This window comes from Rhamphochromis longiceps, linkage group LG7, assembly GCF_057381845.1.
Source record: "Rhamphochromis longiceps isolate RC_006_pf linkage group LG7, R_longiceps_female_GT1.1, whole genome shotgun sequence".
Lineage (NCBI taxonomy): Eukaryota > Metazoa > Chordata > Actinopteri > Cichliformes > Cichlidae > Rhamphochromis > Rhamphochromis longiceps.
The window spans coordinates 6,470,622-6,614,800 of NC_140563.1; the positions used below are offsets into that span (position 1 = coordinate 6,470,622).

The window sequence follows — 144,179 nt, forward strand, 5'->3', positions numbered from 1 at the left end:
GCCTGGTTTGTGGTTTTTAGATGTATGGATTGAAGTTCTCTGGTGACCTGTAATCGTTTTTCTTTGGCGCCAAAAACTATTACCTCAGTTTTGTTTTTGTTTAGCTGGAGAAAATTGTGGCACAACCAGTCATTGATTTCCTCAATGCATTTACCAAGAGCCTGTACAGGGCCTCGGTCTCCTGGTGACATTGTGATATATATTTGTGTGTCATCTGCATAGCTGTGATAGTTTATTTTGTTGTTCTTTATAATCTGTGCCAGTGGGAGCATGTAGATGTTAAACAGAAGGGGTCCCAAGATGGAACCTTGGGGAACTCCACATGTGATACTTGTCTGCTCAGATGTGAAGTTACCTATTGATACAAAGTATTTCCTGTTTTCTACGTATGTTTTGAACCAGTTTAGTACAGTTCCTGAAAGACCTGTCCAGTTCTCCAGTCGTTTGAGTAATATGTTGTGGTCAACTGTATCAAATGCTGCACTGAGATCCAGTAAAACTAGGACTGACATTTTTCCACTGTCTGTATTCAGACATATGTCATTAAACACTTTGGTCAGAGCGGTTTCAGTGCTGTGGTTCTGTCTAAAACCTGACTGGAAGGCATCGTAGCAATTATTCTGTTTTAAGAAGTAACTGAGCTGTTGAGAAACTGCTTTTTCAATGATCTTACTTAAAAACGGGAGATTTGAGATCGGCCTGTAGTTGTTCATTTGTGTCTTGTCAAGATTGTCCTTTTTCAGTATAGGTTTGATTACAGCAGTTTTTAGTGATTCTGGAAACACACCTGATAATAAAGAAAAGTTGACGATCTGTAACAGGTCTGACTCTAAAGTCTTTGAGACCTTTTTGAAAAAACTTGTTGGCAGGACATCTAAACAGCAGGAGGAGGAGTTCAGTTGACCTAAGATGTCCTCCAGGTCTTTGCTGTTAATAGGTTGAAACTGTTTCATGGTGTTTAAACAGTTTTTTGGTGGACACAGTACATATCCTGGATCTGCTGTTGATGTACCAATTGCTTGTCTAATTTTTTGGATTTTTTCAGTGAAGAATTTGGCAAAGTCATTGCAGGCCATGGTCGAATGAAGTTCAGCTGCCACTGACACAGGAGGGTTTGTTAGCCTGTCAACTGTAGAAAATAAGACCCGAGCATTATGGCTGTTTTTAGTGATGATGTCAGAGAAGTAGGACCTTCTTGCACTCCTCAGTTGTAAATTATAATTGTGAAGTTTCTCTTTATAGATGTCATAATGAACCTGGAGGTTTGTTTTTCTCCATCTGCGCTCAGCTTTCCTACACTCTCTTTTTTCTTTTTTCACCAGTGTGGAGTTTCTCCATGGAGACTTTTTCCTTCCAGAGATAACCTTCACCTTAATGGGAGCAATAGTGTCCATTACATTTAACATGTTAGCATTGAAGCTATTGACGAGCTCATTGACTGACCCTCTGGGCAGGTCAGGTGTTAATGGGAAGACCTGGTTAAAAATTGCACTACTGTGTTCAGTTATACACCGTTTTGTGATCACTGTTGTTGATATATTTGTGTGGGCTGAGATTTTACTTTCAAAGAAAACACAGTAATGATCAGACAGGCCCACATCAGACACAGTAACCTTTGAAATGCTCAGGCCTTTGGAGATCAGTAGGTCAAGAGTGTGTCCTCTATTATGTGTGGCCTCTGTTACATGCTGAGTCAGCCCAAAGTTGCCCAGAGTGTTACTCAGGTCTTTAGTCCCTTTGTCCTGAGGGTTGTCCACATGAATGTTAAAATCCCCAGCAATAATTACACAGTCAAAATCAACACAGATCACAGACAGCAGTTCACTGAGGTCATTAAAAAAGTCTGTGCAGTATTTGGGAGGCCTGTAAACATTAAGAAACACAACTTTGGATGGGGCCTTCAGCTGTAAAGCCACATATTCAAAAGACTGAAAACTTCCAGGAGATAGCTGCTTACATTGAAATGATTCATTAAATAAGACAGCAACCCCTCCTCCTCTCCTGCTCACCCTGGCCTCACTGATAAAACTGTAGTTAGGAGGGGTCGTCTCGATGAGAACAGCTCCACTGTTATTTTGGTCCAACCAAGTTTCAGTTAAAAACATAAAATCAAGGCTGTGCTCAGTGATTAAATCATTAATTAAAAATGTTTTCCCAGCTAGAGATCTAATGTTTAATAAAGCCAACTTAAGTGTTTTAGAGGTATTACTTGTCCCCTCGTGTTTGGGAGCAGTCTGTGGCACACAAGGTATGTTTACTATGTTTAAAGATCTTTTAGAGTGCAGCTCTCTGTGTTTTGACCAGGCCACATGTCTCCTGTCACCTAAAAGTACAGAAATTTTAAAACCTTCTAGTAAACAGGGTCCCAGCTTCTCCTGGGAAAAGTCATCACTGCCATAATCCTCACAGCCCGGACCCTTCACACATCACGCATCAGACTGCGGAGACAGGGCATGAAGAGGAACTAAGGGGGGCGAGGCTGGGCAATGTGACTTCGATTGCTCTGTTGAGGGTGGGGCTCGATGGCGAACCTTTGGCCACTCTGGTGGGGGGTTTATGGGGGACAAAAAGGGATTGGGACGGGGGGTAGATCTGAGCCCAGCATTGACCCGCTCCATCATCTCCTCAGTGAATTTCAGGTGTGGGGAGGAGGGAGAAAGGGAGGGGGAGGAGGGTGATGGCCTGTCAGGGGTTTGGGGGACTGGGGAAGGTCGTGGTCCCTTGTCCTGGTCGTTGGTGTTGTTGAGAGAGTTGGAGGCAAATAGGGACCCCTCTTCTTGCCTTAGATGTCTCTCCTTTCTGAGGCTCTTCCTCAGATGCCATGGATGTCTCTCCTTTCTGAGGCTCTTCCCGGGTGGGGGCAAATGGAGCTCCTCCTCAAGGTTTCTGCTGGGCTTTGTCTGTTCTTGGAGTACTGTTTGTTCCTCTTTATGAGATAACTCCTCGTTTATCTCAGCCTTGGCACCAAGCATGGATGGATGACGTATGGAATAAAACAAGTTGGAGGTGAACAGTTTCACCCCTGACTTGTTAAAATTAAATCCATTTGCTTTGAACAGATGCCTGCGTTCCCAAAAAATATTAAAGTTGTCGATAAAGTGCACTGAGTGGTCAGCACATGCTGATATAAGCCATTTATTCAGTGTAAACAACCTGCTGAATCTCTCGTCTCCTCCTCTGACCGGCGGTACAGGTCCACTGATGAATACAGCTGCATTCAGAGAGTTTACAGTATTTAATAATCCAGTAAAGTCCCGTTTCAGAACCTCCGACTGTTGTTTGGACACATCGTTTGACCCTGTATGCAGAACAATGTTTGTCACAGTTGGATATTCATCTGCAATTTGAAGAATTCTCTCCTTCAGGTTGTTGACCATATCGTTAGGAAAGCAGAGGACTTTAGTGTTCTTACCGCACATCCTTTGTACATCCTTTACGGCAGAGTCACCCACAATCAGAGTTTCAGGCCTAGCCTTTAGCTTTCCCTGTGGTGAGTCTTTCTCATATGCTAAGGTTCATTATGGAGTTCCACAGGGTTCCGTGCTAGAACCAGTTCTATTTACATTATACAGGCAGTATGAAGGCGAAATATACATCTTCACTTCTATGCAGATGATACCCAGATTTCATCCATGAAGCCAGATGACACACACTACTTTATATCCATCACCAGAATGAAGGCAGTATTTTTGATTTGGACTTCAGGGTAATCTTAAATGTATTATCCCACTCAGAATTAATGGACTACTTCTTTGCCAACAATTGATCATTGCAGTCATTTTCAAGAGAAAGAAAATGAGAGTTCATCGTGTAGTCCATTGTAAAGATTGTATACTTTTTTTTCTCATACTACTACCGTATTAAATTTAATTTTAGCTTTGGGTTGAAGATTCTCTGCGTCATTCTTTGAATCTTACATGAAGCTAAATACTAACTAATAACACCTTCTTCTTACTTTAGACTTAGACTGGATATATATTTCACTTTTCTTTCATTTATCTAATAAATATGCTGCAAGTTAGACCGACAACATATAAAATGTAGTGCAGGTCTAATATAACCTCGAGCCTGTGTAAAAATAGGTAATAAAACCTCACATCACCAATAATGCCATTGGTGTAGATCAGAAAAATCCGCAGATCACCTCATGGCTATCAAAGAATGACTTAATTAGGACACTTTTTGAGGTTAGGTTGGTATTAGTGGGCTTCACTTTAAGGAAATCTAGCTCACTTAACCAATGTCCTTATGAGGAAGGTTTTGCGTGTCCTTGCCGGTAAATCGCGCGCGTGCTCCTATGCATACGTGTGAAAGAAAACTAGAGACTGAGTGGGGTAGAGAGGGTCACAGGGAGACACGGAGAGAAAAAGGGGTACGGTACAGGCTGCATCTTCAGCCAACGAGAGTTGGCATTCCCATGCAGAAGGAACAAAGAGGGGGGGAACGGGTGGAGGTGGGTGGGGGAGTAAAGCGCCGAAGAGTGAGGTGAGGCAGAGCTCATTCAGTGGGATCGTTGAGCTGCGGAGCTCCTCGGATTTTACTAACAGAAAATCCCTGTTTGGTCTGTGAAGCGCTCCTGTCTTGGAACGCGGTGCGCTCTGAATCTCGCGGTGGCAGCCCCTCTCTGAAGCTGATGAAATAAGGTCCTGTACGGGGACAGCACCAAAAACTTTTTTTCGCCGCGATTTGCTGCAAAGGTAAGACAATGATTGGCATTTATTTTAAACATGCAAATAGCATACGTAAACACAAACAGGTTGATTATTAACGAGTGAGTGGCTTTTCTTTGGCGTCACATCCAGTTGGTTGTTCATCACCACAACTTACAGGTAAACATAAGTAATTGCTTTGAGAAACGATTACAGGTGCACCTGATATACATGCTAGTAGGTAAACCATTTCAAAAAGCTAATTGGTTGACAGATTTCCATCTCTCCCCCTTTTCATTAACATTTTTGTTTGTTTGTTTGTTTGTTTGTTTTTACATTCATATCGCAGCTACTCCAAAGGTAAACTGACAACCTGCAGTGAAAAGTCCCACAAGGCCGACCGTCAACAATAAGCTTGAGCTGCAGATTAAATTGCAGCAGTGAAAAGGGCTAAATATGCTCATATTTCTCTTCGGATCGCGAAAATGCCAAATGTTAAATGAAAGTCGGTTGGACGAGATGTAGATAAACGATGTAAAGAAACATTACAGTGGACGGTTAAAAATAAACCCGGCTTTGCGATGGTCAACACTTTGATACCTAACATTTCTGGACACAATTCTGAGGATGGCCCGTGATTATTCTAATAATAATTATTCTAATTAACTGGCAGCTGAGCCAAAAACAGCACTCTGTGAAGGTGGCTGCCCTTGTTTTCCTTCATCCAAACGCGAAACGATTCCCATTTTATTATTGTTTAGAGAAATCCAGATGGGTTAAGCGCAAATCACATAGAAAAAGTAGATTTTATTGTAAATAGGTGCTGTGACATATTTTTTACAGTTCCATTATAAATTTTGGTTTGACACCAGGTGTAACTGCGTACTAATGAACAAACCGTGTTTTTCTTGTGTGGCCTGTGTAGTGATTCTGAAGATAAAGCCAACAAGTTGTAGCCTGTGTTGCAGCTTCTTATAAAGTATTTTATTGTGGAAAATCTATTCGTAGCCTCGTAGAGGTGTCATGTGTCGGCAGCCTCTTGCATTTACAAGACGACCATGCATTTGAGTAATATATGAACTCCTCCCTTAAAAAAAAACAAAAAACCAGAAAATATCTTATAGCGAGCTGTCGCCTCCCACCCCTTTCCCCCCTTCTTACCTTTGGATACAAACGCCACCCCATCTGAAACCAATCCTTGCAGCACTCTTCCTTATGATATTAAAAGGAATGCACATGGGCGTTGGGGTGTGAGCACACACAAACACACAGTTTTCCAATCGCACCATCAATGTCACCATGGAAACCAATTCTCTTGGCACTCTCAGTTGATCGCCTTCTGCATTAATCTTGGATGGTCTTGAAAACGGTTACAGGGTTGTTTATGGATGCTTCTGTCAAAAGCATGTTGATCAAACCTAGACAGGGTTTGGCGCTTCGCCTGAGTGCAGATAAGTCTATATGTTTGGGTTTAATGGGCATGTTTTCTTCCATCGGTGGGCCTTGTGAGAGGAACTGGCTGTACCATGAGGAGACATGATCGCTGAGGTCTTGACCTTCATTGTAATTGCTACGAGAATCTGTAAAGCAACTGTTCATGCAGCTGATCCATATTGGCAAACTATTGCACTGTGGCATTTTTCTGCCTTACATGACTGAACCTGACACACATTCAAGGCAAATCCACACATGCAGCTGGGGGAGGGAGGGGGGATCATTTATATTTGCAAGCATATTTGCAAACTGTCATGCAGTTTCACACTGTGAAGTGCAGCCATAGCATTTCACATAAATGAAAATTTGCATCCACATCAATGTTTGTATGATGCATATATTTAGCATCCACTTATACAGAAGAAATTAATTACACGTTTTGTAGGCACTGTATCTGTCAGTTCAATTTTGAATCTTCCTTTCCTGCATTTGTTAGGAATTAATTAGGATCAAAAACTAATTATTTCTAGGGTGTTTATGATTTTTTGTTACAAGACAGGAAAAGGAATTTTCTCTCTTTCTGTGCTTTTCAGCTTATAGAAATGGTCAAAGTAACACTGTTGAAAAGACAAATATTGCAACTTTAAAGACAATTTTGCAATGACTATCAAAAATGTAAAATTTTAATAAATATGTTTAAAATATGTTTTAACTCTCGGAAGTTTGGAAGCTCAAAACATGTAACAAAGGAGTTGCCAGTTGTCATGCATGTGCACGCACACACAAAAAACACGCAGTACAGACACACACATGCACATCAAAGTTCCTGCAGCATGGCCAATCTTGCTCTAGAAGTGAAACAAGTCAAAAGTGTATTTTGCCAAAGCTGTTATCCTTAACATCTGTCAAGTGCTACTTTAATTAGTGAAGACAACATTCGTTGCCCTCAGGGCAGGACAGATGTTTAGGTTAACACTCACATACACATACACGCTCACATTGTTGTGGAGAAACCGGCTGAAGGCAAATCATGGCGCCTTGTCAAAAAATCCATGCGTCGATTGACTGATATCTTCTTCAGGGACTATCCTCTTTAGTGCAAATTAAATTCCACCAATCAATCTCAATAGTTTTGAAACTTGATAAAGATCTGTTGTGCTTCAGAATTATTAGAGAAGGAATCCAGTAGATAGATTTTTTTAATGTACTCAGTTGACTGGGAACAGTGGACCAACTAAGCAGTCAGCAGTATTTAGACATGAACTGATTCAAAGAAAATTCAAGCTATGTGGTGGAATAAATAAAAACAAACAAAAACAAACAAACAAACAGGTGAAAAATCACCCACTGAAATCCAAAGCACTTTAGTTTTTGCCAGACAAACTGAGGTTTTACACTGTGAGAAGTGTGAGGTAGAGTGCGAGAGAGTTAACATGTGGGAGTAATAGGAAGATAAAATGCTGGGGAGGACAGAGAGTAATACATAGAAGTCTTTGTTTTTAAATTGATAAATGATGGAGTGGGTGAGCAAGGGAGAAGGTGGGGTTGTTTCCCCTCCTTGAGACCGAGATACATTTTTCTCTGAAAAATGTATCTCGAAGCACTTGTTACCTGTCTGGGGCTGGGCAAGTCAGACCTGTTCTCTTATCTGTTTGGAAAGGCTTGATTGAAGACACTGAGAACAAGTGTGATTTAGAATGGGATGAAAAAGGAGGTGGAGAACGTGATGAGAAATGTGGAAGAATGAAAGAAAACTGATGGTAGATGAAGAAAAAAGAAAGAGAGGAAACAGGTGAACTAGAGACCAGTCCACAGCAGGAGGACATCCACAGAGATGTGTACCTGTGTCCATGTGTGGTTGTGTGTCTCCATTCACCCAGCTTCTCTGTGGTCTCGCTGGCAGTCTGTGGCATCTAGTGCTTGAGTAATCCTCCTGGGAACATTCAAAAGCTGCCAAAGTGCCATCCAGCTCCTCTTTTCACTCTTTACCACCCGTGCTTGTCTATCGCTATCTCTCTATCTCTCTTTTTACACTCATTCAGCACTCCCCCTTTTCTTTCTCTAGCTGTTGCTTTTATTCCAGTCCTTCCAAATTACAGTAATATCACCCAATTTCATTTTTTTACTCAATTTTACTGTATTTGTTTGCCAACTTTTCTCTCTGGGCTTTGAATCGTGATTTGTCTTTTTCTTGTAACTCTATCACAGCTGTGAGTCTTCCCAATATGGGGAAGAAGGTGATTCATCATCTGTTTTTTTTCCTTTCCCTCTTGTAGTTCTGCCTATAGAACCAATGTTTTGGTTCTCAGAGAGCTGGACAGTTAAGCCTTTCCCATGGGATGACCAAACAAAGAGCCCAGCTCCCTTCACTTCTGTATGACTGCACAGGAACACAATCATAGGCATTCACTAGCGGGACTGCTGCTGGGCAGCAAAATGATAGATCTCTGCTGGCCACGAATGAGGCACTTCTTCATTTTTGCAATAAGACACCAATATAAACTGCCCAATTAATCTCTGATGATGTGCAGGAGAAGAAGCAAAACCACCCACGTGGTGCCATTTAAGTTTACAGTTTATCTCATGTAATGTAAATTTTGTCTCAGAATAATATTTTGTACTGCTGGACTAGAATTCTCCTTAATGAGGGTTCTGACAGCAGAGGTAAAGAAAGACACCTTAACTCCATCATACAAAAACAATACAGTGAAAAAAGTTTACATTTATTTAAATATAGTAAAATTAATTGTACAGTATTATTAGAATTTCTGCCATCACAGCGTAAGGCCTCTGTATATGTGCTGGAAAGGTGCTCTATAGGCTACTCATAAACAGCAACAAAGTAAAATGGTGCTACTTTATGTACTTTTTTGTGCTTTGCAGGCTGGTACATTGCCTCATTGCTACACTATTGTGAAATAAAAAAATTGTAATAGTGGCTTATTAAAATTCATATCATGTAATTAGATGTCATTTTAGCCTTCTAGTGTAATTTAGTGCTTGCAATGTTCTTGGCCCTGTGGCCCATTACTAAACTATCTGAATTTTGGGTTTGGTCCCATCTGGTAGACATGGGTCAGAAGTTATTGTTAGATTATCAAGGATGCGTACTGAAAGTCTGCCAGTGCCATCACATTCTGAAAGTGACATAAATACAGATAAGTTTCCTCACATACTGACTTGATCTGCTCTGCCTATTATATGCAAATCTGCAGTTTTCGATTCCTGTTTTGACCTATATTCTGCATCATATTAGATAACTGCTCATAATTAATATTGGAGGTCACCACACTAGCTGGGGGGTGCGCGCACATGAGGTTTGAGTCAGCATTTACTGGTACAGCAAAGGCCTCATCCCTCCCACTCGCTTCATCACTGCCACTGTCCTCCTCCTTGCAAAAACTTCAAACCACCCACATCCCATTGGCACCTGCTACACTGCAATTCAGGTCAGCAGGGGGAGTCACAAAATTACTCCAATAGTGATTGGTAAAGGGAAGAAGAGGCAGGATAGATGGGGTCTCATTTTCTTTCTTTTTTTTTTCCTTCCTGGCACCAAAGACCATGCCACTATGAACAATCATCCCATTGTGTGGCGACAAAAGAAACATAATTGAAGCAGATTTAGAGCTCAAAACAAATAAAAGACTTCATCTGAACAGTGATTTATCGTGACAGATTCACACTGATTATCAGATGGAGCTCCTTTTGGTTTATACAACAGCTTTGTTAACTTGATGTCAGATGCCTTTGCATTTTGCAGAAAGTAGCATCCAATCACAAAAATGCTCTACTTTCAATAACAATAATAGAGCTATTCCATTAATCTGTAGATTGAGACTTTCAAAAACAGTTATGTGTAACTAAAAATATGCCAAAGGGCCTTCTAACTGTTAAAATACATTAATAACAAACATTTTTGTTTAACCTGTCTTTAGGTTTAGGAAAAGTCTCTCGTATCCCACTGGATGCTCCTTTTGCTGTTTACATTTGTCTACCTATCATTTCTATGTTTGATACTTGAAATCCATGTTTTGGAAATCAAATCTTACTGAAACTCAAAGGGGGAAAAACATAAAAATAACACAAAAACAACAAAGAAATTGTTTAATTGCCCATTTCACCCACTACCCCTCCCAGTCTCACCCACCTTCCTCTTCCTTTGCCCCTTTTTACTATTCCACAAATCCTCAATTAAGTGCGTAATGGGCCTCAGAGGCAGGTTTGTGTGCTTCTTTGTTCAGCCTTGGGGGATCGACTGGCATTAATGTTCCTCTTGAGTATGTAAATAGCCTGAGCTGTGGGAGCGCAAAGCAGAGCTGCTACTTGTCTACTTAATCGCAGCGAGCTCCATCACTTTCGGACATTTTAGGGAGCTGAAGCAAGACATGCATGAGAACTTCAGCACTAAATACAATACCCACACTTAGAAGAGTAACCTCAGCACCCATGTCCACCCCCCAATTCTTCCGGAACCCCCCCTTCTTTTTTTTGCTCTCTCTCTCCTGATTCCCTCAGGACCCTTTACTCTCACCCTTTCTACCTAACTCCCCCCCAGACCTGGCAGTGGCCCTCACCCCTCCTACTTACACAACTCCCTGACCAATCCTTCCTCTGCATGTGTGCTGCTCCCCACTGCTCAGCCTATCCCATCTTGACAAGCTCCAGTCGATAGACCCTACAGTCTAGTTTTGTTTACTTCACCCACTTGTCCAGCGGAACACACAACAATTGTGTCCATTGCCTGTTTGTCAGCCCCCTTTTCAGAACTAAGAGAGGAGAAAGAGAGGGTGGGGGGGGGATGAAAAACAAAAATGGAGGCAACAATTAAGTTTTCCCTCCTCCCCATGAACCCTGTGCGAGCGGTTTCCCAGCTCTATATTCTGTGAACTAACTTGGAGGCCTGTAAAGTGGCCCATTATTCTAGTAGGGTTGGCGTGTTCCAAGAGCGGATTGCCTCAATGGCCGATGAGCACAGAGAGGGTTTTGTTAGCAGCGTTTGGCTCACCACATTATGCACTGGTTAATTAGGAGCTCTATCTATCTATCTATCTATCTATCTATCTATCTATCTATCTATCTATCTATCTATCTATCTATCTATCTATCTATCTATCTATCTATCTATCTATCTATCTATCTATCTATCTATCTATCTATCTATCTATCTATCTATCTATCTATCTATCTATCTATCTATCTAGTCTTCTAGATATATAGACATATAACCTGAAATCAACGTCTACCATGTAACATTTATGGATTACACAGACCTGTTGGTACATTCCCACTGACATCTTTGGGAATCCTTGTTTCCTCGTCCTGAAATCCAAAGCAAGTTTACGATCTTCTCGCAGGCTACGATAATTAGGTTGTGGAAAAAGTCTATGAGAGAGTGCTCACCCTCTACGGCATTCCTTTGCTGCCTGTGACTGAATACATATTTACATAAGTTTGACAAAGTGTGCATGACTTTAAAGGAAAAAAGATGAACCAAAGAGTAGCAGGAGACTCCATGTGGCTTCACGTGTAAAAAGTGTTAGTAGTAAGCAACAGCTAGCTCCTGCTTTTCAGATTCAAAGACATGGCTCTGAAAGAAGAGCGATAGTAAAGTGCTTCTTTATCTTTACTAATTGTAAATTTGTAAAATTCTGTTTATTTCAAAAAATACCTAAAATACTCCAGTTCATGGAACCAGGACCAAAAAAAGCTCAAGATAATCTGCCTTGGCTGAAAATATCCCGTACTGTATCAGTATCTTGTATGTGTGTGAGGAAGAAAAGAAGAGAGAAACTTAGGTAGAGACAGAGACCGATGACAGGAAAACAGATATATGCTGAGACACTGAAAGTGAGCAGCTGACAGCTCGGTCACACTTCCCTGCTCTCCTGATACGCTTCCATATTGCGTCCCTGATGATGTGCATTTTCCTCTGGACACACACAAACATAGAATGTTCTTAGTAGATTATTACATTTTCAACTAATGAGCACATCTTACCGAAATGTGATTTTGCTAAGAACACTGTAACGGCCATGTGTACATACATCTATTTCAAGTTTTATATGCAGATAACATATGGCACATATCCAAGAAGTACAAGCATTTCATTTGGTTGCACAGATACTAGGCACTGGTTTCATTGTTGAAGACAGTTATACCTGCGGTATTATTATCTTACTGTTAGAGGTTAAAATGATTTCCATGCTGTTTTTAAGCAAAATTTAATATAGACTTCTAAAATTTTAACCAGACTTTTCTTGTTATTTAAATGATCCAATTCATATAACATATAAAAATCTACACAAAATATTTGTCTTTAGGACTGAGTCATATGCTAGCGTAGGTACAAAATGTGCACATGGTATCTTGGCTGAGCTGGATGATGTAATGAGCTGTATGTGTGCAGGCATGCCCTTTCAGGCAACGCTGCAGGGTGGTGTGGGGAAATCAGGGTAATGGCTACTGTTTCAGGCTATGCTCAGTCCCTATAGGCTGCACTGTTTAATTAGAGAGAGAACATCCATCCTCCTTTGTCCTCTTATTGGCAAATCCAGACCCGGACTTTAACCCCCCTCACCCAGCCTTTGATTCATGGAACATGACCAGCAGACGTTTTCATTGTTGACAATGGCATTCCATATTCAAAAACAATTTTACGTGCATCCTGTCATTTTAATTCATTTCAATTTTAGAGTGTGTCAGGTGAGTCTAGTGATGTATGAAACATGATTTGCGCAGTAATCCAATTTCACAGGGCCAGCTGCCTAACACAGATGTCAGCTCGTCATGTGTCCACAGATAACGTGCTAACAAAAAAGCCCCTTGCCTACAGTAAATGTGGAGACATGCTGCTCTTCAAGTGATTACTCTCCCCTTCACCTTTGCTGTTTTCTTATTCACTTGCCATTCCTTTCCTTTGTCTCCATCCTTACCTCCATCAGTGACGCCCCCCGTTCCCTCGCCCTTCCCCCACTGCATTGTTATGGATCCATCTCGATGTGGCATTCTTGCCATTTAACCCCTCCCCTCTTCCCTGTCATCTGCCTCTCAGCCATGTAGCGGGTACATTATAGCTGTTTGTAGTAGGGGGTGGGGTTGTCCTGCCTTACTGGCTCATTTAATGAGCTCCGGTGGGGATCGGACCAACGGCATGAAAAGCTGTGTGTTGAAAAATGGGATGTTCTGTTAAACAGATGCGCCTCTGCTAATGATAGTGCTGTAGCCTCACTTCATATACAGCATGAACACAGAAACACTCTTAGGAGGTGGGAAATGTGTGTAACCCATCATCTGGGAGGTTTGGAGCGGTAGAGTGAGAGCATCTCAGGTGACTCTTCTTTTTTTGTGAACTTAGAAAAGAGTTGGAGAGTTGGATAGCTTGTAATGAAGGAGCGGTCACTACATAGCTGAAATTTTCACAGTTAAGAGTCTAAGAAGAATGTGAGTCATAAAAACTGAGACTTGGGTTATGAATGTGAGAGGTTTGAGAATAGCTGTTTGATGTTCGGCCTTTTTAAATAATAAAAATCATCCAACATACTCTGGGGTGTCACTACGTGTCCTGTAGCTCCAGCAGTAAAGAGGTTGGGTGAAATAGATACCATCAGACTAAATTCCCTGTCAGATATTATCCAGATGAATTGAAGTCACCTCATTCATTCCTGTGACAACCATGATTCTGCATAATGGGCCGTTAGGACTTAATTACAGTGGGACTTTTTCGCATGTGCGATCTATAGAGACTCCAACACAAGCTTCGGGATTCTCAGAGACTCTCTAATGACTGCCTCATTATGGACACAGAGTTGTGCTAAACAAAAGGAAACCTTAGGGAATGCTCCTTTATGCACTGCCAAGATGGCGATACACTGTGATTTTAAAATATAATGAGAAAAATGGGAAATTTGAAAAGAGAAAATCTGTCTTACAGCTACTGAATACAAGAAATTGAGAATTGTATCTCTCAGGAAGGACATTAATTGAAGAGGAGAGTCATCACTGTATTTGTTGGAAGCACTGAAAGACAAAACTGACAAGCTCCAGTCTGTGAATTCACGTAAAAATATTGGTACAATTATGACAAGTATGACTTTTTTGAGCTCCTTATAGTTTCAGTATGGGCAGTAACACCATGTGACAATCTCAGGGTCAGCTGTGGTAAGTACTTGGTAGTCTGTCAGTATTTGGGAGATCTGTGCTAAGACCGGAGGCTGGGTCACTGACCGTGGTACTGAATACCAGTGCTTAGGCCTACAAAGGCAGGATGCCCATATGTTTTTAAGGATACCCCTGTTATTGTCACCAGATCTGCAGCACTATATTGATAACAACACGCTTTACATTTCTGTTGCTTTTCTCTTATTTGACTGTGAGTAAAACTTCACAATTGCAGAAAAGTTTCCTCAGAATTTCCTTTAGAACACGTCACCTGCTTTCCAGTTAGTGATTAGTGACTTTGATGAATTTCAGCATAAATATATTTTATTCATGTTCACATACATTTACCTTTGTGTCTTTCTTGTGACTATAAGCTCACTGCAGGGTTAAATTTGAATAGGCCTAACACAACTTTTTAAGTGTCCCACTGAGTGACTGTACACCTACTCTCTTAAATTAACAGAATTGAGAAAATTTAGGATCACCAACACTAAAATGGGAATGTCAGAGGTGTAGCATGCTTTGGAAAACAACATTCAGAAACAGCTGAGACACACAAATATGTAAAAAGACGATGTATAAAGATATTATGCAGAAAATACATAATCTTTAAAAATGTTTATTTGTTGGAGAATAGCATACTGACTGTGGAAGGAAAGCACAGTGTCAGTTGTGATTTGGGATTTGATATTTAACACATGCAGTTTTGCATCAGTATTGTTTTATTGGAACTTCCACTGATTACTTTTCCCTCTGTGGACATCTCTATCGATACCTGTCCCTGAACATATTAATCCCAACCATGTAGGGATGCATAATCTAGAGGTGCAGTGTGATAAAGCCTCTCTTTCTTTAGAGTCCTGGAAATTATCTCCCTCTTCTTATGCACAGCACAACCTGGAGTGTTTGCTGAGAGCTTCCTTTTGAGGGGCTGGTGGTGGTCACAGCTCCTAGGCAGCCAGTATGTGTGAGCTCATTTCTTCCCACTGTAATGCAAGTGACTGTGAGGCCCAAAGGGGGCAGATATATCCGGAGCCTGGCCCTGCTCTAGTTGCCTTTATATCACAACATATTGTGATGCACCAATCAAGAGAATGGGGATCGGGCTCCTCGAGAGACCAGTGGGAAACGTGTATAATGGGCCGTCTGTGCTATCACATGGATGATAATAGCCTGAATTTGACCAGTAATCACACAACCAGCCTCTAATGCAAACTTCTTTAGTTATTAGGTAGACATATTTTATGACTGGCACCATATGTCCACACTTACCGCAGTAGCTCAAAAATTATGAAGCAGCACAAAACACCTCATGAAGTTTGTTTAAATTTTTTTTGAATGCATGAATTTGTATTTTCTTTTAGGAGATAAAGATAAAACTTAAATCTTTTGAGCCATACATTCTCTTTATAGGGTGTTTGTGCAGGCAGTGTGTTTGTATGCTATGTATGTGTGTGGCTGTGAGCTTCCTCCTTCCCCTTCATCCTCTTCTCTAAACCACAGAGTGTTGCCAGGACAACCCCTCGTGGTCCTTGCTGCATCGCAGCAGCCCTCAATGCCAGCGCTCAGGGAACCTCCTTGCACTGGGAAGGCTGCATAAAATTGGGATAATCGCCGTCGATTATGGGACACAATGAGCTGCTGCTTCTGAAAGATTCATTCATCCTGGAAAAAGAGACTGTGGAGGGGGGCAAGAGAAAGGGGCGCCTTGGTCCCTCCGCTGCTCTCCCACGGTGGGCACAGGCATGACATCAGTGGCCTGAAAGAACTGGCATTCTGGACATGCCCACTGAACTCCCCTCTTGCTATACCCTTGCACCCCCTCTCATCTGAACCCCCCCCTCCTTTTCTTGCTCCTGCCAGTTTGGATGCAGCGCTTGGCCGGACGAGTTGGGGCCACTGCCACTGTTTGCGTGTGAAACAAAGCCCCTCAGAAGGAAGAGAGAGGAAGCAGAGAGCTTCACATGGTACCAGCCAAAAGCGGGGATGGCTGCCTCGGCCTTCCCCTCACAGGCCCCTCTTTTGGCTGAGAAGTGATGGTGCGACCCCAGTACCCCCTTCTCCCCTAGTGTCCCTCTTACTCCCCCTTGTAACCCCTTCTTCTCTGTCCTAGCCCCTTGCTCTCACCCCGAAACTGCACTCTTTTCGCGGGAGAGCCCTTTGAATGAGGATGACATGTTAAGGGATTTAGGATGAGTGATTTCTCATGACACAACCTTTACAGACAGAGATGGCATTCCTCTCGCTTTTGTTGTGTAGCTGGTCATTTGTTTGAAGAGGAAATAGCTTTCCAACACATTTCCCTAATTAGAATAATGTGATACTGCTCAATGCCATGTGAAGTCTCATGCTGCTGGGAGACTAGAGGGAAATCAGCGTGACAGCATCCTCACATGAATCACATAGGTCAATTGTGCTTTGGAGTTCAGTTTGGAGTTTTATTGACTATAGTCAATTAGATAGATAGATAGATAGATAGATAGATAGATAGATAGATAGATAGATAGATAGATAGATAGATAGATAGATAGATAGATTGATTGATTAACCAGTGTATAATGTGGTGAACCACATATCCATCTGGTACTTGGATGTGTCTAGAAGCATGCTCTCTGTGGGGATTACAGTGTTTAGGGGATTTGAAACATAGGCTCTGATACTAGCTCCTCCTTCCATTTCTTCTTCTTAGTTATTTATTTACTTTTAGGTTTGTTGGCTGTGCGTCTGCGTATGATATGTGTGCACGTGTGAGATTCGTGAGTAGCTGGCCGTGGGTGTTGGTGGCAGTGGAGTCAAGGGGTAGGAGGTGGTGGTGGTGGAGGGGGGGTGGGCGGTGGGGGATGTAGCAGACATCAGGATGGGGCCATTCAGGTTGCTGTGTCTGTGACTAAGTCTGTCGTCTGGACTGTGTTGACTCGCTCCTCTCTGGATGCTGCGGAGGAGTTTGTGGACAGCTGAAAGCAGGTTGCCGTCAGCAGAGCAGAGGTGTTTTTAGCCACCGGCTGTACCTGGGATCTTATCTGCTGACATCAGGCAACATATTTGGATGGAGCACTTGCACGCCTGCTAACACTTTCTTGTGCCGACTCCCTCTTAAATACCAAAGACTGGAGATTTGATCCTGGTCAATGTATATAGCACTTACCTCAACTCCCCCAGAAATGAAGTAAGTACTATGTATTTCCATTCATATCATAAATATTTACTCCTTTTACTTTTTTCTCTTTTTTTACTCCAGCCACTTATTGATTTTTAAGTTTTGTTTTTATATATAATGAAAAAAATATAGTTTTATAGTTTTCATTTTATTCACAACTCCAGTAACTCTTCATGGCTTTACAGTCCTGTAATGCAATTAATCTGACTAAGCTCTCAGCCAAGATTAACCGGTTTACAACATGATCCCATTAGTGACTGAGAGGAAGAAGCTGTTTGTGGGTGTGTGGGCTTGTACAGGTCTGAAGGTCTGAAATATGGTTTTGTACTGAACATTTAGTAAAATCTGATTATACTGAAACAAAAGTAACTTTTTAACATTTACACTTCCTGAAACAAGATGCCCAGTCCCATCTGATTGTGGACTTAAGTGTGAAGCTTCTCAGAATTATTTGTTAGGGCACAGTAATTAATTCGAAGCTCATGAAATGTTAATAACAAGAAGGATGTTCCATCCAACAAAATGACTCTATAACACAAAAACACCTTGCTATTTCCTCCTGGTGCAAATTGATAATAAATAATGCAGCTGCTGCAGTGGCTGTAACTCTTAGCTATATTTTTTCACATTCATCCATCACTGGGTCACACAAACCTGCTCTCTCATTTGTCTCTGACTTGGTGAGAGAAGTGTTAATGAGAGGATTATGGCAGAGTATCGCCTGCTTCCTCTCATAGTGCTAAAAATAATGACAGGGAGAGAAAAAGGGGGACATTCAATTAGCAGCACTCATCTCTCCCGTGGAATAGGATTTTTATATAATGGTAATTTTTTAATTTCTGGGGTTTTATGAATTCCTCGAGTTTTTATCTAAAGTATGCAATCACGCCACAATAGAGTGCAATGTGGCTGCTACTTGCCTGCTGTTTGCGTGTATTTTCTGTATTTCACACGTAGAAATTAATAAGAGGAGCTAGGAATCATCCATCTGTGTGCCTGGAAGGTGACCAGGTGGTCTTGTTATAGTCTTTCAACATCACAATGCACACACAATGGGGGAGGTGCGTGTAACTTAGAAAGTGTGTGTTTTATGTGGAATTGTATGCATACACAAAAAACTAAAACCTAAAAAATCATAATAATAACAAGGCTGGCTGTGAGGTTCCTCTCCCAAAACAACCTCTTGATTCAAGCTCTCTGTTGCATTTGGTAAAAGCTTTAGCTTTGACAAAGAAAGAAAAAAAATACTTGACATCATCATTAATATCTCCAAATAACATAATCTTCACCACTGAAGCTTCCATTTGTGTTTTTTAGACTGTGAACCCCACGGCAAGGGGGAAGGTGAGGGTCACTTTATTTCATTTTTTCTGTTCTTGGTTGTCCATCACACCAGAATTTGTAATGGGCTCATTGAATAGCAACAAAGTCCATAAGCAGACAAAAGATATATCAAGCCAAGCTAGTTAATTGTGTATATTTTTTCTTTAACTTGATGCTGAGGGATTAGCATAAAGCTATAGTGCCTGTTATTTTCTCTTTTCTTACACATACCTAACTGTCACATAACAGACACAGCTGGCTCCCTTCTCATTAAACAAATGCATTAACACCTCAGTGGGACTACAGAAAGCTACTCAGGGCTGCTCATTATGGAAAATTGTGTTTTATTCAACACAAAGCTGCTCTCAAAGCATTACCTGTGAATGTGAAAACTGAAATGATAACTGAGAGATAGAAAGATCAAGTCTAAACAGATATATTATTTGATAGTTAGGCATTTTTTGTCTCGTACTCTTTTTTTTTCAGTGCAACAACATTGTAAAATTAAGGCTCTGTTTAATCTGTGCATTGTAACAATTCCTGAAAAGTCTACCAACATTTTCCACAATTAATTTTATTTTATCAGAAAAAAGGTTTCATAGTTTCTGCAAAAATCTAACAAAAGTCTGCTCTGAGAAAATTGGGGCTACACAATCACCCTTCAGTAAACTGAGATGAGATACCCCAAAGGACTGTGATTTCAGAAGCAGCAGCTTGTAGTCAGCTTGCTTCTTTTGGAATGCTCTCTTAACCATGAACAAACAGTGTTCGAGTGACAGCTTGGCAACGCTTGAATGCTAAACATTTTTCATCACACAGTGTTTTGATTTGAGCTATAAACAGTTTTCAAAGGCTCCTGTATGTTGTTGTGGAATCAACAGTCTTCTTTCTCACAGTGACTGTCACATGACAGAATATGACCACAGCATGATCACCACAGCATGGTCATCAAAAATGTTCTGTGGTCAAGTGTGTACTTTTCACATTGTCTGACTTGATGGCTTTGATTTTAACAAAAATCACTTGTTCTTTCTTCATATCACAGTGCCAACAGTATGCCTAAACAAGTGGAGGTGAGGATGCACGAGAGTCACCTGGAGCCCATTGAGGCCAGGCCCCAGTCGAAATGTGCCCTAATCTGCTCCAAAATGTTCAAGAACCTTCTTCTCACTCTCACTGTCCTTGGTAAGCCCCCTCACGCTGTTTTTTCGTTCTTTCAATTACTTATTATTATTATTATTATGTTTTGGTTTTGTTTTTTTTTTATCTCGAGAGCCTAATAAAAAGTAAGGAGGGCTAAACACAGATACTAACTACCACTGAGTTCAATCTTATGCTAGCTCAATTATATGTGCGGAGGAGATGCCATCTGTGCTCAGACAGAAAGATGACTGAGTGTTCTGAACTTTCCCAATTCTGTGCCACCTGTTGCTATCAAAAGCTGTGCTGTACTGGACATAAAAACAGCCTCTGGTGATGCATGAAAAGTGCTGTCATCTTACCACATGCTGATTAGGGTCCAAAGAAAAAAAGTTTTTAATAAAGGAAGAGATGTAAGGTCTTAAATTAGATTTGTTTAAACTGTAGTTCTTTCTGATGGTTTGTTTTTATGTCGGCTCTCCCAGTCATACAGTCTATAATTACAGGACTCTTTAAACTGTAAATTAAAAAATATGTGTACATTTGACTTATTCAGTTACTGCATTGCACTTGTATGGATGTGGGCTTGTGTGAGCATGCGTACTGTGTACATCCAATGGCACCCGGCTGGACGCTCACAAAGCAAGTGAGCCAGCATGATCATTGATCATCTGTCACTTGGCAGATGAAACCTTGAAAGGGAACTTGCAATTGCTCCAAAGGGAAAGCACAGGAAATCAAGTGCCATCCAAAACCATCGGGTGTGCAGAATCCACTGGATGCTGTTAGACTGAGGGATAGATTAAAGCGCTGAAGACAACTTAGGTTTAAAAAAAAAACAAACAAAAAAAAAACGCTGGAGGCCTTGTGATCAGTTTGTGTTATGAAACAATATATTGGGCTGTGTTATCTTTGGCAGCGGAAGTGCAGCCCCAGGAGGATGTTGGAGTTTTGTCTTGCCTAAGACAGACAGACACAGAGGCCAACCACCAGGCCTGGTAGGCAGGGGAGTGGGGGGTGGGAGCATACAGAGGTCAGCTTTACTTAATGGCAGGAACAGTGTGTGGCAGGAAAAGAGCTGTTGGTTAGAAGAGACATTGTGGCTTTAAGGGTCAACAACGATTTTGTTTGAGAATAGAGGATCTTTCAAATGTCACAATATTCAGGCTATTAAAGAATGGAGATCAGAGGAAAGGTAAGGTTGCACACGCAAAAAAGATAATGTGAAAATAATCCAAGTATCTCAGTGAGACAAAATTTGTGCCTGAGATTAGAGTGAAACATATCTTTTTATCCATCATTTATTGAAGCTTTTGAAAAAATAAAAATTTTAAAAGAGTTTGCTGAGATGACAGATGCTTCACCAGTGAGTCGGACATGCTGCTCCTCCTCTCTGCTTCAAAGGAATCTGATTTTAATCCTCCACGAGCTTTGCTCACTGTCAGCAGGTTTGCATTTTATCTTCACAACCCATTGCCCTCCCTAAGTGTCCAGCAGATCCCTTCTCACCAAACAACTGAAATTATAAGGCTGGAAGCTAAGATGTTACTAAGATGTTAATACGATGTCTTTGACAACAAATCATTTGAGAATTATTTATTTCATAGTTTGAATTGATACTATTTTCAAGTAGCAAATGATTAAAATCATAGCATTTTGTTATAGTTTATTTGCATGTAATATCTGACTTACTTAAAGTTGGCTTGGCCACTTTGTTTCTGTATTTCACGTTGTTTCTCTCACACAATTTCATATTTTGGGATTTTACACCTTTTTATTTTTCTTGTTGCACTTCAGGTGTGATCTTGGGGGCTGTATCAGGGATGCTGCTTCGTGTTGCTTCCCCAATCCACCCAGACATTGTCATGGTGATTGCTTTTCCTGGAGACATCCTAATGAGGATGCTGAAGATGTTGATCCTGCCACTCATTATCTCCAGTTTAATCACAGGTGCAGTGTAATTTATCACACTCAAATATATTAGGAATTTTAAGTTCTTGATTTACACCTTTTGCTGCTCTAATACACTAAAATAGACTTGGTGAAAAAGTCATAATGCAATAAGAAAATACCCTTATATAATCTACTAATTGTCTTTGCATAGCACAGCCTTCATGTCTTGCAGCATTGAGTCAACATTTCCATTGGATACGTCCTAGCAATTAACAGGCAAACATGATCTTGCTTGCTTTGGGTGCAGGTCTAGCCGGTCTTGATGCCAAATCTAGCGGTCGCCTGGGCACCAGAGCTATGGTCTACTACATGACAACCACAATTATTGCTGCTATCCTGGGAGTTATCCTGGTGTTAGCCATCCACCCTGGCAACCCCAAACTGAAGGAGAATCTTGGCGAGGGCGAGAAAAATGATGATGTGTCTAGTCTGGATGCCTTCTTTGATCTGATCAGGAACCTTTTCCCAGAGAATCTTGTGCAGGCTTGTTTCCAACAGGTAACAGATTAAAAGGATTTATTCACAGTTTGAAAATCTTTGTGAGATATCTGAACACATGAATGCCATCCCATCACTTGTTAGGGAATATTACATAAAGTCATAGAAAATAAACTTGTGTATTGGGACATGTGTAGGCTTACATTCATAAAGTGTTCGGAAGAGGCTACCAACAGAGAACTACAGGGGTTGATGCCTGATAAACCAAAACAATTGCACACACAATACAAATTTTATTTATATAATGCCAAATCAAAACAACAGTTGCCCCAATGCTATTATATTGTAAAGTAAATAGCTTTCAATAATAGAAAGGAAACATAGAAAATTCAAGCAACCCCTCCTCGAGCAAGTGCTTTGGGGACAGTGGGAAGAAAAAACTACCCTTTAACAGGAAGAAGCAGAATCAGGCTCAGGGAGAGGCAGCCATCTGTTGGAAGAGAGCCAGAGATTAATAACTAATTAATTACTAATGGTTAAATGCAGAGTGGTGTATAAACATATAATGAGTGAAAAAGGTTATTGAAGAAGAAACACATCATGGGAATCCCCCAGCAGCCTAGAGCTAGAGGATTCAGGGTCTCCTGATCCAGCCCTAAAAATATACTTTATCAAAATGAGAAGTTTTAAGCCTTATCTTAAAAGAAGAAAAGTGTCTATCTGCTAAATCCAAATTTAGAGCTGATTCCACAGAAGAGGGGCCTGAAAGGTGAAGACTATACCTCTCATTCTACTTTCAAATACTAAAGGAACAACTAGTAGGCTCGCGGTCTAGAGCAAAGTGCTCTAATGTGATGTTATTGTACTATAAGGTCATTAAGATAAGATTATCCAAGACCTTGTACATTATAAGAAAGATATTAAATCTGATTCTAGATTTAACAGAGAGCCAATGAAGAGAAGTCAGTGTAGAAGATATATCTTGCTATATATATATATGTTGCTATATATCTTCCTAGTCCCTGTCAATACTCTTGTTGCAGCATTTTGAATCAACTAAAGGCTTTTTTAGGACATTCGAATAATAACGAACAAATCCAGCCTAGAAGTAATAAATGAATGAACAGTTTTTCAACATCACTTTGAGACATGTTTCTAATTTTAGAGATATGCTTCAAGTGGGAAAAAAAAGTCCTACATAATTGTTTAATATATGCATTGAATATCCTGGTAAAAAACAATTCCAAGAATTGGTGGTCAAGGTAATGCTATCCAGAGTGAGAATTTGCTTACTCTGGATAGCACTATGTCTTTAAGACATACCTGCAGTTTAACTAACTGGTGTGTGTTATGGTGTATGTTCATGGACAGATAAAGTTTAGTATCATCTGTATAGTAGTGAAAATGTTTGCCAATGCCTTCTGATGATACTGCCTAAGGGAAGCATGTATAATGTTAACAGAATTGGTCCTAGCATGGAACCCTGTGGAACTCCATAGTTAACCTTAGTGTGTGAAGAGGACTCTCCATTTACACGAGCAAACTGGAGTCTTTTAGAGAGATCTGATTCAGAACCACTGCAGTGCATTACCTTTAATACCACAAAAGAATTCTTAAAGAAAAATATTTTAAATGTCATTAGCTCATTAATATTTATGCTTAATGCTTAATTTCTTTCAGATTCAGACAGTCACAAAGAAGGTGGAGGTGGTTATTGAGGAGGATGTCAATGCCACCACTATGGAGGGCCTAGTGGCTAACATTACAAAGGAGCCTCAGTACATCATCAAAAAGTCACTGCAGTTCAAAAGTGGCATGAATGTTTTGGGTATGTAAAACTCACTGCAACTGAAAACACAGTAATATAGCTGCAGTATGTGGCCTAGTAACATTAAGCAATATTACGAATGGTGCTAAGCGCTAACATCAGCATGCTAAAATGAAGACAATGATGAAGCTAAGATGCAAATGCTAAGCTGGTAGCAGGTAACAGAACATGTATACATGTTGAGAACATTCATCATCTTAGCCAGCTTAGCCATCACCATCACAGCATTTGCTAACTAGCGCAATACACAGAAATACAGATCGCTGCCTGATGGAAATGTTCTGAATGTTTTGCAGTTGAGACATTTCCATCGAAACCACAATGCAAAGAGAACAAGTCGGGGAATAATCAAAGTCATTTAGATTAATTCCCTCGGCCCCATATTGATTTAATATCATGGAAAATAGATGTTCAGGTATTTCAGATATTCCAGTCATACTCTAGAGTCATGCCTGGGAATCGGTTTTGAATGTTGCAAATATCTGGACAGGCCTATTGGTTTTTAAATGGAAACCCTATCATCTTATAAGAATTCCCTGATGCTGGACACATCTCACCCTTCAGCACTGGTGGCATTCAAAATGTGACACATTTATGATTTTTTGTCACAGGTCTGATTGGTTTCTTTATTGCATTTGGCATCTGCATGGGCAAGATGGGAGAGAAGGCCAGGCTCATGATTGAATTCTTCAATATCCTCAATGAGATTGTGATGAAACTTGTCATCATGATCATGTGGTTAGTGTCACTCAAGATTCCCATTGACTCATTTTAAAACTCATTTAAGTCATTTGAATCAGAAATGACTTAATTTAATGTGTTTGTTGTTCATTCCAAGTTATTTGTCAAGTAACTGTAATGCTTTAAAAGATAAAGGCTTGCTTGTAATAGGAAGATTTTATGAGGGTTAACTAATTTAATATGTTGCTAAATGATTAAACATATACTTTTTCTTCTCATCAGGTACTCTCCTTTTGGTATTGCCTGTTTGATTTGTGGCAAGATCATTTCCATTAAGGATCTGGAGGTCGTGGCTAGGCAGCTGGGCATGTACATGGTGACAGTGATCATTGGCCTCATTATCCACGGAGCAATTTTCCTCCCCAGCATTTACTTCGTTATCACCAGGAAAAACCCCTTCACCTTCTTCCTGGGCATCTTCCAGGCCTGGATTACTGCTCTGGGGACAGCCTCCAGGTTAGCATCAGAATGGAAAAGGAATTGCTGTCTTAATATTTGTGCAAATTATTATACATTTATAATCCAACTTGTTTTGCTTTTCCCTTCCAGTGCTGGTACACTACCTGTCACCTTCCGTTGTCTGGAAGAGAATTTGGGTATTGACAAAAGAGTCACTCGTTTTGTGCTCCCAGTCGGTGCCACCATCAACATGGATGGAACTGCTCTGTATGAGGCTGTGGCTGCCATTTTCATTGCCCAGATGAACGGTGTCAACCTTGACCCTGGTCAAATTATCACTGTCAGGTCAGAAAAAACATGGCTTTGCACTTAATATTTAACATCCCATCCTAGCTTACATATATATAAGAATGGGTTTTAGAAATGGAGTCCTACAGAATGGCTGCATATGTGTGCAGTTCTTCCATTGAAGCTATTCTTAGTCACCAAAGTAAGACTTGCAGTTCCCACTGTTTAAATTGTTTAAACTGAGATAAATGCAGCTCCCACAGTTAGATCATTACAATAAAGACAAACTCAGCAGAAGTGTTGTGGCATTTAGTGGTGAGCTGAAAAGAAATTTAGAGTACAGCAAATTAAGCACCCAGAGGAAGCAGCCATATGCCCCAGTCCCTTGTCTCATGCTAAGGAGGAAGCTAAGCAAGAATTACCAGTCACTCGCTGTTTTCATCGCAACAATCTTTCCAAAATACTCTTATAATCCAGTGATCTGCACATAGATGACATTGACTCTGACATTTTTATTGGATATAAATCCATGGACCTTCAAATTAAATATCCAATCTCTCTTTCATCTCTGTGAGCCTCTGTTCATAAAGATGAAGAACCTACTCGGGTGCGCCTCAGCCTAAGCACAGCAGAAACTGAGTGCCTCCTTTTAACTGTGAGGTGCAGAGGATGTAATGTTCATTGGTGTTTGGGGAAGTGCATCAGGGTGTGAAGAATGAGGTTAGGCAAGTGGTTTTGGAGAATGTTATTGAGTGCCGCTTTCCCATATCTTCACCCAGTCTGACAGCCACCTTGGCCAGTGTCGGGGCCGCCAGTATTCCCAGTGCTGGCCTGGTGACTATGTTGCTGATCCTAACTGCTGTAGGCCTGCCAACCCAAGATATCAGTCTCCTGGTTGCTGTCGACTGGCTGCTGTGAGTTTGATAAAAGAAAAAATTATATTGTGGTTACACTGTACAAGGTAATTTTGCCTTTGCTTTTGTATTAGGGTTTTTCAAACCCTTTACTAGCATGCAAAGCCATCTTTCATGCTGATTTGTGTCTCATCAGTGATCGATTCAGGACCTCAGTGAACGTGGTGGGTGACTCCTACGGTGCAGGCATCGTGTACCACATGTCGAAGGCAGAGCTGGATGAGCTGGATGCACACACGGCAAAGTCGGACGACATTGAAATGATGACAAAGACCCAGTCTTATTACGATGACATGAAGAACCACCACGAAAATAATTCCAACCAGTGCGTCTTAACCGCTACCGATACCACAACTGCTAGCGCCACTGCTAACAATTCTGTTGTAGTAGATGAATGCAAGGTACATTTAATGCTTACAAACATAGAGACCTGTATATAACCCTCTCTCGTGTTGCATGCTCACCCTGCACCTTGCTTGAATCTGTTTGAGTTTTAAGCATTGCGTCTTTGTTTACATCATTGTAAATACACCCGCTGTTATTTTATTTCAGAAGTGAAGCAATGGAACAATAGTTGGATGTATGCATGTGTTCATTTCTCTGGAATAGCAGCTTTGCTGTTGAAAAACAACAACAAAAAATTATAGTTTATGTCAAAATATTATTCAGCATCGGTACATATGAATAAAGGATCAAATTTCTCTCCCTCAACAGCTAGCCTAATCTGATTACTGGAGCCAATTGGGGGTCGGCTCCAGTTCAAAAGGCAGAGCAGGATAATCCTCATTATGACACAGAGGAATTATTTACCAGCCACCTTTATCAAAACTTCAGAATACATGTATTAATAAACACTTTAAAGAAATGTCTTTTGACATAATTTTAAATATTGCTTATGTTCAAATTATTGTCCAGTATGGCGTGTTTTGCTTTTTCTTAGAATACAGCAGATTTTAACTGTTAAATGGGAACATTTCCAAAGGTTTCCCATTTTCTGTAGGATTTTAAGATACAGAAATGAAGTGCTAGAGCTAATTAGCAGTTCATATGTTCCCTACACACCAACTACGAAACTGTCAGTGAGTCATTCCCTACAAGGGTTTTTTTTTTTTTTTTTTTTTTTTGCATTTTGACACCATCTATTTCTGTCCAGTGTGAGAAATATTCTGTGAAATCTAGAGGGGAGAAGGAGCTCCGGAAATGTAAAACATTTTAAATCCAATATCTGAATGTATTCCAGTCTTTTAGAATATTATATGTAAGTTCATAATGCTTGTTCTCTGACACACACAGACGGGCGGCAAAGGCCTACTGATGAGCCTATTCATTTATTAAAGGATGAAGGGCGTTACCTAGCAACGCTGGTAATCTGTCGCACAAGCAATCTGCCCATGGCAAAAAGTTATATCCTCCTTTCTCAGACTTGCTTTATTAATGGACACTTACATATGAATGTTAAACAAAACCTTGCTGCTTCCAGTACCTTCCACACCACTTTTCCCTGTTTTCTGTTCTGCTTTGCCTCACATACATTTCTAACCCATTTCAAGTCCAATGAAACGTCGTAGATGCTTGCAGAATAGCTAAAACGTAACTATGCATTCATTTGGTAGTGTTCTTTCCTTTTTTGTGTTATTTGTATATTCTGAATTTAAAATGTATTCATTTGTCTTTTTTTTTACTGCCTCTTAAGTTGGTTTTCATCATAAATTTGTGGTCTATTCCCAGGTCATTAAAAGAAACTGTCTAACTCATGTTAGGACTACCACGAGCATGCATGGACATCAGTGGTTTTCCTGCAGTTCCAGTGTTCCTTATTGCAAAATAGCAATTCTGTCTTTGTAGGTTTCAAGTGCTAAAGAGGGCTGTAGTCAACCAAAGAAAATCTCCATTAACTGAAATTGGTTCTACCCTAAAACCTATTCATTGGTCTTGGGGAGAATAATCTTTCTAAATCAGCTCCACTGTACTGAGTGCATTTTGCCTTATTAGCCAAAATTATTTATAGATAAACAAAAATGTTATTAAACAAAACATTGTTTAAATTATTCCAAACTCTTCATTTTGTACTAAAATAAAAACAACAGATTTGCAGTCAACCAGCATATACCAGTGTGCATCCACACAAACCATATTAACTGGTGATCCCAGGACAAAAATGCAAACAAGCAACATGCTCTGACCAATAGGTTTGATACCTCTCCGATTGTAATATAATTCTACTGTATTGATGAAAGTGAAAGATTCATATTTGCTTTGGTCTTGGTGAATATGGTCTGGCTTTGTTGGTCTTACTGCAACTGGCAGATGTTGGTCCCAAACCTTTTGCTTTAATGCACATACCAGTTACAATTTCTAACATGCACATACTTATAGTCTCAAGCATTTAACATGAAAGATGTGTGAAAAATTTAGCCTTAATAAAAATGAATCCACACTGCCGACCTTTTTGACAGGTATTACAGAGCTAATGCTGAGCAAATGTTAAAAAGCTACTCTTTTCAAAGTCTCTATCCAAAGTGATCCTAACTGTAAGTTTTTGCTCCAACCATTAAAAATGAGGGAATAGTATTGGAACGACATTCTCCTTATGAAAGTAACATCAATTAGAAAACTAGTAATTATTTGGTCAGTTAACTAGTTGTTCTGGAGACTACAGCCCTACAAAGCGCTATAGCTAAAAGTAGTCAAATTTAAATAAGAATGTTGTATACAACATTTTAGTTTATAGACATCATATAACAATGCAGTAGTTGATCTGATGCATTATAAGCTTTAAGAATGTGGTGTTATTCTAAGGTCTTTTGACCAGAATTTTCTTTTTTTCTTGGATCCACTGTTTAGATCTTCTGCTAACTTCTTACAGGTAACCTCAGCCACTAATGGCTCTGCTGCGGAGTGCACGCTTGTTGAGGAGGAACCATGGAAACATGAATAATGGCAGCACAGAGATCCCCTGCTTCTGGGCTCCACAAGCTTTCCTGTCTGGTGATATACAAGAATGAATGAAAAATCACATGAACAGAACTACTAATTGTTCTTTTTTATGTAGCTTACATTTCTTTTCTTTTTAAAAAAAATTTAGTCCCTATAAAATTTTAACTGTCTATCTGACTGATATATATGATACTAATTCACTTAATTGTGAAATGATAACATAGGCATACCTCACATGTTAGAGCGCAGTTACGTCCTGTATAGCAGACACTTGCACAACATACTTCAAGACTTGGAGGGTGAAGGAAGGGAGGAAAACAATGGTTAGATAAGCTATTCTTAGCAATACATCCTGGTCCCTTATTTGTATGAGGAGCGAAGAAGCGGAGATGCACTGAGTGTCTTACAAGTTTCTTAAAGGTGACACGTTATTATAGTGTCAAAGACAAGTGGGAGTTGGAACATTATTCACGACAGCAATGCAATTTGTAATGAAATCCCCTTCTTTCCATCCCTGTCAGTACTATCACAATGTGTGCACACGGCCACTGCTTTTTGTTTTCATCCCAGCCTCTCATCTAAGAACAAAAGTGTCTCTAAAGTGCTTCTTACTGCAATTATAGTTACCCAATATTACTCAGTATCCCTGTGGACCAGAAAACTGATAAAGGGTTCAGTGAGAACAATAGTGAACAGGAAAAACATGCTGAGCCTCAAAGCACCCAATGGTTTTATTTTATTTTATTTTGTCTACTGTGTAGAAAGGGGATCTTTTTCTTTGTGTCACGCATTCAGTGATATTTAAAGCTAATTTGTGTGTGTGATAGAGAGAGAGAGTGCTAAGGTCAAAACATGACCAAGTCAATTAAAGGGACCAAACAGGCAGAAAATCAATCAGCTCACAGAGGCCTTTGAACTGTCACCATGACATCCATTTTCTTAAACTATCCATTTATAGCACAACAAGAGATAAAACCTCAAAATCTAAAGCGTTGCCCTAAAATTACAATGTATAGAGTATCGGTTTTCACCAAAAATAGTAATTCTTTAATACCAATGAAAAAGACATTTCAATAGTTTAAAACTAAATGTAAATCTAAATGGCATACCTACATAACATATTGAATAAAATATATTGAAAATATATATTTTTTAAAGCACAAATCGGGCCAGAATGTGAGTGCAGACAATAATCTTTCCAACTTAAAAAAGAAACTACTTTAAAATAAGTGAGATCAAAAGATACTCAGGCTTGTCATGTTTACTCTTACAGGGAAACATATTTTAATCCTAAAACGTTTACTTGTTTGTAAGACCAGTGTTTCCTTGAGAATGGCCTCTTAAGAGCACAACTTTAAAAGCTTTGTCTATGAAAAATGACAGCAAAAGTCTTTGTCAAAAGAAAGTTATTCTATAATATATGAAAATACAGTGAGCACACGTTTATTATTTCAAACTACATTCCAGTGGCTGAGTGAGCCTGTGAACCAGTGTACTAGAAAGCACAGTTATTACTAAACACTGGCATAGCACAAAAGGTGAACAGCTAGAAACGTTTATAAAAAGAAATTGAGAAGGAAGAGCGGCTCGGCTGTCAGATGGATTCTTGGCTTACACGAACAGAGACAGATCCTCTCTGGGAACACCTGCCAGCTTCTTGTTTTAGCCAGATCTAAAAAGGTAAACAATATATTTTTGCCACCAGAGCTCAAGACTGTTTCTACAAACCCTAAATGCTGCAGCTGTTTATCCATAAAGTGGGAAGGTAGTTGATGAAACCAGAATATGAGAACGGACACGCACAGTTATATGCCAGGATGTTCCAGTTATCAGGTAATACACATATAATCATCTCATAGAACTAAATGATTAAAAACACTATATGGCAAATACACAAACAAAGCAGGAATGCTGTCTGTTATCGTTTTCTGGGTGCATGTGTGAGGGAGGTGAAGCTGATGTCAATGTGAATTTGATTTCTTTGCACTGTATTCTTCTCTCCTCTCTTGTTTCTTTTCATCCGTGCTGAATGACCTTGCCTTGAAGGTGTTCGATTCAAACAAATGCCAATTAAAGTAACAGTAGGAAACTTAACACAACATCTAGTGCAGCGCTCTGTCATTTGTCTACTTTTATACATCACGATGAGCGTGCAGCGTTCTGCTCAACATACTGCATAGACTGATGTATATATGCACCATCTTCACACTTTTCTCCAAATGCACACGTAACAAAAATGCAAAAATAAGTAAACAAACAAACACACGGAAGGTCAGTACATTTGTAATTGTTATGAGTGAGTACAGCACTGACACTCTAACCTCTTATGATCTTCACAACACACACAAACACACACATACACATACATATCTTTATATACATATACAGTGAGTAGCCGACAGTGTCACCGATGGGGATTGTGTGTTGGACCAATATTATGTTCAAACTCACGGTTTTAGAAGCATGAATTAAAATAATATGATAATTATTTTTTGCACCACTATCTTAAAAGCATGATGTTTTGAAGTGCCTCCTTGCACTTTGTGTACATATTGTAGGTAACAGATGCTTTTTGTTTGTTTGGGGTTTTTTTTCCAGGGGATGTGGGGGTATCAAAATGGTACGTAGAAATATAGTTTCATTGCTGTGACATTTATAAATGTAATCCTCTAGAGAGAAAAAAATCATCCATGTCACGAGTAAAATTAGATTAGACAAAATGTATAGAGAGGAAAATATGTCATAAATTGCTTGTTCTTTTTTATTCTCTAATACCTGTTAACTAGCTGTTTTAATTAACTGTCACATTCCAGCATATAAATATCTTTTTTTAATCTAATGTAAGTGTTTTGAATGTTTCCTCCATGAAGATATAAGCAGTGTGAATTCATTTTCATTGTACATACATAAATATATAATTGTTCTGTTCAGTGACAATGCAGAATTCTCTGGAAATTATAGTAATCCTGCAAAAAAAAAAAAAAAAAAAAAAATTCTATTTGCATGAAGAAGAGAAAGAAAAAGACTGAGAAAGAGTGAGATGAGATAAAAATAGGCATGAGGAAGTTTCTGGTTTGATGAGGGGGTCAACACGAGTTATTTGGGTGGGAAATTATTATTATAAAGGTTAGTGATAAGACACAAAAACAGGGGAAAAGGTCATATTTGCTCTGTGTGTAGGACAGTGATGAATCAAACATAGCCTAAGAGTTGATATAAGAGAAAGCTCAAACTTCAATTGTATTCAAATGCCTGTTACAGGATACAGCAACATTCCTCAGGTGACTCATCTAAACACATTTTGTCTTTACAAAGGAAAAAAACTGGTTTAGTCTCAGACATGTTTGTTTACCTGGTGCATTTGAAGACATGGACATCTATATCATTTAGATTCCATGTTAGCATTTCCATAAATCACATCTTCACACATTTGAACTCTGTCATGTCATCAGTCTAGGATGTTTTTAGGAATACTACTTAGTAAGTTGCCTTCACTTGACTTGCCTTTTTACTTTCTGCACAGAAATGATATGCACGCACAAACACCTGGAATCGCTTACCTAAATGGTACTGACTACATGGAAAATAATTGGCACAGCAAAGAGCCAGTATATCTTGAAGCCTGTGCTTTTCTCCTGAAATGTTTTTTTGAAGAAACTCATACACTGAGCTGATAACCTGTTACACTCCTGCCTACAATGTGCTTTGAAGAATTTACTTTTCTAGGCCTTCCCTCTTTGTAAAGCTGTTGTTATCTTGATGTAAAGGCAGAGGTTATGTGTGGGTGAAATTCACTGTTGAGAAAAAAAAATGAATTCTTTTCTCAGTTTATGGTATACATAAAAATCTGTTTCTACATATCAATAAGTGTTGTACCTTTGGTGTACATATACAAATATAACTAATAAATGTTGATTGATAACTAAATTGCAGCTGTTTTGAGACTTTCTTTCTTTCTTTGTTTTACAACAATTTTTGCACAAAAAAGAAATACATGTATGCTATATTGTGTTTAGTTTTTATTAACTAGTTGTTTTAGTGTAGTATTACTGTATAAACATTTCTAGTAGATTTTATCTTTTATTATTTTTGATTAAGAAGGTAAGGGAGAAAACAGACAGTGAAGTATTTACTGCTTGTTTAAGCTACTCTATCCCATTTTGCTATTAATATTGATCGTATTAATCTTCATTAAGGCAACAAACGGTACACATTTTGTTTAGGTGGTGAACTTGCTAAAGAAAAAAAAGGAACGGATTTGTTGACCCCATTATGCATTGTGAACAAACTCCAAAGCGTCATTGCTTCTAAGCTAATGTGGGAATCCATCAGATAGCCTACTGAATTAGCCTCTGGGCAACTGGTGATTCTGTCGGGCTTCCAGTATAACTAGCTGATGTCTGGAGCCAAGATTTCAATTTATGCCAGTTTTTATCTTCCAGCTGAATACAGATAAATGTGATAAAAGCTAATGAAAAGCTAAATCATTGGCAGAAGATTATTGGTGGCAGTCCCACATCCCAATAGTCTTTATAGACATTAGTTCCATATTGGGTTTTACATAGAGAAATGTTGTATGTTCCTTTATAAGTAAGTCATTGCTTTTGAAAATTGGCCATTAAATAGAGTGACAGTAAATTTCTGTGGCTTTTTTTTTTTTGTTGAAATATAGAGAATTAAACACATAAAATATGACATTTGTGTTGCAGAATGTGGCACAATTCCTCTTTCTGTTCTTAAATATTGGGTGAATTAAAAAAAAGAGAATGCACCTGATTAAGGCTAGAAATGGTTTACTACAAATAAACATAGACTGTATATAAAAGATGAACACTTTCCCCTCTTTTCAATGTTTTTTCTTTTTGCATATTCGTTACATTTACATGATTCAGATCATCAAACAAGTTTTGATATTAGATAAAATATAAGATAACCCAAGTAACTATAAAATGCCATTTATAAATTATAAGTTCATGTCTTCAGGAGGAAAAACTATCCTACCTGGCCCTATGCATAATCAATAATTGCCCCATAACCTAAAAACTCGTGCCACCAACATGAAACTCCAATCAAGTATTTGTGATAACTAGCAAACTTTTTCACATCTTCACCTTTGAACTCTCCCACGGATGCCATTTTTCCACTGCCTTTCTTAAAGTTGACTCATGAATGCTGACCTTAACTGAGAGAAGTAAGTTCTTTAGATGTTGTTCTGGATTCTTTTGTGACCTTCAGGATTAGTTGTCTGTTTTGGAGGAATTCTGGTAGGCTGGCCACTCCTGGGAAGGTTCACTAAAGTTTTCTCCATTTGTGGAGAATGCCTCTAATCAGGGTTCCCTGGAGTCCCAGAGCCTTAGAAATTGCTTTGTAACACATTCCAGACTGCTAGATGGGTTATTCCATCTCAATCAGCAAATTTTTAGAACATTTTCTGCTCGACCTTCTCCACTTTGCATAAAAATCATAAAACAAGTTGCTGTGAAATTTTACTTTTCAAGGACTATAAAGATAAAAGCCTGAAATTTTCATTGGCCTGTATCAGTATTTCTAATGGGAAAAGACACTAAAAAATTATTTGCTGGCTGGGTAAATAAAATATGAAAAAAGTAATCAAGTTGTTCTGTCTAGTATTTGAACCTAGACTAATAAAAAGATATTACATGTACAGGTAGGTTTGAATAGTATATTTTTTTTACCCCTTAAAAAAGAAATCATTGTTTAAAAACGACATTTAATATTTACTCAAACTATTTTTGTCTGTTATTAACATTTTCTTTATGATCTAAAACATGCAAGTGTAACAAATATGCAAAAAAAAAAAAAATGAAATCAGGATGGGGCAAATACTTTATACAACACTGTAAATAGATGAACCACCCCTTGCTAACTATTAAAACTAATTCTGATTCAAGGGCTTCTCCATTATCCATCAGTGTCAGTGAATTAGACAGTGTACTGTGCAATAAATGCATGGAAAAAAAAACAGTAATACTTCTCTGTTGTCATTGTGACTACACTGCTTGCATTTTAATCCAGGAAAGAATCCTTCTCTGCCTTTCAGAATGGCCGTCTTTTTCTCTTTCTGACTTCTGTGTAAACATGTTCTCTCGTCACAGTGCTGGTACCATGGAAACTTCTCTTCCTGTTATGCAGCGCAGTGTAACCACTTGCATTTCCTTTCTGGCTACACCGATCGATTGCTCCCCTTGTCACTACACAAAAAGCAACAGCAATTACAGAGGGAACACCCCATTCCAGCAAATCTGTTTATGTACACATTTATTATTTAATTCAAGACTTTAGAAATTATTTCAATGACATGCGTTATTCTGTCATAAAGCTGGCTACTCTAATACATTTGCTACTTCTCTTCAAAGCAAATCATTTTAGAGAAAAAAGGAGGAATTCACAAACCTAAATCAGTTTACAATTCAAAAAAAGGTTGGCGGACAGGAATTGATCTCGATAGGAAACAATGTATATTTTAGCTTTGAGAAGGTCAGTAGAAAAGAATGCAGCATTTGGTTTACATGTTTGAGCAACTGGCACATCAGGCTTGAGCAAAGCACATAAGTGTCATCATTACAAACCCCTCTCTTGGGAACACATAGACAGTATTGTTGCAGTCTTTTTCTCTTGAAACAACCTTTCACATATAGTACAAGCATATGTTATTATGTGCAATTTGGTTCAGTATACAAAGACAAGCACCTGTCACTTGTGTGGCAAATTTGGCATTGGAAATGGTTAATGTGCTATAGATAGAGTCAAATTGTTTCTTTTGTGCTGTCCTTTAGCCCCAATGAATGTACACACTGTGTATATAGTATGGTTACATCTTTACTATGATTCTTCTTATCCTCAGGATAACATCAAAGTATCCTCATATTTGCAACTCAGTATAAATGTACATTATTTTAACTGACTTCAGTGATGCATAAATTTTGGATGCCTTAAATTATGACTATTGCAAAATCACAATTGTTTCATAATTGCATCCTCAGTGTTTTTTTTTTTAGATATAGCTTCTAATTAAATGACCCTTGGAAACCTCCTTAAAACAGGTACTAAACCCTTACTATAAAAAAACAAAACAAAACAAAAACACACATGGAGCTATTGCTAAATCATTTTCAACATACATACTTTATATACAGAGATCAAGAAAAAGCTGCATAAATTAAGGTAGTGACATCCCCAGTTTTCTTGAACATGGAAAATAACTTTTCAGTTCTCAGGAAATGTTTGAAATATACACAAGCCATTAACAATAGCAAAGAAAATAAATTAAATACTTGGGGGGCTGGTGGCTTAACATTGTTGATGTAAGTTAAAGAAGATAAATCAGTTCGCATTGCTGATTTCATCTTTTCCATTTAGGCTGAATTGCAAATTTTGGGATCCATCTTATCTAAAAGAGGTGAACATTATCTAAATTTGCTGTCACTCCTCATGCCCCCTATAAACACTTGCGCCTGTGGCTTTATCATCAATAAAGCATACAAATGTACAAACGCGAAAACTAACAAAAAATACATTTACAACCCCTGAGCAACATTCAGTCTGTGCTACCAGACAAAATGTTGCCCGTAAAAGACATGGTCCTACCTAGAATCAGCTGCTTCAGACCCACTGGAGTACTGAAGCCAAGCCTCAGCTAGACAGTCTCTGTAACACCCTTCAGTGCTTGCCACCAAAAGCAATTTTATCCCCTTGAAACTGGAGCCCCTGCCCCCACCCATCTACTGTCTCGATCATCTCCTCACTTTGACACTCCTCCTCTAACTGACTATCGTCTTCATGCGCTCATCCCTCATGCCAGCTGCTCTTTATCTGTCGACTCTCCCAGAGTGATGACAGTGAACTCCTCTGTGTTGCCGTTCTCCTGGACCTTCTCCTTGCTCATGAGGGTCACCATTTCCTGGTTCTGGGAGCCAGATGCTGCTGCTCCATTGCCTTCACCTGTGTCTTTTGTGATCATCAGGGTTTGCGTCTTGCCGCATAAGCTGCCAAAACACATTTAGATACATATATAATTAATGTCAGTTTTTGCAATGCCTCACTGTATATAGAGGGGTGTTTTACTAGGTCTTAATTGTCAGTCCTATTATGATGGTAATCCAAGTCATACCTTTTTCTCTTGGCGACAGCTGCACATAGAAGAATAATAATGATGACTGCCAAAATCACTAGAATAATAACAATCCAATCTAGAAGGAGACATAAAAGTTAGGATTAAAAGGGGTAAAAATTACTGTCAGTCCAGAGTGTAAATAGGATTGCATAGTATTACATAGCTGCAATGACTCTTTATATGGTATATGTGAAATAATTTGCTTACTTGAGTCACTGCCGCTCTGTGACTTAGGTTTTTCAGTAGAAACTGCCATGCGGCCTTTGCCATCTTTTGGGGGCGCTGATATCAACAAAACAAGAGATATTCAGTTTATATCATCCTAAAATAAACCATTTATTGGCATATAGATGTCTCAAAAATAAATATATCTTAAATATTACCATTCCCATTTAATTTCCTTTTCTCTCTGAGTGGACCAGACTGGTGTGCATTACTAGATACTACAAACTGCAAAAATATCAATAAAGCTGCTTCCCCCTCTGCATTATCTCTCCCAAAGTGTCACTTATAATACTGTTATTAGGCCTTTAATAAAACTTATTTGAGTTAAGGTGTCAGTGCCTTCAGCAAATTAAATTGTACAACTCAAACTAACACAAGGGGGCATCCTAAGTTCTAAAACTTACTTTAGCCATCCCCAGACCTGTTGCATGAGATGTCATCATGGTGCATTATGACAGTATTTTTCTATGTTAAGTTATAAAATTATAAACAATTTGACATTATTGAAATTAAACATTATCATTTTTCATTATTCTATCTTTGGAATATACAAAAATAGAAGAATGTAGGGCAAATAACACATGACCTGAGTTCAGTACAGTCTCTAGGAGAAATCGGCCTTGTATACTATGGCAAAGCATTATACTGTCATTATATTTTATCAGTATAGATTATCAAAATCATGAAGAGTACATCTCAATCCTGAACTGAACTGCATTCATATAAAAATCTCTTTGTTCTGAGTTTTGTGCTGTGTGTTTTTCTTACATTTTGTTGTGGAAGAATATTCGTCGTTTGTCTCATCCCCAAGAGGAGTTTGCATTTCCTTAGTTGTTGAAACTGTTGTAAACTGTTCCAACTCGTTCGACACCCCCCCTGATCCACTGTCGATTTCTGCAGGACTGGAAGTGGACTGGACTGGAAATATACTCATACTGATGGTCTCAGTCTCTTCAGTAGTCTCTGCATCAGGACCTTTAAATAAATCCTCTGTAGTATTAAAAGTTGAGAGAGTTGTGTCCGTCTCATTTTCAAGAGCTTGAGGTGTAGTTGTCATCGTTTTAACTGTGGTTGATGTTGGGTTTTCAGGATGCAGGGAGGAATCAGAAAAGAAAGATTCATGCATGGTTTAATGGTTATAACGAAACACAAGTTTTACATTTGATAATATACTATATTACTTTGATAATATTGACTATTAATGGACATCAAAAGTAACTTAAAGTGACTTAGCAAGAAGCAAGAAGAATATTCGTTTTGTTTCAAGGATTTCAATTTTCTTTGCTTACAGTTTTTCAAATAATTATGCAATGCTACAAAATGATCTTTCATGTTAATGATATCCCACATTCACACATGTATCCTGCCTCTCATTCTATAGGAGCTGGGATGGTCTCAAGCTCCTTAGTGCCTTTAACTGGATAAGTGGAAAAATTGGTGAATGATTGGATGCTAATGATATATGCCAAAATGTATTGTGACAATTAAAGGCATTCTATTCTATTGTTCTCTTTCACTACATCCCAAAAGTGCTCTATTGGACTGAGATCCGGTGACTGGTGACCTCGTTGCCATGCTTAGGAACCAGATTAAGATGATTAACAACATGCTACGTTATCCTGCTGGAAACAGGCATCAGAAGATCTGTATACTGTGGTCATAAAAGAATGGACATGGGCAGCAAAAACACTCAGGTAGCCTGTGGTGTTTAAATAATATTCAATTGGTACCAAAGGACCCAGAGTGCCAAGAAAATATCAGGGGTGGAACATGGGGTGTTCTTCTGCTTCTGTAGCCCATCTGTTTCTAGGTGAACAGTTGTACCTAATTAAATAGTTCTTGAGTTCATCGTACATTCCAGATACAGATTATCATACAAGGCAATAATGATTTAGCCTTCACCATTATCATTACTAATATGACTTTGGTCATTATACACTATATTGTCAAAAGTATTCACTTGTCTACATACATATGAACTTGAGTGACATCCCACCCTTATTCCATAGGCATGCTTTAAATCTCAGTGCTCTTCTGTCATTCTGCCTTTCAGACTTTGATTAATCCAACCCGCCTCCTCCCAATCTCCTCCTCACCCTGGTCACTCAGAACAACACCTCACCACCTCATTTTCATCTTCATCACCACCAGCTTCTACACTCTGAGGGTTCCTCTCCTAATTCCTTTCACCAATGGGATTCTGCTCTGCTGTGATGGATCATCGGAGGCTAATCACCAAATTTCTTAATTAAATTCTGTATCATAAAAAATGTTCACGTTCACTTTTTGCAAATAACCTCTCCTTATTAAACTATGGATGCCAGATGTATTAAAGCAAGGAGAGAGGGAATGGGTTTACTTTGCTTACCTGGTGGATTTTTGATTTTTTTCAAATCAAATTCTTTGGTGCAGTTCCTCTTTGATCCAGCTGAAAACATCACCAAAAAGCCAAGTTCAATTAAATCTAGACTGAAAATTTACAAGACAATTTGTATGCTATTGTTTGACTGCAGCTGGGTAACAGCTTAATTCATTTTGGTAAAGTTACCATTTTCATCAAAGCAGTAGACATCATATTTCTCATCAGGCTGTACTTTTGGATTTATAATTAAACCAATCATGTTCCCTGCACAATTGTCGTGGCGCTCGTGTCTAAGGATGGCGATGCTCATATTGCTGATCCAGCCGTTCCTAAACAGATACAATAATATTGTTAGTAATATTCTGATATTAAAATGATTGTACATTTGTTAATGGTGGATGCACTCTATCAAATTAAATCATGCTAAAACACATCCCACAACTAATAGAAATGATGGGAAGGTGGTTTCCTCAACTGAAGGATGGTCAATGGTGGTAACTTCTATTTGTGCACATTTTAGCTAAAGGGACACACACACACAAAAAAACAAAAAAACAAGAGGACCCAAAAGCATCACATGATTTAAATTAGGGTCAATATTGCAAAATCAAAACCAAAAATGAAAAAAAAAATCTCCAAAAAGGGGGAATCCGAGAAGGAAGAAAATAAATTTAGCTCGTAACCGTGAATACAAATACACATTTTTAGAAAAATGCTTGTTGATGCACCTGCAGGTTTGCATAGATGCATTATAGGCCTCCTGGACTTGTTCTAGGGTTGCAATGGTGCTCGTCTGTTGCTCACACACTTTTTCAGCCATGTCAAAGTCCAAAGAGTGACGCTCCTTTCCTTCAGCCCGGAAAACTCCAGCAATGCTGCAGGTTCGGGCAGTCACTACAGGGAGAAACAGAAAAAAAAATTGAATCGGTTTTACTGGTTTGATCTCTATTCACTACACAGGCCACTTGCAGTAACACATAGAGAAGACTTGTTATTTGGGTGAAGGGATTTGGAGAAAATTACAGCAAATCAAACGGAATCGCAATTCAACATGTAGTGATGATAATAATAAACTACTAAGACTAACAATACTTACACTACTGATAATAATGATAATATAATACATACTTATCATGACTAAGGTAGTACAAACAACCACAACTATAGATTTTAGCTTAAGAGTTCACACATCATAATGTATGCTTCCCACGCCTGGAAAGTACACAAAACAAAACAAAAACATCATTAAGTAACCGCTTCGTTAAAAGAACACTTTTTTGGCATAAACATGCTTTATGTCCTTACAGTGAATCCACAAAAAAGTAAGTGTCACAGAGTGCCACACACTATGTGTTCTGTGTCATGTGAGGTAATTTATATAAGTTAGTCTACAGCAAAATGAAGCAAACTTTGTGATGCTGACATGCAAACTAGGGTTAGCAAATGAGCAATGAGCTAACAGAAGTTTGTGTACACATAGCTACTCCTGTCATAGAGCCACAGGTGCACGGTGTACACACACACACACACACACACACACACACACACACACACACACACACACACACACACACACACACACACACACACACACACGCACACACACAATGTAACCGTTGGTATTGGCAAAAAATCAATTTTAGAATTTAAGCACCTGGAGATTTTCTTGCTTGTTTAAATTTGTTGCCATGGTAGGTTTCACAATGCCTTAATCACACATCACACAGGAAAATGATGCACATGATTTACTATCTTAACTTCCTGCAGTCAAGTGTGAAAGCGTAAAACTGATCATACTGTTGCTCCTTGTTCCTTCCTTCAGAGCAAATGGGTCTCTTGGAGGAGAAATATGCAATAACCAAAGTTAGCTGATCAGAAACTTGTTGAAATTGTTCCACAAAACTAAAAATGACACCACACCTTCCTTGTTAGTTGGAGTAAAAAAGTAAAAAGGTAAAAACAGACAAACCAGAAAATCTTCTCTATAGTGAAAATCAGTAAAATACTCTGGATAGACTCTAAAACACTCTTTGGCAACACAAAATGCAACTTTAAAAAATGTCTTTATACAGCAATACAATTCTCCTGCAATCAATACAACATGAAATAAACCAGATCACATTTTAGCTGTAGTACAGGGGTTTCCAACTCCAGGCCTCAAAGCCTGGTGTCCTGCAGGATTTAGATCTCACCCTGGGTCAGCACATCTGAATCAAAGATTAGTTCATTACCAGGCCTCTGGAGACCCTAAAGACATGTTGAAGAGCAATTTAGCCATTTAAATTACTGTGTTGGATCAAGGACACATCTAAAACCTGCTGGACAGCGTCCCTTGAGGCCTAGAGTTGAACACCTCTGCTGTACTATGAAAAAATTAATGAAGTTGTTTATTTAGAGGCAGTAAAGAATAATTGTAAGGATTTCTGAGACTTATATTGCAGTATATAAACAGAAAAAGACATACTACCAGGAAATATTTAAGGTACATAAATTCTTCAAAATGTATCGAAAAGCATCATGTGAAACCTCATCAACCATATCTTGATGATTATTAATTGAAATAAATTAATAATCAATCAAGCTTTATCTTTCATAGTGACGTGAGTGCACAGATTAACAGCATCTCAAACATAATACTTGATGCAGTGCTTAATGTAGCAGCAATAATCATAAATCAGATTCCTATTCTATTTTATGTTTTATCAGTGAAGCAAAATGTGATGTCTGCATCTGCAAATCATTTGGAGTAAACTGCCCATAAGTAGCCTAATGTCAATACGTTCAATGATTAGGGAGTATATCTGCAAACATTAACCAGCATTAAACTATAAAGTTATATAACTCATAAATCATTTTCATTAAAACAACTTGATTCTAAGCCATGCTTGATAAGAGAACATGTTAATCATTCAATTTTTCATGTAACTGTACTGTAAAGAGTTACCAAAAAGACAAATATTAATTTTGCTTTAGTGTAATCTTCCTTTTCTCCATTCCAAACATTGAGATGCATATAAAAATGTTATTTTTAATTTGATAGCATGCTCATCTCCTTGAAATAAAGACAGGAGTCTTATAAACCGCCGGATATGATTAAAAAATAGGTCCACCTACTTTCCACTGGCTGTTATGAGTAAACAGAGCACTAGCAACAAACGGAAGTTGAGATCTCTGCTGTTATAAGCAGTTAGGCAAAAAACAAAAGGCAGTGCAACTTTTATTGCAGAGCAATTTCTGATCTTTGCCCTCGCTAACTCCCTCGCCACCACCACTTTTTTATCTCTCACTTTCACACATATGCACACACACCTGAAAGAACTTCAACGTTTGCTGCCACACTGTGTTTCTCGCAAAAACACACAACTGCCCTGCCCAGAGAGATCAAAGCGGGCATGGCTCTGTGCGATGAAAAAGAGGCTGACATGAATCTTAGAAGTAATCATTAGTATGCAGAGAGAACAGTCATGGGTGTTTTTATACAGCCCAGAAACCTGTTGTGCCAAGGCACTGACTCTCCCAAAGGCTCTATTGTCACCTAATGGAGTTGAAACCAAGGAGACTGAGAAGTCTGTAGATACAAAGCCTAAGAGAAAGAGAGCTTTAGCACAGCTTCTTGCCAAAACCTCCAGCTGCTGTAGAAGTAATTGACAAGCCTGACTCTCAACCCTCACTTTTTTCCTGCTCTCTCTCATTCTGTCTTGTTTTCTTTCATTACTCTCTGCTTGTCTTTTCTAGGGCAGCAATAAAGTACAATTTGCCCCCTGCGCACAGGTGCGCAAACAGACAAGCGCATCACAGACACACGTGCGCAGGAACAGTCACTGATAATTTCTTCTTGGTTTCACGTGGCACGCCATGGAAAACAGGAACACACACACACGGGTTGTGTTTATTTTTATTCTCTTATCCACATTTTCTGAGGTGCACCTTACTGAAAAGGGAAGCAGCAAAGTCGTGCAGTGGTTAGCGCTGGCACTTCACAACAAGAACACTGTGGTTAGCTGGGGGCTTTCTGTGTGGAGTGTACATGTCCAAATTTGTGCACGACAGGTTGATTTGTGATTCTATACTGGCCGTAGTTTTCTTTTGTCAGGCCCGTGACACACTGGCGGTGTGTCCTGAGTTTACCTTTCCTCTCACTCTGTGACAGCTGAGATAGGCTCCAGCCTCCTGTGATCCTAAGTGAGATAAGTAATGAAACCTTGCACATAAAGTATGACTCACAACATTTCTAAAAATATTAATTTATACGTGGGAATTCAATGCTTGAACAGAAAATCAGCTGCACGTGTCCCACAACCACATTAACATTCATTTTATTCATCAGCTATTTGTGAGAGAGGGTCCTTCAGGTCATAGCTCCCACAATGCTCCAGTATCCTACATTCTCACACTAAAGTGAAGTTGCTCTGTAAGCAGATGTGTCTTTCCCTCCATTCCTCACACCAAAAGTCCAATGGGCCAGTGGGACAGGTGAAACACAAGCTCTTATGAAAATATGCCTGTGTGCATGCACACACACAAACACATCAAGGTCACAAGGACTGTTATTATCTGACTTTCACTCTAAACTGTCATTTCCTTTCCCACCTCCAGGCTTCCTGCACCACCTACCCAATTCATTTTCCTTTTCTCAACAAAAATACCATATTTATCAGATTTATCAACTCTGTCAGATGTACTTTCTTACCCTTTCACAGCCTTTTTCTAAACTTTAAATCTAAATAAAAAAACAAATAAATAAAGTTGAATAGTAAAGTTAAAAAAGTGGAAGTACCACATTATCTCTTGCAGACGTCCTTTTGATTGGCTGACAAAGGTATAAACCATCAAACTGATACATTTACAAGAGGAAAGATCAATTTGAAACACATTTTCATGAATACCAACATTTTTATTTTTCATTCAAGAGTTTTACTTGAGCTTTTTTCAAGAGCTTTCTGTTACTCCTGGAAAAAAAACAACCTTTGTCTCACATTATGGGAAGTAAGTGGAAGTCACTTCTTAGCTTACAAACTGTATGATGTAACAGGGAAATTCATTTAGCTTCCTCTAAAAGTCAAGAAATAACTGTCATCAGTTATTCTTTTTGTTTTAATGAAATGTTAGCCTAGCTTCACTCAGCAAACAAGAATCACATCAACCTTATTTCCTAATTTTGCAAAGGCATAACTTACTTTATCTCTCAAAATCTCAGATTCGAGTATTATTCACATTTCCATTTCCTGTGTGGTACAAGTTTCAGCTGAACCACAGATTACCAGAACTTTTTCTAAGAAAGCATGCTTGTAACACAGACTTTGATGCATAAAAGAAAGACAAAGAGCAGAGGTCACATACTAATAGGAAGGTTGAAACATGCAAAACAGGAAAAAAAAAAGGTGAGCAACTCTAAAACTTATAACAAACTGTAATGATGCATGGACACGGAAACTCATTCATACCAGAGGTTATATTGGTGGAAGAGACACGTGTCTGGTGGTACTCAGAGCCTACAGATTACAAGCCCTCTTTGTGAGTGCCTGCACTGGAGCTTTGACCATCCTTCACCTCAAAACCTAACACAAGTACGGCAGCAGGGGTTTCTAATCCAAAGAGGCAAATACTCAGCCACAATCCACTTTAGGCCAAGACCATGTACATTATGGAGACTGATCTTGCTCTTTAACAAAGGCTACAGTGTTTCTCTAACTGAGTGCCTTATTGTTTCATTAGGATCAATTATCGATCTTTACCTATTGATAGATATTTACGAATGATCACATATGAAAGATTTCACACACTCTCACCGCTGGATGAATTATTGGAAAGTAGCAATAGATTTGATTCAATTTAAATATGGGTCTTACTGCATCCCTGGCAAAAGGCCGTGCAGTTATATATTAATTTAAACTGATCAAATAAATTACATGAACTGCTGGGTAAAAAATTAATATGACAGCCTTTAGGGCATTTGCAGCCGTTACTACGGACTATTTATATGATATATTACTTATAAATCTTCACAGAACCATTTCCTGAAGCCACGTAATAACTATCTTTAAAACTATCTAGATATCTTGTGGATGTCTGGGGTGGTCACTGGTCCACAAGACCTGCTCTCATTTCTGTGCTTGTGGCAAAAAAGATGTTGTCTGGATCAGGATGAGTAGTAACCACTGCAGGACACTTAAGTTTCCAGACACCAATTACTCTGACACTCAGACGCTGAGATACAGACGCAGACACACATGCACGCAGCTACACAATCCACAACGAGTCTTGAGGGGCAAACACATGTTGAAGCACTATGGGGGAAAGTGGATCCACCCCCCTCCTCCTTCCTACATGCACTTGACTTCACATACATGAGCGATTCAGGTAGGTAGACTCATATTTGCCTTTAAATCCGGGTCAAATTCATGGCTTGGTGTTGATTGTTCTCTGGTGCAGTGCCAAAGGCAGTCTCTATGAACAACCTCACCACCAGCTCCTGAGAGAATAAGCCAGACAAGCCCCAGACCTGTTTGATTCTGTACCAGCTTCACCTCCTGAGATATACCGCTCCAAGCAACAAATCCAATCAAAACCTTACACAGAAATAGCATGTGTGACAGAGACAAAGAAAAAAGAGACAGACAGAGAGACATTGCCAGGGTGATTACATCCTTTGTGTTAGAGGATGTAGCATTAAGCGTGGCAGCAAAGAAAAAAAAATCTCCTTCTGCTTCTACTTTAAAGCTAAACTGGTCATCCAAAACCGCGATAAGGTTCACTTGCCAGCGTGCGAACAGAGAGTGAGCAAGAGCGCCTATCTCCTTTGTGTCTATCAGGAGTCTCGGACTGCCAGACTGTCTGTGCTGGTGTTGCTCACACTGTCTCGCCGGCATCTACACATGCATTCTACAAGCAGCAGAGCAGAGTCTCTTTCTTTTAAGTGGTGTCTTTTTCCACAGAGTAATAACAGTGTCTGGTTAAAATCTTTTCAGAAATTCCTGCTGCCTGAGAGACCGGTACAATTTAGGCAAAATAAGAAAAATAAATCCCCATACAAAGCGAAATCCACTGGGAAAAGGCACAATCTCCTCACCTTGAATTTCTGACCTGGAGGAGGCCAGTAATCCCAACATGACCCCCAAGATAAGCGTCCACATCCTGGGCATTGCGATTGCTGATGAGCTGGGTGAGTAGCAGTAAAGGTGTTTAACAGTTCTCCTGTGGTCCCGTCTTCTTTCAGCCAGGAGTGACGGTTGGTGTGTGTGTGTGTGTTTGTGCGTGTGGGTGTGTGTCAGAGTAAAAGAGAGCAAATGAGTAAGAGAACAGAAAAGAGAGACAGAGAGGAAACCTGGTGCTGTGGAGGAGAGTTGCTGTGAGTGTCTGGTAGCTGGTGGAGCTGACTCAGATTTTACCCCAACTTTTCGATTCTCTGCCTGAGAGACCAGTGGCACACCACATAGAAGAGTGATTCATTTGAGCACACACCCTTGTGCCTCTCCCACACTTGCCCCACCCCCCTGCTGCCCCACCTCACACAGACTCCCCCTCTCTTCCTCTCACTTGCTTCCCGTTTCTACAGTTTGCAATGAATAAGATGAACGTCATCTCTTCTTCTGTCTGGCTGCTTATCCTCTCCCTGCTTCCCTACCGCTCCGCTGCCTTGTCTCCTAGCACCCCCCCCCCCCCCCCCCCCAACTTCCCCTTTTCATGTTCTTGACAGTTTTAAAAGAGCCCATCTGTTTTCTCTTTAATCCTCACTCTATTGTCATCAGATTTTTTTGCTTCCTTTTTTGTCTTGTGCTCCTTTGCACTTTTTCTGTCTCTATGTCTATTTTTTTTTTTGCCTGCGTGACCAATTATAAGAGGTCAAATCCATTTCACAGACACACCTCATCATCAGCTTCAACTTCTTACTGCACCTTTATCTCTCTGTGTGTGTGTCCGACATCTGCCTTGAACATTGCAAACACTTCAAAGATACAGATCCATCAATGGAAATGTGTTCAAGACACAACTTTATTAAAAATCTGCATACAGAAAGCACCTTGAAACTTTTCACTTTTCATGCAATGGTGCCTGTTAACGCAGAACAATGTGTGGTGCTATCTCAACAACTAGAGGTTTCACTACCATCATGAGAAACCTGTCTCAAATCTATCTTTAGGTTTAACATTTCACTTCATCAGGATGATGGATAAAGCCACCTCAGATTACCGGAATCTCCCCAGTGACACATCTTGTGATTTTGCATGTGATTGCGCAATATCTCAAGTAAACAGTGCGGTGAGAAAGCACAAGTGACTGTCTGTGTTCCCGGGAGTTCCATATCAACCATAAAGTATGTCTAATGGCTCAGCATGGCCAGTACCTCTGTAGTCATGGGAACAGAATTCAAATAATAAGTGACCTGGCCCTTCAGTTGAAAACCGTTATTAGTGCATTACTTTATTACTTTAGCTTTTATATCTTACATCTCAGCATTTTCCCACTCATTTAAATCACAATTTCCCTCACAGTTGACTTGCAGACTCTTTTACATATGCTTTTCAATGTGAAACTCCTTACATGCTTTAGCGGTCCAACACAGGAAGTGTAAGGTTACCATTGCACCAAGGTTAAGTGTCAACAGCTCTAGTAAGGGTGCAAGTAAGCAACAGTTGGCACAGCAGCACGGTGTACTGAGTAAAATGCTCACCAATCATTCCAACGTGCCTGAAATAAAACTCTACATCTTAACCAGCTCATTATTCGTACCGTCATTGTACAAAAAACACAGTCCATTGTAAGCACCTGTGAGTTATTCTCGCATTCGAGAACCATTTAAAGTTTCATCTGAAATACTGACTTGGAGACAGCATTAACTCAAAAGTTAAGAGATTACTAAAGAAGTTCCTAGGAGTTGGCTGACATACCAAAAATGTGAGCATCGTGCCTGAGTAGGGAGATCTCCATTCGGAATTGTCCCATAGTTCAAGTTAAGTGAAAAAGGAGACTGAGGTGCAAAAGAAAACATACAGTAAACATCACTATCACGATCACCCTGTGCTTCGAACCCATAGTTCATGGCCATTCATGTAATAGGTTTTGAAATATCTTTGTAATTGGCAATTAAGCTGAGTGATTAACCAACTGGATGTTGCCATCCCTAGAGTCAAGTGTCCAACATATGCAAAAGCACAGAATACACCAAGGACACACAAATATCTGCTTCAAAGTCTTAATTATAATCTCTAAACGACATCTCATGATTTGTATTAAATGATTTGTATAGGTATAATCTCATGATTTGTATATGATTAGCATGTAAGAGAAGCATCAATTGGACTTATTTTTGAGCAATGCTACTGCTACATCTGATGGAGAAAAGCTGAGAACTGAGCCCATCCTTGAATATATATATATAAATTAAATTATTAAGTTATTAAGTTTTTGCTGCTTATCTATGCAAAAAATAAATAAACAAATGTAACTAGGTATCTGAGTTATTCACACTCCTACATCACAAATATAGCTTACTTCCTGTTTTACTGTTGCCATAGTGACATGACAGTTTATCCTACAAGACAGAATGCAAGTAAACATGTTTGCAATACTAGAAACCATAAAAACCCCTATTTATTTCAACTTCCTTTTTTACACCTCATAACACAGATGCATTTCCTGCCTTTCCTAGTGTGATTAGTATATCTTGCTCTTAACCTTTGACTGGAAATGGGCTATACTGACATTTAAAAAATGAAACATCACTCAAATAATCTGAAAAAGGTCCCCCCCCCCCCCCAAAGAAAGAAAGAAAGAAAGAAAAAGAACAGGAGAAACAATGACAACAAGCTTCTGAAGACCAAATGTTTGTATAGAATGATCAAGAGCTGTCTAGCATGTTTCCTTCTCAGCACAATGTCTGCCCCAGTCTCACAGGAGAAACAACAATGATTTAAACTGAAATGATGATCCACTGCTTTAATGAATAGTTGGGTCAATGAGTAACATTTGCCACGACTGCTGAAGCCTCTCTTAAACAGCTGTACATACACAGTCCCATATAAGCTAGACTGAGCCAAGGAGAGGCTAACTTGGTCAACACTCCAGCACAATGGAATGCACAAAACTCTCAATCACCGTCAGTTTATACAAGTAAAATAAACTTGCTCTTCCTAGTTGAACCCATCGTGTTTAAGAGCTCGTATGAACATGAAAATGGGCTAATGACTAAGTGGGTCATATTTCCCATTCAACCGTGATTTAGGTTGTAAACCCTATTCATAACCACATAGGCTGCAATGATGGCTTGAAAAATAACAAATTGCAGATAACCTTCAAGGGTTATCATGTGGCTATTGCTGGTGTATGGCAGTGAAAAGAAAAGCAAAGAACACAAAGGAACACTGGGGGATACAATATATGAGTAAATCCCTAATTAAACATCAGACTCCTGAGTCACTGATTATAAAAAAAAGGAACTTTCCCATGATGTTAACTAAATGAGATCACACACATACGCTGACACCGTGTTTGGGAATCCTTGTGGTAATTTAGGCTGCATATTGGCAACTCCTTAGAATTCCTTTTAGGCAGCGTGCCTTTTTCCTTTCGACCAGAGCCGTTACTGGAATTTGAGCTAAAAGAGACTGCAAGATGTCCAAATAAGTGCAGAGCAGTGAGACAAACATTCAACATTCACAGTCTAAACATGTGATGAATATGAGTGATGTAAAGTATGTGGTGTAGTGAGGCTGTACAGTATGACGACCACAGGAACTCTTTCTATATTTGTGTGTGTTGTCTCAGCATGATGAAGCTCATCTCCTGGTTGCCTGGAGCTGAACTCTGTCAAATAATAAAAAGCAACTTGCCAATAACTTGCCAATTCTGCAGTCAAAAGGGCCCTTCATCCCTGGTACCACCACTTTGTAATATGTTGAACCAATTTTTGTACAGCTTATTTTGACACTAAGGTTCTGTCGGTCTCATTTATCAATATTGCTTTTATATATTTAGTATTTTCTTAGTTATCCCCTTGAAACTGTTGAATATTTGTACAAATTATCTGCGAGTGACAAAAATAGCAAGTTTGTGTTTTTACCCAATTCTCCCCAAAACAACTATTCTTTGCCTTTGTCTAATAAACTTAATAAAGTTAGGAGGTTGCTAGGACTGTGTCCTCATTGTGTATCTCTGGCCGAGCTCTGCCTCACACTGCAGAGTGTCGAGCTGAGTGAGCTCTCCCAGCATCACGGGACCATGACTGGACCGCTTCAAAAGGCTGGGCTTTGCAACAACAACAAAGCAAGGGCCTTGCTTCTGTTTGGGTGCTGGGACAGCAGAGACCGTGTTTGGATAGTGAGTGTCACAGCATACTGTAAAGCCAAATGGAATGTCCTGTGTCACCTGTACCCTCAGTTTGCATAAAGATAAGCCTCAGTAAGTCTCATTTGAAATGTTTGCAGATATCTCTCGGTTTCAAGGAACGCTACATGTGTTTCCTTTCAGAAGAAACAAACAGGATGCTTTAAGCTCAGCAGCAACTTACGCCTTTCGAAAGAAATGAGATCAAGTTCTAAATGTGGCATAACTCAGAAAAAAGAAGGGGAAGTATAGAGTAGTAGTGTTACAGCTGGGTTAAGCAAACAAAACGTATCATATTTAAAAGAGGATTGAATAAAGAAGTCCTGGTCGTAAGGGGAAATGGGGAGACCAGAGGAAATCCTGTCAACAATGGTTGAACAAACTTGAGCATGAGATAATGTGGATGAGAGCAACCCTCTTGCCAGCTGCGGTGATTAGCCTGCCTGCTTGTACAATGTAAATCTGCACTGCATGTGGCCCTCCCTATATAAATGACCAGAATAAAGCAGGCAATAGAATAGTGCATTACAGAAGATGTAACCTTAACGGTTTGCTTTAAATCATGGTTTCTGTTAAAAAAATGTAAAAAAAAAAAAGTCTTAATTTATACTTCCAATAATTATCTATTTCTTGACTTGATGAAGAAATCTACATCTCCAGGATTGAATGGCTTGGGGAAAGAGTGGGATTCAAACTGAAGAGACTGCAGTTCCCCCTATGCCTTTTTTTTCTAATATAAACAAGATCTGGTCCCAATCCCTCATTATATGCAGCTGAAAACCCTCAAACATGGAATTCAGCCATTACAGCTTTTGGACCAACACATTTTTTGGACCAAGTGCCTGAAGGACATCCAAGAGGTGCACACTTGTTCTCTTTGGTCTCCATAGCAACTGCCTCCAGCACTCAGTACCATGCTGTGTGTCCATTGGCCTGACCTACACATATGCCTGAGCCCCTGTATTATCTTCAAGACCCTGAAAACTGTTCAGCAAAACCTTAGTGGGAACAAATCTAATTCTTGCTGTCAATGCAGTTCCCTTATCCAGCTGTTACATATAATAAGATCGTTGGGCAGAGATTGGCGGGGTGGCTATCAGAGGACTAAATGTCAAACTGTGCAAAGAAAGCCAAGGAAATGTCAGACTCTGTTTTGCTGCAGAGCTGATATCTCGAAGTGTGTTGTTCAGCTGCTTTAATTAACAGATCCAGCAGTTGTCAAACTGATCGCAATCTGCAATAGCATGAAGGCCGAACACAGCAAGATTTCCCCTCATTGACATTCAGTTCTGTAACAGTGAGGCACATATAAAAAGATACATCATAACATTATAGCCCAATTTATCAATGCATTCATTCTATACAAATATTTGTATAGATGCTGGTGCTTTTTATGGATCAGTTGTGCTGCATTGGACTTGATATTTAATGATCTGTAAAGGCACATCATCTCTTCTCAGCATACGGGTAAATTGTGCATAGTGATAAATACTCAGCAGTGAGATCAGCACAGATGACATGCAAAACTATTTATATTCATCATCATTCATACATTAAAAAGTAATGGAGATGAAGAATGGGTTCGACTGAGGCTGAAATACTATCAGATGTGGTGATATAGTATTCAGTTCCCTAATAACCTAAATGTAACTGACAAAACTAAATTAGTCAATAGTGTTTGTATATTAGTCCTGCATGTCATTTATTTCTGTTGTTTTACTATTTATGTTTCCTGCACAGTTGGTGTGGAGCACCCACAATTTTATGGTACATGTACAATAATAACAATAGGCCACTCTATTCTAATGTTGACTGTCACGACTAGTACATCTCTGTGAGAATGTTGATGAAAAGTAAAGTTTATATCCACATGCTGAAACAAGAAATGTTAACAACTACCACTTTATCTAATACTCTCTTTGTGCTTAAGTGCATTTTCTGTTGCCTTGGTAACTAATGAAAGGGAGTGTGTGTGCAGAGGTGAGCATAGTGGATAAAACAGTTGGGCTATGCCAACCAACCCCCTGTTCCTAAGTACCCCTTTCTGTGTCTATGTCTCCCTCTCAATCTGATGCCACAGCAACCATAGCACGAAATGTCCTTGCTTGTTATTAGGAAAAGGTTGTAAAGGGCCGGAAGACTTGCAGTGAAGGAAAAATGAGAAAGGAAAGGCTGGTATTAGAGTTTGTGTTCACTGTTCTCCTGAATCCTCCATTAGTTATGCCACGATAGGTGTAGGCTGCTGGGAATCCCCCAGCAGCCTACACCTTGTCGCTATATAAATAAAATTGAATTCCCCCCCCCCTCTGTCTTTAATCCTGGCCATAGCAACATCAAATCAAGTCTGCTTTGGTACCGTTGCAACCTGCCTATTCCACAACTCACCTCGGGTAATTTACATTCAGACTTAAAATCTATCTGAATTCAGCTGAACAGGTGCAAGGCAACCGTTTTTTTTGGGGTTTTTTTAACCCTTTCAAGGCTGATAGTGGATAAAATGGAAATCTAACCCACAGTGGATGTTTGAAACCACAGCTTTTTTCCTCCTGCTTTAAAAATATTAGAATATGCTTTTGCATATTTAGGATAAGCTTTGTCTTACTGGTAGTATATAAAGAGACAGCTGTTCTTCCCACGCTTAAAGCAAAGATAAGCATCTGCCATCAGAACCTGACCTGTACACTCAACCCAGCAAATTATCCTAATTGGCTTTTAAAAAATAATTACTATGTAATCTCTTTGGATTCTAATTATACAGAAACACACACTTGTGTAATCCAGTTTGTGAATCTGCTACTTTCTGAAAATCTGGAAAAAACATTAATGACACACACACACACAAACATTTTAAGACTGAACAATGTGTTTTATTGGCAACCTTGATTTGTATACAGCTGAATTTGAAGGACTTGTTCTCCAGTGTAGTTTATTTTAAATAAGTTAAAACATATTAATAGGAAAATTAATAATAAATCAATTAGATTCTTACATTTTGTAACAGAAACCATTTTACGTGGGTTTTGCAATCTAAATGGAAATTATACTGCCAGTTGTATTGTTCAGTAATGTATAGCTTTGTTGTAGAAATGTATAGTGAAGTTTTGAGAGAACTATTTGCATGTTTACCAACAGTGACATCGAGCAGATACACTTGACTGCGAAACAGCAGTTGAGCTGGACTTGAAACACTTTATGTACACAACACTAGTGTGGCAGAATAATATTTTTCTTGGTAATTTGGCACCAAGAATGTTCCTCCACTCTAGCTGAGTCCCCATAACTCCTCCATCACAAAGCCTGGTTGATCATCAGTCAGAAGTAGTCCAAAAAATGAACTTTTAATTATGTACAATTCTAACTCTGTAAGCCTTAATTGGAAACCAACCGTTTAAGAGCTCTCTGGCTGTGAAAACCATGAGCCAGGCTTTGTCATGTAGGTGTTTCTTCCTATATCTATAAAGTGCCTTTTATAAAGCTCTCTCCGTTTGTTTTTTCACACCAGGGCCATGCGTTGTGGTTTTTCTAGGTTGGCTCGAAATTTATCAAGAAACCGTGATGCTAATTCGTCGTCCACTAGTCTCCCGTCACTGGACAACGTAATTGTCATCAGCTGCTTGGTGCATAGGGTCTGATCATCCTCACAGAGGTGCAGTTCAGCCCTGGACGTCCCAACAGCAAGGATACATGCCTGAGGCGGGTTAATCACAGCACTGAAGCCACTGATTCCAAACATCCCTAGGTTAGATATACTGTGGGATAAAAAGAGAAAAAGATAGCACGCATATTAGCACGTCAAAGTTAGCTGAAGATAATAAAAGGTCAAGACGATAAATAAAAACTAAGCAGGCATTAGTGGCTATAAAACAAATTTATTTAGGTTAAGAAAAAAAAGAAAAAAAGAAAAAAGAATATTATCACTTTTAATGAATGACTTTTTGTCAACATCTGATAGACAGCTGCTAAAATAAAACGCTAAGCAGTTAAGATTACTACAGCAAAATTCAGCTCAAGAACTGCCCCTAAATATTGTGCAAAAATGACCTGAGGGCTTTCTGATGTTTGCATTAATGGGAGTTCTGGTTCAGGGGAATGGAAAAACTAATAGGTGAAGGATATAGACATAATGTATATCCTCAGGAGGATGAAGAAAGTGGTCTCCGTAGGAATCCATTGCTTCTGCCTGACACAGAAACCCCATTTGTTTCTAAATGACACCATTAATTCTAATGAGTTAAAAAGCCCCCCTCCTTCACACTTCTGCAATTGATGAACAGTAACTGATGGTCTTTGTCGCCCAAGAACACATTCAGCTCAGGCTCACACGAAATGTAGAATATGCATAATATATTGGCTCACTGTGAAACCAGATTTTAATCATAAATGCGGAAATGTATAATGGCTTATTCTTATAACTGAGTTTCAAAGGAACATTGGGGAAATAGTATTAATAGATCACAGGAACCACTTTTTGACACATTACAAAAAAGTCTATTGAATAGCAATTAACTGAGACAGCAGTACTAAAAATAAAAAGGAAAACCTGGTAAAAATACTGACTATAATAATGACTTTACCTAAATGAGCCTCCCTGGTATTCCTCAGGAAGCAGTTTCCCATCTCGAGCCTTCTGGGCCAGAGCCTATAAAAACACAAGATGGATATTCTTAAAGAAATAAATACATTTGATGTATAAAATAGATCAAATACACAATAGCCAGAATACATGTGTGATATACACAACAGACTTGGAAATGTAGATAAAACCATAAGCATGTGCAGTACTAATTAACTGTTAGTTATTGTACAGTCTGCAACACAAAATACAGAAAAGAATGTTTTCCTAATAAGGTTCAGCTCCTCACAAATGCAACTAGAAAAATTTGCATTTCCTGCGAAAATGCTGTGTGGATGCCTTAACGCGTAAGACGTCTGCTGAAAAAAGCTGAAAAAGTTAAAAAAATTGCAAAAAGTTGTCTGGCGGTGAAGAAACTGAAAATTTTGCAGAAAACAGGTGAAGAAGCAGAATTTTTTTGCTGAAAAGTGGTGAAAAGCAAAAAATTCTACTGAAAGGGGTAAAGACGGAGAAATTTTTGCTGAAAAGTGGTGGGAAAAAAAATGTAGCCCTGAGCAGGATTCGAACCTGGCCCTTTTGGTCTCAAGGTAGCCACTTGTCTCACTAAGGCAAGCTCATTCTCACAAAGAAGAGGTGGAGAGACTGACAGTTTTGATGAAATGAGCAGAAGCTGCTGAGAATTGTGCTGATAAGAGGTGAAAAGGCTGAAAATTTTGCAGAAAAGAGGTCAATCAGCAGAATTCTGCTGAAAAGAGGTTTTTGCTGAAAACGGCTGAAAAAGATTGGAGAGACTGACAATTCTGCTAAAATGAGCAGAAGCTGCTGAGAATTGTTATGAAAAGAGGTGAAAAGGCTGAATATTCTGCAAAAAAAGAAGTGAATCAGCAGAATTTCTGCTGAAAAGAGGTAAAGAAGCAGAAAGTTGTGCTGAAAAGAGATGAATCAGCAGAATTTCTGCTCAAAGGAGGTTTTTTTCTTAAAACAGCTGAGATTTATGCTGATAAGAGGTGAAAAGGCTGAAAATTTTTGCAGCAGAGGTGAATAAGCAGAATTTCTGCTGAAAAGAGGTGAATGAGCAGAATTCTGCTGAAAAGAGCAGAAGCTGCTGAGAATTATGCTGATAAGAGGTGAAATGTTTGAAGATTTGGCAGAAAAATATGTCTGTGAAGGTTCTCAGTCATCCAGGTCATCGTAGTCAAAGGAGCTTGCAAAGAAAAGCGTCTGGACTTCTTTAAGTTGCTTGAAGACGTTTCACCTCTCATCCGAGAAGCTTCTTCAGTTCTCCACCATTTGACCTTAGAACTGAAGAAGCTTCTCGGATGAGAGGTGAAACGTCTTCAAGTAACTTAAAGAAGTCCAGACGCTTTTCTTTGCAAGCTCCTTTGACAATTTGGCAGAAAAGAGGTAAATCAGTAGAATTTCATCTCATACTCATCTCACTGAGCCAAACTGGTTCTCATATACCTGAAAAAAGGTGAAAAAGCTGAAAATTCTTATTAAAAACAGCAGAAGAGGCCGAGAAAACACTGAACTTTCTGGTGAAAAGAGGCAGAACAACCTGGTTCTGCTCAATTTCAGTCCACCAATCAGAGGTACTGCTTCTGTCTGCTTCATCAGGCTGTGTACTTGTATGTATTTCTGCCATGGAGCGTTAACAAGAATCTGAGATCCATATTAGAAAAGCTGCCAAAATCATAAAATGTTGCCGAATTGTAATAAATTATCAATATGAATTACAGGTCTGTGATAGTGTATTAATTTGTAGTGGAAGAAAACATGTGGACAAGGTGGAATTGAACCCACGACCTTTGGGCTTCAGACCCGTGTCATTACCAACTGCGCCACTGGGAAAGAGCCCGGGGCGCCTGGAAAACAGGGTGATGAGCAGTCAGAATTAGATTGCGGTAAGAGGCGAAAAACGCCGTTTTTTGGAGTTACAAAACGTCGTGTAACTCAATAACTAGGTGGGATAGAAGCATAATTCTTGTACTGGGTGAATCAGCGGACTTTGGTTTACTTTGACTGCGATTTTCATAGCTCTTTGTAACTCCGTCGCGGAGATATGACGAGAGAAGAAACGGATTCATTTTCGGAGTTTGAAAAATGAAAGGAGGACAGATTTCCACCCCTCAAACAAACGTGATTTATGGCTCAACGGTAAGATGACTGTAAAAACTGCTTAGACCGTGAGTGTCAGCACTGTCTGAAGATGAATTGGCACAAGCCCCATGTCTTAACTTCGCTTCGTTAAGGAGAAATGACGATTTGAAAATGCCTTCAGTTTCAGTATTTCAGCTCTGAGTTTCACAACCTCCCCATAGACTTTGAATGGGGAGTTTTGAGACCTTGTGTCACTTCGAGGCAAATTGTGAAAAAACCGTAACTCACACAATAATTATAGTGACACTGTCTTAAAGCCAGCAAAAATACCTACATTTTGATGTATAATTTGTGGGGGATGAGTGGAAATTGAGCAAGTAGCAAGAAGTTGTTCAGACATGAAGAGAAAATTCAGAACGGACGAGCACTCTGAGTTAATTGCATAGCAACCATAACAACGCATGTATTTTGTGAAAAATCACAAAGCTGCAACTGAAAACTTAAAGAGGCATTAAATGAAAACGGTAACAGATATGAAAAAGCTGAAACACACAGGAATAGCCCAATCATTTGAGAACGTTTTAAAGTTTGAATGGTGTTTCTATGTGAAAGTATGAGCATGTAGTTAAGTTTCAAAAACAAGAAAGTTTTAGCAGAATTTCTGAAGTTTTCCATTCATTTCAATGGGACAAATTAAAGGAAAAAAGTGTAATATTTTAAATAGTATAATAGCAATAAACACCAAAAGATATAGCCGGAAAGAGCAGAACAGTTTAGAGTTTGAACTGAGAAAATCGGCTGAAAACTGAGGGAGTAGTTAAGGTGCAAAAAACGTACGGAAGCGACAAGAATAAAGGATAAAGAATAAAGAGAAACAGGAACTCAATGCCCTTGAGGGCATCCACACAACTAATGAAAATAATATTAAAATCAATGTCTGACATTGAAAAAAACGAAAAGACAGAATAAAGAAACGCAAATGGAATTCAAAACTGAAATTGCACTTTTAAAATGTTCACCATGGTCCTCACAGAAATAAATTACTATCCTAATGTGCATGGGTAAATTAAAGAAACGGGAATGAAAAGCACCCAGAACTGCAGATGAGGCATCTGGTAATACATTAGTTCAGCTAGGTTATGCGAATCCTTGCTCTCTCACAGCATGAATGCTGTCTGAAAAGCTTGGAGAAAACCCAATGTACAGTGGGGCAAAAAAGTATTTAGTCAGCCACCGATTGTGCAAGTTCCCCCACCTAAAATGATGACAGAGGTCAGTAATTTGCACCAGAGGTACACTTTCACTGTGAGAGACAGAATGTGAAAAAAAATCCATGAATCCACATGGTAGGATTTGTAAAGAATTTATTCGTAAATCAGGGTGGAAAATAAGTATTTGGTCAATAACAAAAATACAACTCAATACTTTGTAACATAACCTTTGTTGGCAATAACAGAGGTCAAACGTTTACTATAGGTCTTTACCAGGTTTGCACACACAGTAGCTGGTATTTTGGCCCATTCCTCCATGCAGATCTTCTCGAGAGCAGTGATGTTTTGGGGCTGTCGCCGAGCAACACGGACTTTCAACTCCCGCCACAGATTTTCTATGGGGTTGAGGTCTGGAGACTGGCTAGGCCACTCCAGGACTTTCAAATGCTTCTTACGGAGCCACTCCTTTGTTGCCCGGGCGGTGTGTTGTGGATCATTGTCATGTTGGAAGACCCAGCCTCGTTTCATCTTCAAAGTTCTCACTGATGGAAGGAGGTTTTGGCTCAAAATCTCACGATACATGGCCCCATTCATTCTGTCCTTAACACGGATCAGTCGTCCTGTCCCCTTGGCAGAAAAACAGCCCCATAGCATGATGTTTCCACCCCCATGCTTCACAGTAGGTATGGTGTTCTTGGGATGCAACTCAGTATTCTTCTTCCTCCAAACACCACGAGTTGAGTTTATACCAAAAAGTTCTACTTTGGTTTCATCTGACCACATGACATTCTCCCAATCCTCTGCTGTATCATCCATGTGCTCTCTGGCAAACTTCAGACGGGCCTGGACATGCACTGGCTTCAGCAGCGGAACACGTCTGGCACTGCGGGATTTGATTCCCTGCCGTTGTAGTGTGTTACTGATGGTGACCTTTGTTACTTTGGTCCCAGCTCTCTGCAGGTCATTCACCAGGTCCCCCCGTGTGGTTCTGGGATCTTTGCTCACCGTTCTCATGATCATTTTGACCCCACGGGATGAGATCTTGCGTGGAGCCCCAGATCGAGGGAGATTATCAGTGGTCTTGTATGTCTTCCATTTTCTGATGATTGCTCCCACAGTTGATTTTTTCACACCAAGCTGCTTGCCTATTGTAGATTCACTCTTCCCAGTCTGGTGCAGGTCTACAATACTTTTCCTGGTGTCCTTCGAAAGCTCTTTGGTCTTGGCCATGGCGGAGTTTGGAGTCTGACTGTTTGAGGCTGTGGACAGGTGTCTTTTATACAGATGATGAGTTCAAACAGGTGCCATTCATACAGGTAACGAGTGGGGGACAGAAAAGCTTCTTACAGAGGACGTTACAGGTCTGTGAGAGCCAGAGATTTTCCTTGTTTGAGGTGACCAAATACTTATTTTCCACCCTAATTTACGAATAAATTCTTTACAAATCCTACCATGTGGATTCATGGATTTTTTTTTTCACATTCTGTCTCTCACAGTTGAAGTGTACCTCTGGTGCAAATTACTGACCTCTGTCATCATTTTAAGTGGGGGAACTTGCACAATCCGTGGCTGACTAAATACTTTTTTGCCCCACTGTAACTGAGAAACAAAGCGTGAAAAAGGTATTGTTTCTAGTGCAAACACATGGCTCATTCAACCTTCTCAAAGAAGGATGGTGATATCAAGCAGTAAAACATTATAAAAGTACATGCTCCACATTATACCACAGACTGTGTTGAAATAATGAAGAGCTTATTGTTAAAATGTAGCACTGAACTTATCTTCTTCTAAGTTATTGGCTTATTTGAATAGAAATGTTCTTAAAAGGTTAATGGTGGGATATAACCATCACGGGAACTTGAGAGTGACTCACAAGACACAATAGAGTATGGTCGGTACAATTATGATAAGAGCCCTAAGTGCAAAAACAGTCATGTTCGTCTGCATCAAATCAACGGCCAGCAGTGCTCTATTCAGACATTGTGTTAATTTTAATTCGAGACCTATGAAAACCAGCAAATGCACATTTACCTCAAAGCAGCAGCACAAATAAATTGAATAGCTGTGGGTGGTAAAGAGCATTTTGAAGGCTTAGGTGGAGTGACATGTGTGCAGTGTTACTACTCATGCTTTAAAGCAGCTGTTGTGTATGCAAGTATGTTAGTACTGAAACATTCTGATCTGGCATCTGAACAACTGACAAATATTACATTATTTGAACTAAAATAATCAAAATAGGTTAAGACAATCACTATAAAAGTAATACATTGTCTTCTGGGAGTCACAACAAATCATTAGCAATATAATTAGAACAGAACACTTTGACCACTTTAATTTTAGTTCTCTAAAGAAAAAAAACAAACGAAAACAATTGTTTTTCAATATAATGAAAAAGGAAGGAACGCAAAAAGGAACAAAAGATAAAAAAGGAACTGTTTGTGATGCAAAAGTGTTTAACAAACATAGCAGCGCTTCTGGTCTGAGCTGGACCACCACGGCAGCCAGTGGAGACAAACTATATAATAATACATGTACATATTTCAAAGCAAGCAGCTATGTGTATTCAATAGGTTGATGAAAAATGTAAAATTGTATTGTGTACACAACTGTTTACACATATTCACCTCTGGTTTTGGTAGTCAAAGTCAAAGTGAAAGTCAACACAAACAGAAGCACCCGATCTTGAGCAATCACATTTGTTGCAAAAACTGATCACATGGGTTTAGGCAGTTACAGTAATAGTATGTCTAAAACCTAATCACACACCCACTGCTAAATCCAACCACCTGCTGACTATCACTGGCATACACAGATATGCACCGTGAATCAAACGTACTTTCACCCCTCTCAAGTTTAAATTAGCACTCTTGCATGAACAAATGCTATTATACTAATACGGTTTCCACCACTGTCACTGCAACAGCTAAGGTTACATGTGCTGACACTGAGCTGTGATGTCAATAATGTGCAAGCAACACTGTGTCATTAGAGCCATAAGTGTTCTAAAAGTCAGCTCTACTTCTTGATTATGGAAAGAGTTTTGCATTTTCAGGTTTTATGACTGGTAGCTGATGAATCCAACATCAATGTGTACAAAGATAAGACAGTCATAAAAACAGGCTCTGAACTTTAGGGAATTTTACATGTCAAACATTATATTTTTTATTATCATCGTCTATTTCAAAGTCATTTATAATTCATCGATTTGTGATGCATGCGTCTTTGATAGAAGTGTGTGGCTCTTTTCATTAAGTATCTTTTTGGTGCTTTACATTTTCAGAGCAACCTTGGAAACAAATTATTGTTCCCAGGTGTTTATGAGAAAGCAAAAAATGAAACAAAAAAAAAAAAAAAAGACCATTTTTACTTCATATACCATATCTGATCGATCTCTTCTCCAGATATCAAAAATCAAATTCCAAATCTACTGGCCTTTATATTAGATATAAAGTGCTTCTCCTTTTCAGTTGATTAACTTTGTACAACACTTGGGAGATATCAGGTTCATCTGGTTAGTTAGCTCTGCTATCTGCTGACTTGATGCTAACTTAACTTCAAATACTGTTTTAGCCACCACCACTGAGCTGGTGCGTAGGTTGCCCAGAGTGCTAATTTGGACTTTTCCATGCAGTACTTTTTGCTTTGCATTTATTTATTTTTATCAAAGCAAGAAAAGAAGAAATATTCTGTTCAGGAAACATCATCTTTCAAGGGGTTTTCCAAGCTCCAGAGTACACAATGGTCAAAAACCATCTGCCCATGTTCCCAGATTTTGTTTCAGAACTAACCACCACATGGAGAAAACAACGTCTGCACGTGGCACTGCACTCTATGGATTTTGAGATTCTCCGTTTTCTCACTTCCCCCCTATGAGGAATAGAGGAGCTTGTCTTGTGTCTGGTGTGTGTGCTACGTACCTTCACTGACAGCACTCCGAATATGACCAGTTGTTTATTTGCTATGTTAATTCAGCTAGAGGTAAAGGACTGTCTAAACAGGGGTTGCCCCACTGAACCTCCACTGAACCTAGCACCAAAGGTTTGCCTTTGCCTCAGGGAGTGACAGCATAGTCCACCAGGGCAACCTCATGAGCCCTATTTAAGGAGGTTTCTGTGAATGATATTTGTATTGTAGCTAGTAAGTCATTACCACACTCTTGTTCAGATCTATTACTGGTGCTCTGACACTGGTTCAGTGGCTACTCTACAGGGCGTGTACATATACTCCATAATGTATTTGTTGTGATGAGTGAATCAACTCCAAGGAAACACAATGTTATTACTACAACTTCTGTTCCCTGAAGGAGTGGAAATGAAGATTGAATGATGCTACTCTGAATTAATTAAGTTCCAGCCAGAATCTGTTAGGGTCCAGTCAAGTCTAAATCTCACATTAACTCATAGCATGTCAGAACAATGATTACACATAGTTGTTTTTTGCCTTCAACTCTTTTATTTTCCAGTTCTTTACCTTAGCATTAGATGAGATCTCCTGGACTCCTTTGTTTGCAGCATCCTTGATGATTGGAGTAATGAGACCTTTGTCTGTCGCCACAGCAATAGAAATATGCACTGAATCAAGTGCACGGGCTCCATCACCAGACCACGTCACATTCACTTCTGGCATTTCCTAGGAAACAGGAGTCAAAGGTCACCTCATGTCCTCATGTTATCAGGGATAAATCAAGACAAAAAGAGATAAGCTCTCTTCAGTTGAGGTGTGTTAAGCTGCTTCCTTATTTCTACAGAGGTTGCTACGGATCCACATATTTGATTTGGCACAGATTTTACACTCACTTACACTCTCACTCTTGATGCAGCCCTCCTACTTTATCTGGGCTTGTGACTGGCACTAGAAGACCATTAGTTTGTGATCCCCTGAGGCTGAATTTGTATCTCCTCCTGCTCTAAACTGGGAATCTTTTGAGTGTTTTTAACAAATACTCATCAGAAGTGGAGCCCCTATAATAAAATATTAGTGGTAATGCAAATGAGCTTGACATTTGAGAGGTACACAAATACATTAGACCAACAGTAAAACACAGTGAATGTGACAGTGCCTGTGTTGCTTTGGTAGCTTTTGCAATCAGAATTAAGATATGAATTCACTATTGTGCCAAACACATTTTGCTTTTTCAAGATTTCCCCTTGTGGGACTAATAAAGGTATCTTATCTTATTAGCTCTATAATCTAAGGAGCTTGGAAAGAAAATCGTCTAGACTTCTTTAAGTTGCTTGAAAATGTTTCACCTTTCATCCGAGAAGCTTCTTCAGTTCTAAGATCAAACGGGTGAGAGTCCCAGATTTAAGCCCCATGGGAGTGTCACCCCAAGAGGGACAATGGACCCCCTAATGATCCTCTACCCAATTACACGAGCCTAAGTGTGAAAACGGGTGTAGGTCACTATCCGCCAATGTTTTGGGTGAGCTCATTGTGAAACCTGGCCCCACCCTATCATCTGATTTCCTGAGGTCAAATGGCCCAGGATGTGAGTGGGCGTTAAGGCATCTGGGAAGGGATCTCAAAGCTGGATTATAGATGGCAGACAGTTAAGTGTCGTAAGCCACCGCCTCTGTTCAAAGATGGTCGTTCACAGTGGACATAGATGGCTCTTTCACTCCTCTTTCAAACCATCAGTCTTCTCTGTCCAAAATATGAACATTGGCATCCTTGAAAGGGTGACCTTTGTCCTTTAGATGCAGATGGACAGTCAAGTCTTGTCTCGTGGAGGTGGCTCTGCTATGTTGTGCCAAGCGTTTATGAAGTGGCTGTTTGGTCTCTCCAATATGGAGGTCTGAGCATTCCTCGCTACACTGTACAGCATACAGTACATTGTTAAGTTTCTGTTTAGGTTTGTGTTTAGATGGCAGACACCAACTGTCTGCAATCTACAATCCAGTGTTGAGATCCCTTCCCAGATGCCTTAACGCCCACTCATATCCTGGGTCATCTGACCTCAGGAAATCATATGATAGGGTGGGGCTAGGTTTCACAATGAGCTCACCCAAAACATTGGCTGATTGTGACCTACACCTACCATTTTCACACTTCGGCTCGTGTAATTAGGTAGAGGATCATAAGGGGGTCCATTGTCCCTCTTGGGGTGACACTCCCATGGGGCTTAAATCTGGGACTCTCACCCATTTGTTCTTAGAACTGAAGAAGCTTCTCGGATGAGAGGTGAAACATCTTCAAGCAACTTAAAGAAGTCCAGACGCTTTTCTTTCCAAGCTCCTTAGACTACAATGACCTGGATGACTGAGAACCTGCACAGACATTAGCTCTATAAATTCTCTGTAGGTTCCTTTCGTTGAGGGTTCATCTTTTTATTTCTTCATTTCTATTCGTGTTATTAAAGTTATTACATATTATGTGGCATAGAATATGACAACATCTAAGGCACGACAGGAAGTCATAATAAAAGGATAGAGTGCAAACAGAAGTGCATTTATCACCAATTGGCGCACCTGTAAGAAAAAAAAAAAACAATCATCTGGAACACAAAAATTCAAAACTGGGTACATAAATCAACATTCTTCTTGTGGGGGGAGTGTGTGTGTGACAGAGAGAGAAAGGGAGAGAGAGTGTCGAGTGGAAGTGTGTAGATGTGTGTGTCTTTGCCATGAAATTTACTTGAAAATGAGGATGGGAAGTGGCAATAATGTGACACAATATTTTATATTAGTATAATAAAATAGTATTTTAGAGTGTAAAATAAGTAAGTCATTATATTCTTATGAAATGTTGCTGGAATAACTACATTACCAGGAGGGCCACATCGTCCACAACGTCCTATGCCTTGCACATATTCTTTAAATCTAACAACACATCTTAGACACATGTGTCCAAATGGTTTATTGAGCACTGGAAGAGATTAGTTATGGATAACACTGCAATGTTCTAAAAAATACAGGGTTAGAGATGAACAGATGACCCATCTTTAGCAATTACACACACTGAAGGAACAAATGACAACAAATGAGGAGTACTTACTCTGAGTGTAACAGCTGCTGCCTTGATGATGAAGTCATTAACAGACACTTTAATCTGTTCTGAAAGGACAAAGGAGGATTTATGAGAATAACCTAATCTCTGCTTATTATTATTAGATCTAAGCCAAGCGGAAAGCTGGATAAGCTAAAAACCTATGGTTCCAAATGCCAAGGCACAGTGAAAGTCGAGTATCTTGTACAAGACCTGCAATGTTTCAGTTATCAAAAAACATTCAGTTAAAGAGGGGAAATTCTAAATGAATTAATTTCCATGTAAACAAACTGCAAGTGCATGACATTACACATGCTATTGCATAGGGAAAAATGCAATATATTGTTGTTGTTCACTCCAGCTGATCAGAAGAGGCCCCTCTATGCCAAACTCACTGATGCGAATTTGCTTCATTCCCTGCTTGATGTGTAACACACATTGGGGCAGTCAGGCTTGGCATCAGAGCCAACTTTTACTAGTGGCCAATAATGCAGTACCAGACAGTTCTGAATGCTGTGAGCAGTATGATTAATGAGCTAACCGTGAAATCGCACTGGTCGAGAACAATGAGAGTCCACAAAAACAACCGGTGAGAGAATCCCTCCGTACACACACAACCTTGCTAATAGGTCTGGAATGGCCATCCCATTTCCTCTATCACAGAGACAGGACCCAAAGAGATTTACTGTTTGTTTGACTGTGCTGAAAAGTTGAGCTAAATAAGGCCAATTACGTGACACAGCATTAAACTAAGTGTTTTAAAATTGGAATCTGACATAGTACTCTTACTTAATCAACATGAAAAAATGTCCTGAAGTAGTCACAGGATCCATTTAGAAAATCAAGCCATTAAGGATAGATATTTTTCTTTTTATGTGCAAAAGTGAATGGTTTGTGGTGGAAACTGTCCTTCAAATTACACACCCAAAATTCTGTTTCACAAGCAGTAGCTGTTTGCTCAATAACCGTTGTTAGGGAAGGTTGTGAAGCTGAGGAAGTAATGACCACACTGCTAGTTTCAACCAATGCTTCATTTGATATTAGAATTGCATCAGACTTACAGTATTCAATGTGTATAGTGTGTATTTTTTTTTAAAAAATTATAAGATTGTAACAATCTATCTTCCCTGTGGTATTCACTGCCCCTACATTTACTGTTAAACCCACATTTATTCCTTGGCTTTCAGTTCTGACTACCTTTATTTTGTCATTTCTTACTCAAGTTTTCTCATTTTATACTTCAGTTCTTAAATGTCACTTGATTATTTGAAATGCACAACACTTTGGTCAACGGCTATTGGTTTAAATGTGCTATATAAATAAATTTGACTTGTATTTAGAGGCCTTTAATAGCATTTTTTTAAAATTCAGTAATACTGTCATTTATCACATGGTACACAACAACAGATTAAACATGTTTAAGTATTAATACTATGCTGTAGAAAATTAAGAAATGGCTTTGGTAGACATGGCTCTTTCCTAGATCTCATCAGTAGAAGTCAGCCCTGTGAATCCAACTTCAGCCATTCACAAATCCCCTCTTAAGAATCCATACAGCATGTGCACACTCATCATGCTGAGTAAGTAAAATGTGGCAAGTACACAAAACATAGTGATACTGTTGATGCTTAACAAAAAGCACAGCAAACAGAAATAAAGTTACAAGTTGTGCCCTTTGTCAAGAGAAACTGACTGCAATTCCTTTTTGGATTTAGTTTGTCTAAATTACTTCTCTTTATGATGCCATACTGTCTCTGTGATACTGAGCATAGGGCTCTATTGCAGCCATAGATATACTGCAGGTCTTGCTTGTGGGGTACTGCTTCATGGATAGGCATTTAAACTTCACAATTGGCTAAATCATTTGCCAAGTACAATAATTTACCTGTCCATAAAACAAAAGTCACCACCCCTGTGGAACACAGATGTGTGTATTGATTTGAAACACAGGAACGGACATGAACTACGAGCTGAATGCTTGAATGAAGCGTCACATTAATCTTCTGAAATCCACAACTTCACAGATAAGCTGTCTTACAAATGTACCTGTCAGTATGCATTAAGGGAGATACCACTTGCAGGACAACAACAGTGTTAATAAAAAGACAAGTTTTTTCATTTCATTGTTTTTACCCTTGGCCAGATCTTTGCGGAGTTGCATGACAGCAGCCATGTCACAGTCGATGGATGCATATGAATGGGGGATGGTGGTCTTTGACTGGGTAAGCCTTTGAGCAATCACACGACGGACATTTGAAGCTGGAACCTCAGTGAAAGTTCCCTGGAGATATGAAGGAGGAAGAAGGGGAGGTAAATAATTCAGTGAAGGATAAAAAAAAAAAAAGACATTTTGAGAGAGCCAACACTGATATGGTGGACACATCTTCACTGCTGTGTCTGCTAATGACTCCAAAAACCCATGAAATGAATAAATGTTGACGGCAGCCTTGATAGTTAATGGCTGGTTAAAAAGAATCCTCAATCTTTGAGATGAACAGGCAATACCTTACGGGATACCACTAACTATACCAAATGAAACTGATAAATATCTACAGCAGCAATGTAAAAGTTAACCATGCATATAGAAATAGTGATTGAGATGAGACAATCCCATTACATCCTCTTAGCCAAAAGCGACAAATCCCCAAATGACTGAATGATATCTGGCAGTTTCTTAGTACGACCCGAAATAGAAACTGCGCCATGTAAGAGTATTTTTGAGAGAATGTGTGAGGAGTGATCACCGGTGCTCCTGGTTTTCCCGGTACAGACAATGGAGGTATGTTTGGTCTGCTTCCTGGAGGTAGAGGGCTGGCTGCTGGAGCAGAGATGGGACTTGGAGGAGTTGAGGCTACCACAGATGGCACTGCTTTGGGAGCAGGAGATGCTTTCAGAAGATTCAGTGCATCCCTGTTAAGAAAAAAAAGGGACCATTTTAACATTAAATGTGAGAAAGACACTTTTAGAAGAAAAAAAACCAAAAAAACAAACTACATCCACGAACCTCCACTGAAGCTGGAAGCACCATATTCAACACCTTTTTGTCCAACAAATACACTATCCTGCCTCTGAACATGACCAAACCATCTCAGCCTTATCTCTTTCTTCTTTCTAAGTATGAAGCCATACTACTGCTCACTGATCATTGCCGCTCCTCTTAGCCTAGCTTCAACAGCAATCCTAGTGATTTTCCATTCACTGAGGCCACCTGGAAGAGTGTCAAAACTGTTTTGGATGCAGGGAAAACCAGACACCTCAAACTAGGCACAATAAACACATTGGACTGGGTCAGAAGTTTGTCAAATACTACTCAGGATAAAACTTTATATAAAATTATCAATATTTATGATTGCACCACATGACAATCCAAATAGACAATGAAAACATGCTTCGTTTGAAGAAAAAAAAAAACAAAAAAAAAAAAAACATGATTATTTTTCAGCTTTAGTTGACTCAGTCTTTGTTGAACTGCACCTGATTTTCAGTTCCAGCCTGTTAAAGAGATAACAGACATCATTTATTACTTCTAATAACCCTTTTCTTTTTCATTTATCAAATGACCTAATTTTTTTATGTAAAAAACAAATCAAAATATTTTCTTCTTCATGAAAAAGTGCTCCAATGCCATTATCTCTGCCTTGACTGTTATTAACACAATTTCATCTGTGTGAAACAACACTTACATAACTAAAGTTAGTATAAAAATGCATTATTCATCCACATCGTTCTATTTGCCCTACAAGTAACAGTCATCTGGTTTTTGTTTGTGTCAGATTTCTGGAAAGGTAACATTCAGTTTCTTCTGGAGAAAAGGAGTCATGAGAATCGTCCGTTATTCTCAAACACCATCAGCACGGGTAGGATCCGGTGCCAACTGCAGGAAAGCTTATTCAAAACCTTTGGTCTAAGTGGACTTCCCTCTAGCATAGTGAGTCATGGACAGCCTGACTTTAACCAGAAAAAACAAAACAAAACAAAACACTACATCCATGAACCTCCTCTGGAGTTGGAAGAACCGTTTTCAACACCTTTTGTCCAACATATACACTATCCTGCCTCTGAACATGACCAAACCATCTCAGCCTTATCTCTTTCTTCTTTAAAGGAAGTATGAAGCCATACTGCTGCTCACTGATCATCACCTCTCCTCTTAGCCTAGCTTCAACAACTCTTTCCCATAAACTCACAGTATGGCTCATCAACTTAAAATAAATAAATAAATAAAAATATGCTTGAGTAAATATAAGTTAAAAAAAAAAAGGAAATAAAGTTAAAAGTAAGAGTCATCTGGTTATTGTTTTTGTGAGCTTTTTGGAAAGGTAACATTCAGTTTCTTCTGGAGAAAAGGAGTCATGAGAATCATCCGTTAGTCACAAACACAATCAGCACGGGTAGGATCCGGTGCCAACTGCAGGAAAGCTTATTCAAAACCTTTGGTCTAAGTGGACTTCCCTCTAGCATAGTGAGTCATGAACAGCCAGACTTTAACCATGAAAAAAACACTATCAAATGCTGTATACTAATTATTTTGATGTAACACTGCATTCACATTAAAGAACTGTTTGTATACAACTTGCAAGTCATCCTGCACCAACTTGATACAACATAATAACACAGTCCCTTCATTAAGGCTCATAGTTCACCCTTTAAAGTTAAGGATTACAATCACGCTATCTCGAGGAGTCATTTGAACAAGCAGATGTAAAATGTGGATGTGGAATTATCACTATGGTAACCCAGGAAATGAAAATTTCCAACATGTGGCTAATGTGCTAAAGCAAGCAAAAGCTAAAGCAATTTATTCAAATAGCATTTCCTTAGACAAGAGTGCCTGGTTTACAAAAGTTAACAAACAGCACGAGAAACTAGAATTAATAAAAACTTAATTCTGAAAAGGACAAACAATAAAATCCATGTAATAACTGAAGGCATTTAAAGGCAGGATGAAAAAAATGTAAATATAGCTTTAAATCAAGTTGCTGTTTTGGGCCTTTTAGTCAAAATTGAATGGTTCCACATTAGTCTCCAGGCCATAGGTCCTGCCACATGCCTTCAGCAGCCCTCCAATTTACAGGCCTTGCAGCTCTGTTTCAAACTGAAAAAAAAAGTCTCAATACGTTTGTTCTGCAAGGCTTTTGTGGGCAATATCAGACAATCAAGACAGCCGATTAAATTGGACAACTTGTGAAACTTGAGGTAATAATATTACCTTAAACACAGAATCTTTACTCTATAATTACATCAATCACTGAGCATGATATGGACATTTTTCTCTAACAGCCTACAGTTTCATAAAGGTTGTAGAGAAAGTGATTGAAGATATTAAAGACTGCTATGCTAAGAACTAAAATGGGAAGAGAAAGGCAATAAAAGAGAGGAGGTACTAAGAAAACCGCTCTGGATAATTTTGATCCTACTAGTAAGAGCTGGAAGGAGCAGGTATCAGGTGTACTTGTTTCTAGCTCTTTAGTTCTAGTTCATCGGATATGTAAGGGGTCTTTTGTCTGGACCAGCTGCCTCTCACCCCTAGCATAGCGCTAGGAATAGCCAAAGCCCCACAGCTGCCAATTTGTTCCGTCTGGCACATTCACTCCTCCCTTTCTCTTACCTATAAAAGTATGTGTTTGTGGAGGGAAAGGGGCAGTTTGCAAGTCCCTCAGCTAACCACAAAGGACGACAGAGAGTGTTTATTGATTACAGAGGGCTATCAATTTCAATACCACAAAGTATTATGAAAGTCCCATATAAGAATCAATAAAGCCTTTATGTTCTTGAATAAATTCAAGTCAAGTCAACAGCAACCTGGAGGGGCCACTAAAAGATGACACCGCAGATACCTCTTTTTTTTTTTTTTTTTTTTTTTTTTAAATGTGGCTTTCTGCCATGCCTTTTTCAGACCAACCATTTATATCATTACTGACAGCCAAGGAAAAGGAGCTGTGGAAAGACTAGGAGAAGGTGACCAGAATATTAAAAAGGCACAGAAGCAGCACTCACATGCACGCATGAAAAGACAAGTCTGAACACACTGCAGGGATCATGAATTTAAAATAAACAAACAAAAAGAAATCAATGCTTTTAAATTCAGAGGGAATCAAAATGATGTATTACAAAAAATAAGTGTAGTGTAGTCTGACTAGTGTTTTCTTAATGATTTCAGCTTTAAAAAAATAACATCAGTGCAGAAGCACACATTAAACAGCACATTTCCACTACAAAACTCAGAAATAAAACAACAATATTATTAACAATATTATTGTTTAGAATATTGTTTACAATTCAGGGTGTAACAAAAAGGGTGTAGATTTACATCTAGGTGTTAACAAGATCAAAAAGGGGTTAAATTTAAAAGTATAGGCCTCCCAAACTAAAGATACTTCAAATGCACAGCAATGTGAAAGCTTCAGAATTACTGGCTATCCTTTTCACTAATGCAATCAAAATGAACATAAATGATATCTCCCCTGGATTATCACAGGGTTAATATATTCCTGTTGTGAAAATATAGCAAACACAGCTGGTGCTGGTTTTTAATTAGCTGTCACAGCATTGGACGAGTCAATCGTTGTTAATGACAATGGTGATAAAAATGGTGAAAAAGAGCAAAAAATGCATTTGCCTTTACACTTTCTGTTTTAAAGCTCTGCTTTTGATTATTGACCAGTACTTACACAGTACTTTTCTAATCTATTTCAGCACTCAAAGTGCTTTCTTACTATAAGCCTCAATTACCTGTTCACACACAATCACGTTTTTCTAAAAAGTGCGTTTTAAGCTAACATTCACACACTCACGCTTTAATGGATACATCACGGGAAACTCGTGCAGAATATATTGCCAACACACCGACTTTCTGACAGTTACACAACGTGCTCTACGTTCTACGCCACAACTGGCTAGCACTGAAATTGAATGCGAATTTGTGTCTGTTTTTACTCAAGAAAGTACAAAGCTTATGTCAAAGCGATATGAAAACATTTGGTTTTAGTCTCCCTAAATATTTATTCATTTCCTAAATATATACCAAATACTTGGAATATGCCTTTCTGTGATACTGCTCCAACCAAAAAAAGTCACTGATGGGAAGTAAAGGGCTAAAAACATAAGCAAAGAAACCACTTGTTAAACATTTCCTCTAGCTGGTAAATCCCACGACAATGAGTAGGGAAATTGTAAGTCTGGTAAGTCAAACTGGCCGGGCCTCCCAAGCTTTTACTGATATTATCACTAAGTAAACAACATAGTATGCCTCTGTACCAATATTTTGTATCACCCCTGGCAGTGACAGCCTTGCCTGCAGAGTTTTAGTAGATACCAGCTAGGTAATGCCTTAGAAATAAAGCTTTGTATTTGTAGCTTTTTGCTTGTTTGCTTTGATTTTCTGGTTGCTCTTTGAAGAGCACATTGTTCAATAACAGAGGGATGGTTAGCCTTTTAATTTTTAATTAAAAGAGTCCCTCTTCCTTTGATATGTTTTCAGCCTCAGCCTTTCCTTTCTGAGGATCAGCTTAAGTTTCATCAAGTGAATATTCCGCTAAAGCATTCAAGCAAATCTGGAGCCCAGCTGAAGGTTTAAAGAGGAGGTCTCTGAGCAACCACATGAAATACAATTAAAACTGCATCACTAATCGAACAATTTAAAACCTTGAAATGTTGACACACAAAACACCCAGCATGTTTATGCTTATAACCTAGAAAATTAATGTAGATTTGTATTAAAAATACATATCTAAATGTACCTAGTGTAGAACAGCATATCGTACTTGCTTGTTTGTTGTTAAGAAACATTTACATATGATTTTTAGTTTGCGATCAAGATGTACATCTACAGAACGGGATTGCTAAAACAAAACAAGTGCCTAACAGGTTTTCTAGGCTTTCTTGCAGCCTTAAACTCACTTGTTAATAAAATTGGTGACATGTTGAAAACATTTAACGTAAATCACAGTGGTGAAATTATGAGAAGGTTTATCTTATGAGAAAAGAAAAACCCACCCTAGTTCTAGGAGTAATCATTCTTTACAGCATTTAGTTTAAAAGACTTCGTGCATACTTCCCTTACTGTCTAACACATACACACCCTTGAAAGCATATGGTCTGTATTTCTATGGTCACCAGTGTGTCCCAGAGACTGGGTTGCTATGGCAACAGAAGTTTCTTAATGAGATCCCTCAGCAGGGTGTTAGTTGGGTAACGAGAGCATTCAATCAAGTCCCCACTGACAGCAGGTAGCCATTAGATCCTTGTCTGTTTGCCACTTTCTGTTGCATGAAGATTTAAATACCTGATACTTTAAACCATGTTAGAGAAATTTCTCCAACATTACTGTCCACATTGACCTGTTCTTCTAACATCTCCTTCCTTTAGAGATTCTGCAATATTATGGTGACTGATTACCATACCAAACAATCCTTTTTAAGCTGATACACCACTAACAGTGTAAACAAACAGAGTACAGTGCATGCAAAAACTGAGACTGATAATTTTACTTTAAACTCTTGACCTTTCAGACTGACCTGCATATGATTATGTCTAGCATCTGAATCTATAGAGATTTTAGCAAACATAATAATCATTGGCCATCTCAAGGTTTGTGTGCAAACACTCAAACAACCGTAAGTCAAAGATTAAAACATAAGCTATAAGGGTATTATGTGACCTTCAACAAAAATAAGAAAAAAAAAGTCTTAAATTTGCCACCATAAATAAGCCTGACAGCTTGTTTGCACTTTTTACAACCTCCAGCATAACTGATGCACAGATGTTTATTATTATAGGAAGGTATATATCCCATATGCTTGCCTTAAGCATGATATATCTTGCAAAAAAAAAGAAAAAGACAAAAGAAAGTTAAGCCAGTTAAGTGAAAAAACAAACAAACAAACAAACAAACAAAAAAAAACAACTTGTGTCATTTAGGCACTTACTCCTTTGTGATTATTCCTCTAGGGCCTGTGGGTGTGGCCAGTTTTGGATCCAAACCATGAGTGTCCAGAATGTGTCGTGCTGCTGGGCTCAGACGTAACCTGGAAAAGAAAACGAGAGAGTGGCAAAACTTTTAGTTTTAAAGACCTCATCTGGTAGCTTCAAGGTAGTTGCAGAGAAACTTCAAATGAGTTTTACATGGGACAGCTTACCCAATACCATGTGGTGACACTGAACTCCATTGCTTAACTATAAAGACTAGTGTAATTTAACATCTTTCTTCTGACATATCAGTCAATGTTTTTTCGTTTCTAGCACAAAAACATGAACAGATAAAGAAATTTCTCTAACATTTATTACGTCCAGTTATTCATGAGTCCCTGAGCGCACTCTGCTCAAAAGAGCTGGTTGTTCTGTTTCTGCATACAGACGTGTGCTGCCAACAGGGAATTTGTAGAGTCCCATCTGGTGGATAAACTATGGAAGATCACCAGTAATATGACGACTGAATTGTGTTTTTCCCCATATTTTTTTTTTTTTTACTTTTTACTTGTTCATTTATCAGATTTTGTAAAGGCCAATACTGATGTATCAGCTAATACATAATACCGTTTGGGCTCTATAGACACAGTCAGTTATATGGTTGACTTAACTAGTGCAACAATGTACACGATAACTTTAGTGAAATCAAAAAAAAAAATCTTCACATCTAAAAATATTTATACTGAAAAAAATAATGCATAAAAAAGTCTTTAACTGTCAATGTTGTTTTCCACTCTAGATCTCCACTCTAGATATATCCATGCTTAACCTTTTGGCCCTGCCACAGTGATGTTACCAAAGTTCAAATCTGAATATGAGAATGTGCTCAGCAAAAAATGTTTGCAAAACAAGTTCCGTTTGTCAGGGAGTGGTTCCTTTTCCTTTTACAACAGTATTTATTGTGTAAGTAGAGACATTCTGAAATGTGAACAGAAAAAGATCATCTCATTCAGCATATTACATGGTGGTAGATACTGCAAAATCCAATCCGACCAGTACAATGTGCTCTAAACAAGAAAAGATAACCTCATTCATTCATTCATTCATTCATTATGTATCTTAAGGCTACGGAATCTCTTTATCTACTTTTGATCAAATTGGAGTGCTAAAAACCACAATGGCCTACTGTGTAAGCACATTTAGCGCATGGAAAAACTCGTCATGTAACCAATAGGGGTCAAAAAGGATTGTTCTGTAGAGTGAATAAAGGTCTATGGACTCTACATCAGATTTATTAAACTACATATTTGACAGATGTCATTTGATTAAGCAAAACAAACGAACAAAAAAACAAAAGCATGAAAGTGACACTCACGGTCCTGATGTGACTGGTTTTGGTGCAGAAGGTGGAGAGGGAGCAGAAGAGGTCACAACCGAGGTAGCAACTGCTTTTGTAGCAGGTGTAGCTTCAGATGGAGGTGCAGCATCTGAAGAGGGGATCTCTACTTGTTTCCAGTCCTGCCCTTCCTCCACCATGAGAGCAATGAGAGTGCCAAGGCGCACGTTGCGACTACCCTCTTCCATCTGTAGAGAGAGGGAGGTGTACTAATAAAATTGGTTCAATAATTTCATAATTACAGCGGAGACTGCTAGAACACAGGTGAAGGGCTATTTTGAAATAGATAAAGGGGAAGGTGAAAGTGGGAAAGTGACATTCATCACTCAACCTGTGGTAACTGAACAGATGAACCTGCCAGGAATTATCAGAGGATCCCTTGAAAATGACGCCACTTTCTCAGTGACAACAACATCTACTGGAATAGGTTCGTCGAGGATGTGTCTTATGCTCTTCAAAGCTGTCAACCATTGATTTACCATGTTCTTATGAAGTAATCCAAATCCAGAGCAAGCTTTTTCCTACTCTCCCGCGCCTGTGTAAGGTGTTGTTCCTCACATATTGATCAGTCTAAATGAAAGGCCAAAGCTTAACATATTGTGCTCAACTACTGCATTGGATCTCATTTCAAACCATATGTCCTTATTGAGCTGCCCCTAAACATGTAGCACAATATGATAAGGAGGACAATCAGGAGGATGAAGAACTACCCATGTTGTTGTACTTAAATATCCAACAAAACCACGGGTAAGTTAAGGGAAAAAAAAATAAAAAAAATCTGACCAAATGCAAAAAAGAAAGATGAACAATAAATAGTCATTAAAGAAAATTAAAAATTATAATAATTAAATAATGCAATCTATGATCATAATGCCAACATTGTAAACATAATCCACCCCTCTCCTTTAGGCTTGCAAAATCAAAGTAGGATTAACAAAAAAAAGTAATATTAACTCACATCTACTAATCTGCCCCGTATGATAAAACATTAAAGTTTCATTTAAAACAAAGTTTTAAAGGAAAACATAATCCTTAAATGACAGGTTAAAAATGCATTTTATTTTTTTTGGCATTATATAAGTGTGCATTAAGCCTATGCGTGACTTATTCTTCATATTTAGTGACCCCACAGTGCCCTTGCTGGCCAGTGGGAGGTGAAAGATGAGGTAATATGTAAAGAGGTTTTCCAATAAATATGTTGTTCTGCAAATTTCCACAGATATTCATCTTCAATCATGAAAAGGATTTTTCCATGCAAACAAAAACACACAACTTACAATGTGTAGGCTAAATAAAAGAACATAATGTATCAAGACAGAAACACAAATTCATTCATTCATTCATTCATTTGGATAACCCTCCCAAAATTCTTGTGTGTGTAACAGATTGAAACTGTTCTAGGAAACACACCAGCAAGATTTGCAGTCTAGTACAACAGTTCTGTGGTAGTTGGCTATGGCTTGGTTAATGCTGTTTTGTAGCCAGTCCACCAACTCCCCTATGTCAACCAACAAAAATAATTTCTTAAGTGATAGTAAATGCTGCTTAATATTTCTTTCAATTTTACATTATGCAGAAGCACACAACCAGCACTGCTGATCGCATTCAAGCGCTAATAATCAGTAAGTGTTACAGTGTATCATGTGCACGCACACACATAAAATACTACCATTGCCAAAGCACTTAAGTGGATCTTTGAAGTAAAAATCACATGCCATGTTCACAGCAGGCATTATAGATATTTGCATAAACAGGTGCTTCGTGCACTGCGGTGGTGTGGCACTCAACACTGCCATCAAATAGTTACGGAACACCAAAACCTATGGGAAGTGCAAATTATGTTTCTAACCTCATCTACATAAAGTTAAGGTAACCGAAAAAAATCCATCTCCACTGGAAGCAAGTTAAATTCTAAATCTTTGCTGCTTTTATATCCTCATGTCATCTTTATGACCCACAAATCTCTGCAATCAAAGAAATACTGCTGTTGTGACTTATTAAAGAAATGGTATGGAAAGTTGCAGTGGTCAGGCGTGGACAGTTATTTTGTGGCTAATTTTTCTATTACACATATTTGGAGGCATACATATATTTTTTATTTCAGACCACATTTGGGAATAACCATATTTAATAAATCACTTTGTATAACTCATACGTCCCAGGTGGAAAATTTATTGCAATCTGCACCATTATTTGAAGCTTAAAGAGCCTGTCAGGTAAGTCATTTGAATCTAATGCGACTGTGACAGTTTCTACTAGTAGAGATTGCATAATTGCCACAGGGAGGTTTCCCACAGCTGTGAGAGTGCACTCACATGTATACGTTTTATCCCCAATATCACAAATCAAGTTTTATTATCCAGGCTATTTTTCTTCGTTTTAGTTACTTCTCTTTTGCATGGCACCTGTGTAAAAAACAAAGTAGGCTATCTGCGAAAAAAGTGAAGCACGTGGCAATAATGTCTACAGCTTACAATGGTGCAGCAATTTAGGATTTTGCAGACACTCACTATTCTTACTGCCCAGTGAAAGAAGGTATAAATTTTACATAGAGCCCTTAAGAGACCTCTCATGAAACCTTCAGCACGGCTAAAGATATTACAAAACCAGACCATTTATGAGGCTTAACGTTCAACATAATATTTTTATACAACAATACAAGCCCTTTGAGACTTTCAACAGCTTATTGACAATAATCTCAAAATAACAGTTGTTAGATGCTATACCTGTACAACGTTTTACATACGTTACCTGATAACAACCATTTCAGGTCTGTTTTTAAATTGTTATAGTCTATACTGGCATACACAGTGTACAGAAGAAGATGAACACAAAGCTCAGAAGGACCCTCTGATTATACAGTGTATGAGCAGTTTACTTGGAAAAGGAACACAAAAATAACAGAGAAAATGAGACAGTTTTGTTTAGTTAGTAAGGCAAGGTTTGCTCCTGATCAATAGAGCATGATAGATAATGTAAAAAGAGGATGGCAGTTATATCTTTGACTTATCAAACAGACTGACAGTCGAATTTAAGCTCTTTCACATAAAATCACACATGTGGAGGGGTGATAAATGACAAACTTGACAGGTTAGCGCTGCAGAATGTTTGGACATCCTTATCAATTCATTGATTCATGAATCTTCCTCTAAATCTTTCCTGCAATTTACTTTTGGTCTTAATCACCAACTAATCAACTTTTAAATACCATCTGTCACCTTTTAATTAATTTCTAGACAAGGCCTCTTTTATTTCAATTTGCTGAACACAGGGGACCAACATGAATTTATCTTCAAAAATATTTGTTAGTTCACGAGTCGATGGGTCATTGTACGCTTGACTAAGTTTAGGATTGAAGTGCGAGGGTCAGGGTAGAGCAAAGCAGTAAGTGCTTAATAAGATGCAGTAATCCACGGTGCTAGTGTTCAATATCATAACACGAGCAGGATCCATGACTGATGGCTGGAAATTGGTAGTGTGCCATAGCAGTACTTGACCCCCATAAATAAACCCTGTGGTGCACAAGTTTCATGTCTGCTTTAGTCTGTACAGGATTGCACCAGCTGCAGGTAATTATTGTAGTCTATATATTAGAAACCCACTGTGTGTTTGGAGAGCCACAATTACACTTCTAAGGTGTTAATGCACTCTGACCCTGACAAAGTGCCATATTGTTTTGGCACTTTAAGACCAAAACACAAAACTCTGAAATGGCGCCAAAGTCTGCTGGTTTTTCCAATACACATGTTCTTTGTCACAGACCGAGAGAACGAAAGCTTGGGGGCTTATCTAATGCAGACCATCATTCTCCTCCAGCTAAAGCCCCTACCCCCAATTCTTCGATGGTTGCTATGGAAACTACTTCATCCCCACAGTGGCTAAGACAAGGATGGAGTAAGTGAATGTGAAAAAGTGCAACCAAATGAAAACATAAATATATTTCTAACTAAAAAAAATTAGTGTATCGTATACTCTGAATTGTCAGTATATCTGTGTATATATTTGTGAGTACATCTGCTTGCGAGAACTGGCTGCATATTTGTTTTTGTTGTGGTTTCAAATACATTGCCTAATTGAACCCTCTTGCTCCCAGGCGTCATTACAACTTGAGCATGTCCAAAATTACATAGCCAGAGAACATGTTGTATAATAATTACATAAGGCACTCTTTATGACATGAAAGAATATTTTGGCTTTTGTGCATTTACAGGAACATACACAGAAAATACCCAACCACTATTCCTAATTTTTTTTTTTTTTTTTAAATTAAGGCAAATCTTGCTGAAATTATAAGGAAATTACCTCAGATTCCCCTTGCACAAATTCATTAAATCACAAATATGTATTAATAAAGCAATAGAGATAAAATATTTTCATCATTCTTAGAGAAAAAAAAAAACATGTGGTGTAGTACTGATGAAAGACAACTGATTGCTTGGTCTTTGACAGCCTATTAAAAATTCATACAGCTACCAGACTTGGGGGATGGAAAGAAAGAAATATTTGTCAGTAAAGTGTCTGTGAAGGTTCTCAGTCACCTTGTCAAAGCTTTGCTGTCACTGGAAAGAGGAAGCTATTTAACAAGCACAGCCAATTAGCAAAATCAATGAAGGAGCCTTGAAAGATGATGATATCCTGCGTTATTTAAATGATTCCGTAACATAACATTAAGAACTGCACACACATCTAAACACATCCTCAGACCTTCCACTTAATAACTTATCTAAGAAAAAAGTACCCAAGGCCCAAGGATGCCTGCTCTTTGTAAATAAATTCACATTTCTATTAATCTCTGTCAGAACAGCACCATGTGTGTTTTTGCTCACTCACCAATATCTTCGCCAAGACGCCGTCATCATTAGATTCCATGGTAACCACAGCCTTGTCAGTCTCAATCTCGCAAAGGGCATCACCTGCTGCAACTGCCTCACCTGAAGATGTAAACAAACACATCTGAGAACTTTCAGATAATAAATTAAAATAAATACTTGTTTGGTATTTCAACACCAAATTTTATATTTTCTGGGAGTGTTTCGGACCTTTGTGGAAGTGCAGCTTATTCATTCTATCATGAATGCATGAGTCACAATCATCAGTAGCACTTTGAATCGCACTTTATACACAAAGAGAACAAATTTGTTGCATAAAGAGTGAATCTTCTTATTGGCTGTGTGATAACAGGAAGTGGTAGGAACAGATAAGGTTTATAAAACGTAGTTCATTTTTGTGTTGCGCTATGGTTTCCTAAAGGCTGGGGCCTGAAAAAGGGTTACCCAAATTTGATATCTGGTCACATTTTAATCAGCTGTGAGATGATAGATAATATGGCAATGTAGCAAATTTTGAAAACAGGATGCCTAAAAAAATATTTTGCAAAATTGCAAATAATTTTCTAAATGTATAGGATTTATTACAGGTAGGATGAGGTGTAGGAAGAAAAAAAACAAAACAAAAACAAAACAGGGTAGGTTAAGGTGGAAAGAAATGGGGGAAAGGTTGGAAGAGCAGAGGGAGTATTGATTTTGGAAGCCCCTGAGAGTTAATGCAGATTGGATTGGTATGAGGTTTTAACACCACATGACCCCTGGGGTGAGGTGCAATGTGTAGAGATAAAGATTAAAAAAGGTGACCCTGGACATTTTCACCTTTGCTCTACTCGAGTGCAATGGACATGATGACAAAACTAGCCTTGTGCCTTGCTGAAGAATTCATCTACCACCATTCAAGTTTCAGCATGTTTTTTTTCAGGACATTATGATGTCATAGTCAATGTGACCTTTTAAATATAAATGTAATCGCCTAATCATTTACCCTCTTAAACACTGTGTACTGTCATAATTGGGACTTTATTCTAGGAGTTATGAACAGAGTGAGTGTGATCCTCAATCATCAAAATCTAATTAGTTGATCTGTCTAATCAAGCAAACATCTATGCCAAGTCCACCGAAATTTAAACCTTTTCACTGGCTACAATGGTATATAGAAAGATAAGCTTAAAATCTATTAACAACAACCAGGACTGTCAGTGATGCAGAGGCAACAAAGTACACAAATCCAGCTTATCCAATTTCTCAAATTTATATAGGTTTAGTGTAGCATGGTGCTGCACTGGTTAGCACTGTTTTGAATGGCTGGCTTTGAATCCTTCAAAATCCAAATATTGACTTTCAAGCTTGTTAGAATTGTACAAATATAGCACACCTCATATAGAGTTTTTGGAGACGTCTACATCACTGTTATTTCTGCACACTACTGTAAACAATATAGTAGACACGGTTTTAATGTTGTGGCTCACTTAAGAATACCTGTAAAAATAAATTCCCCTAAATTGAATCTTCTCACTACTGTTTCAATGTTTTGCTGAAAAAAAAAAAAAATGATAAAGGATTCATTTGACCCTTTCAGGTGGATCCTGTTCAAATACCAGTTCAAGCAGCAGTTGATTAATTGAACATATTATCTTATGCAAATTGAGTGCTTTTAATCAGTCTCCCATAAACTCATTTTTAAAAAGCAAGAAAGTAGTAGTGTAGATATATTTTTCTCAAATAATTCATCTGTTTTTTCCCCACCTTTCTCACTCACTCACACACAAACAAACTCAAATCTAACCTCAAGTCACAGCACATAGCAACACAGCAGAGAAGCCAATCAGAATTCAGCATCTGGCCTCTTGATATATGAGTGTGCGACTAAGGATCCTGGCTATGCAGAGTTGCTAAACAGTGACTGATAATGACTGCCATGGTCCTTGAGCCAATTAGCCACCAGAGGCCCTCAGGTGACCCATTTCTCAGGCCTCTCTCTGTTACTTTAAGAACTGGAAACCAACTGAGCACTACAGGGGAGGATATTACAAGTACAAGAAAAGTGAAGCATCTATCCCTTTGGATAACATATTAAAACGCAAAGAGGTTTAAAATCTGACAAAGAAGCTCAGTACAAATGTGTGATGAGTGTCTGTTAAATTTTCTAATAAAGTCTTCTGTCAACGTGCTTTCTTTACCTTCCTTCTTCAGCCATTTGACTATGTTTCCCTCTTCCATGGTAGGAGAGAGTGCGGGCATCTGCACTTTGAGTGGACTGACGCCTAGAGGAGAGAAAGAAAATAACATATGATTTTCGACGGCACATAATGTCAAGGGTTTCATTAGGTTTAAATTTAAAACAAAAATCCCCCCTTTCTTTCAGAATAGGAAAAAAATTAGCCCTTCCAGTAAGGTTTTGCAATTTCATCTAAAATATTTGAATGTCAAAATGCATCAAGTAACATGCTCAGAAGTAGCACTGAATAGTTCGAATAAAGCCCTTGGGGGTCCGTATGTTCAACTTGCAGCAGAGCACAAGAGACAGCGGTACCATGAAAATGTTGCCATGTCACTTATACAACTGTGCTCCTGGATGACACCACACCAGAAGATGCAAAGGCATTTGTATCATTGTGGTCCCCAACTGTCACCATCTGTAGTCACACAGAAGGCCAGAGTTCACACTAGAGCTTCAGGCTGCCAGAAGAAAACATAAATCCAAGATAACAGCTTTACTACATATGGTAGTAAAGCTGAAAGCAACAAAAATAAGGTTTAGAGCTCAAACACGGTACAACTTAAAATGAATAGCCCTTTGTTTTACACATTCTTTATGTTTACTGAACAACACACATATTACAGTCATTTATAATAGAATTTTTAATGCATGATACATATTTTAAAAAAGTTTCTGTTAGCAGTAAACAACATTAACCCAAACAGGTAAAAGAAAAAAAACTTAAAAAAACTTAAAAAAACTTAAAAAAAAAAAAAAAAAAAAGCCCTTTCCATTTGACGCCACACTTTAAATTAATCTTACATAATAAAAGTCAGGCAGCCAAGTTAGTCAGTTATATAACTATAAATCTATATACATTTAATTTAAAAGAGAAATGAAAAATGTAAATAATTTGGGGATTCAATTATTCAAATTCTTGGTGTGTTAGTTTTTATTTATTGTAACATGGCCTTTGTTTCATGTTGCATGGTCTCTGGCCAAACTGTGTGCTGCTGCCACCTGCTGTATGTTCAGCAGTGGTGCAAAACTTCAGTGTGTAAGTCAAAGGAGCTTGCAAAGAAAAGCGTCTGGACTTCTTTAAGTTACTTGAAGACGTTTCACCTCTCATCCGAGAAGCTTCTTCAGTTCTAAGGTCAAATGGTGGAGAGTCCCACATATAAGCCTAGTGGGAGTTTCCCCCCACAGAGGGACAAAAGGACCCCCTGATGATCCTCTAATCGCCTGAGCCAAGGTGTGAAACTGGGTGTGGGTCCCAATCAGCCAGAGTTTCGGGTGAGTTCATTGTGAAACCTGGCCCCACCTTATCATGCGAATTCCTGAGGTCAGTTGGCCCTGGATGAGAGTGGGCGTTAAGGCGTCTGGGAAGGGATCTCAAAACTGGATTATAGATGGCAGAGAGTTGGTGTCGTAAACCACCGCCTCTGTTCAAAGATGGTCGCTCACAGTGGACATAGATGGCTTCTTTCACTCCTCTTTCAAACCATCTGTCCTCTCTGTCCAAAATGTGAACATTGGCATCCTCGAAAGAGTGTCCTTTATCCTTAAGATGCAGATGGACTGCTGAGTCTTGTCCTGAGAACCTTCACAGACATATTCAGTGTGTAAGGAAGAGCTTGATGCACGCTCAATTATCCAGGTACGGTAAGTAAATCTCCAAAGGTTGATTCTATTCATCGGGACGTCCAGATGAACAGAATCAACCTTCAGAGATGTGTAAGGAAGAGTTGTGTATTTATATGGCATGCGTGTTGTTTCAGTACTCAAAAACAGAAAATCTGTCTGTTTACATTTTATCTTCTTCATGCTTAAAGTCCCAAAACATTTACTGGGCAGTTTTATTTCTGAATAAGATTCATTGACAAAGAATGACATCTGTGTAACTTTTCAAATTCATATACTCACACTGGATTTGGGACTGAACATTTTATTTTAATTACTGACATGTTTACATGTCACAACGGAAAAAAAAAAAATTAAGCGCAGGAATCATGGGCATATGGGCATATCATGGGCACAACAAGTTCCACCAGAACAGCTTCAGTGCATCTCTTCAAATCTGCAAATAGTGAAGTACCAGTGCCCTAAAGCGCCATCATCCTGGAGGAGCTAGTTTAAGGTTTCTCAATAAGATCCCTTTAAATAAAGTTCTGATTAGGGCTGCACGATTTTGCATAAAATGAGAATCACGATTTTTTGGCTTAGAATTGAGATCACGATTCTCTCACGATTTTCTTTTCCAGTATAAATATTTAATTGCACTTATTAACTGCACATCGACTTCGTAACAGTTGAGACTGAACATAAAAACAATAAATAAACATAAAAACAAGAAATGTCTCACGTTTTGTTGTTGCCGCAAAATGTTGTACTGCTTGAAATTCCGTCTCCACCGTTGCTCGACACTGCGTGTATAGAGCAGGTAGTGCAACAATAGAAAAATAGTTGCAGGACGGCACTGTGTAGCGTTTGTCTAGGGTGTTGATCATTTTCCTAAATCCCTCGTTTTGCACAGTGTTGATGGGAGCCATATCTTTGGTCAGGTGATAAGTGATAGCCTCCGTAATTTCTTTGAGTTCGATGTGTATAGGAAAGCGCTGTATAAGGTTCCCGTCATTGGTGTTTGGGTGGTTGACCGGAACGGATTTTCTCCTGTCACTTTCTCGTCATCCCTGACGTGCTCTCAGTTGTTTTTTCCCTGCTAATTTTAGCATCACACGGCACGGCTTCTGTATCACGTGGTATAAGGCTCCGCCCTTGTCATTTGTTGAGCAGGAAGAGTGAGCGCTTGTTTTCATGCAGAGTACGTCCCGGATCAAAATGCGGTACAATCGTCGTCGTCTTATTTTTTTTATTTATTTATTTATTTTTTTAAATCGTTGTCATTTGGAAATGAGATCGCACATAAGTATGAATCGAGATCACGATTTTCTAACGATTAATCGTGCAGCCCTAGTTCTGATACACCGCATTTACACTCTTGGAACTTTTTGGAGCCCTCTTTTGTCACACCAACCGTCTGCATCTTCTCCTTCACTACATCCTCTGTGGTCTTTCCTCTTTTCCTCCTGCCAAGCAGCTCCATATTCAAGACCTTTTGCCGAACATATCCATGATTCTTTCTTTGAACATATCCAAACCCTCTCAGTCTCGCCTCTTTAACTTAAAGCGCTCAATCTGGGCTCTGATATACTGAGTGTTAATCTTGTCCATTCTTTGCACTCCCAATGGAAATCTTAGCATCTCCAAATCTGCTTCCTGTCTTTTAGTCAGTGTCACTGTCTCCAGACCTTAAATCACAGCAGGTCTGGCTGCCATCATGTAAACCTTGCCTTTCACTCTTTCTACTATCACGTCTGACACTCAACTCCACCCTGCCCACACTCTCTTCACCTCTCTTATACACTGTTCATTGCTTTTGTTGTTTGACCTACGTGTTTAAACTCATCTACTATCACTCTTTCTCCTCCTTGCCGCTTCAGTGTTAGCACTTTTTGGAGCTAATACTCTTTTTTTTTTTTTTAACATTTAATGATTCTGCTACAAATGTGACAGCTTTGATGACGCAAGTTCGTTTACAGGGAGAGAAACCAGACTGGTTGGAGACATGCAAGATAATCCAAGTGATTTAGAAAGCGGCATTAGCAGCTTTCCATACCGTTAACTGCAAAAAATAACCATTACATTTTTCGCTTAACACTCATGCCAACCCTCTGATTTACCAACACTCCTACTATTTGTCATGCCCTGACAAAACGAGAGCAAAGTAACGTTGCACCATTAAAGGGTAGTGACGATTGCAAATGCCAGCGATTGTCAGCACAGAAAGGGCAACAGCCATTTACCTGGTAAACTGTCAACACTTACCGAGTACCCATGGCGACTGAAAGAAGTGTCTGACTTGGTCTTGCCATTGGTGTGTCGACCTTAAACATTTATTAAAATTATTCAGTCTGAGGCCAAATAACATTCCCTGACGACCCAAACGCAAGGAGGCCGCCATGTTATCGTCCTCCGTCGGCAAGACGTGTCCATACAGATGCCTGACGACAAAAAAGGAGGGGGTGGGGTGAAGAAGGACAGAGCCGTTTTCTGCCATAAAATCCGTATTTTTAAAAGAAAAACATGAAGCACAGAAAAATCTTTAAACGCAAACACTGGACTAATGAAAAAAAAAGTTTACCCCGGTGACAAATGTATTATAAGCTCGTGTAGACATTAACGATCAGGCAACAAGAGTCTTACCTACATTGGTCCTTCAAGTGCCTTTACAATGTAGTTCTGTCGCTTTTAAATAGACTCAGTGAACTACTGCCCTCTGCTGTGAAGGTACTTTGTTTTTTTTTTTTTGTTTTTTTTTTTCTTTTATTAGTAATATAAACATACAAACAAAATGCACCATATATTACAGATTCAGAGAATAAACATTTCTTACATATTAGCAACTTTCATATATAGTGAAAATAAAATATAAAGATGGGGTCACATAAATTAACAGATTATTAACTCACTAAATCAAAATCTTCTACAAAGGAAACAAAAAAAGCAGCCTTTTTCTTTTTAACTAAAGTCAAAGATTTAACCAACAGGTTTAGGTCGTTTTTCCAGTGAGCCAGTGTTGGTTTAATCTTAAAAAAGCGACATTTATGTATAAAATACTTACACAAGATTAATAACACATTAACACCATAATTAGCTTTCTTTTCTTTCAAAAACACTCCAAACATTATCATATTTAAGGTAAATGGGGTAATTTGAATCCCACTGGAATAAAGCCAGGTATGAAAATCCAACCAAAATATTTGTATAAAATTGCACAAAAAGAATAGATGGTCCAAATCCTCCTCTTCTGTTTCACAAAATACACAATTACCCGTTTCTATTTTGAATCTATCACTAAGGAGTCTATTTGTCGGGTAAATTTTATTCAAGATTTTAAATTGGACTTCTTTCCCTTTAGGAGGGATAGGGAAGGTGATATAATCAGTTCTTATTTTTTCAATTTCTTCCCTTTGGAAATCTTTTAATATGTAATTACGTCTAAGTAAATTTGGAGAATAAAGACTCCTTAATGAAGATCTAAGAAACTTATTGTTGCATTTAACATCACAAAATCGAATACCATCTATATATAATTGCCTTAACTTGGGGGAGATGTCAGAATATATTATATCATTTACAACTATGTTTTTAAGTGACAATGGAATGGATTTTATAACCCGATTAAATTTACTTTTAGAACATTGGATATTAAACTTTTGGCAAAAATCTTGATGTCCTAGAACATGTCCTTCCTCATCTACAAAATGGGCAATTGCCCAAACACCTTTTGATAACCAATCTTGAATAAAAATAGATTTTCTGTTCATCAGTATATATCTATTGTTCCAAATTGGGCTATTATGTGGAGTGAAATTATGTTTAAATAACATTTTCCAATAAAGAAGGACCTGTTTATGGAATTCAGAGAGTTTAGCAGGTAGCTTAGTAATTTCAAAGTCACACTTTAGGAGAAAGTCGATACCCCCTAGTGTGTTAAAGACCTTACTTGGTATAAAAAACCAAATGGAGTGTGGATTATTTAGGAAGGATTTTAACCATTTAAGTTTCAAAACACCATTCATTATGTCAAAATCAATTGTGTTTCCACCGCCTTCAATGTATGGTTTAACCAAATCATCTTTAGATATATAATGGCACTTATTCCTCCAAATAAAATTAAAATTCAAGCTATTAATTGTTTTAATAACTTTATTCGATATTGATAGAGAGTAAGCTGGATATATAAATCTAGATAAACTATCCATTTTGGTTAATAATATTCTTCCAAAAATTGTGATGTCTCTTTGTAACCACTTATTTAGGATTGTCTTACATTTGTCAACATTATCTAAAATATTTACTTTTTCTAAGACTTTGTGATCTTTTGAAATTGTGATGCCCAAATATTTTACCTCCTTCTTCACCTTTATATCGTACAGTAATTGTGAATTACACTCCTTTAATGCCAATAATTCACATTTATTTAAATTTAACTTTAAGCCTGAAGCTTTTGAGAATGTAGTGATTATTTGTTTTACCAGGGGAATCTGATGTTCATTTTTTAAGAAAAGAGTAGTGTCATCCGCAAGTTGACTAATTATTAAAGAATTGTCCATAATCTCAATTCCGGCAACGCTGCTGTTTTTAATTAGAATTGCGAGCATCTCCACAACCATTATGAACAACAACGGAGAGCTTCCACACCCTTGCCTAATTCCTCTTTTGACGCTAAATCTTTTACCAGTGCCATAGCCTAATGACACAGAGCTATTTATATCATTATACAGTATATCTATTATCTTCCTAAATTTATCCCCAAATCCAAATCGAGTTAGTGTTTCTAAAATAAAAGGATGTTCTACTGAATCGAAAGCTTTATAAAAGTCCAAGAAAAGAATAAAACTGTCATCACTAATCAGATCATTGTAGTCCAGTAAGTCTAAAACCAATCTGATATTATTATGAATGTTCCTGTCTTTCAAAAACCCTGATTGTGTCTCACTAATTATACTTGAAACCCCTTGTTTGAGCCTTGTTGCAACTGAGCTAGAGAAAATTTTATAATCTGTATTTAATAAAGTTATGGGCCTTAAGTTATCCAATTGTCGTTTATCTTTGTTTGGTTTAGGAATTAATGTAATTAATCCTTGTTTCATGCTAGACATCAATTCTCCCTTTTCAATACTGGCCAGTATAGCTTTGAATAAAATTTCCCGTAAGTCTTCCCAAAAAAATTGGAAGAAATTAACTGTCAGCCCATCTGGACCAGGGGATTTATTAAGTGCCATTTTCTTAACAGATGCATCTAACTCTTCAATTCTGAAGTCAGATTCACATAATTCCTTAAATGATTCATCAATTTTAGGGATCAGATTATCTATTTGATCAAAAAAGACATCACAATCTGCTTGGGAGAACTGTGAGGAGTATAAATTGGAATAGAATGTATAAGTTTCATTCTCCAAAATTTTAGGGTCGTCACATCCAATGCCATCAATTAACAGAGAAGATATAAAATTTCTTTTCTGTCTGCTCTTTTCTAAATTAAAAAAATATGAAGAATTTCTTTCCCCCTCCTCAATCCACTTGGCCCGTGAACGCACAAAAGCTCCTTCTGCTTTATTTAGGTAGAGCTGATCTAATTTAGTTTGCAACTCCATAAGTTTACTCCTTTCTTGGGTATTTAGATCATCTTTACTACAGCAATAAGTAATTTCTTGGAATAATTTACATTCATATTCTCTTTGCTTTTGACTTATGTTTTTACTGAATTGAATACTAAATTCTCTAATTTTGAATTTAATGAATTCCCATTTATTGATATATCCTACAATTAGATGATCAGCCATAATATCTTTTATAATTTTTTTGACTATGTTGCAGTAGTCTTCATTTTGTAAAAGTTTGGCATTGAACTTCCAATAAGTTCTTTTATTTGATTGTCTAATTTCCGATTCTAAGCACAGTTCAATAAAGCAATGATCAGATAGAGGTGCATTTGACATTGCAACTTTTACAGTGTGGCTAAGAATGATGTCACTTCCTAGCCAATAGTCTATTCTAGATTTACAAGCTCCATTTGGTTTAAACCAGGAAAAGCTCTTAATTTCTGGATTTCTTACTCTCCAAATATCTGTCAAGTTGTTATTAATCAAAAATTCTATAATTAGGTTATTTTTTTGTGGTCTACCTGTCCTTGAGGGCCATCTATCAGTCCATTCATCAGGAGTCATATTCCAATCACCACCCATTAAAATGTATTCTGTAGGGTATCGACCTTTAAGTTCAAAAATATTTGAAGTTATATCTTCTAACATAATTTTATTCTGACTTTCATTGTTATATCCATAAACGTTGACTAAAATGAAAAACAAACTTTCAACTCTCATTACAGCAATCAACCAATGACCATTCAAGTCAGTTCGTTGTATTACAAGATCCCCGGGAAAGTTATTGAATAAAATTGCTACACCCCCCGACCTCATTGAGCCATGGCTAAACAGGATTTTGCTACCCCATTGGTTTGACCAAAAAGATACATCACTATCAGATGAATGAGTCTCTTGTAGAAAAATACAGTTTGATTTTTTACCTTTGCAGTACAAAAATAAGGCTTTTCTTTTAACAGATTCTCTTAAACCCCTAACATTTAAAGAACCAAAACAAATGTTAACATTCAACATGAACTATAGACAGAATATCACTCACCACGTGAGAAAAAGAAGAAAAAAAAAAAAGTACTAAATGCTGAGCTCCTCAGACCGCGAACAAGTTTCCACTATTTCAGTTTTTGTCATTTTTAGTTCTCCTGTCTTTCCTCAACTTTGCGTCCATCAATGAAGGCATGTGGACCACGAAAGTAGGCCCGTTTACCCGCACGTCTTGCTTCCTCCACCAGAGGCCATAGGCGCTGTCGATCTTGTATGTCCTCCTGCGGCAACATCTCCGCGAAGCTGATGCCTTCTTGCTTGCAGGTTGAAGAGTCTTTGGTGCGCCTCCACAATTCTTCTTTAATTCGCCTCTGTGTAAATAGAATAATGATGTTTCTGTTTCTGCCATCAACTCGTTTCCCTAAGCGGTGGACAATATCAACGGCCTCTTCTAAGTTCAAGTCAGGGGCAATCTTCTGAAGCGTTTGCAAAACCTTCACTCTAATGTTTTCATCTTTGTCTTCCTTCACCCCTTTCAGTTTTAGGCACCACCTCATTCGGTAGCGCTCTTGTTCTCTCACTCTTCTTTTCAAGTCTTCATTTTCTTTAAGCAGCTGTTCATTCGCATTTGCCAGTTTAACAACTTTCAGTTTGCAATCAACTATCTCTGCAGCATTAAACTCTACAGCCTTAGCCAAGCTGGCAACCATAGCTGCACTTTGTTTGTTTTGTTCCTTGATATCCTCCAGTTGTGCTTCAAATTTTTTGTCAAGTCCCATAATGGCTTCAAAAATAGTTTTATTGGAGATATCATCTTCCTTCTCTGAAGATTTTGTTCTTTTCTCCTCTGGCGGTTGTTTTGAAGGAGTTGGCGGCGCCGAGTCTGTTCCCCGTTCTCGCTTGTTTAAGCCCACGTTGGCAGCTTCAGTGCTAGCATAGCCATGGTTACTGACTTTAGCATGCGACGACGTCTTAACAATGGGGTTTGACGGCACAAATTGCAGCTTTGCATTCTTAATAACCTTTTGGGAATCCATAGTTATAGTTCGAGTGGAAAGAGAATAAAGTTACTTAGTAAATTTTGCGGTCTTTCGGAGCTCCTGAAAAAACACGACTGTTCAAGCCGCCATCTTGGTGCCTCCCCCGTGAAGGTACTTTGTTAAAGGATGAAAAGGGTCGATGCTCGTGCTGAACTGCTGTTGTTGTTCGTACCAGAGGTGTGGACTCGAGTCACATGACTTGGACTCGAGTCAGACTCGAGTCATTAATTTTATGACTTTAGACTTGACTTGAAAAAATGTTCTAAGACTTGTGACTTGACTTGGACTTTTACACCAATGACTTGGGACTTGAATTGGACTTGAACCGGTTTACTTGAAAAGACTTGATATTTTACCCCAAATATAAAATTTAACATGCATATTATATAGAGATTGAAAATGTGACGTCATTCACGGGTAGAACCGCAAAGGATTCTGGGAACTCGTGGCAAGAGGTACTAGCGCACGCAGGCTTTCAATTAAAATCAGTTATACAGCGATAAAAAGAAACACAAAAATGTCAAGAAGCTGTTGTATTATTAACTGCAATAGCCGGTCGCATGACAGCCACGGGAAGCCGACGGGTAAAGAGATCGGTTGTTATCGGATTACGTCGTTGAAGAGAAATTGTTCATGTTTCCGAAGTAACAAAGAGGAGACGGATGGCCTGGATTGCAGCCATTCAAAGATCAAATATAACGTCCCAGAACACTCCAGCTCACAGGTTAGTCTGCTCCAAGCATTTACACGAAGGTCAGTGTTTTTTAGTAGTTAATACGTCATTTTCATAACATAATTGGTGATATAGGTTACAAGCAAGAACAGAAATTGTCGCGCTATGCTCCTTTATTTATTGTGCATAAATAGTGAATTGTCCTGACACAATATTGCGTTTCGCTTCTGTTATTATGGTACATTGACAAAAACATATACTTTTATTCACAGGATAAAACAGGTTTTTTGTATCACTAATTGCCCAGTACGATTACAGCATACAATATTGTTGTCACTGCTACATTTCTGTGATGGGTACCAGAAATTATTTCCACTGCTAATTAATTACCGTTGAGCTCAAAGGTCCTATTAATAAACGGTTAAGGAATGTGTATTTATGACGACAATTTGTGAGACTGGTAAACTTATGATACGTACGATGGTCTTTTGTTCTACACGGTGCATTTCAAGGTCCTGTACCCATCCGTCGGTAAACTGTACCTGGGCTTGTTGCAGTGACCTGAAGTTACTAAACTTCATGAGTGTGTGCACTCACTCCAAGAACCGTATGATTATAAATATGCATATAAATATGCTAAGATGAGATAGCTGACTTCATCTAACTAGCAAATGTTGTCCAGGCTACGTTGGTGATACAGTTTTTTTTAATGTGTATGATATTTTTGTCATGCGATTTTAAAGCTGGTCCTACAACCGCATCCAAGAATAACATGCAGCTTATCTCAGAACTGTGAACTGTGAAAATTATTCTTGGAGCTAGGTTTAATTGAGCTGCATTTTAAAGAGGTGCAATTTCACAATTTGTGTATATTTTCTAAGTTCACTATTTTGTCATGTGTTGAGAAAAACACAGATTTAAAAATTACATGGTCTAATATTTACATTTAGCATATAACTGCAACATTATTTTTTCGTTTGTTTTTTTTAAAGACTCTAAAGGACTTGAAATTCAAAGTTTCAGACTTGTGATTTGACTCGGACTTTTACACCAGTGACTTGAGACTCGACTCTGACTTGCCTGACATTACTTGAGACTTGACTTGAGACTTGAGGATAAAGACTTGAGACTTACTTGAGACTTGCAAAACAATGACTTGGTCCCACCTCTGGTTCGTACTATATCGAAGAGAAGAGATATGTACGCAGAGCCAGACTTTGAGAAGAACAAATTCTTTCCCGTTACCACAACAAAACCATTTATTAATTTATCTATAAAAGCAAGTGTTGTCATTATTGAAGAGTGTGCTGTTGGTTATGTATTTCTCTCTGTAACTCAGAGACTTTTAGACAAGAATGTTTGTAATGAATGCATTGTAAATTGCACACATATTACCAACATACATTCAAAGATACATAAGGACATATAATTCAAAATGTGTCTTTATCCATTTTTATTCTGCTTATTCAAGATTCGAGATCCCTTTTTTTGTCACACAGATAGTTATACAAGTATAACACGCAGTGAAACCTGATATGCTCCACGAAAGTAAGTAAAGTAGGTAGATATATACAAAGAGGACATTACGTGCAATAAGTGAGTGAATTACATACAAGTTAAATAGAATAAAACAATCTGGAAATTTACAATTTTAAAATTTGGGCATGTACATTGTGTGAGTGTGGTGTTAAAGTTGTGCTGCAAAGAAGTCAGAAGGATCAGGCATGATATGGGAATGTTTGTTTTTTGTCCTTGACACAGCTGTTCGCATACCAGGACATGATGTTCTGTGTGAGGATGCTCTCCACAGCGCCTATATAGAAAGTCCTGAGGATCTCTGGAGAGACCCTGAACTTCCTCAGTTGTCGTAGGTGGTACAGGCGCTGCCTAGCCTTTTTGTACTGGACCTGAATGTGGGCAGACCATGTCAGATCTGAGGGGTTGTGGACACAGAGGTACTTGAAGGACTGTATGTCACGATCCTGGGTCTTATGACCCAGTGTTTTGAGTTTTAGTTTATTTTGATGTTTATAGTATATGGTTAAGCTCATTAGTTTTTCTATTTAATTTGTTATTAGATTCCCCTTGTGTCTTCCAACCCCTGTTAAGTCTCCCTTGCCCTTCATGTGTTTCATGTCTGTGTCTTACGTTGTCAAGTTCAGGTTGTCATGTCTGCGTCTCATTATGTTTCCTGTTTTATTTTGAAGTGGTCCTGTGTTCCTATGTTCAATGTTTTTAGTTTTACTCTCCCCTTGTGACGTGGTTATGTTCATGTGTGTCAGCTGTTTCCCCATGTGTTTCCGTTTCCCTCATTATCCTCCTGTGTGTATTTAGTCCGTGTGTCTTCAGTCATTCCTTGTCAGGTCGTCTGTTGTTCACGCCATGTTCTCCATGCCATGTTTCATGTCCAGGTTTTTCCATGTTGTTTGTTTAGTTCTCCCAGTTTAGGTTAATGTTAGTTTTATTTCTGTTTGCCTTGCCCTTTATTTGTACCTTTTCTGCCAGCCTCATTAAACGGCTCGCTTTTTGTTGATACTCAAGTTTTGATCCAAGTTCCTTGGTGTCTGCATTTTGGGTCCACTCTTCACAATACATACAGTCTGCTTCTGCCAGACTGTAACAGAACAACCTGACCATGTTGGACCCAGCAGACATTTACTTCAGTAACTTTGTTGAATTTAAAATTCGTGTCACGCAACTTCGAGGACTCTGGATTATTTCCTGCGCAGGGAAGCAGGAGGAAGAGAAGGACTCCATTTGGGCCCAACCAGCTCGGATAGCAATGGCCAACCCAGGTTTTATGGACTACTTGCCTGTAGACTCTAAGAACTTTGTTTTTGCCACAATTGAGAAAGCCCCGGAGGTGAGCACAAGTGACACCATCGTCTCAGAACAGGACAATGTTTTAAGGGACTCCCTAGTTTCTGTATCTGTCCCTAGTGAACTATCCAAGGATGTGTATGATGTGACTGGTGAGAACGTTACAGATAACAAGGTGCCATCCACCATATTTAAACTGGCTAAACTACTTGGACTTACTGCCTCAGAGCTAATGGATCAAGTTAAGTTTTGTCTTCCACGGCCATTCATGTTTGAATCAGCTCACCATGGTGTGTGGGTTTTTTGTGTTGATATCCACTGAAACTGTTCATGTGACACCTCAAAAGACTGTTTTTCTGAGCCTGCATCCATGACTCCTGTCCCTGCTCCCAGGCCAGCTGAGGTTCTGCTAGTGAGCCCGTCCAGCCTTTTTCCTTGTGTTCAGGAAGCTCAGGAGAATTGGATCAGTTACCTTGTTGTCCGCCATTACTACAACCTCTACTTCAGTCATTAGCTCAGTCTCTAGCTCTGTCAGCTCTGCTACCTGCTCAGTTTTCAGCTTCAGCTTTGCCGTCGCCTGGTCCAGCTTCGGCTTCGCCGTGTCCAGCTTCAGCCTGGTCCAGCAAATTGCATTTAAAAAACAAACAAAAAAAAACTGTTGCACAAATATTATATAGCCTAGGATTGATCTGTTTAGTATATTTATTTCACAGTTTTGACTGAATGGAAACATTTATGATTACACCAGAGTTTACGAAACTAACTTTTTGAAAACAATAGATTTTTGTAAAATGAAACCTGTCTAAAAAGAAAACAAGCCCAGAAAATGAGTAACTGTCAGATCTATCCGGAACTTTATTGTCATCTGTCATCAATCTCAGTTGTGCTGCTGATAACGAACTGTGTCCAAGACAGTATCATGAGTATTCTGGGGAAAAAAGAAAATACCAGTGTGGACATTTGATCCTGCAGTCTTTATTTTAATTTGATTTTTAAATGAAATGTAAAGATGGACACTCTTATTTAGCTGCTTTGGGTTTGCAGCAGTGGTAGAGCTGGTTTATATGCTTTTAATATTTTGATGTTCAAATTATTTTTGAACTTTGTTTTCACCTTTTATGCAAAAAATGTACACTTGACACTGACATTCTACCTGATTTTTTTTTTTTTTTTTTTGGGGTTGAAACAAGGAAATTACAGCTTTAGTAATTGTCAAATGCAGACAAGGAAATCAACAGTAATGGGAACTCCAAAATCTTCAAAGGAAATTGGCTCCGTAACATACTGGAAACAAATAATTTGTGCATTTTCATGAATACTTCCTCATGTTTTTGGTTACAGCAAAAAATATGAACAAAGGTCATTTCTGAATTATTTTTTGTTTAATGCAAATGCAGAAGAAAAACCAAAATACTTTCTTCGTTCTTCACAAGTACTTTAAATGCTACTTTCCTTACCTATCATAAGACTATGATCTAGTGTGTCATTTTGTAATGGGTAATAAAATGCTAGATTGACCTCCCCATAACCCCAAAAAGCAAAGCTGCATCAGTAACAGAGCACTAATCTGTCCAACTCAGTGTTGGATTGGACGCCTCACAGGTCCATTTGAGTATGAGACAAAAATGATAAGGGGCCCAGATAAGCTGAGCCAGTGTATCCACTGAGAGAACACAATAGCCCCACTTATTGCCCATGCTTAGGCTATCTTTTATCACTTCCCTGTTCTTCCTCTTGCATCTGATTGAATTAATGCTCTCCCTTTTAAATAATAAAATACCCTTTGCTTGGTTTATTCAAATCAGAAAACCATTTTGTAACTATAAGAGATAAAGGTACTCGTGGGGAGGTATTGCATATGCTTTTTGGCCAAACAAAGGCAGCCATTGTCTAATAAATCAGAACAAGGAGGCCACTAGATAATTCTACCCCACGTAGAGTTTGTTGTCATCTTCCTAGACAATTGTCTGGACTGTTCTTATTATAATAGCATGTCTGTAAAAAAACAAAAAACTCACAAGAATTCAAAGTGCTAAAGTGAGGCACATGGATTAAATATCTCCTCAGGTGCAAATGTATTTTTTCTTCCTTCCCAGATCTGTTACAACCGGTTTGGGTGCATGTTTGCATGAATGCTTTCGTTACCAGCACTCGATAACTTAGAATCAAGTCCTGTAAATACATGTCACGCTGGTTTAACGGTGCTCTCTTGAATTCGTCAGATATGCTGTCTTGTCATACGTGCAGCTTGCTTCTGGGAGCCATTTCGGTCACATACAGCACTATTCGTGTCACAGTATCAGAAGTATGTAAAGCTATGATTTGTGATCACTGGGCAGTGGTCTGTTAGGAAAATCATGCTCATGTTTGCAGAGGTTACGTGAGTCTAACATTTGCATAACTGCTCAATCATCTTCAGTGACTCACATCAAAGTTTTGTCTTATCACAGCTCACAGCAGTGATATAATATGCTTAATATTATTACAAAGTCAAACTAAGGCTAAATGTGAGCTGTTGATGTATTCCTGTGCTTCTGGTCATTACATTCATTAATTTCTCGATTCATCTCTTTGTAATACAGTATATCAGCGTTCATGTGCAATGAGCCTTAGTTTGCCTTAAACCACTCACTGGTATGGTATCATGGGCAAATGCAGTAATGGTTACATAATACACAATTCAATATCTGCCTTGGTGTTTGCTTGACAGTTGGACTTTTCGCCATGAGTATCCAAAGCATTAGTTTTGTTAGTTAATTTTGAAATTTTCTTGTCACATAAACAGCACAGATTAATTTCATTATCATTTCTTTCTTCTTTAATTATATGTGTCTTATTTGTTAGAAGTAAATTTTAGGAAGTTCACAACGGATGCTACGACACAAAGCTGCTTTTAGAAAAATTATGTTAACTGATTTTGACACTTGATTTTAGACTTTTTTTTTTAACCATAGTTGACATTTTCCATTTTTCTTTTACTATTTAAGGATCATGTACAATCTAACTTTATATACATCGAGCCTTAAATACAACTAGGTTTGATTTTGTATACATTTCAAATGTATGTATGGATCGTAACAAGATCAGCTCCAGAGAAACTATAGAGTGTGATTTGTTGATAATAGCTCTGAAAAGAAACAATGGGATTTGATGAATAAACACTTCAGTTTGAATTACATTACTTCATGTAATACAACAATCGGACAATCACTAGCTATTATTTCAGTCCAATCAGGAAGATTCTGTTTGTACCACTTTACATTAATTCATTCACCCATCCTTGAAACGCCTCTACTCAGATATGTTTTTTCACCAATAAGGAGTGTTCTGTTTAGCTTTCATGCATTCCATCAGTTCTGATCACAACCTATTGACAATTATGCTTTAAGAACAGGCCATGTTTTGTCTTTCAGTGTACAACATGCAATTATTGCCTTATGATGCATACGTATGAGACAGAATAGTGACTAAACTGAAAACAATGCAGTGCGGCGCAGTGCGAAAGTGCAAAAGATAACGACTGAACGTGGTGTCAGTCATCAATATGTAAAGAAGGCTTGCATAAGCCAGATAAATCAAATTTGAAGATTAGCAATGGATTTGCTTGCAAATGCAAGTCAAAGAAGGCAGTCTTTTACTGGCACTGCCTTTATCTTGCTGGCCATCAAGGCCCTCTCATTTGTCTGCTGCCTGCAGGAACCAGCTTGGCAGCTACAGCACACAGTGGCAAACAATTAACTGTGTGGCATTTCACACTGTCATGATAAAGCAGTAACTATCTTTAAGTGCATGGCTTTTCAGAGTCAAGCTTGTAACAGATTTAGTGGGAACAAGGCTTTCACTTGTGGATCTAAACAGCACTCTGTAGCTCATCAATATTGTTCAAGTTTGGGCAAGAATAGCTGCAGTTTGTATATTAGACTGAAGCCAAATGCTAAATTAATTGCAAGTGTCTAATGCTGACTCATATAACTAAAATTCTTGAATTAAGCCTCAGGTCCTGGGCCTTTTATATTTGGAATTTGATTGTTCTCCCTGTGCTCCCGAGGTTCACTCTGGCTTCCCAAAGACATGCTCGTTTGCTGGTGATTCTAAATTGGCCGTAGGTGTGAATGCTAGTGTGATTGTCCAGAGTATCTGCTCTCGCCTAATGACAGCTGGGACCGGCTCCAGTCCCTGACACCCTGAACTGAATAAGCAGTTAAAAAAAGATGGATGGATGGATTTCAGTTTCTTAATTTACATTCAGATCTTACACATGGAATTCATGAAAATAAAGAGTTTTATAAAATAAAAACAGTTACAAGCTTTATTTGTAATATCAACAAACATTTACACACTTTCTGGACAGTTCAATGGATGTAAAGTATGAAATAGTACAAACCATATTGTCACATTGTAAATATTTCTAGTTCATCACTAGTTTATGTATTCAGTGCTGTGCTTTGGCCTTATTATTTTCTTACTATTGTTTGTTTGTTTTTTTTTTTGGTTGGTTGGTTGGTTTTTAAGCAGTGAACAATCATCCTTTCGTAAGTACACTTCACAGTATCAGTGTCAAAACACGCTACATACATTTCTTTGCCACATGTATTTTGAATGTGTTATCGACATGTGCTCTTTTGGTACTTGGAAAAAGTATCTGTTTGAAAAGAAACATCTGAAAACTCTTTAAAAAATTGGTTATTATAATTTTTTCATCTTTTTAAAGCAAGATTTTAAGGTTTGACTGCTATTAAGGCACAGTAAAGAATATTTCAGTGCAGTATCACAACATAGTTATAAATTGAAATAAAAAAAAAAACAGGAAGAAAAACAGTTTAGACATCATCAAAAACAGTCAATGCAAACTATAATAAAGCATTAAGCACACAACACCAAATAAAACATAAATTAATGAAACCGTCACTTGTCCGACTCTCTCCACCCTCTTGCATTTCTTCCAAACTTATAAACCAGCCTGCGGCCATCTACTCGTTCTAGGATTTCTCTTTTGTAGTAATATCTGTAAGACAGAACGGACAAATCAAGTAATTTTAGATTATGAAAAACATATGTATAAAAAAAGTCTTGCATATTTCACTTAGTTGGATTGACTGAATTAAGTAAAGTTTTACTGCTGTTTGTGTTTCACTCCACTTTCCCCCAGTCAGTTCAAAATAATCCGCAGTACTTTCTGATGACTTTTGCATTTCAACTGACAGTTGAAATGCAAAAGATTCTTTGCGTTCTTATCTGCCATTTGCTGGAAATGCCAGGAAACTTACTGACAATTCAGGTTCTATCACATCACAGTTTACAGGTTACTTGTTCTTAACTTTCTGTTTAGAAAAAGACTGGCAACTTCATACATATACTCGCTTGTGCTACTTTAGCTTTGTGCTTGCATTTCAGACAGAGTTTAAATTCTTGCACCCCATTAATTTAAAAAAATAACTCCTACACCAGTTTGTTCACACCTATTTACGCATTTAATATTCTCCATAACCTATTTAGAATTCAGCAGTCTACAGTATTGTGTCATTCTTTCATCAAATCAACTAACAGAACAAAGAGGTACTAAAAAGAAAACAACCTGTCGTTAAGGTAAGAGTCAAAACAGGTGCAACATCAGTTACACAAAGAGATGAATTAATGCATCAAATAGAAGCACAAAGTACACGTTTTCATCTTTATTCATGGTCATTCAAACAAAAGTTATTGTTTTCTGTTGCTGACAGCACCAATCTGAGAAAAACAACATCCCAACGTCTTAATCGTGATTGTGTGTTCATGGTATGCAAACATAAGGTTTATATTTTAATAAATAATGTAAGAGAGCTGTGAGGGGTTGTACCTCATTGCACGGCTTAGTTTCTCGTAAGTCATGCTGCTGTTATTTTTCTTCTTGCCCCATAATTGTGCCACTGCCTCTGACTTCAGGAAACGAAAAATACCCTCTGTCCGATCCTCCCACTTGATCAGTCCTGGGTTTCGCTCTGGATTCAGTAGAATGTCCCTGATAAACTCCCACAAATGGGTCCCCCTTGGGTCTTTGGTAAAAACAACAAAAGAGTAGATAGTGGTTGTTTAATAAACATCAAAATTACATAAAAGGCATTAGTTTAAAAAGATTTTTTCTATTACTTACTGTGTTTTTTGACTGGATGTGGACGGGTGAAAGATCGTTTGATGTCTGGGAAAGAGATTATTCATTGTGAAACATAATTTTCAGTTACACAGTTTGTTGCTCTCTATATAGTACAAATAAATCTTCACCTGGACTAGGAGCCCTGGGAGAGGCAACAGGTGCAAGGGGGTGAACCGAGGGGTCATAGATTTCTAAATAAAAAAGAAGTCAGGTCAGTATTTTTTGTCTGCGATGAATAAAACTTGAATAGACAATAGCAGAAATATCACAGCAGTACCTCCAGGTGGATAGCTGACATCTGGAAATGGACAAGAGAAGTCTACTGTGAAAGAAATAGGTAGGAGGCAGGCTTAATTAGGGCAATAACACAATGAGTACAATGAACAGGAAAATGTATTCATTATAATGCTGATGTTTGTGTTTTTGGCTAACATTTTGTGTGAAGGACTCTTACATTCAGGTTTGCTTTCCATTTGCCCTATATCCACGTGGTACTGGCCTGTGCAGAGATAAAGACGGAAAAATAAATGAAATATAAGCATAAATTGCAAATTAATATTTAAGTCAGTACATTCACTATTTTCAAAATGGCTGGTATTGAGGGATTGGTCAACAAATTACTTTCTGCACTCCTCTCTCCCATTTCCCGGCTGTCTCAGTAGAAATGGGAAAAGCAACAGTGAAGCACCGACACACCTTTTTTGATCAAAAAAAGTAGTAACATCAGAAATGTATTCTAAATTCCAATAACCACCAATGACTTCAAACTCATATAGCAATAACACCCTGTGATCACAATCAGTGTGAGAACAATATTTGATGTATTAAAATGTGACACCTTATCTCAAGAAACTGAGCAGGTTTCTTACAGTTGGTTACAACAATAGCAGAACTGTTCTCTTGGTTCAGTTTACTTTTTAACCTCAGGGTTAAACCTGTTGTGCAAGATCTATTGGTGCTACTCTTGAAAAGGTATTGGCTTTATTTGCTAGATAAAATATAGTCTGCTTGTGTAATTTACATAAATTTGTATTATTTTCTTTTCTTATTTAGCCACATGCTATACATACAGTTGCAACAGGTATAAGCCAAAAAATGAAGTATTAGGCCTAAGAAACAAAAAAGGCAAAGAAAAAAGAAAAACCTTTTGACTTTGTTTAAAAGCTCTAATTAAAAAACAATGGACGATCCAATTCTCAGCTTGTTTCTCAGCTTCACACCCCCTCTGTGCTTTGTTAGGAAACCCATTCTAGCAAGAGCAAACAACAAATCCATCATCTCCTTGGCTCTAAGCAATCCTTTGCCCCTCTACAGCAGCATGCTGTGCGACCCCCTGACCAGCTCTGCGATCCGTTCTCAACAACTCATCATCAAGACCTCGTTCCAGACACAACTCGGATCACCCAGCTTCTTTTTTATTGGCACTAATCATCTTCCTTTGCTGCCCCTTAAACCTCTCTCCCAGAGTTTTTAGACGTACCGCTCCACTTGAGCTCTGTGATGCTGTGGAAGAGAATGGGTCCCACGCTGCCAGCTGCACGGATGAAGTCCTGGTAGCTTAGGCTGCAAAGCTGATGGCCATCGATGTCAAAGTTTTGGAATGGGATGCTGGAGGCATCAATTTGGTGCATGTCCATAATTTGCTGCAGCCATTCCCACACTTGGTACTTACTCCAGAACTGAGGCTGGGACTCATGAGGCCACAGACGGCTCGTGTAACCAGCCATCACCAATGAACCTGCAGGCACAGACATAATTGCTCTTTTCTTAGACTTAACAGTGACTTCATTTAGTTTCATTGTAAAGGTGTATCTGATGAGGGAAGCATGACTCCCACAAGCAAAGGTATTTGTCAACAATTAAATAGCAAATTCATTTACTGTAACACTATTTCTCAGCTGGGTATGTCTAATTCACGCCTTGTGTTTCAGAGCTCTGGGCTCTCCAGGTGAACAATACATTAGCTGCTAATTGTTGAATTATTTACATTTTGAATTGCAGCTTTGTAACCATTGAGTGAACTGGAGTCTTCAGAATATAAGAGTAGGAATAAAAATACAGTAGGCCTCATTCTGATTGTGTCAGTGTGTGCAATAATCCTCACCATCAGGATAGGGGTTAGCAGGGCCCCAGGCACTGGTCACCTGGCTGTCGAGGGTTGTGGATGTAGTTACACTCATACTGCTACTTCTATGCTCAGATGTACCATGGCCCAGGGGCTGAGGCAGGAGGGTAGTACTTTACTGTATAGACAGAGTCAAAAATAATCTGTCACTCATGTATGCACACATACTCGCATAGATAAAGGTAAAGAAAATTGAGCTTTTGACCTCGATGATGACATTCCATATTAAAAGATTATGTATACATCTCATGCATGACTGAATCTACTTTATTTACGCACAACAGATTCACAGGATGTCAGCACAGACGCTGTCCTCTTTACATTGCATCAAAGCTAAAGTAACGTGCTAATAATGCAGACAGCAAATGCTGCAGCTGCTGCTTCACATATCTGATGTAGCAGTATTCAGTGTATTCGAGCTAACTGCCATCTGGAAAGTAGCTGCTCTGGAAATGTTTTCCCTTATTTTTACATTCTTCTTGCTGTTATTGTGGTAACCACAGGTGTCAGAATTTCAGCAAAAAAAATCAAACACAGGTCTGATTGTTTGTTACCATCAAAGTGTGGTCACAAACTTATTCCGTGTCAGCACAGGTGGCAGGTTGGGCATGTTGTGTACTCGTTATGAAGAAAGGGTCTGTTGGGTTTTGTATTTTAATCAAGGTCTAATCTATTTGTTTTTACCCAGCTTAAAACATGAATTTTATTTGTTCTTCAGTGGTGTAATCATATTTTTGGTTTGCTTGTAGCATCATCCTTGAAGAAGTAAAGTAGCAGAAGACTAACAGAAAGGTACACTCCGCTTAATCATTAGATGCACTTAAAGTACAGCAGCTTATGTCGCCATTGAGTTGATGTTTATTAGCGTAATATCGACTCACTGAGGATTCGTTATTCACAGGTGCAGTTACTTTTGAAGGGTGAGCTGTTCACATATAAAAAATAAATAAAGACATGTTTCAAATGTAACCACAAGTATATTTGCATTCCATGTAAATAAAGTCAGTGTGAATTTCAGCACCTCCACTGTTTTGGTAGCACAAGTGTTGCATGTGCACAATAGCTTAGTCATATCTTCGATGGTCCAATGCCAGCATCTGGTTTTCTGTTACTGTTGCACTGAAATTCCCCTTGAATGCTCAGAACATAAGGCAGACATAGAAATCCAAACGTCCAGCTAATACTGCTGTTGTTAAAAGAAATAAAGTGTTGTCTGTATATGTAAAGTTTTGGGACGATCATTTATTATTTTTCTTAAAATCTTCTTTAAATCTGTATCTGCCCAAAATGACAAGAAGAGCTGCTTAGGTGTGAGTGCTGTTATTCTAAATTTTTCTGACTTACTACATGATAATGAAACTATGAAAGGCTAGCAGATGAGATACCCGTTTTAAATGGCTACACATTAAACAGTGTAATACACAGTACTCTGACCGTTCCATAGAAAAACTTGGCTGCAGTTTTATGGTAGGTTATAAACAAAATAGCTCCAAGCCATGTCACACATTTCTTCAGTAAACACTGAGTCGCCAGTATAACACATCTGCATACAGTTAGAGAAATTTATCACTTTAAAGACCTAGCAAAACAGTTTTATAGCAAACAAAAGCCAAGATTTATGAATTCGATTTCTACAGAAGATAAGGTATACATTCGTCAAATCAAAGCAGAACATCTCATCAGCTGCCAATCAGCCCAAATCTCTTATGTGTTTATCTTCAATCTATGAGTACTACGAGTGCCAAGCACGTATCTTAACAAGAGAGTAGTTTCTGCAACAGAAAGTTGTTTCTGTCAATACAACGCGCACGCAGCAATTCAAGTCACAGTCATGAATCAATATGCTGTCGGCCAAGTCACAGAGAACAATCATTGCACTGGATATGTCATGATGCAAGGACACAAGCAGCAGTTGAAGAATAAGTTAACATGAACATTTTGTCTGCTCTTGACAAGACTGGCTGCTTTCCCTTTAAGTCAGAGCCAAAGCCTTGTGGTAGCACTGAAACATAACTGAAAGTAACTTGGTGGACTTTTAAAAATCTTATTTGTCTTTATTCTTAATTTTGCATTTAATTTTTATTTAAGTTAACTTCAAAGAGGAACCTCTTAAAGTTTAAGTTTTGTGAATTACACAATACAGCTTTCAGTGTCTTTAAAATTGACGATGTCCTGTATGACTGAAACAAATAATGTAGCCAATGCATAGCTAAAAATTACAGTAACAAGAGACAAACTGTGAAATGAAAATACCACATGCACAGCCAACCTGACTAAAACAAGGTAAAACATCAGCATATTAAAGCATATTGAGAATTCTTATTAGGATTTTGTACACTTAGTACACTTTGAGCCTTCGGGTTAATTATACTGCAACCAGTCATTAGTGCTGATTATCCAGAACCAGTGTGACAGCCTACCAGAGCAGTAGAATGGAGTCTGACCAGACCTGTTAGAGGTCTCGCGAAGATCCGCTTTCAGCAGTCTCCTGAGATTCCGACACCGTAGTTTACTAGAGTGTAAAGTCAGATAAGGTGAGTCCTTTTGCTAACGAAAGCTTAGAATTAACAGAAGCATGTAGAAACTGCAGGTGCTGCCCCACCACAATGGGTTTTTTATCCTGTTAACTTCCTTATCCCACTCCAATTGGCTACCTGTTCATGCTCATACCAGATAGGTATTTGCATAATGCACACCCACACACAGAAACATAAAACAGATCCACACACACACCTGACAAAACTTTTTATTATCTCTGTTGGCAGCATTTCCTCTCACGGAGTCAAGCACACAAACGCAAGCTCACTCACGCAGTTTAGCTTACACTTATGAGGAAACATATACACAGATACACATACAATAGACCACAAAGTTTAAATCCTCAAAGTTCATGTGGTTTCTTAAAATAGTGTTTAACCTTAGAGAAACTTCCCTCTGTGCTATTATGCAGGAAAACAGTTGCTTGCTTTATTTCATCATGATGAACGAGGTGCTGACAGTTTGGTAGGAGGGCCTGAGAGAATGTGTTCCTTTTACTCTTTTAAAGTTGCTGGAACTGACAAAGAAACATTAGTAACTGTGTGCCTGAAAAGACTGTAATAAAATGGGGTTATGGGGGTTAGACGTTTATAAATGTCTATAATTTTACACTGTGGCCTCTTTCACCTTTGAATTTGCATATTAAATTTGTCTCTGAGTGATGATCACTATTAGGCTGAGCTTGTTTCAGACTGACTCGGAGCAATGCGGGGCTTCACCATGTTGCAATCACATCCAACTTTGATCGTCTAGTAAACATACTAGCTAACAACATGCAGGGATCCACAGGTGTCTGAGTAAAGAGTGACAAATGCCAATTAGTTCCGGTATGTTTCCCAAAAATTCCAGTCAGTATCACAGCACTGTGACAACAGTGAGCCTCTTTAATTTATGTGAATTATTTGCCAGTATGCTCCCTGCAGGTATTATGTATTTCCCTGTTGCAACATTTACAAAATTTCCTTTTGAAAAATGTGTCAAACAAGACTTAACTAAAAATGTGAAATACTGTTAGATGGAAAGCGTAAAATCTTGTGTCTAATTGAATGAGCCCTTGTACACTAGGAGAATGTATGGCAGTGGATCTGTTTGGTGTTTTCAAATTCCTCAAAACATGTTTGTCCTGTTTAGCTATTTTTTCCACTTGACATCAAACATGAGCGGAGCAGGTATTTCCAAAAATACAACTGTACTGTTCAAACAGCATACGTGCACAAGTTAGTGTGTCAAAAGAAACAAAAGCAACAAAAACCATTTTTACTGAACGTTGTCACCATTTATATCTGCTGTTGGCCCATACTGACAAAGATCAGAGGAAGTTCAAAAAGTCTATTTTTACTTGACGCCAATTAGAGTTTGGGCAAATTGTAACATCTTTGATCTGAGATCTAAATCGGATCTATAGCATTGTACTGTTACAATACCTCTTGGGACCTGAGGCACTCACAGTATCATGCTGATAATTGAAGTGACTTTGAGCAGGGTTGAACTGTATAATAGGCTGAAGCAGAGAGAAGTGAAAGCCAGGGATGTCAGGGATTTCTCAGAGCTTCTTCAGCAGAGTCATGTGGAGGGAAACAATAGGTGACGCTGAACAAATTAATTTGCTTTTACGTAACATTGATCTATTGAGCATGTAATCATATAAAATCCCTTCAGTCTTAATATTCAATATTTTCAAGAATAAAACATGCATTGCACTATTACACCGAACATTGTGTTATCCCAACAGGCTGACTTTAATAGCCTAATTTCCTAGATCCTTATGATCAACATACTGCCTGTGTTCATACTATGCTCACTCTGGGAGCTCTCGCTCTCTGAGCGCGTGCAGTATGCGTATTTTTGTGTGACTTGGACTCTTGCCCATGGCTGAGCTTCAGAGGTAATGAGGGAATTCAGTGTAAGCATGATTATCTCTGAGAGTTCCCCTCATCTGCATGTCCTAATGGCAAAAATCACCACTCCTGATCTCCCCGCAGCCCTCCGACACCACCCTAGCTGCATGGGTTACAGATAACTTGCCTCCAGCCCTCCCGGCAGCCCGTCTACCGCCTACTTGTAACACAGGTGCTATTTTCTGGATTTTTTGCAGAACTTTCCTATCCTCTTTTTAAAGGGTAACATGCCTCCAGGGTGCAATTTGGGGCCTTAGCTGCATTTGGTGTCCTCCCGTTGTGAATGCCTGACCAGATTTTATTGCAGTAAGATTAATATGGCCATCAGCAGTGAACAGAAGTCACACACTTCTCATTACAGTCCGCTGTTTAGGCTGCCTCGCACCGCCTTCTTTTTTGTTCTCTCTCCATCAGGCTTTTCATTTGCCGTGTCACAAGGAGAGCCTAGTATTTGTCATCTCATTTCATGGATCTTCATTCTGCTTTTTCAGGGTGGTTGCGGGTCGACATGTGTAAAAGTCCACTGGGGGAACAGAAAAAAGCTGGAGAAACAGAGGGGGAGAGATCAAAGCCTGTCATCTCTGCTCCACTCTGTGTGAGTCAGCCCACCAACATTGCAAGACGCAGTGAAGACATCCTCCCAGACTCAAGAAAATGTCATCAAAATGCTGGCATTATAGACAGTGTCATCTATTTTTAAGTAGAGTCAAGTAGAGGCTTATGTCATCCTCCAATAATAGTACACTACTGATCCATTTATAAAGAGGCTTATAACTTGCTTAGTGCTGCTGTGAATTATTAACGTTTTATCTGAGCATGCGGTCAAAAGTTTCCCTTTGACAGGAAAGGCTGTCAGAACTGTCAGTCAGAAGAAACAGACAAGACAGGAGGAGGGTACAGTTGCATGCTCTAATGAACAGGAACTTATTAGCTGGAGTATGTCTATTACTGTCCCACTTGCCTCCCATCTTTCATTAACTGCTTATCACGCCTGTTAGTGTCATCTTTAATACTTCACATTTTGATTAGCATATGTTCCATGGGGAAAGAAGGAAAAATCATTTTATTAGTGTCAATTATTGCTACAAATGACAATTTCACTGCCTAAATTATAATTTTACATTTCGTCCCTGTCAAAGAATAATGGCTGTGTAATTACAGTAATGAGAAGTGCAACAGAAAAATGAATTATTCAGAATCAGTTTTCTTTCATGTTCTTTTGAACTCCACCGTGTCTGTTTGTTTGACATCTGCCCGGCCTCATTAATGTCAGCGCGCTGAGAACACAGGTTCTGTCCATCTTGCAGGTAATATATACGAGGAGCAAGAGTGAGTATATGTTAAAAAACACACAAAACCCCCACTTTTTCACCCATTCACTGTCCAGGAGCAAAACTGCACTTGACTTGATAGGGTGCAGATCTATTATTAGCCCATAGGTGACACTGTTGTCCCGTGTAGTGCCAGAGAGCTCTGAAATCATGCTTATTGAATGAGTGATGAATATAAATGTGATATGAGAAAGTGTAGGTGGAACATGCTTCCTAACAATTACTGACTACAGTGTCTACAGAGGGAGGTAGAATAACCTACATAAATTATTAGCTTTGTTACATACATGAGGAACAAAGAGAAGAAAGACCATGCAGGGAGGGCAGTGAAGACTTAAAACGGTGCACGGCCAGCTTGCTTTAACATAACATTTTTTCTATCAATAAATGGATCTCTGAGTTCATCTATCAGAACCGTCCTTTTTGGGCATCATTGTCTGCTTTTCTGACCAGAGGTGCAACACATCAGTGAAGCAGCCTGTCATTTAAAATGGGACGATGAAAGCTGCAAAATGATCATGTAGAGTCCAGCATTTAACCAGCAGGACTGCAGTACAGCATGATCACTATTATAAGTTTGAAATGATTTAAATTGGCACAAGTTTTATAGCTGATCTTCTTAGTCTTTAATAATGTATTCAACTGAAAAGAGCTGTGCACAGGGACAAAACTAATGATTATTGTTACCAGACTCTGCATTTCCCCTGAGCTGTATCAAAATAAGCATTTTGTTTTTACACTTTCCTACTTAAAAGGTTCCTTCTGCTAGGCTTCATCTGTGTCATTTCAAAATGCAGTTTTCCAAAAAAGAAACCAGAAGAAAAAACCATTGCACAACCTACTGCACGCTCTGCCTCAAAAGGCACACAACCTAGAGATGCAAAACGCTGGAGCAAACAAAGTTCCATTTAGCAGCTAAAGAGCTAAATATTCCTGTCAGGAACTGGTAGAAAGCAAAATGTAACATACAGGACAGTGGATATGGGACCATTTATTAGGTGGTTGGAAATATGACACAGAATGAATGTTCATGTATTGTTCATGTTGATTTCCTGAATATGTACAACACAATAGGCTAAGTAACCTTTAACTAAACAGTGACATAATCTATAAAACTGTATTGCACCACATCTAAAAATTGCTGTTAGGTTAAGATCTGGAAGCCATTTGAGAACAAAAAACTCATTTTCATGTTCAAGGAACCAGTTTGAGATGATTTGAGCTTTGTGAAAGGTCATGCTGCTGAAAGCAACCATCATAAGATGGCTGAACTGTATGTGGTCGGGAACAATACTCAGGTACGCATTACAAGTTAAGTGGGCTAAAACACCACGATAAAGAAAGTGTCTGAAAGAGGTTCCCTTCACTCCTTCTGAATAGATGACAAATATACATATGTTCAATTCTTATCACCAACATGTGTAACTAATGATTTTCTGGGGATAATGATAAAGTCAGTGAGTGAAGAGATTCAGAGACAAACTGGCTGGTTCAGCAACAAAAGACAACAGCCACTAGTTGCTGTGATGGATAAGGTGGAAAGAAAACATCCAGTCTGCTTTCCACTTGCATTCTTCAAACTGAAGTTCAGGCAAAACAACACAGCTGTACATGACGTGACAACATAGCCTCAGTTTCGGCCTTAACTATTTCTTTAGGACTTTGTACGGGAGCTTGCTGAGTGCCGTCCAACTACCCGAGACAACCATAAAGGCTAAATATGAGCCATATACAGTAGCTGACAGTCATGTGAAAAACAAAATGTTCAGTGTCCTGTGAAAAACTAAATACACCCCATGATTCAGTAGCATTGGAACTGCATTTAGAACCAATAATTTTAAGTAATCATTGTCTGCAGCGCTTTATTAGTCTCTCATGTCATTGTGGAGGAATTTTGAGTCACTTTTCTTGATAATACTTCAGTTTATTGAGATTTGTGGTCATTCATTTATACACAGATCTCTGAATGTTTTGCCACAGCACTTTGATTCTTTTCTTTCAGCCTTTCTGTCCTAGATGTGCCTACAAGCTTTGGATCATTGTGCTGTTGTATCACCCATTTTGGGCCTAGTATCAGATGTTGGACAGATGGCCTCACTTTTCACTTACAGAGGAGTTCATCATCAATAACTGCAAGGCGCCCAGATCCTGTGGCTGCCAAAGAAGCCCAAATCATCTGTCCTCCACTGCTGTGCTCAACAGTTGGTACGAGGTGCTTATGTTGATATGCAGTGTTTGTTTGCTTTTTGCTTTTGTTTTTAAATGTGGTGCAGCAATATGGCCAAAGATCTCCATTGGTCTTGACTGTTCAAAGGACATTTTTCTAGAAGTCTTGTGTTTAGTTCAGATGCAATTTTGCAATCTCATGCTGAGATTGATTTTAGAAAGAAGAAACTTTTTCTTGGCAAACTTGGTCATGCCAAACAAGCAGTCCAACCAAACCTGTTCAGTTTTCTTATTGTACTGTCATGAATGTAACTGAGGCCTGTAGCGTTTGACATGTAACTCTCGAAGTTTTTGTGATTTCTCTGAGCACAGTCTGACCTTGCGGGAGAATTAGCTGTGACGTTCACTCCTGGGAAAGCTGTGGCTTTGTGTTAACTCACACTTGAATGCTCCAGAACAGGAAACTGCCCAAACCTCTGTGCTTATAGAGGTAATCACACTTTCCAGTGATCAGTTAATCAAGTGTATTTGATTAGCAGCACCTGGGTGCTACTTTCCATCTTTATTTCCCTGGAAGTAGCTACAATCCTGTTTTTTTCGTGCTTCCAATAGGAAGGCAATTAGGCTTTTTCTGTATCTCCAAGAGGAAGGCAGGGGATCACTGAAGAAAGATCAGAAATCCTGGAAAGAGAATGAGTTCATCAAATGTGAATATAAGTCACTTCTGACATTATGTTCTCATATAATCTATGTCCACCAGGCAGCTACTGAGGTTGGTTTGTTCTATATTTCAAGTCTGGCATGCTGACTAATCCAAACCTCCCACCTGGCTGGAATTGGTCATTCACAACCAGTTCCATATCATCCACAAAGCAATCCAGTGGACAGATTGAACTGCAACCTCTAGTCAGATATTAACTCTCTCAGGCCCAAATTAAGTTCTTTGTTGCTAATGCACAACCAAGTCCTGCAGTGGTACTTCTGAGTAAAAAAAACCCAAAACAAAACAAAAAAACAACTCATAAAATATGTATGTGGGGTAATAAGGTTGTTAGTTCTTAACTGTTGCAAATCTGCAACGTCTGCCTGGAGAGGGTTAAAGATATAAATGGTCTCCATATACAACATTCCTGTGTTGTAAATGCCTACAACTGCACGAGGTGTAAATAATCCACTAATTTTCCACTTTACTGTTTAAACTCCATGTTTAAAATATACATTTTTTTAAAAGATTTTCACATATTTTCTGCAGACAAAGAGTATATTCCGTACATGAAATTAGAGTAAATAACTGAAAAATCCTACAGTGAAAGGTGTTGTTCTCCTGCCAGGTGACAGCGTTGGTGAAAAATGTGTCAGACAGAGTTAGGCTTGGCAATCTGCAGGCTTCCTGGGAGCAGGTAGGGTAGCCTTATGTTCTTATTATACTACCTTCAGTCTATTTGAAGAATTAGAGGAAGCATGCACAGTTGGTGCCTTTTTAAGGTAGTGTCTCAGCAGACAAGTCTGCATGGTACAACAAATTGGAGGATACATGGGCATAAAAAAAAAAAAAAAAAGCCTTGCAAACACCTTCTGATAATGAAGGTTTATCACTCAGCCCCAAGTGGACCTTTGTATACGCACAGATATGGAACGTATAACACTCTCATTGGAACAATTTCAAAACAGTGTGTGTGCTCTACAGGAACCTGCTGCTGCCAGCAAACAAACTGTACCTGGAAGAAAATACAAGCAACACTGGAATAACAGAAATAGAACACTGTTACAGTCTCTAACTTCGTGGCTCAAAAGAACTTAACATATAAGATACCACAACACTGCTGCCACTCACTAAGCTTTTAATAATGAAAATACAGTTACTAAGTTACAAAGGATAAACAGAAGCACAAACAGACGGGATTCCTGCCTAATACAGACAAAAGAGACAGGAGACCATAAACCAATCATGCAATGGGCTGTTGGACTCAGGCTTCTCAATAAACTAGTTTGGTAAACTAATAGAAACAAAATTGAAAACAGGACTGCCAGTAACTCTAAAATATACTTAATAAATAAAGCTTTAAAAGCAATAGAAAGTTAAAGCTGGTACTGATGCAGATGAAGGAAGAGGAGAGAGACCAAGACCGCAGTTGCCGACGACCATGCTCTGCACTCTCTGGGTTTATATTCGTGCAACCGATCTGCACTAAAAATAAAGCAGAGTAGTGAGAGCGCAGGTTAATGTACGATAAGAATGCCACAAGGTGATGACTCGACCAATGCAGTAAGGTTGTGTGTAACAAATGCTCATGAACCAAACATAGACAGGATAGAAAATGCACTTACCATGAGATTTCATGCTAGAGATTGATCTCAGCAAACAGATCATTGTCAGATTAGAGTCTACTGTAGTCAAGCTGACCTGAGTGTGTGAAAGACTCAGGTCAGAGAAAATAAGCATTCAAAAATGAGGGTGGAACGGATGTGCCACAAATCTCTTGAAGATGTGGAACCAGAATCAAACTTAGGAAGAAATACAAAACGGGTTGGCCAAAGATGCTGTAGCAGAGGATGATGCATACCAGAGGGAGGCTGTGGCAGTCAGAAAGTTGCAACAGACAAAGAGTAAAGAGAAACATTCACCTAAAAAATTAATGTTACACTTCCTCAAGAGCAGGAGGGGGTACCGCAACAACTCCAGAAACTCGGTACAAGTGTAATAAAGAAAAACAAGTTTAATGGCAGTTTTCTCACAAAAACAATAACCTAAATTCATACAACAAATGTGGGGGAGAAAGGGACAGTTAGGTTGTGCCAAAATAAACACCTAAAAGACAAAACCAAAACTTAGCTGAGCTCTTACCCTAGAAAAACAAAAAAAAAGGGGAAAAGACCCTGATTCTAAGAATGGGATACCCTCATCCCAGTATTTGCGGAGCATGGACTTGAATGTCTGGTGAAATCTTCCAAGTGCTCCCTGACTTTCAGGATGGTAGGAGCTTGACGTAATGTGCTCCACTCCTAATGCTTTTAATGCCTGAGCAAAGGTCCTAGACTTAAAGTTGGTTCCCTGATCAGTTTGGACTACCTTTGGAAGACCAAACACTGAGAAGAACCCTACCAGAGCTTTACTGATGACAGGGGCAGTGATCCTTTGCAGGGGTACTGCTTCGGGAAACCTAGTAGAAGCCCACATCATTGTTAGAATGTATTGGTGCCCTGACTTTGATTTTGGTAAAGGTCCTACACAGTCAACAGTAACTCTGCTAAATGGTTCACCCATCACTGGAATTGGCGACAGGGGTGCAGGCAACGTTCCCTCTAAGCTGCGCACGTGCAAAATTGCGCACTGTTGGCACGGTCTCTGCGCAGAGAAAATCTGTGTTGCGCACACAAAAAGAATTCTAACCTGAATTGAAATTAAAGTAAATATGTGCCGGTGTTTTAGCTAGCAAAGCGGCGTGGCTGATGTGGAGTGAAGCCACGTTAATGACAACGTGTACAACCATTGGAGATGTGAGCAGGACAGACGGAACAATTGACGGAAAAAGTGTGGACTTTATACCAGCTTTTAAATTGTGTTGATCGGCCACGTAAAACCAGAGTTATGATAGAAAAAATACGCAATGTTTGGTTTTCTTCCTGTATACTACAGCTGTTTATATTTACTGTGGGAAGAAACGGTAAAAATGGCGTTTTATAAGGAAAATGCTCGAAAGCACTCTCCACCTGTAAGCAAAGACGAAACCAAAACACCCCACCCTTTCCTATTGGTCGAAAAATGTACCATGTCGACCAATCAAAACATGGCATTTAGTTGTTAAGAAACGGGAAGAAGTTTTAGGAGTGACGGTGGTGTTTTGAGATGTGAGAGATTTGCAACGTTTAGCTCAAATCTTGTGTAGTTAGTGTGTAGTGTAGTCAATAGCTTTGTTGTGTGTGTCAGAACAATGAGGCGAGTGCTGAATGTTACAGGTGTTACAGGAGTGACACATCTCCTGTTGTCAGGCCTGCAGGTATCAGGCTGTTGTTCTCCTTTATCTCATAGTGGACAGAAATTATTTTTAGAGTGGCACAAATAATTTGTGAGGCACCAAATTTGACGCAGAACAGCTGATTGTTCTGTAAATAGTTTGAAATGTTTATTTAAAAAAAACACCTTGGCTAACGGTAGTCTAACATAAATGTAAATGCTGTAATTTGATTATTTTAATAAACCATGTAACTTGGATGGAGTCGACGCTGGCGTGACCACAGTGCACACGTCTAATGTTGCTCACAGTGGTCCACGGGATCGCTCAGGGAGTTTGTGTTCGCTCAGACACATAAAAAAAAATTAGAGGGAACATTGGGTGCAGGTGGATTAATTTGATTTCGCTTGCCCACAATTTGGCAAACATGGAAGGTACGACAGTAATGTATAACATCAGACTTGAATCCTGGCCCAAAAAAAGGTTTGAGGACCTTATGTTTTATTTATGCCAAGGTGTCTGGAAAGTGGGTTATCATGTGCTAATGCTAGAACTTGCTAGCGGAAAACGTTTCGCACAACAACTTGATAAACTGTATGCCAGTCATCCAAGTTTCCACCAGCCCAGCGATGTAGGAGGCGGCCCTCATCAACAATGTACGCCACCTTCTTTACCTTAACTTTCTCCTGAGTAAGTACAGAACAACGGCATTTCAGAAGAAAGTCATCTTAATGCTGTGCAACAATAAATTCCTCTCTAGAAGCGGGCAGTGTAATGTCTGCATTAGGAAGAGAAAACATCTTTCTAGACTCATCATTAAGCTTAGCTTCTGGTCTAACACTATCAGGTGCTTCTTTCATAATGAAGAAAGAGTCAGACAAATCAGTCATTCTTCTTGGATTGAGATCTAGTTACCACACAAGCAGGAAAAATGCTGGCAAACTCTTGCTGTTTAACTTTGAAGCTTGTTTCAGGCTAATCCAGGCACAGGCAGCACATTTCCACCAGCCAAATCATTTCCGAGGATAAAATCAACTCCTTTTATGGCAGCGAGGGGAGGACAGCGACCTTTCCAACTCCACTGAAAACAGAGGAAGTGATATGAACATTGTGCAAAGGTGCAGACACAAAAGTCATTCCAATACCCTGGACCACAACACTTGACTGACAGGATGACTCAACAGACAAAGGCAAAATACCCTCTCGAATGATAGACTGCGAACCATCCGTGTTTCTCAGTATTGTTACAGACTGGTTGTCAACAGTAGCACCTGTTAAAGAAACACAACCCTGTGTGATAAAAGGTTTAAAACAGGGATCTATTTCACTGAGATGTTTGGGTTCTGGGAGGCAACATGTTTTTAAATCAAACCCATGCCCTTGGGCTGCGGCAGTGTAGTCTTATTTTTTAGTGCAAGGCAATCAGCAATGACATGACCTTTTTTAATGGCAATAGAAGCATTCACGTACCTCACGGGAAAGAAATGGTTGCTTGCTTTGACTTCAGGCTGACCAAGATCAGGCTTTGGTGAGCGTGTATTCAAAACTTTATCTGAACGAGGGGATGATGCAAACACATATTTAAAAACATTACAAGCTTCTCTGATAACAGATTCTTAAAATCTTCCAACAGGATTAACTGAGGAAGAGCTTCAAAGTCTCTCACTTCACTTGCTGTGCACCACTTGTCAAAAAGAACTGCCTTCTCACGTGCAAACTCTACATATGTTTGACCATTAGACTTCTTGTGATTCCTGAACTTTTGTCGGTAGGCCTCAGGTACAAGCTCATAAGCACGAAAGATGGACTCTTTCAGTACATTGTATTTCATTCTATTTTCGATAGAGAGAGCGATGACACAACATTCTGTTCTTTGCCAACCAGCTTTCATTGCAGTAGCACAGCCCACATTTCTTTTGGCCATTCCAGTGCTGTTGCAATCCTTTCAAAAGCATTAAAGTAGGAATCAACTTCTGTCTCTCTAAATGTTGGCACCAAAGCAATATTTTTGCTCACATTAAACCTGCAGGTGTTGCCAGATAAATGTGAAGAACATGAAGTAACCGGTGAGCTGGGTGAAGACTGGCTTTGTAAGCCTCATAGATTCCACCTCTAGCTGTTTTAACTTTACCTCCTTCTCAGCTTCAATTTCCACCTGACATATCTGAAGTTTGAGGTCAAACTTGGCCTTACGTGCTTGCTCCCTTTCCTGCGCCTCCAGCCGAAGGCGAGCTAGACGCATCTTAAGTCTAGCATTTCCGTTTGACCCACTGAAGTCTAGGGACACAGGATATAAACGAGGTAGAGTGGGAGGTTCCTTAGGCTCCACCTGGACTTTTGGGAGAGTTGCTGTAGCACCAACATCCTCCTTCAAAAGGTTTGACACCTTGCTCAACAGAAGGAATGTTATCATCACAAACATCAGAGCCCGTCAAGATTTTCAACTCAACTAATAGTTGTAAAATCCTATTAATTTTTTTTTTCCACACTATATTTCTTTACTGGATTATCAAAGTGTGCCACAAGACTCAACAAGTCATCTTTACAACATAACTCAAACTTCTCAGAACTCCGAGCATGAATGAAATCTTGTAAGTCGAAATCCATAATTAAATACAAGGCAGCAACATTGTACCAAACATCAGAATTGTCTACAGCTCCGGAAAATAGATCCCAGATAAGCTCCCACTTGTGTTACGCCTCCTCGAGAGCAGGAGGGGGTAACACAACAACTCCAGAAACTCAGTACAAGTGTAATAAAGAAAAACAAGTTTAATGGCAGTTTTCTCACAAAAACAGTTACCCAAATTCATACAACACATGTGGGGGAGAAAGGGACAGGTTGTGCCAAAATTAACACCTAAAAGACAAAACCAAAACTTAGCTGAGCTCTTACCCTAGAAAAACAAAAAAGGGGAAAAGACCCTGATCCTCAACTCAAACAAGCTCAAAATTACATGGGTGGCACCAACCTACTTACCTAGTGTTTATAACAGAAAGGACTCCACGTGAGTAAGTGTATGGGGTCCCCAGACTTACCCTAGTCCTATTTACTCCTACCACAACCTTCAAACAAAAGAAATACACCAGAGCACATGTGCCAAATAACTCTAAGCAAGGAAGAGAAAGCCACCCCCAGCCACAGGTGAGTCTCCTTATCAAGGCGTGCACTCCTGGTTTAACCAATCAAAGCCTCCTTTCTCTGATTAGCTGGAGATCCTCAAATTGACACCAGCCTGCAGTCTGTGTACCTGAGGAAATGGCAAACAAAAGGAAAGGGAAAGAAAACATGCAGCCTGCAGACACGTAACAATTAATTTTACCAGAAATGGAAAGCAAGTATGCACTGGTATCTGCCAAGCCATCTTCATCATTTTTAACTGTTGTAGTCCTTATGCCCTTGTCAATACTTTTCTACAGCAGCATTAGTATGAATGGTTAAATGCATTTGTTATCATAGTTGATTCAAAGATATATCTTGGACAAGTTTGTGTGTGTGTTTGAAATACTTCTAAATGCTGTCTAGTACACTGCCATTACCCACTAGGACCTTAATATAAGATTTGTAAAATTAAAATTTATGAAAAAGCTCTGGAACTTGATTGTAATGTACCTTATAATTTTGCCAAAGAGTCTATATCTACTTTAGGCTAACATTTACTTGTTCTCTCCCAAGTATTTTATTCTTTCATTTTACAGTGAGGCAGTTTAATTCAAGATATAGAGTACTAAACCCATTGGTTTTTCAGTAAAATCAAACATAATATATCAAATCATTCTTCATAGCTCCACATAAAAATTACTTTTACAAAAAATATTTTAATATAGAGCTTTTGCTTAACAGATTAATTGAGTAAAAATAGGGGGTGAAAAGGGGGCAACAGTAGAAAAGATATAAGCACATGAACTGTCTGATTAATAGGGGTAATTAGATTGTAATTAGTAGGGGTTTGGGGAGACTTATGGATATAGCAGTTGTAGTTATTATGTAGCATGCATCTCATCTTTGTCCACTTCTAATAAAAATACTGTTCTAGAAGGTACAGGTTTCCTACGTAGAAGGACTGAATAGAATTACATCAATGATCAGTTACAGAAGACCACACGACTGACTATATTTGAGCCTGAGGTTTGAACCATAATGCCCACTCTGGAAAACCTCAGCAAGCATGTGTTATCAAATAGTTGGGAAAGGTCAACACATGTTGATAGGTTTTCTTGACCAAGACACTCACTAAACAAGTAATTTTACTAAATTATGATGTACCTTATAGCTTGATTCTTCAGTAATGTCAGAATAGTGCTTTATGAAAAAGTATAAATGCTAAAAGTATAAATATTTCCACCAGAATAGTGTCATCTGTATTTATTGAGTTTTATATCTGATACGTGTAGCAGTGCTATATTTCATTATGTTCATTACGGATCACTTAGCAGAGATGGGATGGTGGCTGCATACGGCACTAGGACTCATTTTGCAGACATAAACATTTCCAGTCCCTGCTGCTTCGCGGGTTTCAGTATGCTCCACGGTGATCTAGTTTCAAATGCAAACAAAGAAACAAACAAGGAAACAACCCAAAAAAGGGGTGCTATTTTGCAAACCTTTACCCCTAAATCAGCAACATTTAGTGTTAGAAGAAGATTTGGATTTGAATTTTAACAGTGACTAAAGTCAGCGACCCTCTTATTCTTACCTTTAACTTTATTTGAATCTTATTCTCCCCCTCTGTCTCTCTCTTGCAAAACTTTTCTATTATAAAGTTAATAGGTTCTCAGCAGGGAAATTTAAACTGTAATTTGAAAGCTTTTCTGAGCAACTTTGACAGTCTAAAAGTGGCACACTATGCCACCTGCAGAGTGATCAAACGGGGGGAAAGAAAGAGGATGTGAGGAATTGTATAGAAAGAAATGAGTGAGTGAGGGGAGGAGAGCAACACTTAGCATTCCTGAGGCTGCATGTGTAACTAATTAGGTATGAGCATTGTGACAGCGTGGCTGTTGAGTGCAGTAATGGGATCCCTGCTGCTTAATGAACATGTCACAAGCTTCTGCCTGAGCTGAAGGAAAGAGACAATGTTTGATGACCACCGGGTATCTGCTGGACATTGTGTGTGTTGCATGTGTTTTGTACACTATGCCCTTTGTGAGTCTTCATTCCTTTGTGACAATTTCATATAGACAGTGGCACGCAATTTCACAGTTATTTACTTTTGTTAACATTATTAACATTCAACATATTGTTTGAGTTTTCCATGGTTACACATACACAGATCTTTTCTTATTGAGGCTCTTATATACTATAGGTCCATTGTGTGTTAATTAGTTATTTCCTTGATAATATTGTGCATGGGTTTTTGTATGAATAAGTTGTATATGGGTAGCATGCACTTGATTGATGCTTACATATAATTTACCTTCATTAATAGCTACTATTAATCAGTGTGTTGTGTCATAATCAATAATGTTTTAGGTAGTTTCATACATAGTACTGTATAACAATCCAGGAGCTGATTCATTTATTTATTATAGTTAGTGATCAAAATTAACTTTGTGAAATTTGTACAACTGGGCCCTGTTTCAGGAAGCCGGTTTAGTGGAAAAACTGAGTAAGTATACCCTGAGTTAACGAAAACTCTGGGTTTTCGGTTTCACAAAGCGAGTTCAGCTGCAGCCTGAGTGAGTCACTATGACGACACACTCCGTGAAGCTAACCTGCCCCCTAGCAGGTTTACTACAACTAACCCTGACTTTCTCCGCCTCTTTGTCGGAAACCTGACAGTAGGAAGTGTCGGACATGGCGTGCCACTTCCTTGAAGAGCCAGTAGATCGTGAAGCCCAAATTCTCCGCAGAGCTCTCCGCCGGGAGAGAGTGATCAGAGCGCGTTTGGACATTTTATCATTTCCTGATGATTTTCTGTGTGAACGTTACCGTTTCTCAGCACAATCTATAAGTTATTTGGATAACATCCTCAGGCCATATATTACGCATGTGACACATCGCGGACATGCTCTCAGTTCATTGCATATTATTTGTATTGCACTTCGGTTTCTTGCAAACGGGAGCTTTCTGTATAATATTGGTGACGCTGAGCACGTTTCCAAGGCTACCGTCTGTCGGGCAGTCAGGAATGTTACAGTTGCACTGAAACGTCTCCTGTACTCGTCTGTGGTGTTCCCCGGTCACAGACCCACAAGATTTATCAAAGAGGGATGCCACAAAATTGCAGGTATCAGGATGACCAAAACTTAATGTATGATGTGGTGATACTTGGACTACTACTTAAATTGCACATTTATTTTCAGGGTTCCCAGGCGTGATTGGCTGTACAGATGGCACTCACATTCCAATCATTGCTCCTTCAGTAAATGAAGGAGACTATGTGAACAGGAAGTCTTTCCACAGCATTAATGTACAGGTACATAGTTCCCTGTAGCATGTCAAACTAACAAATTATTTCATTATAGTAATGGATGCTAATTTGTGTTCTCTGCACTGTGAAGATCATATGTGATGCTGCCAACATTATCACAAATGTGGAAGCCAAGTGGCCAGGCTCTGTCCATGACTCACAAATATTCCGTGAATGTACACTGAGCACAAAATTTGGACATGGTGAGTTGAGAATACTTTAAAATATATAAAGACCAATTGCTTCAGGGACATTTGAACTGAAGTGTATCCTTCTGTCTTAGGAGAGTTCACTGGCTACTTGCTTGGTGATAGGGGGTATCCATGTTTACCCTATTTGCTTACCCCTTACCCTGACCCTGAACCGGGCCCACAGCAGCGATATAATCTGGCTAATTGCAGGACAAGAGCCAGAATTGAAATGACTATCGGAATGCTTAAGGCCCGGTTCCAGTGCCTGCAAAGACTCAGGGTCACCCCAGAAAGGGCATGTGACATTATTGTGGCATGTGTGATTCTTCACAACATTGCCACAATTAGAGGAGAACACTGTCCTTCTGAACCAAACATCAGCAGTGATCCAAACCATGAACATCCTGACCCTCCCACGGACATACAAGATGGAAGCGCAGTCAGAGACACCATATGTCACAATCATTTCCTTTGACCCATCACCTCAACATGTTGAAAGAAGAATAAACAGATTTTTTGTTCAACTGGCTTTATTGGTCGCCTGTATTTCCTGTACACAAAGTATTAAAAGATGTAAACCTCATAAAGTGTCTCTGTTGCTTCCTCCTCTGTAACAGCTGTCAATGTTTCTTCATTATTTTCCTGTAGTAAAGAAATAGACAACATTGCTGTTCTACTGTAAACTCATATAATCTGTGGAGTATTACTCACAACTGCATGTTGGTCTGGCTCAACAGGAGGCTGCACCAGATGCAGTACACCACCACCATCAACTGATAGAATATGAGGTTTATACAGGTCACTTATAACTTACAAGGGACCAAATGGCAATTAACAAACATACCAAGCACCTTACACTTCATTGTCATTATGCTCTCAAAGACAACAAAGGCTGAGGGAAGGCAAAATCAGTCGGAAAATAACTTCACTACAAAATAATCCATTATGGTAAAGAGTTTATCAAATGAATGTGTCGCACTGCAAAGGTGACTGTGAAGAAAGGATGTATGCACATCATGTATTATTTTGAATTTACCCCCTATGTAGGCACTTGTGTCTTGCGGGGTTATTGACTCAGAGGATGTCCCCGCAGAGATGCCTTCGGCCACAGGGCGCCCACTGTTTTGGCTGAGGGCCAACTGCTCAGCCTCTGTGAGTGGTGGTGGTGGAGGACCCCCACCTGTTTTTCAGGCCTCCGCTTTTTTTCTGTTGGCTATAATGGGTCACATTTGAGCATACAGAGTAAGCAAATATGTACTTGTAATGTGCTCAGATAATTTCAATAAGTGCTTACAGAAAGAAAATTAATGTAGCCTCTAACTGCAATTGATTTACATGGGACAAACAGACCAAGCACTATGGCTCATAATACAATTACACCTTACCTGTTTGGACTATATTTTTATATTTCATTTTTACTTGCTGCCAGGCACGTTTGGGGCCTGTTGGGTTGCACCTGCGCTCACATCACATCACAAAATAAAATGTATAAAATAACAAATAAAATAACATATGATAAAATAACGTGTTAAATGGGTGGAAATCCCTAGATCAATGTTTATATTAACACTCATGCATTGACTCTGTCGGCTATGTTTTGCCATGCATGCTCCCTTTCTTTTGCAGCTGTGGCTGTGTTACTTTTTTCCGCGGAATTTGCATGTTATCGGCATATGCTGCCATCAGAATTTCGGCCTCAAGCGCTGTAAAATACATTGACCGCGCCTTCTTTCCCTCCGTCTCCATGGTGACTCGCTTAATCTGTGCTCCGCTTATCAGGGCTTTATGTATCCTCGTCCGCGCGCTTCACTTGGGGTTAAAGCAACTCCGCGTTGACTGAACTAATTGTTATCAGCCTTTCTGAAACGGAATATTCCGAGTTGGACAGTTCGGGGTTACTCAACCGTGAGTGTCGTTTTTCACTCTGAGTTTTCCAAACCGGCTTCCTGAAACAGGGCCCTGACTTGCTAATGGCACAACAGAGAAATAAATAAAAACAAACAAACAAAAAAACAAAAACAAGCCTCATATTAAATTAAATAAGATAAAATTGTGATTTTTTTCATAGAAACATGCACTACCTTGTATCTGTACCATAATTCTCTGGTCCTATTACAATAATAAGAATTGAGAATAATTTTGTCAGACCTAATTGTACGTATTGAGTACCATTTTTAAATCATTTGTATCATTTGTGTAAAATAAAAATATCATGTTCATTAATATTATGGGTGTTCCAACTATGTCTGCCAGCCAACACGTTGCAAACCATCTTCATGGGTAAATATTTTGGGGGGAGAAGAGAGGTGAAAAACAGTTGTTGTCACGGTCTCGCTGGCAGACCGTGGGGAAAGGAGGACCCAAAATGCAGGACTCTACAGTGCAACAGTGTTTATTTACAGTGGTGACAATCCGAGCAACAATAAATCCCCCCGTGCGATCCCAACTCCCGTTCCGTGTCTTCTCCTTTATCCCGTGCTCCGTGTTCTGTCTCCGTTCCCTGTGTACTCTCCGTGTGCTGCCTCCTGGTCGCCACAATTCCTCCTGAGGAAACACGCATACCAAAGGCAGCCGTGAGTACAAAACCTAACAGTAGACTTGCACTAACCTTGCACAATACACTTAAGACTGACGGGAAGTCACTCAACGATCCAGCGTCGAGGAGCTCTCAGCCACACTGTTTTGAAGCTCCTCTGACGAGGCTTGATCGGCGCCAGGTGTGTGTGGATTCCTGGGTGGGACCGGTCAGCTGGCAGGGCCACACCCACCAGGCCTAAAAGTGCCTGCCACGACCGCACCCTCACATACACAAGCACACACCCCTAAACACCTGACAGTACACCAACACGGAAAAACAGGACAGCAGACACAACCATAATAACAACAACCACAATAATGATAATAATAATAATAATAACTACAATAGTAGTCCACACTGCTCACGGACCCCGAATCCCTGGAACTGGGTCCGTGACAGTACCCCCCCTCTAAGGGTCGGCACCCGACGACCCAAAAACAAAAACAAAACAAAAAGCACAGTACAACCAACCCCGGGCGGGCGGCGGGGGGTCCCGGACGGAGGGCCCCAAAACCCCAGTTCAAATGTCCAACCACTGCCATGGTGGGAACAACAGTTCTTGCGGCCGACCCAGTGGACCGCAAGCAGGCAAAACTCGCTACGGGTCAGGCAGTGGTGGGAAAACAGTTCGGGCGGCCCACCTCCAACCCCATGATGGAAGCGGAACGCTTCAGGCGGCCTGCCACAGATCCGGTGGCGGCGGCGCTGCTCCTCCGGCGGCCTGCCACGGGTCCGGTGGCGGCGGAACGGTTCTGGTGGCCTGCCACGGGTCCGGTGGCGGCGGCGCTGCTCCTCCGGCGGCCTGCCACGGGTCCGGTGGCGGCGGAACGGTTCTGGTGGCCTGCCACGGGTCCGATGGCAACGTCGCTGCTCCGGTGAGCAACAGCGAGGCGTGGCACATGGTCTATGACGCGCCGGTCGCTGACGTGGACGCACTGGACGTGGATGGCGTGGAGGCCGCGCTAGACGTGGAGGTCCCTCCGGTTCGCTGACCTCCGGCTGAGCGGGTCCCTCCTCGGCTGGCAGCGAGAGCCCCTCCGCGGCTGGCAGAGAGAGCCCCTCCGCGGCTGGCAGCGCCGGTTGTTCCTTCCGCTCGCCGAGCTCCTCTGCTGGTGGCTCGCTGAGCTCCTCTGCTGGTGGCTCGCTGAGCTCCACAGCTGGCGACGCGGGCTCCTCCCGCTCGCTGAGCTCCCGCTCGGGCATGCTGAGCTCCTCCGGCTCGCTGAGCTGCTCCTGCTCGCTGAGCTGCTCCTGCTCGCTGAGCTGCTCCTGCTCGCTGAGCTCCACAGCTGGCGACGCGGGCTCCTCCCGCTCGCTGAGCTCCTGCTCGGGCATGCTGAGCTCCTCCGGCTCGCTGAACTGCTCCTGCTCGCTGAGCTCCTCCGGCTCGCTGAACTCCACAGCTGGCGACGCGGGCTCCTCCCGCTCGCTGAGCTCCCGCTCGGGCATGCTGAGCTCCTCCGGCTCGCTGAGCTCCACAGCTGGCGACGCGGGCTCCTCCGGCTCGCTGAGCTCCACAGCTGGCGACGCGGGCTCCTCCCGCTCGCTGAGCCGCTCCTCCGGCAGCGACGCGGGTATAGATGGTCGTTGATCCGGAGGTGAAGATGGCGATGCGGAAGCTGCAGGTGGCGAAGATGACGGTCGAGCGGGTGATGTGGATGGTGAAGTCGAGAGTTCTGCAGTCGCTGCAGTCTGATGGGACGCTGGTGGAGAAGTAGCTGCAAAGGGCGGAGGTGATAATGGTGCGGCAGCTACTCGTGGTAGACTGGACAGCGATGTAGAAACAACAGGCGGGTGACATAATGGCAGGGTAGTTCCAGCAGGCATATCAGCCTCCAACTGAGGATGAAGACGAGAGGCTGACTGGACTGGCTGTGCTACGGCTACAGGCTGGGCAGCTGGCTGTGCTACGGCTACAGGCTGGGCAGCTGGCTGTGCTACGAGGTTAGCTTTCACACAGTCCCGTGAATAAACAGATGAGGTGAATGAAGATGAATTGTCCATATGACTCACCACAGCCGACTGTTGGAAAGTTTTAGAGTCTGACTGCGGTGAGGCACGCCGGCGGCGCAAGCGTCGCTTCTTTAACGATGCCGGGGCCAGCGTATCAGGCTGAGGTTCCACCAGCCGGCCGGACAGGAGAGCAGCTGTGTGATTTTGAGCTGCCGGTCCTTGGTCTGCTGACTCAGCAGGTGCCGCAGAGGTGAGTGGAGATGTGGTGAGGTGCAGAGGGCGTGTGAAACGTTTCCCCCGCAATGGAGGGTCCAACAAGCGAGCTGCAAGCGACGGCGGGGAGGCTATCAGCCTATGAAAAAAGAAATAGGCAGCAAGGGCTCCCAGGGAGGTTGCCATATCCTCCTCGCCCGGACAGCCCAAACCAAACAGCTCAAAACAGGAACTTTCCCTCAGTGTGGTTATAATCGAAATTAGTCTCTTAATGTCCAAAAAGCTCACAGATGAGGTGATTGAAGACAGGAAGGCATCAAAAAATACGACCTGCATGTGTCTCTGATGTGGATCCGCCGCCTGGATAATGCTCCGACAGTATTTCCAGAGCTGGGCGAGCAATTCCTCCTGTGAGACGGTCCTTGAGTCCGCTGGGCCCATAATGGCTGGATCGTTCTGTCACGGTCTCGCTGGCAGACCGTGGGGATGTGGGGAAAGGAGGACCCAAAATGCAGGACTCTACAGTGCAACAGTGTTTATTTACAGTGGTGACAATCCGAGCAACAATAAATCCCCCCGTGCGATCCCAACTCCCGTTCCGTGTCTTCTCCTTTATCCCGTGCTCCGTGCTCTGTCTCCGTTCCCTGTGTACTCTCCGTGTGCTGCCTCCTGGTCGCCACAATTCCTCCTGAGGAAACACGCATACCAAAGGCAGCCGTGAGTACAAAACCTAACAGTAGACTTGCACTAACCTTGCACAATACACTTAAGACTGACGGGAAGTCACTCAACGATCCAGCGTCGAGGAGCTCTCAGCCACACTGTTTTGAAGCTCCTCTGACGAGGCTTGATCGGCGCCAGGTGTGTGTGGATTCCTGGGTGGGACCGGTCAGCTGGCAGGGCCACACCCACCAGGCCTAAAAGTGCCTGCCACGACCGCACCCTCACATACACAAGCACACACCCCTAAACACCTGACAGTACACCAACACGGAAAAACAGGACAGCAGACACAACCATAATAACAACAACCACAATAATGATAATAATAATAATAATAATAATAATAATAATAATAATAATAATAATAATAATAACTACAATAGTAGTCCACACTGCTCACGGACCCCGAATCCCTGGAACTGGGTCCGTGACAGTTGTGGCTTCCTGCTCAGCTACCCCTGCCTCTGCTGAATCAAGTGAGAATGTTGTCGAGGGCAGAATTGAGTTTAGTTCATTGGTGCAGCCCACCACAACAGGTGACCTCCTAAAAAGAGTGGGATTGTTGGATAGTGATGAATCAAGCAACCTTCCCACTGGCTGTAAACCCACATGCATCCTCTGTTGTTTAGAAAGGTGGTTGAGAGAGCCCAGGGTGCAGCTCTGATCCTTTTGGATACTGTTGTAGTTAAAGAATTGGACGACTTATGAAAACTTTCACTCATGTGAGCCATCTTAGTGTAATCAAATCTGGGTGTGTCCATGTTAGAATAACCTCCAGCACTGCACCTGAGAAATAAAGTTTCTTTATTGTGCAGTCACCTTTTATTGCCATATTCCTTGGTCAACTGTGGCATTAACCCTTGTGTGGTGTTCATATTTTTGTTACTCAGCCAGTGTTCATGGGTCTGGTGGACCCGCCAGAGTTTTGGCTTTCCAAATTAACACTATCAAACAATTTTTTGTTAAATTATTCATCAGATGTTTACTTCATCCCAATTACAAGCCATATGAACAGCAAACATGGTTAATTTTTTCCCTTTACCTTTGTTAGATCACATTTATGAATTAATGTGCTTCTCGTTTTTTTTTTTTGTTTTTTTTTAAATGTTATAAAAAAATTAATCAGTTATAATCAAGTGGAGTGAGTGGAAAGACACAACACATTTACACGTGAAGCAATATGTTTCACAACTAAATGGGATCAGCTGCTCATCAATGGTGACATTAGGCCCAGGTTTGTAAGACAGGGGGAGGTGGTGCACACACTTATCCCACACTGTCCTGATGGCAGCTAGCTTGTCTCTCTGCCGTCGAGCTGGTCTGTCGTCTTGGTTATCAAATCGGATAATCCTGGAAATTTTGTGGAAGTTTTCCAGAGACATTGATGCACGGAAAAGTTCTTGCCGGTTTCTGCATCTCACGGGGATTCTGTGGATTCCCCTTTGGACCTCAAAACTCCTGCAAGGATAAGAACCCCAAAGTAGGCCTTTGGGGTTCTTAGATCTCCTTCCACCTCTCTCCAAAAACACACCTTCCTTCTAGATTACTGAAATCCAGAATAATTTTCTGGATGGAATCTGGGATGAAAAGCTCAAATGAAGACTTGATGTCCTGCACATGAGTAACTGCCAGCCGTGTTGGCCCTGGCTTATCACAGTAACAGCTCTGCAGGGTGGCTGGTTTCTTGGGCAAGAAGACCATTCAGTTTCACCAGTTATTGGCATCCATATTTCTTCACTTGTTGTCTGGTGGGCTTGTTCTGGTCCTGGAGCTGGCTGCTGATGGGGTACTCATCTTTGTTTTGTTACTAGATGGTGCTCAACCTCATCGTCTTCTTCAAAGTCACTGTCAGACTCTGAATTTTCAGAAATGTGAAATATTCTGAAACCTTTTTGTCAACATCATCATCCAAAGCTCCTCTCTCTTCCAAAATCAATTGGATGGCCCTCGCAGCAGATAATCTTTTGCCATCTTGATCAGTTGTGATAAAGAACCACACTGGCAAAGTCTTATTTATAGTATTATGCCCCTAATTTGCAGGTGGGACAGGGTATGAGAAAATAAAATTTGGATCCCTCAAGAATCAGGGTAAAATGTGCAGGAATGTAAGAGCAGACGGTGTTGATAGTTGAATTTTCAACAATGTTGCAACTTTGTGCGGGAGCAGGAGGGGAAGAAAACACCATCAGCAGCACCAGAAAGGAGGAAGACAGAGTATGGGAACACAGGACCTACACTTTCAACACTTTTATTAGGCCTGGGTCCAGTGGACCCGAACACCTTGTATGTAATGTAAATGCGTGGGGGGAGGTACAGTATGAGGTCATTGAAAATTAGTTCGGATTTATGTTCTTCACAGAAAATAAGCCAAAGCCAATGAATTTCAGGTTGAAAAAATTATTAATTGTTTAATTTTTCTTTTGAGAAAAACTGAAAACGGGTCTCACAGACCCGAACACCATACAAGGGTTAAACAAACTGTCCTAACAGTTTGGTTCTTTGTTGAAATTGTTGTAGCCACTTTTGTCTTTAGTCTGCTATGCCTCAATCTGTGCTCAGTCAAGTGCAAGTCTGGGGATTAGCACCCTGTTCTTTATGGTGTACCTTTCAAGAACTGTGCTTCTCCCCATAGTCCTTCTGTCTGACACACTCCTCCCTGGCAGCTGCCTCTAAAGCCTTTCCAAACATGAACAGGTGGCCATGAAAAATATGTCAAAGACTCTCTGGCTGCAGGGATTATCTGTCCAAGACCCTCTGACTGTTCATCAACTTCAGAGGCCCCGACAACATTATGGTAAAGAACAAGTACCCATCATCACTAATTAACTGTACTTTTACATCTCCTCAAGAAGCCATGCTTTAAAACCCCTTCCTTAAAAATTCCAGAAGAAGATAAGTGGAAGATGGTTTTTAGTATTCCAGAACACTTGAGATATCTAGTAATGCATTTGGGCACCCGAGATTTCATTCTGTATGTCAACGTGAAGAAATGTAAAATCTCTTTCATTCCTGGCTCTCATCTTTATCAAGGGACAGCCAAATATAGACCTAGACAGTGTAAAAACAAACAGTAACTGAGTAGCTAGGCCCTGTCACGTGTAAACAGCTTAAGAAATTCCTTACCAGTACCTCTAATTGTGCTAGCCTACAATTCCTGAAAGTTAGAAAAAGATCCCTTAGGGAAAAGGTTGCCTACCAAAACCCTGAAAAGTACCTCATCTCAGCCCTCTTCATGATTGAAGCATACCCATCTCAACACTGTGTGGTGGAAGCGGAAGTTTTGGACTTTGTAGTGTGGGCACTCCTCTTGCAATGTTCTTTGAAGGAAATTAAGCTTCATCTTTGTGCTTTACTATCCAATCATCTTTCCTTCGAAGCTTAATTGCAATTCTGATGTAGAAAGCAGTGGATAGTTAGCCGCTAGGGTAGTGTAAGAAAATTGCTGCATAACCTTGAAGGGCTGGTGCTCCTTTTCATGGTTTGGACTGATCATAAAAAAATCTGGCACGCATCCTGCTGCAAATGGCTCAAAGCTCAATACTAACAATGTTGTTACATGGGGAATTTAAGGGGGAAAATGTAATCCACACACTAAACTCATTACAGGTAATGAGCTCCTAGGCTGTATATGTTTCTCCCCAAAGTTTGTTAACTCCCATGGCTCATTCCTTTGAATTCACCTATTATCTTGGAATGACCCACACACTGTCTCTTTACTATAGAAGGAGTCCAAAAATCCAAGAACAGCTTTGCAGCATTTTTCAATTCCGCCGGTTTGCAGTTCCCCAAGAGAAATGCATGTAATTTACAAATCCAAAGTTTGGCAAGTCCTCTTTTATATAGCATTTAATATATCCAATGTAGAGAGAAACTCCTTAAATACAATTAAGTCAGCATAATCACTTTCTCAAGATGACAGAGCATGAGGAAGATTAATGGTTTAGAAGAGCTGAGGGACAGGGTGCATTTTTCACCACTTGCTTGCTTCCTTTTAGCCCCAATCTATTTTAGAATAGCTGAAAAGTCTGAGATACATTATTGGAGCTAATCAGAGTCAAATGAGGAGAAAGGTGAGACAGCAGAAATCGCCTCCCTCCTCAGCCTGCCTATGTTCCCTTTTTCATCAAGCTCCTGTCCACATGTTCTCTGATAGAGGTAGTGGACCAAAGGTGGAGGGAGATAATGGTAGCAAGGGTGCTGCCGAGGCTTAGTCATAGAACTGTAACTATTCCAGTCTGAAATCTGAAATCAAAGACATGATGAAATGAACTCTAAGGCAATGAAATGAGATTGAATGGAAGAGACTAATGACACTTGACTAGTATATTCATGAAATATATAATCATGTAAACACATAGTTATATATTTTTTATTATTTTTTTTCTGTTAGCAGGGATAACACAAACTTTGCGGTGGTACAACTTTCGCCTACAGATGAAAAACCTGACAACTTTATACAAAACCAGCCTTCGAAGTACAGGAATGAAAGTTTTCTGGAATCCAGTCATACAAAAATGTACCATACCATCTTTTAGTTAAAAAAAATGCAGTCTGCAGTGGCCAGTGAACTTCTAGTGCAATGGAAAAAAGAAACATACCATCAATTCTTCCTAAAAGAAAAAAGAAATCTCTAGTTCTCTATTTGTAAAAAAAAAACAACAACAAATAGACAGAATTTTAAGTACTAAAAAAGACAAGTTTAAAATGACACTTTGGACCCTAATGGATTAAGACTATATCATTTTTATTTGTTGTCATGCAAATACTTGAGCTCTTTACACCAATATCACAACGAGGTTGCAGAAAGAGATATAGTACACAATTTCCTTTCAGTATGAATATAATATTTCATATAACATTATCAATCATGAAATCCAACACTGACGGCTTTGTTGGCTTGAATCCTAAATAAGGTATCTTGTGTGTGCAGAGTGAAATTAGATTACAAGTAGGTTGGTGGGGATATCCAGGGCTAGTTGAAAGGTGATAGATGCAAAAATATTCAGTCTTTAAACAGGCAGATTTCCAAAATACAGGTTTAGTGGCCGGTAGCGTCAGCAACCTCCTACATGCTAACAATAAAAACACTGTTAGGACTTCCTCGAAATCATATCCACTATATCAACAGTTCGAGAAAACTTCCTCATTCCCTTCCTCATTCTCATGCTGGTGGTGTTTCCTCATTCCCATATGACATGTGTTGCTTTGTTTATTCTCAGCAGAGTCTTTTTCATTCTCTCAATAATACACACAGACAGACTGAAGCAGTAAATCTGTCTAAAAGTGAAGCTCTAAGGCCTGAGAGGTGATCACAAAGAGGTTTGAAAAAGCAGTTTTACAAAGGGTCCTGCTGACAGGTGGAGTTCAAGAGGAAGTCTCAATTGAAACAAACCAACTTCACACTGATGGCACCTATATAAAATGTTTCGTAGGTCATTAACTGCTGTCAGAACTCTGATTAAGATAAGTTAGACATGAAATAGGCACTCCCACTCATACAGTCATGTTGACACAAACAAACAGGCATTTGCCTGTTTTATGTACACCATTATACCATCACCTCTTAAGCTTCTGTCATGTCAGAGGATGATCGCCAGTTTTACCAAGCAGTGACAGCCTGCTCTGCCCATTCTCATTCTCCCTGCTGGCAGACCACTTCTCCTCCTGTCCCCTTGCATTATCTCTTTACACATGGCAATCCTACCCTCCGGATGGACAAGAAGGCTTAAAAGGTTCATTAGGATTTATTTTTGTTCATTTTGTGGTCTGCCTATGGAGTGTTATGGTGCCTCCACAGCAGGAATGACCCTGCGGTTCAAATGCTCTAACAGCCCATAAACAGAGACAAGGCCTGCAGATGACAACCTGCCACCGCCCAGGCTCCATCATGTGCACCAAGCTCTTTAAATAGGTGTCTAGGGTGTCATCGTCTCTGAGGGCTGCCTTATGGGGGAGTGCATAATAAAACTAAGACTATAAACCTGAGTGTAAGTGGCATAGCCTCGCCTGTGGCACATGTTGCAACTTTTGAACAGCAGAATGTGGACTTTTTGAGTTGTAAGAGAGCACGAGAAGAGAAGAATGAGGAATGATGAGAGAGAAGTAATGAAAGAAAGACTTTATGACATTAAGAAATGAAGGCAATAAATCAGGATTAATGTCAGAATGATGCATTCTCTGTACATTTTTCATGCAAGCCAGTATTCTGTCATCATTGCATATTTGTCCAACTTTGGCTATTTCTATAAGTTATCATTAGCACATTGACTGGATTTAATGGTCTTAAAAAATTAAATTAAATTAAATTAAATTAAATTAAATTAAATTAAATTAAATTAAATTAAATTAAATTAAACCCCTAATGAAGCCAAAACTCCACTGATTGATTCAGTCTATACAAACCCTACAACTGAGAAGTCTCAAACCACTGAGCTATTTTCTTTCCCTGGAATTTACTTAGACTAGGCTTGTGTTGAGCCACAGCTTTCACAGTCTGGCCAATAATGATGCTTGCTTTGTTCGGTGTTGAGAAAAGATGGCCAGTCCTTTCCTTTTAGAAAGAAAAGTGGAAAAAAAAACACAGGGGAAAAGAAACAGAAAACGCTTTTTCCAGTGGCAGTAAGTGGGTTGAGCATTAACATCCAGAAATGAAGAATAGCCATCTGCTAAATCCTGAAAGTCATAAGCAGATGCGGTCCTCTTATCCTTTTATGCATATGTTGCCTTTTCTTGTTTTCTTGCTTTCTTTTTTATTGTTGTTTATGTCTTGACCCCCGGATTCAAGATTTAAGCATTCAAGCAGCTGGCAAAATCATAAAAAAGGAGAACAAACCCTATCCATTAAATTATAAATGCAAATGTTTTAAAGAGGCTTGTGTAAGGATTGTAAAAATGATTATTTTTCCCCCTTACAAATCTTCTTCCTCCATCATGTGTAACAGTCACGGCAGGGGTTGAAAGGGTGATGAAATGATGCACTCCATTAGTCGGCTGGTAGCTGGTCGTGTTTTCTTTCAGCTGCAGTGTTGAAGCATGTTGTTAACCATCGTGCAGATGACTGTATTCGTGGCTCCTCTATCATATCTGCGTAATGACCACCTTCTTGTTAGGGGTCCCTGTGAGAGTCATTATCCCTGATTCAATTGACGATGACAGGAGAAGGGGATGGAGAGGAAGGATATAACATGACAGGCGCTGTGCTTTCTGATGTCCCTCTTGTCTCCAGGGGTAAGACTCACAGCCCCCACTCTTATAAAGAATCCACAGAGCAACAAAAGTAATCAAGCCTCTTCAGCATCAAACCATGGGATTATGTTTTGTTTTCTGGGAAGCCACTTATTTACTCATTGATGTGCTCCTTGAAGGGCAGCCTACCAGTTGTGTGCAGGATAACATCCAGGTCACTGGGGTTTAGAAGAAAGCCTCCAAACACAACCACATGTTCCATGACATTTGATGTGATGTTCCTATTAAGAAGAGGCCAATGCAGCACAGCAGCTGCGTTTTATTTCGTCTTTGTATACATCGACAACATGTGGTTTGGTAATGTGTTTTTGAAATGTTAAGCAAATATTGACTAATGTTTGTGCATGTTTGTGGTGTTAACTGATTACTTATATAGAACCAGGAGTTTGTATTTTAGTGATTCTCCTTGACTATCAATCTATCAACTATCAATTTTCTATTTTAATTGAAATTCAATAATGGAAAGGCTGCAACTTGAGTTGGCTCTTGTGCATGTGAGAATGATCAGTGATCAATCATCTGGGCTCTGTCATCATTCTTAAGCTTTGCAGTTTTAAGCCTTAGCACTAGTGTTTTGGCTACCCTCATGCTGGAGTAGTTTTGGAGAGTCTGCATATAGACTAAAAGCATGAGTTGCAGAGTCAACAGCTAATGCATGTTAAGCAAATGTCCTAGGGGAAGTTTTTGATGATACGATTGACATGCTTCATTATAAGTTGTTAAAAACTGCAATTAAAAATCTCAGAAAACACTCTGAAGACATAAACTTGCTTGATGAGTGTTCATAAAGTCACAAGCCAAAAGACTGGAGGTATCATCATACACTGTGCAGCTGCAGGTATTTGTGAACGGACTAACTGTAACATTTCGACAGCCTGAAATTTAGAGCATTGGTGCTGCTGTGTATTTTTTTTTTCCTTTTTGCTGCTGAAAGTGTTGTTTTTCTGTAGGGAGCCATGTTTTCTCATGAGCTCGGCCAAGGCAAGCTGTTCCCGCTCACTCTGTACTTTGTCAGAGTGGTCCTGTATTTAATGCCATTCTCCATTGTCAGACAAACTGCCATTCTCTGTCGCTTTACAGCCAGAGACCACATAGCATTTTTCTTTCTGCGTTTCCCTCTGTGCTTAAATGAGTGCTCACTCAGTGATGTAATTTGGTTCAGTTTCATTTATTTGAAGGTCCTGCTGAGGCTCTGGTGTCAGAAACATTGAAGGGAGGAGCATTCTTATGGCGCTGCTGACTTTTGTGTGAGGGCCATATTTGCTTGCATACAGTCTTTCTATACGTTTGCAGATTGCATTTAGGAAACACAATTTAACATAAATTATAGTAAAAGAAAAGCAAAACAAACTAAAGAATCCCTGCTTCAATTTCATTTTCATCTTTTCTGTTCTTCGTGATTAAAGCATGTCTGTTTTTAGGCTCAGTTTCATATGTCTCTGCCACCGGAATTTAAAAAAAATTACTGACAAAGAATGCCCTAGTTGATTTCCACTCAGCTGATTCACTGCTGGATACAGCTCATTAAACTCAGTTCAATATATTGTGTTAATATGCAGATGGCTGTTTTGTATTTTAACAGTTTTTTTATTTGAGTGTTTATAATTTAAATCTAGCATCTTTTTTTGCATATTGCATGGATTTTCTTTTTTTTCTGCAACCAACCTCTTAGTTTAATTTCTATTGAATGCAATGCCAGTGCCATAATGTTGTGTTCTTATTTCTTTGTGATGGTGCAAAGTTATCTGGTTTAAGAAAATGAAAAATAGGAGAGGGCTGTAGTTATGAAGTATACATTATGAATACTATGCAATGTAATAGTGAAAGAACAATAACTCATATAAGCACAGGTATGTGGTTCCATAAATTAATGAGTGCAGTTAGGCAGTGACATGATATTTTGTTTGTTTCTTGTTAATTCCCTAGAAGAAGAAAAATACTTTATAATGTTACTATTTAAAACAAAAAACAAACAAACAAAACCCTATATATATATGAATATTAACAAAACAGAGACTTTTAGCAGTGGCAATGTAATGACAGGGATCTGGCTTCTTTCTCTGCAAAGCCTGTGTCTGCATTCATTGCAATAGTCATTAAACAGACAGAGCAGGCTGTTGATGACTGGCTGAGTTCGGCTCAGCTGACGATACAGCAACACTTGTCTTATCTACTTTCCATGGTGATGGTTCTATCAAAGGCACCAATCAGAGAGCTTTACCCTGCAGAAATCAATACGATATGTGTGCTTAGTAGCATCTCAGCAGATTAGGAGGCTGTATAAAGAATGAACTATGAAGGAGATGGAACAGGTGCGAGATAAAATGACACCCTGGAGGAGCATCTCCTGGAGGCCTTGACAACACAAGCACACATGCGCTCACACAGATGCAAGCCCACTGTGCACATGCACATGGACATTAATATATATATAATAACACCTGTATGTGTGAGCACACGTGTGAACATATTCATTTGCGTCACACACAAAAAAAGAGTGTATGTAGTGCATGGTGGTAACAGAAGTGGGGGAGGGTAGGAAGAATGGCCTTCTATAAAATAATAAGTAACCTTGACAGTGACATTGCTGCTTCGGCTCCCTTGATTCCATTCACGCACGCAAGCAAAGCGTATTGTAAAATCTTAATCCATCAAGACATGTGCAGATATCTTGTAAACTATTCCAAGGGTACATTTATATGAAACATTAAACACAGCTCGGCTAGCTTTCGAGCTCTATTTACCTTTGCTTCGGTGTGATCCCAATTACATTAGGTAAACTGCTGATTCAAACAACAGTTTTTAACAGACTATTATCAGCCATGGTTATAACCCTGCTAGAGCTGAAAGCAAAAAAGATTCCTGCATGATATTTTCACAGCACGTAAAAATTCTCAGATGTAAGATGATGAAAACACACCATGCATCTGTTATCGATCCTTCAATAATGTTATCATGGATTGCATGTGCAATTAGTTGTGTGTTTCATGTGCGCTGTGTGTGAGTTAGTTATCTTAAACTGAGGCTTCTGCCACAGGTAATGTTAGGTTTGCAGTAGTTTTGTGCAATGCCAAACTTAGAAGGGATAGAATTATGTAAAAGGGTCACATAAGTCAAGAATGATTTATTACCTTTCATCTCTTTCTCATTGTGGTACTGAAGACTGTGTGATGAATCACATTGTATTCTCTCTGAGACTTCCATTGTCTTCTAATGTGGACGATTGTGAATGGGTCATGTGGGACTGCTCAAGCGGTGTCACACTCCCTTTTTATTTCACACAGCTTTCAATCACTATGCCTTCAGCACTATATTCGTGATGTGCTTTGGATGGTTGATATAGTATAATGCTCAGATAAAGGTGGTGCACAGTTAGCTGCAAATGAAATATAACTTACATGTGACATCAAAAACGTTCATCAGTATGGTATTTTAGGACTTGCATATATGTTCTAGAAAAATGCATTTTTGTTTGCATTGTTATAGGTAATATGCGTTAGTTTAGGATGAGTGATTTTAACACATTACCTTTGTGGTAGTCTTTGGAGTAAATGAAGCAAATAATTCACTTCTATGCCAGACTATATCAGACTTCATGCTGTTGCCTATTGTACAACTGTAAAAGTTAGATCTGTGTGTTCTTTTTATAACAAGAACAATATCCGTGACCTTCAAAAAAAAAAAAAAAAAAAAAATCAACAATGATGCGAAAAAGAGAGAACAAAAACTGGTGGATTTCATTGACATTGGAAAGTCACCTTTCTTTTAGGAACATTAATCTTTTTATTATTATTTTTTCCCGGAAACAACATTACTTTGCTTTGCATTACTTCCTCTGGGTTCTTTCTTTCTTTCTTTCTTTTTTTCTTTTTCTTTTTTTTTTTTTGCCTGTCCCGTTTGGCTCTTTTGCCATCAGAATTATTGTCTAAAGGCGAAGAAAGATGCCCAACAGATTTACTTTACCAAATGGACCATCCCAGCCTTGCAGTATTGGTCTATTTGATTCACCTTTTATTGTTCATTTTATTTTATTTTCCATCCATCCATCCATTCGCTTCCGCTTATCCTTTTCAGGGTCGCGGGGGCCGCTGGAGCCTATCCCAGCTGTCATAGGGCGAAAGGCGGGGTACACCCTGGACAGGTCGCCAGTCTGTCGCAGGGCTAACACATAGGGACAGACAACCATTCACACTCACATTCACACCTAGTGGCAATTTGGATTATCCAATTAACCTATCCCTACAAGCTGCATGTCTTTGGACGTTATTTTCACTTGCTAAATATGGGACAGACTTGACTGGGGAAAAGAAAGGGGAGAAAGAAAGAGGGAAAGACAAACAGTGGAGAAGAGGGACGGGGATAAGGGGCAAAAAACAAAAAACAACAAAATAAGCAGACAAAAAATACATATATCAATCACCTGGATCACCTGTTGAGAAAGAAAAAAGAGAAAACAAGCAGAAGAAAAAGAGAACAATATAATAAACAACATCACGATGATCTATGGGAATATAACTGTAAATACTAAATATTAAACATTATTGTGCAGCACGTAAGTCCGACAGCGCACAGTGTGCTTTCAGGTAGGAGCCAAAAAGGGTGTAGTTTGTGTGTGTGAGCACCCGTGTGTACACCTGTGAGCATGAACGCGCTTGTTTTTAAAAGGTTCCTTCATGTAATGATCTGCTAGAGGGTGTGGGGGTCCACAGCCCCGTCCTCCAGGGCATGAAGCAGGTATGGAGGAGATCAAAACTCCGGACATCCAGAGGCCCTCAGAACACAAGAGACCAAGGAAGACCAACAGAGGGGCAGCCGCGCCACTGTCCCAGAAAGAGCTGACGAGAGCCCCAGATGAGGGGTCACTCAGCAGCCGCGGAGCAGAAGCCAGGGGGGTTTGCAGTGGCGTGCCTGTGAGCTCCGCCGGCAGCCAGCTGTGCCAGAGTGACCGAGCCCCAGGCCGAGAGGCTGAGGGCACCCCACCCCCGAAGTGGCCCGAGCAAGCCCCAGGCTCCAGGCCCCGACAAGCAGCCACCAATGAGTGAGCCGGTGTGTACCTGGATGCCCATCCCCGGACACCAAGGAACCACCAACGCACTGATGTCTGAGGGCATCTGCCACTGGTAGGGGAAGTGGTGGGGGGAGATAGGCCTCCATACCTTGGAGGACCTGAGATGACCCCTCCCTGGGGCCAGCTCGCCAGCTGACCCCAGTAGGCACCCCCGTAGGCAACGCCAGGGAAAGGGGGCCCAGGCCCATCTGGACCAGGGCCCAGTTCAGCAGCGCCGCCTGGCCCCACAGAGCCCGGGACAGCCCACCTGACCCCACCACAGAGAAAACTGCACCTACCCCATCATCCACTACACTTCCAGACTACACAAGACAATAGACGCCCATTCTGAGATCTTCCTCCACCTCTCCTATATCTTTGGGTTCTTTCTTTGTCCCTGTCTACATTCCTTCTGTGTTACTCCCTCTTTGTTGCTCCCTTCATGCAAGCCTAATGCCTTCTGTCTGCACCAAGTGTCGTCAAACACACACCTGCCCATTGATGCTGCCACTCAGAACACTTCTAAAGTCAGGAATGTAGTCTTTCACTTCCAAATCACTGGTGCAACACCTCAATGTGCCCCTTTCAGAAGGCTGGCGACAAACTCCACAGACAGTTATCCACTGTGTGTGTGTGTCTGTGTTTCGAATGCTTTTAAATGTAATGTTGTTTGATACACTGTCATCACCCACTAAGACCTTAATATACAGCGTAAAAAAAAAAATCCTAAAAAAAAGTAACAAAAAAGTAACATTCCGGCAGCTGGGGCGCCAAAATAATAGCATAAAATAACAGAAAATAACTTGCACATGAAAATACGGTTATTTTCAGTAATGACAATACAGTTTGTTGCCCTAATTTTACATGAGAACATTACATTAGGAATATTTTAATGTGATTAAACAATGAAATTACCTATAAACAAGGTCCATGAATGCAGCAATATGAATAATAATACTTAAATGTACAGAAATATACAGTTAACAGTTGGTTTAAATAATAATGGATTGCATTCATATAGCGCTTTTTAACACAATCAAAGCGCTTTACAATTCCACTTTATAATTCCCCTCTGGCCATCACCAGTAGGTGGTAGGTGAAGTGTCTTGCCCAAGGACACAACGACCGAGTGTCCGAGCCGGGGCTTGAACCGGCAACTTTGTGATTACAAGGCGAACTGCCAACTCTTGAGCCACGACCGCCCTAAATAACAATAATAACAATAATTATTTGATGTAAAAAAGTTTATAAGAATCATTTTATATATTTTTCCATAGCATTACATTTGAATTTAACAGTGCAATCTTTCAAATAACGGACACATATTTGTGAAATTATGATACATTTATGAATGTATTTTAACAATCAAAATATGCATATGTACAGACAAATACATTTAAAAAAACAAGAAAATTATGTTTTATTACATTTACAGTGATTTTACGTTAATTTACATTTTAAATGTAAAATCACAGTCTATTTATGTAAATTTAATGATATTCTAGAAGACCAGTACAAAACTGTAAAATACACAGTAAAATACTTTTTTTTACTGTGTAAGATTTGGAAAATTTAAATTATGCCTATATATTTTTTTTTCTTGTACCTCTGAGAAAAGCATTTTATCACTCCGTGTTATAATATGGCACTAAAGGATGGCCACACCTCATTGATCAACAAGGAATCTAGAGTGTGCATAAGCACAGACATGAGTGTAGGAATAATGTATCTACACTCTTCCCCGTTTCTGATCTTCCTTGTGTTCTCCTTGCAACTAATGCCAACTTCAGTTCAGATTTATTGAGTCCAGGATGGGACACTGGGACGCCCTTTCTCACTCACACGAGCATCCCACCTTCACCTGTCATCCAATATTTCTTATTAAAGAAACAGTCAACAGTCGGATTAAACTATTCACAGGAAAGCTAATGCACCAATATGCTCAACAGTGCAGCCACCTTTTAATAATAGCGCATAATAAAATGACCTCTGACCACAGTCATGGCTGATGAGTTCAGGGCTCTTTCCGTGTTTATGAAGTTGTTGATATAACCATTTTGTATCCATGGCTCTCTGCAGTTGCTTCAGTGTCAGCTGTTCTTGACTCTGTCATATTTGAAGTGCTGTGAACAAGAGTAGTTGTCCAAAGAAGAAGTAAACAGAAACTTGGGTGTGAAAACTCCCCTTCGGGTGAGGGGCATTTTGCACAGTCTGTTGTGGAAATGTGTGCTTTCCTCCAAATTCATCACTCTGTGTTTGTGCTTATGTGACTGAATTATTAATGCCTGACAAATGACAGCCATTTTGAACAGGACCCTTCACTCAACATCGATTAAATATAAACAGTACGCACGTGTGTTTCTACCATTGCCACTGGGTGCTGCAAGCAACATTTCTCTGAGAGAGGCTAATGACAGAGGTGAAATGTACAGTACCAGACAGTCCTTGAGTATGCAGACAGGTACTGTAACATCACTGCTTCATCAACATCTTAGAAGTTTTCTTTTGGGTTGTCTTTTTTATTATTATCCAGTGCTTTCTCTTCCTTTGGTTTCATATATTTATTTGACTATAAATGAAAATGGCAGACAAGAAGAAATACAGAGAGGAAACATCATTTAGAGGAATTTGTTTGTAAGAGGGAAGAATAAACGTGTAAGAAGTGGCAAGAGTGAGGAAAAAGGGAATATAGGGTATATAACAGCACTTTGGTGTGTGTGTCCATGTGTTCACCTGGGAAAGTGAAAGCTGAGAATGAGATCAAAGGCAAACAACTTTATTGGCGGTCTCCATAATTCAGCAGCTATACCAGGGGTCATAGTCTTTCCTTTGAGGTTGAGCTGCAGAGATGAATCTTTAATGCACTCCTGCCTGGGAATAATGGATGGCACGGGCTACCTACTACCCACTACTGCTGCAAGAACTTGGAGTGGGGGAGAAACGAAACAGGGTAAGGGGGAGGGAGTACAAAGGCCATGTATGATCTGTGAATGAAGAGAGGAATGAACAAAGCAAGGGATGTGAAGAAACGGGAGTCCAGTGTGGATTTTTGCTTGGTTTATAAATATGTGTGAGCTCTCTTTTTATATGGCTGTACGTATGCGGTATATGTGTCTTGTGGATTGGTGTGCACTGCACACTTATTGTGGTGTGCTGTACGTACAGTATATAGGCTGAATTTCCTCTCTTTTCACAGCTGTGTAGCCCTAAGGCGCCCTTAGGGTAGAGGGATGATTGAGCTGCGCCACCCTTCCCACTGTGACCTTCTAAGCCTCTGAGCCCATTGTGGTCCCCTGGCAGTCCCGCCCTAGTCCACCTGCTCTCCCTGCAC

The 144,179-nt window shown here is 39.4% G+C and overlaps 5 protein-coding genes across 8 annotated transcripts; 1 reads left to right on the forward strand and 4 right to left on the reverse strand.

Annotated features, from left to right (window-relative positions):
* Window positions 1-4,453: 4,453 nt before the first annotated feature.
* LOC146664625 (excitatory amino acid transporter 2-like) lies at window positions 4,454-33,224 on the forward strand. Of its 4 annotated transcripts, XM_085411829.1 has the most exons (11): window positions 17,152-17,409; window positions 19,769-19,908; window positions 21,661-21,813; window positions 22,064-22,314; window positions 23,935-24,082; window positions 24,694-24,820; window positions 25,046-25,279; window positions 25,373-25,567; window positions 26,290-26,424; window positions 26,561-26,825; window positions 29,291-33,224. In XM_085411829.1, exons 1-11 carry the CDS (start codon window positions 17,372-17,374, stop codon window positions 29,360-29,362), a joined length of 1,758 nt encoding a protein of 585 aa, XP_085267955.1. In that variant the 5' UTR covers window positions 17,152-17,371; the 3' UTR covers window positions 29,363-33,224. The 4 variants fall into 4 exon arrangements, with proteins under 4 accessions (XP_085267954.1, XP_085267955.1, XP_085267953.1 ...); XM_085411828.1 differs by lacking the exon at window positions 17,152-17,409 and adding an exon at window positions 4,454-4,697 and having other exon boundaries at window positions 25,046-25,567; XM_085411827.1 differs by having other exon boundaries at window positions 25,046-25,567.
* A 2,407-nt stretch (window positions 33,225-35,631) lies between these two features.
* cd44b (CD44 molecule (IN blood group) b) lies at window positions 35,632-47,504 on the reverse strand. Its single transcript, XM_085411831.1, has 8 exons — window positions 47,152-47,504; window positions 40,811-40,976; window positions 40,269-40,411; window positions 40,089-40,148; window positions 38,489-38,785; window positions 37,703-37,777; window positions 37,493-37,571; window positions 35,632-37,367 (listed from the first exon to the last, which is right to left on the reverse strand). The coding sequence occupies exons 1-8, from the start codon at window positions 47,222-47,224 to the stop codon at window positions 37,175-37,177; spliced, it is 1,086 nt and encodes a 361-aa protein (XP_085267957.1). The 5' UTR covers window positions 47,225-47,504; the 3' UTR covers window positions 35,632-37,174.
* A 6,745-nt stretch (window positions 47,505-54,249) lies between these two features.
* On the reverse strand, window positions 54,250-87,652 carry pdhx (pyruvate dehydrogenase complex component X). Its single transcript, XM_085411832.1, has 11 exons — window positions 87,487-87,652; window positions 83,582-83,665; window positions 81,406-81,506; window positions 76,555-76,763; window positions 75,200-75,298; window positions 69,017-69,182; window positions 68,406-68,553; window positions 66,282-66,340; window positions 63,759-63,917; window positions 55,979-56,043; window positions 54,250-55,153 (listed from the first exon to the last, which is right to left on the reverse strand). Exons 1-11 carry the CDS (start codon window positions 87,620-87,622, stop codon window positions 54,898-54,900), a joined length of 1,482 nt encoding a protein of 493 aa, XP_085267958.1. The 5' UTR covers window positions 87,623-87,652; the 3' UTR covers window positions 54,250-54,897.
* Window positions 87,653-100,689: 13,037 nt separating this feature from the next.
* Window positions 100,690-107,187, reverse strand: ehf (ets homologous factor). Its single transcript, XM_085411039.1, has 9 exons — window positions 107,020-107,187; window positions 104,579-104,717; window positions 103,955-104,212; window positions 102,929-102,973; window positions 102,752-102,796; window positions 102,603-102,665; window positions 102,475-102,519; window positions 102,181-102,376; window positions 100,690-101,349 (listed from the first exon to the last, which is right to left on the reverse strand). Exons 2-9 carry the CDS (start codon window positions 104,652-104,654, stop codon window positions 101,250-101,252), a joined length of 828 nt encoding a protein of 275 aa, XP_085267165.1. The 5' UTR covers window positions 104,655-104,717; window positions 107,020-107,187; the 3' UTR covers window positions 100,690-101,249.
* An 18,656-nt stretch (window positions 107,188-125,843) lies between these two features.
* LOC146664629 (uncharacterized) lies at window positions 125,844-128,274 on the reverse strand. Its single transcript, XM_085411501.1, has one exon. It carries the CDS (start codon window positions 128,272-128,274, stop codon window positions 126,007-126,009), a length of 2,268 nt encoding a protein of 755 aa, XP_085267627.1. The 3' UTR covers window positions 125,844-126,006.
* Between the last annotated feature and the right edge of the window lie 15,905 nt (window positions 128,275-144,179).

Bases quoted from the DNA above. Each gene is read 5' to 3' on its own strand.
- ehf (XM_085411039.1), bottom strand. From the start codon at position 104,654: ATGAGTGTAACTACATCCACAACCCTCGACAGCCAGGTGACCAGTGCC. The intron at 104,213-104,578 runs GTGAGGATTATT...CTGTGCCTGCAG, and splicing joins TGCTAACCCCTATCCTGATG to GTTCATTGGTGATGGCTGGT. The intron at 102,377-102,474 runs GTAAGTAATAGA...TTTTTACCAAAG, and splicing joins ACATCCAGTCAAAAAACACA to ACCCAAGGGGGACCCATTTG.
- LOC146664629 (XM_085411501.1), bottom strand. From the start codon at position 128,274: ATGGGCCCAGCGGACTCAAGGACCGTCTCACAGGAGGAATTGCTCGCC.
- LOC146664625 (XM_085411827.1), top strand. From the start codon at position 17,372: ATGTATATAGCACTTACCTCAACTCCCCCAGAAATGAA. The intron at 17,410-19,768 runs GTAAGTACTATG...TTCATATCACAG, and splicing joins TCAACTCCCCCAGAAATGAA to TGCCAACAGTATGCCTAAAC. The intron at 19,909-21,660 runs GTAAGCCCCCTC...GTTGCACTTCAG, and splicing joins TCTCACTCTCACTGTCCTTG to GTGTGATCTTGGGGGCTGTA.
- pdhx (XM_085411832.1), bottom strand. From the start codon at position 87,622: ATGGCGGCCTCCTTGCGTTTGGGTCGTCAGGGAATGTTATTTGGCCTC. The intron at 69,183-75,199 runs GTAAGTGCCTAA...TTTTCTTAACAG, and splicing joins AGAGGAATAATCACAAAGGA to GGATGCACTGAATCTTCTGA. The intron at 55,154-55,978 runs GTAAAGTCATTA...TTTATCCCACAG, and splicing joins TACCAGGGAGGCTCATTTAG to TATATCTAACCTAGGGATGT.
- cd44b (XM_085411831.1), bottom strand. From the start codon at position 47,224: ATGCCCAGGATGTGGACGCTTATCTTGGGGGTCATGTTGGGATTACTG. The intron at 40,149-40,268 runs GTAACTTTACCA...TGATGTTTTCAG, and splicing joins CTACTGCTTTGATGAAAATG to CTGGATCAAAGAGGAACTGC. The intron at 37,368-37,492 runs GTATGACTTGGA...GTGTTTTGGCAG, and splicing joins GCTGTCGCCAAGAGAAAAAG to CTTATGCGGCAAGACGCAAA.